Consider the following 144,179-nt stretch of genomic DNA (forward strand, 5'->3'; position numbering starts at 1 on the left):
AGTCAGGTTCCAGTTGACCCTCCAGAGTCGGGTCAGGTTCCAGTTGACCCTCCAGAGTCGAGTCAGGTTCCAGTTGACCCTCCAGAGTCGAGTCAGGTTCCAGTTGACCCTCCAGAGTCGAGTCAGGTTCCAGTTGACCCTCCAGAGTCGAGTCAGGTTCCAGTTGACCCTCCAGTGTCGAGTCAGGTTCTAGTTGACCCTCCAGTGTCGAGTCAGGTCCCAGTGGACCCTCCAGTGTCGAGTCAGGTCCCAGTGGACTCTCCAGAGTCGAGTCAGGTCCCAGTGGACTCTCCAGAGTCGAGTCAGGTCCCAGTGGACTCTCCAGAGTCGAGTCAGGTCCCAGTGGACCCTCCAGTGTCGAGTCAGATCCCAGTGGACCCTCCAGTGTCGAGTCAGGTCCCAGTGGACCCTCCAGTGTCGAGTCAGGTCCCAGTGGACTCTCCAGAGTCGAGTCAGGTCCCAGTGGACCCTCCAGAGTCGAGTCAGGTGATTGTTGAATTTTCAGAGTTGAGTGAGGTTCCGGTTGACCTTCCAGAGGCTAGTCAGGTGCTTGTGGACCCTCCAGAGTCAGGGCTAGTCACAGATGACCCTCCAGAGTCAGGGCTAGTCACCGATGACCCTCCAGAGTCAGGGCTAGTCACCGATGACCCTCCAGAGTCAGGGCTAGTCACCGATGACCCTCCAGCGTCAGGGCCAGTCACCGATGACCCTCCAGCGTCAGGGCCAGTCACCGATGACCCTCCAGCGTCAGGGCCAGTCACCGATGACCCTCCAGCGTCAGGGCCAGTCACCGATGACCCTCCAGCGTCAGGGCCAGTCACCGATGACCCTCCAGCGTCAGGGCCAGTCACCGCTGACCCTCCAGCGTCAGGGCCAGTCACCGCTGACCCTCCAGCGCCAGGGCCAGTCACCAATGACCTTCCAGCGCCAGGGCTAGGTACCATGGACTCTCCAGAGACAAGGCTAGTCATCGTGGACCGTTCTGAGTCAGGTCAAGTCACTGGGTGGCCTTCTGCTCCGCCCTGTTGGACTCCGGCATCGACCACAGGGTCCCTGGGGGGCTTCCGCTCTGACCACGCGGACATGGTGGTCTTCTGCTCCGCCCTGGGGGGCATTTGCCCTGACAACACGGTTGTGGTGGTCTTCTGCTCTGCCCTGGGGGGGCTTCATGTTGTTTTTTCCTTTTATTTTTGTGGTAATGTCTGTCCCTGTTCCCCTCTGTTAGTCTGGCCCTCCGTCTCTCCCCCTGAACCTCCTCCGGTCCTCCTCCCTCATGGTCTTCTTGTTTTGTGTTTACATTCTGGTGCCTGTTCCCCATGTTTTTCTTTTCTGACCCTCCGTCCCTCCCCCTGAGCCTCCACCTGTCCGCCTCCCTCCTGGTCTCTGTTTTGTGTCTGTCTTGGAGCGTCTGGGAGCCGCTCCGTAGAGGGGGGGTACTGTCACAGTGTCTGGGTTGTGTTCCCTGGGTTTCCACTAGGTGTCCTCCTGTTCCCACGGTGTGTATCACATTATCACTTCCTGTCTCCTTATTTGGTCACCTTCCTCCTTGTTTAGTTAATTGATTGTTCCCCACCTGTCTCCAGTTTCCCCATTATCCTTTTGTGTATTTATACCCGGTCTGTCTGAGTCTGTGTCACGGAGTCCTTGTTGTATGTCGTTTGCGTGATACTTCCCTGAGTCTGCTCTGTATGTATGTTCGTGTTATGTTATTGGATATTCTGGTTTTGACCTTGCCTGGACTGTTTACCTCTTTTGGATTGCCCCTCAATAAACCTCGTACCTGCATTTGGATCTCTCCCTTGTTTCTTGTATCACCGTACGTGACAGATTGATCTTTTACTGTGATTCATTTGGACCATAACTGATAACTGTTACTTCTGTGAGCCACTACTTTTAAGGTTAATCAAAAACATAGTACAGCAAAATTAATGTAATTTGATTCTTGGACAAATGACATATGCAGGTAGTTTTTAGTGAAAAGCTGATTCTTTTTTTTTTATTGAAACAAAATTATAAAGTGTGACCAGTGTAATATTGTTCCTGGATGAATGATTTTTATATGTTGATTTTGAACAGTTTATTATTATTCGTAATGACTGATTTTCTTTTTACTGAATCAAAAACATACAGCACAGCCAGTGCAGTCTGATTCCTTAACTAAATGACTCTTATAAGATGATTATTTTTAGTCAATCAAAAATTACAGCATGACCAATTTATTCAGAATGTCAAACAAATGCTGCTTATAAACCAATTCTTTTTAGTGAATCATAAACATATAATCTGATTACTGAACTATTTACTCTGAAACACTGATTCTTTTTAGTGAATCAAAACAATACAGCTTGACCAGTATAATCTCATCCTTTAACAAATGACTCCTTTGAACCAATTCCTTTTAGATAAAAACAAAAACATACAGTACAGCACGACCAGAATAGTCTGATTTCCTAACAAATGACTTTTATCAGTAGGCTTGTAGGATTTCTCTTAGTGAATCAACAGCAGACAGTATGACCACTGTATTCAGATTCTGAGAAACAGAAGGTTCTTTTGATTCGATCCTTTTAGTTAGTTTTTTGAGACACACTTTCTTGCATAATATATGTTATCAGAGAGAGAATTTCTTTCATGTGTAATCAGAATTATTTTTTATTTTTTTGTGAATCAGTGAATCATCCCTATTCAGGACCTATTTTAACCCAATAATCATGTTGTTGTTCATTGAATTTTTAATTTGCGCCTGATAGAGGTCGTTGGTAAGCTTCGAGTTCAGTTACATCGTAATATTATGCTCTAATCTTTTTAACTCCATAGACGACGCAATCACTTTAATGAGGACGATTTGTACTTTTGGTTTGCCAATTTATGTATCGATGGATTGATTACTGTTTCGGGAGATAGGCGTATGAGCCTTGTTTATGGAAAGACAGATAGGACGCAAATTAAATTTTTTTATTTTTTCTTGAAATCATGATTAGATCTCAAGGAAATGATGTTTGAGGGTTTTTGCGTCTTATGATGATGATTTCTATAATTGCATAAAAGCTGATTTTTGTGTGCGCTGCATATTTGGAAGCAATGGTCTTAATGGTGTTCAATTAGTTCCACAAAACTTTCCTTGATGGATAGGCCTCCAGCTTGATTACATTGAATGGTGGGTATTTCCTGTGTTTAAACACACATATGGATTGAGTAAGGTAGTGACTGTGGGACTACCGTTTCTCTCCACTACATCTTCATTTCTTGTTTAAACCCCCCTCAAAAACCTCTCTTTGTATTACCAGGTTGACTGTCCAAATGCTGAGGAGGTTTTGTCCTGGGCCATTAAAGGGTGAAGCCAATGCAAATTTCAAGAGGCACTCATGGCTCAGTGCAGTTTATTTCCCATGATTCCTCACTGTATGAGTCTCTTAGCCACACCTACTGACCTACTGACCTATGGCTTGAAGGCATATTTATACCATTGCTTTTACATTAGCTTATCCTGCTTTGAAAAATGCATGTGACACATGAAAGGGTCTTTTTGAAATCCTCCTCATGCATCCAGAAGCATCACAATCAAGTTTGTTCCACAGGGTGTGCTGGCGTTGGGTTTTATGACTGGATTCATTTAATCTCCATCAAGCTGAGTACTTTGTCTATCCCCTGAGTCAGTAGTCTAAGAACAGCCCACCATAAAATTAGCTGGAACCAGAACTAGTCTAATGACTAAACATGATGGTACATGCTATGATTTTTCTTTTTTTAGACAAAAGATATATACTTTTTTGAACTGAGAGAGGTGAACATGACGTGTTTGGTAACACTTTGGCCGCAATTCACCTGTAGGTTTTGTGATTCTAGGTGGATCATATTTACATTGTTTTTCCTGTGTTGTACACACATAATGCAAATGGCTTGGCAGAGTGAAATGAGAGATTGAGGGTGCGTTGTGGAGACATTTGGGTTGTACATACCTCATTGAGAAGTTAAACATGATTTACACATGCACACCACTCTATTGTTTAATTCCATCTAAAATTATAAAATTGTTTGATGTCAGTTGGTTTGTTTCAGAAGATTATTCATTTTCTACTTGCTAATATTGTTCATAGCAAATGTAAAGATCCTTTTGGGTGAGTGTTTTTAAGTTTTTTTGAGGGAACAAATAATTCAGCTGTTGGGTCATCATGCCACATTTCTGTTGGCATAAAGACAATATGAGACGCTGTTTGCTAAGGGTTGGGCCTATGAGCATTGGCGGTCAAGGCCTGGCTGACTTTTTCATCACTTTATTGTTGTAAACAGGAGCAAAGCTGAAGGTGAGGATCAAACACAGTTCACTGCTGACGTACCAAGACAATCTGTATTTGGAGAACATCTTTCCAGGTGAGTTCTCAATTTGCCTTGTCTTTATAGACACACACACACACACACACACACACAGTGGGGTATACACTGAGACTAGATTCATCTAATTTAAATATGGAAAAAGTATGTGTGTAAATACAAACATATATTACTTGCAAAACTTTCGCATTACTTGGACAAACTTTGCTCAAAAAACTTTTGTGTTCACCCAAGAGCCTTTGTGATAAAAAAAAATATGAGGTGAGAGGAAAAACTGTCTCAGGTTACGTATGTAACCATAGATCCCTGAGTAGGGAACGAGACACTGCGTCCTCTAGGGGCCGCTTTGGGGAACACCTTGTCGTGACCCGTGTCTGAAGCATACATTGAAAAAAACACCAACTTGTTGGCCGGCGACAGCCTCCAACGTCACTACCGGCGCGACTATAAATAAGCACCAGGAGAGCACGTCACTATCTTCTTCGTCTGAAGCTTACGTCCGAAGCATGGAAGGGAGCTAGAGGACGCAGTGTCTCGTTCCCTACTCAGGGAACTATGGTTACATACGTAACCTGAGACAGTTCCCTTTCGAGGGAACTTCGAACTGCGTCCTCTAGGGGCCACTTTGGGGAACAGTATATCCACGCCGCCATGCTGAGGGAAGTGCAGGCCAGAATCATGGCGAGCACTAAGTACCAACTCTACCATTTCCATGGGAGTTCCCCTGGGACGTTTAGACGGCTTTCTGTGACAGTACCCCTTACTGCCAAAAGGCCTAAGCTACATACACAACTTAATTGTTAGGGCCTCGACCCAGGGTCGAGCTGAAGGCTTGGAATCAGGAAAGATTCCTTTAAAGGGATACAGTTAAGAACCTAGCATTTCTACCAAGTCTTGCCTGTCACACAAGGGCTACCGCTAGCTTACGCATAAGCTTGCTAAAAGAGCTGTCTCGACAGTTCTCTAGTAGCAACACCCTGTTTAGATAGGTATCCGAGGATACATAGGTGGAGTGGCGCCCAAGATGAACGGGGCTTTTACCAACTCAAGAAAGGGCACGAAGCAACCACGCGAAACCCTCACCATATAGGATTTTAGAAAGAACGCAGAATACTAGCGTGCGAACTTACCACAGTGTGGATTTCAGAAAGTGTGCAAAGACTTCACGTGCCTGGACCATAGCATGGATTTTCAAATACTGTTCTACGGAGGGGCTCTCGTGGCACTCTGATAGAGCAGCTCATAGATGGAATGTTGCATCTCAAAACAGTATGATTGAGAGTCATCAACTCGATACTGGAGCGCTCTGGGGAAAAAAAAGAGAACTCAGTCACATATGAGAGGAGAACTCCGAGCTCAGAGTAGCGCGCTCATAGGCGACCCTTTTTCTTTTTTTTTTTTTGGGAAAAAGGGGAGCGCTGCTAAATTACCACGAGAATCACCTAAATAGCCCCTCATGTTGAGGGAAGCGATGCTTGAGGTGTATAAACAAATAAACACTGGCTGAATGGAGCCCAAGGAACCAAGGTCTAATCATCTCAAGAAAGGGAACGAAGCGGAGCGCGTAACCCTTATCGTACAAGATTCAGAAAGTTTGCAAAGTCTTGCGTGCAAACCTACCACTTGTGGATTTTTAGAAAGTGCGCAAAGTGTTCACGTGCACACTGACCACCATGTGGTTTTGAGAAAGTACACAAAGCTTAGCGTGTGGCGCAGAGGCGCTGAATCTCACGGGAGAGGCAAGCTCAATTTTACAAACCTCGGGCGAGGGGAGCATCACCTGAGGCAACATATACAAGAAGACTTCTGTAACTGCCACCTCCACTTCCCGCTAGATGCGACAGCACCCCTGAGCGGCCAGGAGACCCCTCGGGGTGACCTGGCCGGACATCCATGAAATTCCCTGCAGTGCTGTGCCAGGCCTGATGATCAAGGAGGCTCCCTCAGAAACCTGTGATCTCAGCCGCCTAATACCGGAACATGAAACCAGATGGCTGGTGCTGGCGAGTGTTTAGTAAACACTGTAACTGAGCACTGTAAAGGAAACTCACAGAGTTTATTAGTAGACAAGTAACCACCAGCAATTAAATACACATAAGTTTATACAGAGAAGGTTATATTTACTCACCCACTCTCCTGCGCTGGAGCCCCGCTCAAGGGGCGCCTCCTTTTAGTCTGGACCATCAGTCAGGTGGTTGCTATGAACATAGAACCATAAAAACATTATAGGTCCAGCATAGGAGACTGTTATGCGAGAGGTTTCCACCTAACCTCGATCAGGTGGAGAGCTGGTGGTTACAGGGGTACTAGGAAGGGGAGGATAAAAGCAGAAGTTAACCCTCTGAAGTCGATTAACGCATATACGCATTATGAGGCTATTTTCTCCTGATAACCTCTTAGACTCCAGAGGGTTAAAAATCCCCAAAGGGAACGAGTAGATACCTCGGTATCACTCCAGCAGAGCACTAACCTCAGTATCAGAAAGTTCTAAAGATATAACATCATCCTCCCGAGGCTCTCTCTCGTCCGCCGCCCCCTTTTTTTTTTTAGGAGCACGAAAGGGAAAGTCCCTCTTTAAACCATTCAGACAGATCCACCTGTATTCTCACGAGCTCATTCACTTCCACGTCTCAACGCGGATAGATCCTGAACCGCGGGAAGCAGATGGCTGCCTTTTTTTTTGTTTGTTTGTTTTTTTCTAGAAGAGAGACGAACGAGAGCGGAGCTTTTTCCATTGAAAAATGCTCACAATGCACGCAGATTGCCTCCTCAAAGACATCGCGTGCGTGCTCTTCACCCAAACAAATGACGCAAAGACGCGTGTGTCATCGGGTGTCAAATAACGCAGACACGGATGCAGACATCGTCTAAATGCTTGCTAGTTGTCGCCATGATGAACAGAGAAAGATCGCCCTTACTGGTTCTTTCAGATGCACGCTTCAAACAAAACGGTCAGTGAAGATGAAGAAGATAGTGACGTGCTCTCCCGGTGCTTATTTATAGTCGTGCCGGTAGTGACGTCGGAGGCTGTCGCCGGCCAACAAGTTGGTTTTTTTTCAATCTATGCTTCAGACATGGGTCACGACGAAGTGTCCCCCAAAGCGGCCCCTAGAGGACGCAGTTCGAAGTTCCCTCGAAAGGGAACTATATTTCAGCGCTTTTGAGACTGAATGCAAAGTTTCTGGGGGGAACACAATACTTCTGTGAGAGAACAAATTTTGCTGGTGTATTGCAGCATTACTATTTGGTCAGGGTTTGCTGCTCATTATTTTTCAGTATGGTCCTTGATTAGGTCTGAATCGGAGCACGTTTTATTCTTTTCCCTTACCTGTGTAAGTATTTACTTTGGCTTTCTACCCTTACACCACATCTCAAAACCCAAGCTAACAGAGTATTTGGATAGGCAAAGCAGCTTATTAACATTTCTCAGTGAACCTCAACCGTCCAAAGGTTCTATGTTACCTTTTTTAACACATTCCTTACATAGGAATTACATGCTCAGCAATTGGGCAACATCTACAATGCGTTGACATTTGTTATTGGTTAGGATATAGGGTTACATTTAATTGAAAAACACTGAGATTTCTAATTTTGTTTTTAAATATGTATTTCTTTATTTTTTTCTGTATTTAGCTTTTTATTGCATTCTTGTTGTATACTCTTATATTCTTGAGTTAGAAAGAACATTTAGATACTATCACTGCATACCATTATATATATATATATATATATATATATATATATTTTTTTTTTCTGCCTCTGCCGATATCTCACGTTCCATCTTGTGATAGTACAAGTCTTCATTGTAGGTTTGATAAATATTATGCTTGATGATGTGAAATAATAGACACAGAGTACAAGGAGTGCTGATATGACCAGCTAATTACTAATGAAGTTTATTTCCTCCGCTTTCTATGGAAAAAAAACATTTCTTCTCCAGGTGCTTGTTATTTCATATGTTCAGAAATATGATAGGATTCTAATTCAAAACACTCGCTGTGTTGTCTGATTGGTTATGGTAATTGCTCTGTTTAGCCACAATAACTCAGGACTTTGTGCTGCAAATGCAAACAAAGTCACCAAAAACAGATGTCGTTTTAGATCCCCAAATTATAAAATGAAAGATGCATGTTACAAAATAAGCCATTGCCTAAACTGGCTGTTTCCAATGAAACTATAAAACAAATAGCTATAACATCATTAGATTTTTACAGTTTTATATAAATCAAAAGTCATAGACATGCTGAGACCAAAAGCATTGAGTCCACCGTCTGTCCGTTTAAGTAGCGACCTGAGCATTGGGTGAGACACAGGGACCTCCTTCTGTCAGTTTTACTTCATCCTGCTCTCCTCCCCTAAAAGAGACCGGATACAGCTGCAGGAAACTGCCAATAAGAGCCCTATCAGATCGACAAGGACGAGGGAAAAGACATGAAAGGAAATTCTTATCCTGTTCTCTTCCACTTCACTATTCCGTCCCCCTTCGCGTTTGTGTTTCGGCTTTGACACGTCTGTACATCAACACGCTTTAGTAGCATATAGGAGAAGTGTAAACTCTGAGGCTCTCGAGTGATTTAAACACAGTAGATCGGTCATCTAACACTCGAGAATGCTCTGTAATCGGATCCCCGAACATCCCTGAGAACATGAAAACATGCTCACTGATCACATCAATAACACAGTTATTGATCACAGAGTTCAGACTAATCAAATCAAGCGCTGCTTTGTTTGAAGTTAAATACGGGCTGCTGTGCTATTTATCTGTTCTGCTTTTGGACTTTGTGCATGCCGCCCACTCAAACGTACATGGAGGGAAAGTGTTATTTGTATTGTTAAATTTACATTAAGCCCATTTTAATTGCATCAGCCGCTAAACAGATCTCACAATAATGGCCCTAACCGAGAAAATTGCGATCATCTGTGGAAGGGCCTGCAGTATAATGGACAAACCCAATTAATCTAATCTTGTTGTGTTCCATTATGGCTGCACTTTATCATTTCAACAGATGGAGCATGAAGAAATTAAGAATGCGCTCCTGCCAAAGCAGGGCTCGCTCGCAGACGCTTTTCTCTCTGATGGTACCGCGTTCGGGCCTGTGATCCTCTTACAGATGAAGAATGCTATTTTAACTGATTCTCGACAAGAGATTAATTGAAGAAAACTTTTAGTTGGAGAAGGCAAGTGGGATAGATTAACAGGTTTACATCCACAATAGAGTTGTCTGGAACTACAGGGTTAATGGCAGGTCATTCGAGCAGCACGATTTCTAAAGCTCAGCTGTAACCGATGAGGTCAATTCAAGTCGTAATGTTCACATCTGAAAATAAACAATTTTTCCTGGTTTGAGTGTTGACAGGAATAAAAAACAATGATGAATGCGTGTGGATGGAATTCAAGTTTGGGGCTCATGAGTTTGTTTCATCCGATTCTATTTTCCAGTGGTTAAATATTTCATTTGGACAAATGACAAATATACTGTATATATATATATATATATATATATATATATAGCACAAATTTAGGTCAGTTTAAAGGCAGTCAGAATTGTTGCATAGGATGCAAAGTGTTTTGAAGGAACTTCCTCTAGGGGGCACATTACATTCAGTATTAAAAACAAGTACAGTCAAAGGGTGAAGAGGAACCCTGCAGTATGTGCTGCTATTTTATGACCTGAAGGTAATTTTTTTTTTTTTTTTTTTTTCAAGGTAGCTTTTTTAATAGTTTTTTTATTTTTGCAATTATTTAATTTACTTATGACCAATTGTGCTTAATGCCTAAATAAAATTGTGTTTTGTTACTTGGGGTGTGGGAAACAGGAAGGGGAGGAATATCAGTCTGTTTCTTTCCAAGGCTTCACACAAAACTAAAATCATTTTAAAATGACTCATACTAATCAGAATTACTATAAGATTTAGCAGATTTTAATGAAGTCAAATAAAATGTTAGTAAAGATTCATAAAGATAAATTTGCAGCCTTAATAATGAGTAAATGAATAATTAAGTAACATTTAAGATTAAGGAAAGGTATTTTAAGGTTACACTTTATATTAAGATTTATAAGAGTGTAAATATTAAGATAATTACTGTGTAATAACAACATGTACTTACTATAAGGTTCAGATTAGGACTTAATTTATGGTTATTTGTTTGTAATTATGCATAATTTACTGTTATTTGGTGAGAAAATGTGACAAAAAAAATTGCAACAAGAACACTGTAGAAAAAAGAAAATAAAGAAAAGTGCTACCAAAAAAGTTTAATCAAAAAAGGATTAAGTCACTTTCTAGAAAACGAATAATAATACAAGCAATGTAATCATAAGCTTAATAATATATTGTGTATCATGGATCTGTAATTTAAAAAGTAAATGTGCAAATTGCAAACAAAAAGTGTAAATCAGTCAGTAACACAAACTGTGTTATTCTAATTTATTTCTTTTAATTTTTGAATGGAGTTTGAATATGGTGAGTTTTATTTCCTTCTTTCAGTCTTCCTTTACATTTCAGTTAAAACAGCTAATGAAAAATTTTTGCATTTTTTATTTAATTATTTTTTTTTTAAATATATATTATGAATATAGATGCTAGTGTGCATTCACATTTCCTTAGTAGGTAAATCAGCAGTTAAGATAGCATATTCTTCTCTTAGACTAACATGGCATCTGAAAATTGCATTGAGAGTGGTATCAGTTGAACTGAACATGTTTTAGACCACTGTAACAGTGGTCATTGGGTTTAGTCTCACTGTAGCGCATGTGGTTTACACACTAGCCCTTCCTCTGGTTAGATGTGTAGCGTCATCAGGGGTCTGTGGTCTCATTACCCGGCTGGTGTCATTACACTGAGTTCAAGATTGAGCTGCAGTAAAGGTGAATATGTGCAGTAATTTATTTCCAAACTGAGAGGCCTGGTTTTATACTCGATCAAGTTCAATAAATTGGTCATTTTACTGTTTTGGTTTGTCTGGTAATACAAATGTCAGGCAAAACAAAATTCATAGACTTCACTCATGCCACTGGTTAAAGGGTAGCACATTTAGAGAGTATAGCTGCCTCTTATTGAGAAATGCAAATTAGAAAGATAAGGATTTTAAATGCAAATTGATGCAGGTAAATTGTATGCATATGGAGTTGCCAGTGTGTAAAATCATGCATTTTGGGGGCTAAACATCACGTACAAAGGTTAAATATTACATAATTTATGTTTCTCAAAATGGCATTTGGGAAATGGAAAAAAGGGGGATGGTAATGGTAACTCTTTTTTTCTCTGAATGTGAGAGTTTAAAAGAAAAAAAAAACATCAACCTTTCAAGGAAAGTAATTGCAGTTTTTTTTAACACAAAAATGAGTTTTAAATTATTTCTTATTTCCCTGTATCTTAATTATCATATTTCTTTGACCCCATTTTGTTCCATTCACTTAAATAGATTTCAAACATCCTGAAATATAATTATTCTTATTCATTTGACCTCTCTCTCATTTTTCCTTGAATAAATTTGAGTGGCATGTTCATATATAAAGTATATTATTGGTGTACATTTTACAAGAAAATACTATTACCCTTTCTAAAAAAATAAAATAAATGACTTGGCCATTTCTTCGTAATTAAATATGAAATTTAGGAGTTTCTAAATGAAACTGTTTCGGAACCATTTTTTCAGTGTAATGAGTAATAAATGAGTGTAACCACTAATTTATTATGTCCTGTTGTGTAAGACACAGTCACACGCTAGAATAATATCCAGAAGATCTTCATTGCTACACAGCATTAATTAAGTGTTTATTAATGCATGCCCAGTTTAAATTTAGCTTTAACCCAATTCCAACTGTAATTTACAATTGCAGGCCTTTATCTGCATTATGGACCATTACGTTACATTATCATTAAGGCTAATATATGGTGTTATTCTCAAACGGTGTGTAGTTTCATGTTGTGGCGCGATACACTTCAAGCTCTCAGAGTGGTAACAGCACCAATTCCAAGACCCACAAAGCATTTCATCAAATGAATTATCCTAAATCAAAATGTGTTTTGGTACTACTTTGAAGTTTCTTCTTTTTCCGCGTTTACTGGCTAGCTGTGTTCTTTCTTTCAGAGCAGTGTCCTTGGGCAGCCTTTCATGCACTGTGAAAATAGCATGCTCCATTTATCTTGAATTGTCTTCATGTGTTGGCTGAGGTCTAGGCCTCCGCTCTTAAAGACCTCTGCTCTAAGTCTGCGGCTTTGCGTCTGAGTCCATGTTATGAAGACATTTTCATCAACTTCTGTCGTCGAGAACTGATATGATTCAGACTTTTGAGTAAATATCACTGATATGAGCACATTAATGGCATGATACAATACCCACAGTTATGTTGTGAACTACTTTTAAAAAAGCAGTGTTTGATTGCTTCTGGCATGTATACCTGTGAGATGTTTATTGCGATTGGATGTTTTTGGAGTGATGTTTTCTGCTTTTGAGGTGAGGTCAGAAACTCGATATCCATTATTTGTGCTGGTTTTATCCTAACAGCCATGTGTTAGGATAGAATTGCTTCAAACTACTATTATAAAGTTCATTATGGTAAAAAAAAGACACAATTTGCATTTCAGGTTTGTGTTATATCAAATTGCGTTATTGTCCATGCCACCTTCCTTCAGTGGTGTTTTCTTTTTTTCCGTCTTGAAGTCTCTGTTGTTTCAGTGAGACTAATTTGCTGTCAGACATGCGGTGCTTTTGCAATAGCAGGCAGACTCCAGAAATTAATTTATCCAAATAACCAAGCCCTCTTGGGCCATTGAGAAGGGGACGCAGAAATGGCCTAAGAAGGCAAAGCCCCCTTTTGAAGTCTGGAATGTTTTGACTGACTTAAAACAGGCAACTGGAATGAACAGATCATTTTCACTGACCCATGGGATTTTTAACCATTTTCATACACTACGGACAAAACAAAGAGCGAAGGCCTTCACTGATCTGTGTGCAGTTGGCAATCAAACGCCAATGAGCGTAATGTGAAATTGATTTGGAGCAAAGAGTTTGGATATTTTGTGGGATTTTTCGGCAAAAAGTGTTTAGTGTGTGGATATATAATGATCTTGGTAGGATTTCTGTGGAAATATTGCATTTGCCACAGTACAGAAAATATACATGTACAATTGAAAAGCATTACTGGGTATTCGCTAATGGCTTTGAATAACATGGGTTAAATTGGGCCAAAATTATTTAGTTTGCAGTGGAAATTTGAATCACCCTTTAATTTTATTTATTCATTTTAAGTACTAATAGTACACTTTTTTACATACAGCAATGCATTGTGTTGCAGCGGGTCTTAATCTACAATTGTTAAGGCCCTGAATTGGAGTAAAGTTATGCCAGTTGAATAGTTTTCTCAGTTTTTTGGTCTTGTTTTTCAATACAAACCTTAACATGCATTAACTAGAGATGCAAAATGAAAATATGAAGTCTTGTTTTCTACTAAATTGAGTATATATTCAAAGCAAGAGCAAATATCTTTCATATCTTTTATATTCAACTGTTTTCTGAACATATTTCTGAGCATATATCTGTCCATGTTTTTTATTATAAACTCTTCATTTTGATCAAGTAAATGTATCTTGGTGTAAGAGTCTAGACATTTGTACTGGAAAAAAAAAGACAAAAATACTGAGAAAGCACATCACTTTTTGTAGATACAGTAAAAGTTATAGTTATATCTATATTCTAGTGGTTGAGTTTTTTGTATAATGAATTCAAATACAATAGAGATCTGCTGGAATTTGCGTCTTTACACTTTAAAGTCTTGCTAAAGCTTATTTTTTTTGCTCCCTAGACATTTACATTTTGAGAATATATTGACAATATAGTGTTCCCTTCAGTTTATTCCTTACATTTTCTTTATTTGTCTTAAAAAGGACTATAAAAGTCTTGCAGAAACCCTGAGTGATTAAATAACCTATGCTCTTAAAATTAGTACTTCATTTTTATTCTAATTTACCTGCTTGGTAATATTCACAAACACTGCATTCACTATCTTTTGTTGTCTCTGCCAAGAACATAAACAGAAAATATAACTGAATGTAGTAAAAATAATAAATTTCTCATTTAAATAAATTGTTCATTAAACTTTATGTTGGGGTGCATTTACGCACATCACTCAATGTTAATCATGCTCAGCAACCTATGTTAACGTATATAAGGCATATTTTCTAAATGTATTCATTTATTATTTTATGTAACAAAATTAGTTGGCAGCAACGAAATAACAATGAATGTCATGTTAATAAATCATCCCTATTTAAACTTGCCTACATGACAATTATTGGCAAAGCGGTTTAAACAAGCCTGAAGGAAAAAACACAGAAAAACAGGCAGCTTTGAGTTAGGGGCACTTAAGTTTCCCCCTTAATAAATAATTCACTACTCCACTGTCATGAGTTGCAGTGGGTTTGAAATCCCTAATGACAGCTTTTTATAACCTATGACTCAGCTGGCCATTATGCTCCTGACATCTCAACACAGACCACATCCCTTCAGCCAGATCACTGTTCTCTGTCTCTGTCTTCCCCAGCTCCTGATTCTTGAGTGCATCGATGAATTAGCTAAGCGTTCTACTCGCTTTATGAACTGAGTGTTGCACACACTTTTGGCCATTAATGCAGTGAATGATTAAGATGGATGTTTACAGGTTATGAACGCTCTGGCTGAGGTTTCAGCTTTATTTCTGCTCTGAAACCTGGGTTTTTTATAAACTGATTATACCATATTAAGTCACTTGTTTTAATCTACAATGGAAAAGCAAATGCTCAGTCTTTATCAAGCAAATGAACTCTCTGAAATTAACACAGTTACTCATCACAGCCAAACGGTCGTCTGCAGCTATAGCTCATTCCTTTTCTGCAGTACCTTTTAAACTTTACCTTTATCTATCTATCTATCTATCTATCTATCTATCTATCTATCTATCTATCTATCTATCTATCTATCTATCTATCTATCTATCTATCTATCTATCTATCTATCTATCTGTTGATCCTTATGCATTGCTGTCATCCAGTATTGATGTTTGCCTGTTTATTTATTTAAAATGCTCCTCATTAATTACTGTCATCCATTGTTGATGTTTGACATGTTTCTATGACTGTCATTCTGTCCAGTTTAAAAAAAAAAAAGTATCTGACTTTTGTTAGTTGAAGGAAACTTAGAAAAGACCAGTGGGATGAAAGGTAGATAACTAACTAAAATGATTTCCATTTTTTCATCTGATCTACTATATTAAGGCTTTATATGATGGAGACATGAAAATAACTTTGTTTTAGCTACATGTTTGTAAAGACTTCCACCCCCTACCGCAATCATTGAGAGCTGAGGCTAAATTACATCCTTTAACAAGTAAGCGTCAGTCTTTTCTCTGCTCTCTATTTTGCTATAAAGTTGTTTTACTCCCCCAGTGTCTAATTTCTATTTGATAAATCTCAGCAGAAATAATGAGTTAGATTAAATATAGATTAAATATGTTGGTTCATCGCTGAAAGTTTTTCACTCCTTCTAAACGTAAAGCAGGTTTGAGTATAAAAAGAACAAATAACTCGATGCTTTATTGAGTCATTCCCACGAGTCAACCCTATGATATAAATCTTGTGGTGGTGATTAAGCTTTGACAATAGAGTTAGCACAGTGTAGCAGACAAGGGCAAGTGGGCCTGCAGAGTAATTTACTGTACACTTTGCAGGTGTGGCCTCCTACTGAGCAGGAGACCACCGCAGGAACTTACCAAACTATTCGCTATAGCACAACACTTGCAGGAGATGTCTACAGTTAAAGCAATCACAGTTACTGTGCCTCGCTTCTGGCCACTACTGATTTTATCCAGTTCATAATTATTTTGAATTATGTAAAAAGAGAGATTGATGACTATTTTGTCAATGTTTTATTGTTGACATTTTTACGTCACTGCAGACCACTTTCCCTCGCTGCTAACTATTAATTATGAAATACTGTAGGTCTCACCCATTTAGTTTTACTGCCTTTTCCTGTTAAACTTGGTGTGAAGGGCTGCTGTTTTTAAATAGATGTGTAAAGTCAATGTGGATATAGTGCCCCCAGCCTCCAATCTCATGCCCATTATGTCATGTGGGGATTTAACAAAAAAAAAACTATACGCTTATGCAATCCTGCTGTTTACATGAACTTCTTTTCATGTCAAAAATTGGTTTAAATTTTCAGCAGTTGTTGGTGAGTGTCTTTGCTACGCTTTAAATGCATCTTTGGATATCTTTAATAATTGCCATGTAAACACTCTTCAGCTGGTTTAGTTGTCTCTCTAATGGAATTTGTTATTGCAGGGTTATTACTGACTAAAAAGACATATTTTGTTCATTTAAAAGAATTGAAACTTAAAAATCTGAAATGTTGTCTTTATTTAATTGAAATAAGTTGAAGAATAAAAACTGAAACTAAAGCTGAAAAATGAAAATAAATTAAACCTACATACTATATTAAACAAATGGAATGAAAATAAAAATGAAATTAAAATTTCAATTAAATAAAAAATATCAATTAAATTAAATTGAAATAACAAAAATTATAAATGTTGCCTTGGCAAGTATTAAAAACTAATGATTGGAAACTGAAACTAAAACTGAAAAATAAAAAAATAAACAAACAAACAAATAAATAAACAAACAAACAAGCAAATGAATAAATAAATAAATAAATCTACAAAAAAAACATAGCCAAAATACAAAAATGTAACTTAATCGAATTACTGAATTTTTTATTTAATCATTTAATTTAAATTAAAAATAGTAATGAATATAATTAAATAAAATAGTCAAAAAATATGAATGAACTGAATAATGAACAGAACTGAAAATGTAAAAATGAAAGCTAATTCGTGATATTAATTAAATCTATAATAGTTAAGATAATTCTACTAATAATAGATAAGACTAAAATAACTGTACACTGTAAAAAAAAAAAGTTGTAAATAAAGTTTATTGGAGTATGTTTTACAAGAAAATACAATTTCAGTTTTTCTACTTCGCTCTTAAGTCAGAGTGGTACTAGTCATTTCTTGTAATTAATTGTTTATGAAATTTGCTAGCAATTTTGAATGAAAATTGTTCCTACACCAAGGTTTTGTTTGTTTGTTTTTTCAGTGGTATTATGGTGTGCACCTGTGGATGCCTATTTGCAGATTTATCTGCTGTATCTGTAGAATTCCAAAGATTTTCCACTACAATTAATGAAGAAAATATGAGAAAAGTCTGCCGATTCCATGTGGGCCTGCCAATATGAGTGTCAGGAAGCACACTACCCCCTCTGCTGGCCCCCGGGGCCTTTCCTGAAGCAGTCAGCTCATGCAGATGAATATATTGCTGGAGGTAGAGCAGAGATTATTTCCCCTGTCAGGCTTATCGGCTGCTTGTTTAGGTCACATCATTTGCTATCCTGCTGAGACCTCTGGAATAACTTACGCAGCCCTGATCCCTACTGTCAGCACCTCTCTCAAAGTGTGAAGTGATTTCACCAAGGACTCTCTCTGCTGGAAATGGCTGTGTTTCTCTGTACATTTAGTCTTAAAAACAGGAGCTTGCACAAAATAATAAATGTCATTTCCACGAGAGAACGTTTTCAGCAAAATGTGGACAAACAAAAAGTGGGTACTCTGAAGTCAGCACCTGGAAGAGAGAGAATTAGTGTGTGTTTGATCTTTCATTTCATGAAATCGTGTGAGCAGCTATAGTACTGGATTCGATTTACAATAAGTGAAAATAGCAGTATTTTCTTAGTGATATTCTAATTTCTCTAATTGCAAATAACAATTCTATTTGTGTAAAAAATAGTAGCATTTTCATAACAGTAAGTGTAAATAGTAGAAGCTGTTTACACTTAACCCATATGAAGTAATAACATTGAATTTATATCATATTTATTACAATTATTAAATGGACCCTACCCAATATTCGAAAAGTGGAAATTACAAAATGTTTATAAACAAACTTTTTTGAAAATTAATTCTATATATATATAAAAGTGAAAAGAATGAATTCAGCAAAAGGTGGTTTCGAATTTGGGTTGATTGCATCAAAATCTACTGCTAGTTGCTTAACACGCATTTTTTGGTGCCAATCCCAACCAGACATTGGTGGGTGGAGCTAGTGTAAATTAGTGATGGGAGAAATAGACCTTTTTAAGGTTTTAATCACTTGAACCAATTACTTCGCAAAATGTTTCACTGTTTCGAAGAGCTCAAAACACCACACGCTGGTGATTCCTGCTGGTCTACACTGCTGGTCTACACTAAATGCAGCAAAAACTAAAAGTATAAAAGTAGTTTTTGCAAACCAATTACAAATTATTTTCACAAAGATTTCAAAGCTTCATAAAGCAGTGCTTTGAAAGTGCCCATCACCAGTGTATATAGCATAATTAAAACATCAAAGATGTCATTATTTACACATTTTCATGTCATTCTACAGTAGTTTTTTTTTTTTTTTTTTTTTTTTTCAATAAATGCAAAAGTTGAATTTTTGCAATTATTTTCCGACAGATCTTTCCATACCACAAGAGTTTAATTTATTTTAAAATCTAATTTGTATTTTGTGTTTTAAGTTGTGCGCTGTATTTCAAGTTGTAGGGCAGATTTATTTTTTTTGTTTTGTTTTTTCACTGGTTTCATTCTCTTCTACCAAAGCTGCTGTGTAAAAAAACTTATTTTACAGATTTAAATTACATGAGTGAGGAAATAATGAGTTTCTCTTTTATCTGCACTTTAAAGTTCTGCTTGTTGGGCTGTGATCATTAGTTTTTCATTGTTACAAATTCATGGATGGATTATCAGACTTCAGAATCTCACAACACAGCCGGTCCTCATTAACATGAAACTATTAGAACATGGAGGAGCTCACATACGTTTTGCATCCTAACTGTGTTCTCATTAGCGCTTAAATTGACCTGTTACTGCTGCACCCTGATGTTGAGTGACATGTGCAGAGTCCGTCCATCCCTTATGTAAGCCTCTCACAAACTTAGAGTGGCTGTTGCTGCCTGCTTACTCACAAATCAGTACCAAAGGCAGCAGTTCAGAAGTTCATTTTTTGGAAGCCAGCCGGAACTGCTTAAGGGTGATGACGTTTTCCAGGAACAGGTGGTCTAAGTGACATAATTTTGGCCCAGTGTTGAGACCCTGCAATACAACGCCACTGTGTTGCCAGAAATCAATTCACATGAATACTTGGATATTAAAACATTTGCCAAAGTGTGCTTTTAGCAGGATAAAAAGACAAATGACTCTGAAAGTTGCACTTCCACCGCTTAAGACCCAACTTGAAAATGCTTTGGCTGAGAAAACTATTTATGATACAATGTTAACTACTGGCACATACACTTTGGACTGGAATGCCATTCAGAATGCAGAAAATATATTTAGTTCTCACCAACAGACAGCAAAAGGCACCACTGGGTCTAGCTCGACACGAGAACAGTTATTTTTACCACAGTATGGACTTTCAATTATGGTAATGTGTTTTCTAGCCCCTTTAAGAACACTTGGAGCAATTAATGTCGCTCCATTTGCTGAAGTGAATTATGACATTTTCTGACAGATATAGAAGATGTAATTGGTACATTTTATTAACCTAAATTAAGTGGATGTGATCATATTTGCAAAATGTAAATAAAATTGACACATTCTTATGTAAATTTACACTACTGTTTAAATTACTATTTAAATTTTGGATTAGTAAGATATTCTTTATTTTGAAATAAATTAATTATTTTATTCAGCAAGAATGCATTAAATTGATCAGAAGTGACAGTAAATACATGTTTCAAAAGATTTATATTAAAAAACAGCTCTTTTGAACTTCCTATTAATCAAGGAATAATAACAATAATAATAAAAAAACTCAGTTTCCACTAAAATTTTAAGAAGCACAACAAAAACACAACACAAATTTTTTTTAAAGCAATAAAAGCAGCAAAGCTGCATATTAGAATGATTTCTTAACTGACACTGAAGCCTGGATTAATGGCAAAAAAAATCAGCTTTGCATCAGGAATAAATGACATTTTAAAATATTTTATTATAGATTTTACTGTATTTTGATCATATATATGCAGCTTTCATAAGATTAGGAATTTCTTTAATTAGACAAAGTTTTTTTTTTTTTTGAGGGGTGTTCATTGAATATAGACAGATAAGGAAAGCGAAAGTAAATTATAATAACTCTGTATTCTGATTGGATTAGCAACATTTGAAGCTGTCGCAAAAAAATAAAGCAATAAGCTATTAGTTACAGTGATTTTACCATGATTAAAATGTTAATGTCAATATTGCCTTATTCTCATTATGTATGTCATTGTTTCTTTTTAGTGAATTAGAAGCATTTTTGCATTGCAGAAAACAACCATACAATTCTGGTCTTTTTCAAGAGCACCTATATGATGTTGTGTTTTCAGGTCTCAGTGACATTTTCTTCTCCACCAAAGCTTAGCAAGTCCGCCAGGTCAAACAGGGATAAAATGCGAACAATACACAGAATTACCTGAATGGCAGGAAGACTAGAGCGGTTAGGTGTACCTAAGCAACTGAAATCCTTGTCTTTGTATTGAGTCACACTCAAGCTGTTCTCAAACGTCATTCATTCTGTTTTTTGTTAATTGCTGCGGACTTGTCATATCAGCCTGTTTGGTTTGTCAACGGAGTGACTGGAACTTATTCAAATCAACTCTAAACAACTGAACTTTTCCTTAGAAACTTCACATGCTCATCTGAATTTTAATTCAATAAAAAAAGAAATGAGTCGGAAAGTCTATTAAACAACATAAGCTGTCACATCCTGATATAAGACGTCACATAAGACTTACGGAGCAACTGCCCAAGGATAATCAAATCAGAAATTTCTGAGTTTAAATATAGTATCAGGATTCAAAGAGGCTTTCTGCGGGTTAGATAAATTTCCTGTAATTTATTTTCAAGTTTTAATTGTCTTGGAGGAGCCTCCTTATTAGAGTTCCAAACCCATTGAGATAATGAAACCTTTACCCTCCAGGCAGGCATCTTTTTCCAATGACAGTAATTTACATATGATTTATTTAGAGAACAAGAGGCTCGGCTAATTTTATTTGGAGATTTTCCTTTGTTTTAAGAGTCATTAGCAGCTCAGCCTAATCTAATTTGGACAATTTCATCAGGCCATTTTGGAAAACCTCTCCGAGCTCATCAGAAAGATGCATTTATTGCTAAGTGTGCTCTATTGCATTAGCACACAATAAAGCGACCAGGGACTGCTACAGACGTTTGAGTGCAATTCAGTTAACACTCTGCCAATTCGTTTTTTATTGGGACGCAATCAATTTTTATTCATTTTAAAACCAAAAGGCTTTCCTTCATTGTATGCCATCTCCAGCTTATTATGAGGCTAAACAAATTACGCAGTTGTTTGCACAAAATGCTAATGTTTATGGCCATGGTTTCCTCTTTTAAATTGAAGCCTGTGTCTGAATATACATTATGCTGAAATGAAATTCAAAAGCTTATTGTCCTTCGCCTTGTATCATTCAAGGATTTTCATTTACCATGCCTTATTATGAAGAAATGAAATAAGTACTTTATGTGTTTAATATGTAGTGTAAATTCAGCTTTATATAAATGGTGCCGTATATATAAAGTTTAAACCTTTATGTATAATAATGTATAGTCAGGCTGTCATTATTGCAAAAAAAACTTTCTAACTTAATATATGTGTGTGTGTGTGTGTGTGTGTGTGTGTGTGTGTGTGTGTGTGTGTGTGTGTGTGTGTGTGTGTGTGTGTGTGTGTGTGCTCTTGTTTTTGTGACATATCAGGAAACAACTCTGTATAATGACAAGGGTATGACACAGGTATTACAAGGAGAGGGTGACTAATGAGGACATAACCCATGTCCCCATTTTTCAAAACGCTTATAAATCATACAGAATTAGTTTTTTTGAGAAAGTAAAAATGCAAAACCTTTCCTGTGAAGGTTAGGTTTAGGTGTAGGGTGATAGAATATACAGTTTGTACAGTATAAAAACCATTACGCCTATGGGATGAATCCACTTTTCACAAAAACAAATGTGTGTGTGTATGTGTGTGTGTGTGTTTAAACAATTTATTTGACTTTTTAATTTTATTACATTTTTTAATTGTTTTGTTTTGTTTTGTTTTGTTTTGTTTTGTTTTGTTTTGTTTTGTTTTGTTTTGTTTTGTTTTGTTTTGTTTTGTTTTGTTTTGTTTTGTTTTGTTTTGTTTTGTTTTGTTTTGGAGAAAAAGGCAGTGGAGTGTCCAAGGACACTGAACTCCAATTCAGGGAACTGAACATCTAGTTAGGAACTTGTCTATTTTACAGATAAATAAATTTATGTTATATTTATTTAATGAATTAATTAATTATTAATTTGAGTTTAAATTATCTTATTTCCTTTCTTTCAGAGGTCATGGGGAGACTAGGAGGCCAGCTTTGTTGGAAACCGGATGAGTGGTCAGTTATGTATTCAGTGTTGCCATGTACAAAGGTTAGCATTCAGATATATCTGACCCGTGAATGCCAGAATTGACTAGAATCTTTATATTTCAGAAGTGTTTGAAAGTTTTTATTTACTTTTTTTAGCAGAAAATCAGGCCAAAATTCCTTTTCAAGTTTTTCTTTTGAACCTGTACATGATTAAAACATTACCTGTAACATTAACCAGGTATTGTAATGTGTCATGGCGTGACATTCTTAAACAGTCATGTGTGATTCATTCAAACATTCCTCCGCTATATAACCGACGTGCAGTTCTGTGACTCAACCTAAATCCACCTATTATGATATAATGTGAAGTGGACGAGCGTGTGTGTGAGTGTGTGAAAAACCTTTAACACTTGATATCTGGATGGCACAAAATGGCTTTAGCCGGAACATTACCTAGATGTGTATCACAGGCTCAGAGGAATTCCTCGGCTTCTTAAGTGCTCCTGAAGACAAGACATGCAAAAAATCTCCCCACAAAGAAAGCTTCCTAATGGCTCCCACAAGACCGTGATATCATTTATTTTTCGGATCAGATGTACAAGTTGTACCCTTCATAATTCGTAAAGGCACATTTGACCTCAGTGGAAAAGGAGCTTTTTCTTTTTGTTGCTGTCTTTTTTCACATGCATTTAGCCCTGATGCATAGGTATATTGTTTTAAAGCACTAAACTATTAGTATCTTTTATATGACAGACAGGTGATGTAGCCCAGCTGATAAGCCGTGGCTCTGGTATGCTTTCAACACATTGATGAGATGACAACTTATTATTGATTTGTCTTTATTTAGAAGAGGCCATTAAATAATGTAGGTACCCATGTGTGTAACCTCCCACTCCTGTGCCCCCTCAGCCCATTAAAGCAGCACCGCGAGCACCCATGTCTCACGAATGTCTAAGATCATTTAATTAAATTATCTCATAATGAAATCTCCTGTAATGAGATTAATTTTAATTATTCATCAAGAGCTGATTTGAGTAAAAGACTTTGTGAATAATTGATTGTGCTGCTAAACATTTTTTCAATTCATCACCTTTTGCTTTGGTAAAAGGTACAGTTTATTAAAAAGACCACAGCTGACGGTGTTGCAGGTCAGGGATGCTGGGAGTGGGTACCCTCGGGATCAAATTGAGGCAGGATGGGTCAATTTACATGACATGGAAGCAACAATTAAGAAAACTATTTTAAAAAATTAAAGAAAAAAAAGAAAAAGTGGAAAAATCTAGCTGATGTCACCTGTGTTAATGTTCTTTTTGTGTTTTTCTTGGTTTCATACACTCGTAAATATGAAGATACTTTTTTGACAGTTGTGTTTCCACGAAGAACCCACAGTATAAGATCCAGGAAACCTTTCCATTCCACAAAAGGTTCTTTATAGTGGAAAAGGGTTCTTTAGATTTTTTTAATGTTCTTCAAAAAAAATGGTTATTTTAGGAACTGTTCAGTTAAAGCAAATCAAAAAATGGTTCTTCTGTGGCATTGCTTAAAAAAAACGTGACATTTTCCAACCTGAATCTTGTTATGTCAGAAAGTCAAATCATCTGATATTTTAGGAGACATTGACCTCTGACAGGTTTTGCTTTTATGAGGTGGCATGGCTCAGAAATCTTTAATTCAGTGTTTATCGTGTTTTGTTGGGGTCTATCTGTGTATTCTTTTTTTATAAAAAACAAAAATCTTTTGTACCGAACATCTTTATATATTTTCATTTGACAAAATGAGAAAAGTTTGTTTATTTTTGCACATTATACTGTTTACAGTATGTCATAAATATGCTGTTTTGTTCTGATCGTGTTACTCCATGCAGCAGGGAGCTCTTAGCTAGTTGGCGTTGGCACCGGTTGGGCGTGTTCCCTTTGCATGACAGATTGCACCACGGTAACCTAATCTTCTATTTCAAATTCTGCTCTCCTGGAGGGATAAAAATAAAGGAACAACATTTGCACTCTTCTGCCTAATCAGCCTTTTCCTTCATGTATTAGAGATGTGTCTATAACGGCCGAAGACAAGAATGTCGACTGCATAACAGGCTGCCTCCTTTTATTAGAGCTTTTCAATATCTGATCAATTATTCAGGCCCAGAGCAGCCGTTTGGTGAGACAGAATTTCAGCTAGCTTGTAATTTTGTAAATAGCATAGTCATCATGTGATGGGTCATTCATCATGCCGGTAAATGCATGAAGAACCTCAAGAGACAGAGAATAGGTGAGGTTTCACTTTGTCAAAGAGTTCATTTACTTTAAAATCACCCCAAAATATTTTACCCAACCTCATAAACCCGTACTGTGAAACACAACGGGACACATTTTTAGTAATGTAGTGGTTTTTCTTTTCCGTGCAGTTGGGAAGGAATGGGGACTGCAGCTTTGAAGCTTCAAAAAATAAAAGTATCATAGAATTGGAATAGGAGTAGGAAGTGGCATATATGTTTGAATTCTTTTGAATTGATTCAGTTGATTTGGTTCTTCAAAACTGTCTAAATGATTTGTTACAGAACGAATCAGTCTGATCCAGATTTGAATAACCTGGGAAGTTTATCAGGGAATAACAACATAAAAGTAGTTCTTTTTTTTTTTTGAAGATCACTTCAGAATATTCAGAACACTTAAATTAAGGAAAAATGTTATGTGGTGTAACCATCAAGTACAATTTGACATTTTCCTTACAACTGTACACATCATTAAAACATTTTTTATTTTAAATTTTAAAATATTAATATATTCAATATTTTTTGTAAAAAAATTTATTAATAAAGTAATTTTATAAATAAACTAAAAAAAGAATCTATATGAGTGATTTGTTAGCGGATTGGTTTGACGATTGGTTCACTGAATTATTCACAGATTGGTTCATGATTTCTTTTCAGTTCCTAATAATACTGGAGGTTTATTAGGGAATAACAACATAAGTTTCAGTCTGTTTCTCACATAGACAAATTCAGAACACTTAGTATACTAATAAAATACACAAACTGTATTAATTACTTCTGATTCCTTGATTAAATGCAATCTCTTTTTGGTGCTTTTGTGTTCTTTTGAATGCTTAAAAGCTCCAGTGCCTATTTATTGTTTAATATAAAAGAGCTACTAGCACATTATAAAAAAAAAATTCTCCTTTTGTTTTCCACAGGGAAAAAAATGGTTTGGTAAAGAAATAATGAAATCTTTAATGATAGTATCTTCTCCATTGAACTTTGAAATGTCAGAAATTGTGGTAAATACTAATAATTAGAAGGTGCACGGTATCATACAAATGCAAAACACCATCATAGTAAAAGACATCACACTAAAATAAAAGACATTAATTTGCCAACTTAAGTTGTAACATAAAAGCCAAATGCACATAACTTCCAAAAAAACAAACAAACTATAAATAATTTTTTAATAATTCTAAGACGACTTAACAGTATTTCACCATAAAATTAAGAAAACTTACTATACCACAATAAGCAGGTTTTTGACTTTTACTCTTAAAATGGTCTTTTACATTGCTTTTTCCATCTCCAAAAGGGCCTCGCCTCACTAATCCACTGTTCTAATATGCATCTAAAGACAGAAATGACAGCTGTCTCTGCTGAGCAGCCATTAAAACTGAAGCTGGATGTCATTTCCATTCTTCTAGTGAGTCTAAGCCAGGTGCGGCCGAGAGGGAGAACAATTCCAACCCAGTGAACGAACAAACCCCCAATTACCCTGAATGTCCCTCTGGTAGCTTTCATTCAAGCAAATGGCTCCTCTAATTGACCTGACCAGTCCTACCTGTTTCACGTCCAAATCCTGGACTATTCTTCTGCATTGTATCCATAGCAACAGGAAGTTTTTGCGGCCTATAAAAAAGTTGCGTGTCGTGTAACCGAGACTTAGCAGGGAGTGTTACCATGGTACGCTTCTCTATTTATAGATCAATCTTGCTGTGAGCTGTGAGTTATACTCCTCAGACATTTGACGACGAGACTTTGGATATCATTTTACTTAATGTTTGTTTAAAAAAATTATGTTTTGCGCTGTTTTGTTGTTAAGGAATTGAAGATGTTCATGCAGCATAGCATTCATGACACACTTTATCAAGTCCTTCAATACACTTTTTTTTTTTTGCTGATTGTGGCAGTGTGTAGACTGAATCATATGTTAGCCATCTGAGTGCAAAGTTAGTCATCCTTCTCTTCGTTTATCATCATTTATTAAAGCCAAACGACATACGGACGGCCTGCTAATGTTATTGGATGCAGAGGATTTTATAACCCTGTCTGAAAGCATTCAAGTTGGCCAGGCATCATATTTTTTTCTTTTTCGGTGTGTTTTTCACAAAATGAAAGTGTGAGTCAGCGTCTCCCATAAACGTTTTAGTCATACGAATCAAATGAAGAGCACCAGGGATTCTGTGAACCTGCATTTTAATGGAAGGGTTTCTCACAGCGGTGTCAAACCTCCGTCATGGCCTGTTTTTTCCTCAGTTCTTTGCTTGTCAAAGCACATTTCACTCGGAATCTGTGTCACCGATGAGCTTTCTTACTGCTTCCTGTCAGTATTTTCTTGTCACATTTCCATGGGCTGTGACAGTAGGCAGAGGTCGAAGAGGGTCTGTGAAGAGGATGTGTTATCAGGTGAACTTCAAATGCTGTTTTGAAACAACTTTTCCTCTCCGGTGTATCCATTACGAGGAATCCTGCACATCCCATTCAGACATGGTGACATGATACACCCCAGTGAAGTCATGGAGCAAGTATACTACATGCAACCGAGCAATAAAAGCCCTTTCCCTGTGGTTTTGGTGTGCAGAAATGTGTTTGTGAGGAAAGTTCAGAATGTATACATCTGGAAATGAACATCTGCATATAGTGGCTTTACTTTTAAGTTTGTTACTCTTTTGAGTACATCTATGACACCCCACTGGTGTTGAGATGGGATTTCTGGCTATCATGTCAATCATTGAGAGGCCTAGATATATAGAAGACAAGGTTTGACATATTTTTGAAGAGTTCAGCTAAAAGGCCCACTAGGCGATTTCCATTTCCTCAAAGAGGAAATCACCTTCTGAGCACTGCTCAGAAAGGAAATAAACATGGAAAGTTGGCACGTCAGTCCAGAAACTGTGACTTTGTCGCTGCGGCATTTTAATGTGAAGTGTATTTGGTGCACTTGCCCCTTGAAAAAGTCTGCACAAAGTTGGGGTGCTAGATTTTTATTGTAACTAAAGGCAAATGTCTTTGCGAGTTTTGTCAATTAAGTAGACGAGACCCAGAGCCCGAAGTCACGGGGAGTTTGGCCTCATCGGGGGATGCTATTAGCATGTGTCTTTGCTCTCTCTCTCTCATGGATAGTCCTAAACTGTTATTAACCTTTGGTTATTTTTGAACTTCTGGTCATGCTTCAAGTCACTTTATATGACGCCAGCATGATGGGAGGCAACCGCTGGCCAAGCAAGCTGCTAATAGTTCACACACTTCAGGGGCCACTGCAGCATCTTCCTGTCCAATAAAACGAACAGCATTCCATATCCAGATAATCTGAGCATTATTTTAAATGCATATACGTGAGGAGAAAGAAAGAGCCAGAGAAGTTCAGCTGTTAAACGTCCAAACTAGAGTTAAAAATGAAATCTGCTGCCCTATAGCAACCCTGCCATTATATATGGTAAGCAGCCCTGAGTGATTTAATTATACTTCCTGAAGAGCAAGTGTGAAAATATTTTTAGTACAGATTGTTTCTAGTTGCTTCCTCAGAGTTTGTAGGCCGAAGATGTCTCCCAGTTAGATAGATAGATAGATAGATAGATAGATAGATAGATAGATAGATAGATAGATAGATAGATAGATAGATAGATAGATAGATAGAGTAAATATAGATATGTATGTGTTAATATATATAGAAACATAAATATGCACAGTACACCCACATATATTATGTAAACACAAACAAACTTTTATTTTGGATACAATTAATCGTGATTAATTGATATGACAGCTGTTGTGTGTGTGTGTAATAAGAAATAAGCATATATTTTGTGCATCTTTTTTTTTTTTTTTAAAAGAATACTTTTTTAATAAATGGCCCCTTTTAAACTTTTGTTCCCCACTTTTTATATTTTGTTATGTATTAGTCATTCATTCATGTTTTTGTGCCCAATGTATTTTTTTGTTTGTGTACTAAAATGTATTTTAATAAACCATGAAGAAGTTGTTTTATGCTGAGAGAAACCGTATGTTTAGAACAAAAGGCCTTTCACGATGCCTGCATTGCTTTAACCTATGATGCCTACATATCAATGAGGCTGCACTTTTCTAAGCTGTGGTATCATCTAGCACATTTACACTACCCGCTGAGGTGCACACGGATCCATTTCTCCTTTATGCCGAGACACAGTCATATTCTCCCTCTTGCATTCCTTCCATGTGCCTACCCCTTCCCTGGAACGGCCCACTGCCATTGTGCAGAATGGCAGTGCCACAAACAAAGTGGCTTTCATCTGGCCAATTTAAACAGACAACCCCAACCAGACATTTGCCTAATGTGTTTTTGTTATGTGGGCTCCTGGCTTCACAAATGTCAGCCGGCTGGAAGGAAACAGTGGCTCTATAACCTCTGTAGTTTCAGTGCTCTTCCCCCACTGGGAGTTCTGCTGGCCTGAAACTAATCCCTCCGCCTGAGAGCCGAAGTGTCCTCTCTGCAGGGGAGAGCCCATTCCGGGGGCCAGGGAGCGGCGGTCTGGCCGCGGCACTCTGCTGACCTGGACCCAACTGGGGGAGGCAGCTGTGAAGGCTGGGAATGCCACATTTCTGACCAAAACCAAGACAGTTGGGCCAGCGCTGACAAATGTCCCTATAGACGCCCGGCATGCTTGCTCGGAGTCATTTGAAAGGGGCCTGAAAATTTATTACCAAACGTATTGGTATTTTAGAGCGCAGCTGATTTAAATTTAGTGGAGTCAAGCAGACTTTCCCATTCAGGAATTTAAGATTCTAGTTATGGTTTATGTGTATATTATACATACACACTGTACCATTCAAAAGTTTTTTTTTCTTTTTTATGTTTTATGTGTGTGTGTGTATGCTATGCTTTAATATGTTTCCATAAATAATACACAAACACACACTACTATTCAAAAGGTTAGTTTTTTTTTTTTTTAAGGGTTCTTAAAAGTGTCTTATGCTCCCTTTCATTTACTGGATCAAAAATACAGTAAAAATAGTAATTTGTGTAAAATTATTGCAATTTTAATTAGCTATTTTATATTTCACTATATTTTGAAATGCAATTTATTCATGTGTTGTAAAGCTGAATTTTAGCAGGCATTACTCCAGTCTTCAGTGTCATATAATCCTTCAGAAATCATTCTAATATGCATATATTATACGGTCTGAAACATTCCTTGTAGTTGTTCTGCTTAATGTTTATGTGGAATTCAAGATATTTATTTTTTTAAGCATTCTTTGCTTGATAGAAAGTTGAAATTAACAGCATTTATTAGAATTTGTTCTGAACAGTCTTTACTGTAACATTTCAATCAATTGAATGTATTCTTGCTGAATAGAAGTATAAACTTCTTAAATAATTTTTCTAAAAAACACTAATTTTTTTAAATGCAAGTAAGTTAAGTAGTGTTTTTGTTTATACACCTGACCAGTAGTTTTTTTGTGGCACTTGGTGCCACTCTTTTAGTTGATGTAGACAGTGCTTGATTTCTACATTGAGGCATTGTGTGGTTTCATATGACATTGTGACTTACAGCACCTGCAACTTATTTGGTAATTTAGTTTGTCAACATCACCACTGCCAGAACAGTAGAAATACGGCCAGGGTAGTGAATGGACTAACATTTTTTTTTTTAAATGCATTTAAAAATGCATTTAAATGCAATGAGTGTAATCTTGATTGAAAATATAAACATCTGAAGTTACTTCAAACCTTGCCCTTCTTTCTCTTCTTTTTAACGACAGCCAATGGCTCGAGTACAGCATTTAAATAAACACTCCAGTAGGGAGTATGTCCTGTATATCACCATGATCCTCTGTGATGTCTCTTTCTGAGTAATAGGTCTCTGCAGTTCGCTTGTTTTGCTGTTTTTTCAGAGCCCTAGAGAGTAATAAACCTCCTTTCTTGAGGTTCAGAGGGCCCTCATAGAACTTCACCAGGTGTGCTTGGATCCTCATAAAGTGCGGTCTGCAGTGCACTCATGGGTAGAAGTGTCCTTTGTTGCCGCTCTTAAACAAACACACTGTCGGCATTGATGTTTTTTTTTTACGTCTCTGATTTTTTAAAATACAAACATCATTGTAGTTGGAAATTCACACTGATGAGTTGCAATCGAATGAAAGCCACTAACTGAATATGAAACATATGTATCATCTTTTTGGTTGTTCTCCAGTTCGTCTTTCCCATGATTGCAAATTTCGATTTATTCAGCGCTCTTTTGAAGTTGACCAGCTGAATTATTCTGATGAGGAGAAATCCAGTTGTTTCAAAGGCATGACGTATGAACATACTTCCAGTAGTTCTAGCAGATGAACGTGATGTTTGTTTATAGAGAAATGGAGCTTCACTGCAGCTTTTATCCACCACTTGAAAGCTCTTTGCTTGCTTTAATTTACCTTAGGGGGCTTTAAAATTATCTGTCTGTGCTGTAGAAATCTTTATTGTGGTGACAACTCGTCATCATCATCAAAGATTGCCCTAGAGTCAAATGAAGCCGGTTTTTGAACAGTGGGTATGGTGCTCCGTCGAGCAGATTCTGTCTGATTGGTTCTCCTGAAATTAAGCACTGCAGGTTGGATCAGCAAATGTAGTTTTGGAGATTGATGATGCAGTCTGTGGGATCAGGCAGTAGGAGAGAAAAACACCCACTGATGGAGTCGAATAATCCATAAAATGTCTCATACATTGTGTTTGAATTTAGCTTTGCCCATTACTTCTGAATGCAACAGCACTGGATTGAGTTTTTCAGATTACAATTAGAATCCTTTTTATTTGTCTTTATTCGTCATATCTAAACCACTGCTGTTTAAACATTCAGTAGGGTCGGTAAAAAGTATTTTTTGTTTACCAAGGCTGCATTTATTTGATCAAATATCCAGTAGAAAATTGCTATATTGTGAAATATTATTAGAATTTAAAGTATATTCTATTTAAATATATTTTAAAATGTAATTTATTCCTGTTATGAAAAGCTTATTTTTTTTAGCAGTCATTGCTCTAGTCTTTAGTGTCACACAATCCTTCAGAAATAATTCAGATTTGCTGATTTGCTGCTCCAGAAACATTTTTTATTATTATCACTGTTGAAAACAATTGTGCTGATTGATATTTTGTGGAAAAACTTTTTTTTTTTCTTTTTTTTTTTTCTTCAGGATTCTTGTTTAAAAGGAAAGTTTAAAAGAAAATAATTGGTTAAAATAGTAATCTTTTTATGGTCAGTTGAATGCATGATTGCCCAATTTAATTTCTTCCTTTAAAAAAAAAAATCAACCCAGAAAATGACAATAAGGATTTGTACATAAGACAATATAAACACAACAGACTTTTTCCAACACTGCATATAATATACATATCTTGGAAAGTCTTGGAAAAATCTTGTATTATCTTAAGGTTTACCTCAACTTTACTGTACAGATTATATAATAAGGGACTGTGCTAAATGGCCTCATAAACTCATGCTAAATATGCCATTAAATTGACTGTGATTAGTAAGTAACTCTTTTATTTTCTCCCTGGTGAATTATCTTTTAAACTATTAGTAAAATGTTCATTGTTTAGGATCTGTTGATTTACACCAAAGGTGTCTGTAGTCAGTTTTTTTGTAGCTCGGTTATTTAAAGCAAAAAACTTACTCACTATGAAAATAATCCTTTAAAGAATGAAGAAAATATCCAATATCAGCTGTTTGACGGCTTGGTAAGATCTCCACAGAGCCAACTCTCCCATCCTCCTCCTGTCAGGGACATGAATTTAGAGGGCCAGAATTATTTTTCCCTCTCGTTAGTAGGTAAATATTATGTGAAATGTGTAAAAAGTTGCTTTCATTATTCACAAACTGAAGTTCAGGTTTCGTATCTTGGGGGAAGCTTTAGAGTTTTATGTTCTGGGAGACGGGCAGAAAAAGCAACTCGATCTCCTCGAAGTGTGACATTGTGTAAACACTCTGCTAGCGGATTGCAAACAACCAGTGTTGTTGTGTGGGTTAGCATTAGCATTATTAGCATCACAAAGGCTGTATATTTTCTCAGTTTTCTCAAAGCAGAAATTGCTCGTAGTTTGAAGAAGTGTAATTGTGCTATACAATAACAATAATGACATACCATCAGGGCATCCATTTATTGTCTTTCAGCTGAATTACTTTAGTGAGTAATGAGTAGCTCAACTTCAGCCAGTTGCTTTTAGTGGGTCAGCTGTGGGCAATGCAATGAATCACAGCATAATTATGCATTTGTGACATAATTTCTTGATAACCCCTGGTGCAATGCAGGACACTGTAGATCCCCCCATGTGTCTAGATTTCAAGCCTACATCTCTGCAGCCTCCCAGTAAGACTACAGGATCCCATCGACATAATCCTTAATAAAGAACGGCTTCACTTTTAATCTTACCCACTTCTCATGTTTCTAGCGTGATATAGTTTTTGGCAAGTAATGTTTTAGCACTGATGTCAGTCTAGGACTATCAATGCATCTTTGTTAAGTCCACCGCGGGCACATAATAGGAACATCGCGAGCTTGATTGTCTAATTCTAAAGGGCCGTTTTGCTAAGTCTTTAATTCTAGTGGAAAAATAAGGCTGTTGAGGCTTAGATTTCAGAACTAAATATATTAGAATATTCTCACACAACAATATTACACAATATGATAAACCAAATTATCAGAACTTTGAAACTAGCTTTCGACTTTGAAACTAGCAATTTGTTTATTTCCCCATGATATTAATTCAGTTAAGTTATTCATGGCCTTTCATTTAAGTGAGTCAATATATCTCTCAGAATCTTAATCTCAGTCTTATTGAATATTATGAGAGATCTTTCACCTGATATTGTGCTATTTATAGTTACGGTACAGTAATGTGAAACATACCTTTCCGTTGACGTTAAAGCTTTGCTTAGGGGAAATTGAAAGTGTTTGTTTGGGAGACAAAGAGCTTGGGATAATTATGCTGTGCAATTTTAAAATATATCTGCAAAATTAAATTGAAAGTTAATTTTATGTGCGAGAGAGGGGGTTATAACTCGATTGGCGTATATACCCCTCAGCTATGGCGAATAGTTACTTGAGATCCCCTCTGCATTTATTAGTCTATTGAGTTATCAAGAGCCTCTTCAAAATGCAATATATTTAATTTTCTCAGGCTGAAATGTGAAACGCTGGCTTTTACCTGTAGGCACATCTGTAGCGTAAATGCCTGTGCATTTGCATGACAACTGCTTTAGTAGCACCACATCTAGATTATGAGAAGTCAAGCTTGGGTCTATTTATACTGAGGTGAATGGCAGATATATATATATATATATATATATATATGTATATATATATATATATATATATATATATATATATATATATATATATATATATATATATATATACAAATATATATTACATATTAACATATCTGGCTATCTATCTAGCTATCGATCTATTTACATTTAAAAATAAATGGAATTGCATGTTATATTTTAATACATGTGTATGCATCTTTATTTCAGTGTAAATGTGTATATTTATGTATATAATAATGTATAAATTCCACAATAGGAATGCATTTCTTTATGTAATAGATTGCAATTGGTAGTATTCCATTGTGAGGAAGCAGTGAAGGTAAACTTTGGAAACAAATGAAGTAATAAGCTGGAGAAGACAGACAGCAGTCATTACCTTGCAAACAGCAGTGAACAGTCTACTTGTTGATGGAGGGCTTCCACTATAACGCTGATCGGACGAGCCAGTTTGCTCCAATAAAATCACCTCCATCATTTACAAACTATATTTACATAATGCATGCCTACTAGGATCCTTTTGTCAGGGACAAACCAGAGAGAATCAGCCACAAAAAAGAGCCGGTTTGTGGGAAGAAGAAAATAAAAATAAACGGGAGAGAGAGAGAGAGAGAGAGAGAGAGAGGAAAAAAGCTGTGCCCTGGGGCTGTGTGTGTGCAGAGCCACAGGATCCAGCAGACTTGCAGAGATACATGCAGGATCTGCTGTTTCATTGTTTTAGGATCACTGATACAATCTAGAGGAAGGCTATATTGCTTAAAGCTGTGAGCGAATGACATATGGAGGACTGGTGTGAAGAAAACTCCCCAGTGCCTCCTCCAAACTAAAGTCTTCCTGTGAAAGAGAGAAGTGAGCAACTTTCTGCGCTTTCAAACTGCAAGCTCCCTCCCTCCCTCTGTCTCTCTCAACTGGCTCTCTCTCCTTCACTCTTTTTTTTTCTCTTCGTCAGACACTAGCTAGTCACTGCCTGCAGCAGTAATCGGACAACTCTCGTTCTTGCTCGGAGTCTGTCTCTTGAGATCTAGCACGGGGCTCCATGACTTTTCACCCTTAAAATGAAAAAGAAAAAAGTTGACTTTTATCGCTAATCTGCGTTTAAAACCAACTCTGAGAGAAGTTTATTTTTTTTTTTAAACTACTTTATTTGCTCTGGAACGGACAGACACTCAACAGAAGATTGCAAAAAAGGGAGGAATAAAAGAAAAAGTGCAAGGATTCTACCATCATTGTAGTGAGTACTATTTTGATTAGTCTTTTCTTCTACTTTTATTATTTAACGCGTCCCGTGTTGAACTTTTCACATAATTTTTAGAGTTACATGGGTATTTGCAGCTGTGATAACATAATCAAGATCTAAATTAAATTGAAATATTTTTTTTAAAAACACTTTCTGATATTTTTATGTTCGTCAATCAGGAGATGTTTGAATGACAAAATTGCAGTCCCTCAAAACCGGAAACATTATGAAGTTTTCTCTAATCTTTTTTTTATTTTATTTTTTTTATCTACACTTAATGTACTTTTTAATCCTCAATAGTGTCGGTTTACTTTATTCAACCTAATAAAAGACTGTAAAATATAAAAATAAAACTACTTATGTCAGTAATACCATTTTCAATAGGTTAAAAAAGTTATGTTGCTGTAGTATATATTGTCAGATTATAATTTATTCATTGATATCACTGTTCATAAAAGCTAATTGCAGTTTATACATGTAAAGCATTTAATCTTTTAAAAAATGCAATACATTGTATAGTATTCTGAGTTCATGTTCCTAGAAATTAGCAATTTCAGTTTTATAAAAAAAAATTAAATGAATACACACTTTTTATTTTAACATAAAATTCCTTATAAAATCTAGCTTAAACAGTTTTAAGTCTTTAAGATGCATCATGTCACTTTCACCATTTGCCGCTCAAATTTAAATCCCCAGTGACTCTTTCTCACACCTGAGAGCTCGCGCACCTGATTCACACCTTCACCCGTTTCAGATTCACCTTTTTACATCTCCTTAGCCCTCAGATGGGGACTACATTTTGATATTTTAAAACAGGAGTACAAGGCAATGAAATAAGAGATTGCATTGTAAATAATGACCCCATTTTGAGTCCTAGACAATAAGTTTCTATTTTTCATCCAACAAGTAAAACCCAAGATTCTATTCCGCTGGCAGAATAAACAAAACCATTTCAGTTTTAGCAGTTGACATCCAATGCCATCTGCTGCAGGCAGGAATGCTTTAGGGTAGACAGACAGGCAGACTGGTGTCTTGTAAGACATCAGCAGGCAGCCACCAAAACCAAGACACCCGTACATTTTTGAAAGAGTTGTTTCCTATGGGAGAATGAGGAAGTTTCTTTGAGAATTTAGCATTTTGTGTTATCTGTTCAAATTATGCAGGACTTGTAAATATTTCTCAAAATGGATAATGTTGTTCTTACTTTAGTCTTGTAATTTTAAGTTGTTGTACAATAATTTAGTAAAGAAGCAATGGAAATTGTTTTTTAAATCTGCTTTTCTTTTTTAATAATTGAAAAGCCATCCCACGGCAGCTGTTTCCCGGCTTGCGTTGATTTTTCCAGAGTGTGTTAATACGGTGTTGCCTCCAGCCGCTTTTATCTCTGTGTTCCTTTCGCACAATAACCCCGCTTATCTAATTACCTCATAATGGGCTGCTTGATTTGGACTGTTTACACACTGTATTTGTTTTAATATGGTATAAGTTCGACTGCATTAAGCTCTTTCTGATAAGCCCTCATGCGTTCAGCCCAACGATGTGCCATTGTTTGCTGAAGGCCCAATGCATTCCGTATGTGTGCGGCCGAGCTGGAAACGGTGCACGGTGAAAGACACAGGGTTAATTGAAACTGCTGCGCTCCACTGTTTACGAGATAGAGACAGCGGAAACAGTTTGTGGCGATTAGTTGTTTACTAAATACAGTAGAGTGTTATTTTGTTAACATGCCACCGTTGGTCTCAGGAAAATGTCGCTCAGGGAGAAGGAAATAAGGGCTGAGAAGCTCAATTGATTACGGCTCTTCTACATTAACAAATCCTTTGTGTTTGTTTACATGTAATCAAGGAGTTTGTTTACTTAAGCAGAGAAGCAGAGGATGAGCTAAGCCTGAGTATCTTTTTTTTTTTTTTGCTTTTAGGGTGTCTGTGTAGATTCAGGTTTTAGTGTTGTGAATTAAAGAAAATAGGGGAAATAGTAAATTAAATGTTAAAGTCTAACAATAAAATCTGTTTTTCTTTTTTATTATTTAAATTAATTGCAAAGGAGTGTTTTTGTAAAATTAAAAGCTGAGAAGAAAAGTATGCATTAAAATTAAATGCTTTTTCAGTAACAATTTACGTGTTCGCAGTGTGATCGCTTTTTTTCCTGTGACACTGCGGTGGGGGGAATTTGATCAGATCTTAAAAGATCTTAAATCTTCTCTGGTGGACATTTAAATCGGATGGACTTCTGGAAATAATTGAGCAAATTAACAGATTTAATGTAGCTTCACTGTCCATTGCTTGAGCTCCATGTCAGATTGAACAAAATGGAAGGGACAAATAAGAGAACTGCATCATGTGTGATGCACAGAATGAAGTTTAAATTCTCTGTTTAAATGAACAATTAAAAAAGCAAATAGATTTTTATTTATTTATTTATTTATTTTTTTCTGAAAATGTGTCCAAGTGTGTTTCCACATAAAGTGTGTGTTTCCACATACATTTTTATCGGCCTCATTGATAAGTATATATTGATTATCTTAAGTGGATAGTTTTCATGTAATTTTTTTTTTAAATTTTATTAGTATTTTAGTTCATTAACAATTTTAAATACATAATTTTGTTATGGGGGGGGGGGGGGGCTTTAAAGCATATGCCTGCAACAAAATTTAATCTGATATTACAAACACGCATTTCTCATTCTGTTCTTTTTTTATGCTTAAGGTAATCAGTCTTTTGCTGGCAGTGCACATTTCTTTGCTTTATGCTCTCAGAGTCCAGTGAAGTGTAGCATTTTGTAAACTGTGTCTAATTCTAGTCACATCTGTGTTCGATTGTTGTCTACATCGACATTCTTTGCAAGTGGATTTATTTTTCCTGGGCCACCATGTGGATTCAGATGACCAGCTTAAGTTGGGATTAGTTGTTTTAAAGTTATTTTGATTAAAGCGTTGTTTTTCAAAACTAGTAACTTACAACACATGTTTTGCATGGTCTATGAAATTCAAAAAGAGACATGCATGTCTTGCCCTATAAAATTACAATCTTGTAAACCGTGGCTGGAAAGCAGGCAGGGGAAAGTGAATAGACACTAATATTTCAATATATCTTTTTTAAATTTGAAAAGTTTATTTGAATTAAAATATAATTGACAAAAAAAGAAATAATCCCACAGTATAATAAATACCACAAAATATGCCAGCTGTGCTTGTTATTACATCAGAATTGAAGTATTCAGGTGAATCTCATCTGTGACGGAGCGGCTCAGACAACCCGCGTGCTCTACAATGATCAATGTTAAAAGCCTGGCGGTGTTTGCCGATAGAAAAAACTGCTCTTGAAATAAGCAAAGCAAGACAAAAAGCCGTGCAAACAGTTGTGAGTGAAGCGTGTTCGGCTTTTTTGATGACACTTCCAATGCAACCCTTTGTTCCCGAAAGCTTCAAAGACAGCTCAGTTCAGGTTGAATTCAAGCGCACATCAAAGATGCTGAATGCACTCCTTTTTTGTTTAAACAATAAATATTTAGCAGTACAGCACAAGGGCTTGTTTTTGCTTTTAAAAGCCCCCCGGCCCCTCCCTTCCCCGTTCACCTGGTGAAAAATCACCTGCTGGATGAGGGGCTTTGCCGTGAGACAGGCATGCGTAATGCCTCGTAAGCTCAGGGCGCTGAATGCAGGCCGTGGCAAGTTCTTTATATCCTTCCTTCTTTATCTCCCTTGTCTTGCAATGAAACAGCTTGTGCTGGACTTTTTATAGAAAGCCAAAGTAATGTTCCCAAGCTTAGGGTGATGTAAAGAATGACTTTAGAGCACAAAACTGTGTTAAAATGACTAGACGGGGTCAAGAGAAGGAGACATTTGGGAAAAAACTTGACCATTATTCATCACAGCATGGCCATTGTGGGAAGAGGGGGGGCAAAAAAAACCAAGACCAAACAGCTCGGGTTACTACATCATGAAAACAGCCTACCATTAAAAATTCATGCAGGGATTTTTCAGACAATTTGGTGGAAAGGCCGAATAACCGTGACCTAGATCCAACAATTCAGCTCCGGACTAACATTGGGTAATAGCGCCACAGGTATCAGTGCAGTAGTGGACGGCAGAACATAATTGTCAGCTAAAAAGAGTAATTGTAGCATTTGAAGTATCATAGAAAACATATGTGGCCCCATAGGTTCCACTCCATCTGTACGAGATGCACTTAATACGTTCAACTCCGACTTCTTATGCAAGATACACCCAATAAGTTTCACTATGTCTTATTGTAGAAGATGCAATCAGTAGTATCTATTTGTCCCCCAAACCCTCAAGCGAAGTCCCAGTCATCCCTCTGACCATCATTAGGAACTGTCAGTGCGCCTGGAGCGGGAGTGTAGATAAATTTCAGATAGTGTCAATTGCAGATGAAAGATGCTAGGGGTGCCATGCTTGACTAGCTTCTGTTCAACAAAGTCCCATCTCTCTTAGCCTTGACCCCCCTTCCCTACACTTCCAGAGGAAACAGCGGCAGCGACCTAGAGCAGGCGCCCCTGGCTGGCTCGCCCAAAACCGCCCCCCCCCCCCCCGGTCACTAACCCCTCCCTTTGCTGCTTACCTTGGCTAAGCCGCTTTGCATGTTGATTGGGGGAGGACTAATCCAGTTTGCAGCTGTCGTAGACCAATGATGAATCACCTTTCCATCATTCTGCTGGGAGGAGGGAAGACCTGGAAGGAGGAAACCACGGTGGAGGGGTTGAGCCTACAGACAATGTGCCTCTCTGTTCCACTGACTCCTCTCTTGCCATTCTGTGCGAGGATAACAAAAATGTTTTCTCAGACATCGTCTATTGTGTCACGGATGGCTCTTCACAGAGACATCAAGCTGAAATAACAAGGAGCGATATTGTTTTTAGGGTACTGGCAGGTGGAAAAGGGGATAGGGAGAAAGAAAGAAAGTGAGGTAAAACACTATTTGACATAAATGGTTGAGGTCCGTCCATTTTCAGGTAAGAGGGAGCTGATTTGCTGCCAGCAGCATCACTGAAAAGCAGCCACTTGTTTAGTAAAGTTCAACGGCTTGAGACACATTAGGAGAAGGTGTCTGGAAGTTTTTGTAAACTGCTGGACATTTGAAAGAATCAAGACAGAGAGAGTTAGAGGTGTTAGTGAAGGAAAACATTTGACATATAAGCTTTGTGTCAGAAACAGACGGTACTGAAAAAAGCACGTTGAGTTTTAACATCTCTATGGCATGAATAATTTTTTTCCCTGTTTTAACTGCGGCCATCTGTAACGGATATTTTATAGCCGATCAAGAACGAAGGCTAAAAAGAGGTATGATAATCTACGCTGATAATGCGTTTCTTATTTCCTCTTCTTTGTTATTCATAAAAATCCAACTGATTGTTGATAGCAGTGACACAACCATTCCTAATTGATTCTGGCAGCCCGGCACACAAGGAATCACATTTTTGGCGCAATTAGCACAATAATGCTTTTCTGGAGACTGATGTGTGTTTTAGTTTTGCAACCGCATTCACATCACACACAAACACCCGTAACATACATCCAACCGCAGACGCACACTGGCCTGACCTTCCATTTGCTATGCATAATAAAATCCCGAGAGTGTGTGATGGAGCCAGTAGAATAATGTTTTCAGTGGCGTGGCCCTCAGTACATAAACAAAGAAACAATTAAGACGCTCGCCAGAGCAAACATCATGCTGTAGTGAACTCTTCATTCGCTCGTGTTGAGGTTTGAGTCCTCACAATCACACATCTCTCTCTCTCACACACGGCCCTGGCTATATCTGTTTCAGATCAGAGAACGCTGAGGGAAATGAGCATTGTATGAAAATTGCAGCAGGACAATGGTGGTTAATTTTTTATGCTTAAAAGTCAATCAATCATCAGATGTCTCATTAATTGTTAAATTTGTGTCAAATGTCATTTGGTGTTCCTCAAAGGAATGCCCTTAAACGGATTTCTCTGAAGAGCTGCTGGAATGTTCTTGTTTTAATGTAATTTGTTTTCATTTCATTTTAAAATTATTTAAATGATAATTAATAATATATATATATATATATATATATATATATATATATATATATATATATATATATATGTATATATATATATATATATATATATATATGGTATAAGTATATGGTACTTTTTTGCTGTTTTTCTCATGTAGTTTATAAAGGTAATAGGTATTGTTTTACATGCATCTAAAATTCTATTTTAGTTTCATAAAATGTCAGTATTGGATTTTTAAATAAACATAGATTTTTATTATATAATAATTATTTTTTGTCAATGTTATGTAATTGTTAATTGTGTATTTTGAACGATCACTCCTATTTCAGATCTTGATGTACTTGTTAGTTTGAGCATGTGTGCATGTGTCATTTAGTTTCATGTGACCATTTTGTGTGTCTCTTCCTTTTAGGTCTATGGAAATGCAGGATCTGGCTAGTCCACACAGTCGAGTAAGTGGAAGCAGTGAGTCCCCAAACGGTCCCAACATCGACAACTCACATATAAATAACAATTCCATGACACCAAATGGCACTGAAGGTACGTCTCCACATCCTCCGGCGGGTTGTATACCTTCATTACTGTGGATTTATTAGCACTACCGCACAAGGATTTTAACCTGCCCATTCTCTTTGTGTAACATTTATGCACCGTTAAGTTGTGAAAAGCTGAATCCATGTTAAACATCTGCAGATTTTTGCTCTGTTGGATTTGTGATATGCTTGTCATGTCAGGGGATTCATATACTTATTTTTTTTTTATAAAATTACATTTAAATATACATGAGTTTGAAATATCTGTTTCCCTGACCACTACAATATCTTAATTCTATATTTCTACCTAAGTTATTACAAAGACATCAGTGCATTTTAGCGCTTCATTTTAAAAATGACTCAATGCGTGCAAAATATAAACTGTAGACGTTACAATGTTTTTACGGATCATGTTACAGCCCATAAGAATTTTATTCAGCTCTGAAGTAGTTTACATAATGTAATCTTGACTGTGGTTTTCTCCCATTTCTGCAGTGATAAGGCCCAGCCTGTGACAGTGCAGATTGTCATGTGTCCTGTCCCATTCTTTCTCCCTATAGGTGATAACATCACTATGCTTACCACAGCTGACTGGTTGTTAAGTTCTAGTTCACAGTCTGCTGCAGGTTTGTGCAGTTCTGGCGAAACAATGAAAGGACAATACTTGGCGTCATATGTGAAATTACATGCGTTATATAGTCATTTCAGCCTGAGGCAATCCTAACAATTCCATCTGATTGTATTCACAAATGTGAAAAGCCAATTTGATGCGCTCACATCTCTTCAACTATTGCGCCTTTCATTTGGACTCTTGTTTGGCATTCTGTGTTGTGTTATGGTGAATCTGTTGAAAGCATGGTTTGAGACTTTTTGGCTATGATTCCAGACCATCAATGAATGGTTAAAAATCTGCGGGCACACGTAATGTGCGTTTAGCTTTTTATTTGATGTTCTGCAGGATGGTTTATGGTTATGTGTGGTATGTGATGAGACTTGACTGCACTAGTTTCTGCATGTGCCGTGCCACTATTTTCCCGTATCCCTTCGAGAAGGAGGGGTGGGGGGAGTGTTGGGACGTATTCAAACCGCTCCCCATCGACATGTGTTCCTTTGAGGGAGAGCATAGCTGCAACATGTTCGACATGACAAGCTGATGGCTACCTCAGCCATGAGGGATTTCAGTGGGCATGACTCTGTACCCACATTGTGAATTTTGCTTTCATAAATGTAAACCTCCACCCCACCCACTCCTGAGACAGAAATGGATTCATTTCAAAGATCCGGGCCTGTCTAAATGCTGTGAAATCGTCTCCCGGTTGCCCTCATTGTAGTTCGGAGCGGTTGGGTCAAACGCATTTTATACACCATGCATTGCCTTGACATATCAATTTTGCTGCACGTCCATGCATTCCACAGTTTACTCCTGCCATTAAATTCCACCTTTTTTGCCTGTTTTCCCTTGATGCTACATAAAACCCTTCCGGTAAGAAAACAAGTGACTAATGATATTTAGAATACATCGTTTTCAATTTTTAAAAAGTAAATAAATAAATAAGAGTATAGCATTCAGAGTTTGGAGTTGGTAAAGCTTTTTAATGTTTTTGAAAGAAGTCTCTTATGCTCACCAAGGGTGCATACATTTAATCAAACATACAGTAAAAACAGTAATGCTTTGAAATATTGTTACAATTTAAACTGAATGTTTAGATAGATAGATAGATAGATAGATAGATAGATAGATAGATAGATAGATAGATAGATAGATAGATAGATAGATAGATAGATAGATAGATAGATAGAAAAATATAGAAAAATATTATTTATATATTTCTTAACGGATTCCTGTGATGGCAAAGCCAGACTTTAAGCAACCATTTCTTCTAAATTCAGCCATCATTCAGAAATCATTCTGATATGCTGATACGATGTTAAACAATATTTTCTTATTAATATAAATGTTGAAAACAGTTGTGCTATGTAATATTTTTGTGATATGTTTAGAACAGAATCTTTTGTAATGGATTTCTTTCAACAACAACAAATAAAAAAAAGAAAGGAAAAGAAAGGAATAGACTGAATCCAAACTCTCTCTCTCTCTCTCTCTCTCTCTCTCTATATATATATATATATATATATATATATATATATAAATTAAAAATAAATAAATAATTTATTTATGATACTATATATTTATCTACTCTCTGATCTTTGATGTTTACATGTCATTCTGTCAGAAGTAGATTGGTTTATGCATTTAAATAATAATGTTTAGTATGGCTATTGTCCTTAAATCAACACAAGAGCTGTGTGTATTGGAAGGGAAGTGTCCTTGTATTATTTGTAGAAGAGATTAGCTTAAATTGTAGGCCTCTCTTATGAGCTACCCAGGAAAGAGCTGTTGAAACCTGAAAGCTCTATTATCTCAATAGAAGCCCACTTCATTATGCCACCCTTACAATACCCAACCACCTAATGATCCTTTCCACATTGTGAGGCAATAAAACTATCTGGATGAGCACTTGGCATTACAAAAGTTTGCTTTTTGGCAATGCTTTAATTCACGCATTACTTTAAGATTAAGTATGTTGATTTTACAAGCAGAAAGGCATTTGCCTGTAGTGTGACTGACAACCGGCTTTACCAGTGCAGCTCACAAATGCTCTGCTTTCCTTCTGCTTGCAGTTAAAACAGAGCCAATGAGCAGCAGTGAAATCAACACCTCTGTAGCAGACGGCTCTCTAGACAGCTTCTCAGGATCAGGTACGAAACGCACACACTCAAAGCTGTAGAGCTGACTGGTGGGAGATGATTCTACAGATGGATTACTGATAAGCAGAGGCCCAGGAAGTGGCTCTGTGGCTCCAGCTCTAGTAGTGTGAGGCTCTGTCTCAGTTCCCAGGCTGACCCTCCCATCCCCCTTCTCAGCCCTAATCGAGTGACACCCCATCGGTGGCCCATACATCCTATGGGTCTTAGATGCACGACTTGTAAATTATGAAATGCCGTTCAAAACCTCAAAACTTTATAAAGTTTTATAAGATGGGAGATGTTAAGTGATATTAAATGCCTATTTGTACTCCATTGCTAAGACATTTTAGAGCCACAAAACCCGCTCTATTGCTTTGTGTCAAAAATTTTATACTCTCAATGGTCTATTTTCAAACTTAAGCATACAAATTTAGGTAGGTCTACTCCATGTTATAGACTCCTCACATTACTTACAAAGCAAATGTGAGAACTCTTCATAAAGTATTACATTCCTGCTAATTTGTCTTATTTCCCTACCTATTTGACTAAGTACCTGATACCTTTATGTTAGACTCATATAAATCATGGCTTGGGATATAGTTGTGTAGAGGTTCAGTGTTTTCCCAGACCAGGTGCTGAAGTGTGGGGAAAAGGTCCTGGTTTCAAGGTGCAAAGAATAAAGTTACATAGAGCAAGAGCTCCTTAACTAACCCTTACTTTAGATGTCACAGCCAATTATACATGCAAGGCAAGAAAATTGCAATATTCGTAAAACCTAGACCCTAAAGAAAAGACATCCAAACCCTACAAAATGGGAATTTACAAAGGACCAATTTATATTTAGCAGTCTAAAAACAGCAATAGTAAGTAGTAAGTCTAGTTATAGTATTAGTAATAGTTATTATTAAAAAAATAAGATGTAACACATAGGTAAAAATATATATACATCTATTCTATTCTATTCTATTCTATTTGTATTGGACAGTATTGTTGGTGTTTTAGTGTAAAATTAAATTAAGTAATATTTTTTAATAAAAAGTCCAACTTTTAATATTACACTATATAAATAGTAGTAATAAAAAAGAATAGTAATAATAATAAATATAAATATATAATACAGAAAAAATATACATTTGTATAATTTAACTGTATAATAATTTTAATTTCAAACAATATAAAAAAAACTAATTAAAATTAAAAAATACAAATAATTGTATTAACCTTTTCATTAATTTTTTGAGGCAAAGAGATGTACCTTTTATATTGGCACTACAATTTGAGTGCAATTTTCAAAACTTAAGCCATGCATTCACTGGCACATCAAAAGATCTCATGTTGCTGTATGGTTTGTGTGAGCTAACTGAATGGCCCTCCACACCGTCATTAAGGATTGGGAACCACAGGGCCAGTATGATTCTAATGAAGGCTCCTTGTGTGTACTACTTACCTGTAATCAGGCCCGCTGATTTCTCATTGTACGGTCTACTTTAAACCCTCCAGTGTGTGCGGCTATATATCATTCCCAGCTCCGTGTGTGTGCCTGTTTGTGGACACTAGGCCTTTCCATCCTGTGTAGGTTTTTATGTATACAGTCAGCAGAAAATGCTCCTATATTACCTGATTATTTTCCTTCATTATTGCTCTTAATTTTTCAACCTAAAATAAGGTTAGAGAAATAAATAGTGTAATGCAATGTAATTACTGTTTCCTTGGACTCCAGAAGTTCTGTTGGCAAAGAATAATATTTACCTTATTTTTTAATGTTTGAATATGTGCTTGCCTCTTTTCTTTTTAACTCTCCACAGCCATTGGAACCAGTGGCTTCAGCCCAAGACAAACTCACCAGTTCTCTCCCCAGATTTACCCTTCCAAGTAAGGCTTCTTTTATTTTTCTTTAAAAAAAATAAGCAGCATCCAACTTCATTTGGGCCTTTAATTAGATCCTTCTGCCAGATTCTGGACTCTCCAGTTGCTTTGTTTTCATTGATGTCTGCAGCTTGCGTATTCCAAAATCTGTTGTAATTATTATCTTGCAAAAAATGTTCCTTGTGATTTATTTTTCTTTCACAATGTATATCAGCTGCTAAATGGCTAGATTTTTCTCCGTTTCATAGCTTGGCCAAATATTTATGATTAAGTAGCAGAATCACAGAGAATTTGTCTTTGAGCAAATTTTTCGATATGGGCTTTTGGGTAAAAATACATGTCTCCCTTTTCTCTTATTTTGCTCTTAAATAGCAGACCCTATCCACACATTCTTCCGACTCCTTCCGCCCAAAATATGGCCGCGTACGGACAGACGCAATACACCACAGGAATGCAGCAGGCTGCTGCCTATGGCACGTACCCTCAGCCAGGACAGCCCTATGCGATTCCAGCCTATGGTAATTGACTCAGTTCGTTCTTTTCCATTCTTTAAAGCTTTGCATTTCAGATTGTGCTTTGCTTTTCACTCAAGCAGATACACTTATGAAGCATTTGCTATATTATCTGCCATAGTATTAAACGAAATTTATTTGTATTATTTAAAACAATTATTCTTCATTTGATTTTTTTTTTATGCTTTAGGATTTGTTTGGTCATTTTTAAAATGTATTTATTTATTTACTGAGAGTGATGGAAATGTGGACAGCTTTATAAACATATTAATTATTATTATGATTTTTTTTAGGAATAATATTAATTTTAACAATTGTGGCCATTATTTAATGGTTTTTGGTCCTTCTAATGCATTTAATTGATTTAAAGTCATCAAATGAGATGCCGTTTAATCTGAGCATTTAGCATTTGTAGCATCTTTGGTGTGTTCCATTCAACCGTAAGTGGACTGCGAAGTGGATTCCAACCCAATATGTATTTTATATGTATTTAAATTTGAAAGTAAAATAAATTACAATATGTATGTTATATCATAATCTGCATGATTTTGTCATTGCCATTCTTTGCTGACGTTCTAGGGCATTCTAAATGAGCAATTATTGATAAAGAAGTCCACTTCAATGGATATTCTTGCATAGGGAGTAGGGAGCAGTGAACACTGCATAGGGACCCTGTCATACGGAATGCACCTTTTGTCTCATACTTAGCATGTAGCTTTAAGATCAATTCTAAAACTTAGCTAACAATGTGCTGATCACTAAGATTAGGCTTATGCTTACCTCAGCCCTTAGTCGCCCCTTTTCCCACCTTGGGACTCTGCTGACCTTTTGTTTTGCATATGCAGACTCTGTGTCTCCTTTAGACAGTTACTAATTTTTTGCTAGTTTGACAGATAAGAGAGATATAAAGATTCCAATTCCTTGTCTATACACTGTGAGAGCCCAATTAAAGCTAGAAATGCTTTTCTAGGGTTTTGAACGTTATGAAAACCTTTGTGAAAATATGCACACAGAAAATGTTGTTTAGGTAGAATAATCTCAAAATACGCTTCCGAGAGTTCATGTGTTTGTTTGAGTGGAAGCAAAATGCAAACCTGCATTGGGCCTGATTCAATCTAATCAAAAAGCAGGTTTGTTTTAACTCCAACCAGCCAATTCTTGGAAGTCCATGCTGAGTTTGGCACAAACACTTCAATGCAAAGGTTGCTTGAACCACGGCCCAGTGCGAAACAAGCCACCGTTATCTTTTATTCTTGATTGACGTGGAAGGAGTAACACTGAGGATTGTGCATCATGCTGCTCTGGTGTCACTAACTGATTTAGGTCCATTGTGGGCAGGCATCAAGACAGAGGGCGGACTGACCCAGGCTCAGTCTCCAGGCCAGAGTGGCTTCCTCAGCTACAGTTCCAGCTTCTCCACGCCTCAGACGGGACAAGCACCCTACAGTTACCAGATGCAAGGTCAGGAACACCCTATACTCTTTTCTTCTTCTGCTCTTCCCGGTGGAGTGACAAAATAGAGCAGTGATTCCTCTCTGGCCCCTTTCAAAAGAGGACACAATTAATGGCAGACACGGACCAATTCATAACATCCCCGGACAGATGGTTGTACTGGGTTGTAGTTAGACACAGTCTTTTTTGCATTAGGCCTGAAGAGAACCAACACAGATGGCAAAAATCCCTTTTTCCCCTTTGCGTTCGGCCATGTACTGTACTTTCTTAAGTATGTTTTCTTTAGAAGGAACACCCGTGACTCTCATCTTTGAGGTCAGTTCATGGAAGTCACACTTGCGTACTGGGAATTTAACGTGCATCAGGCAAACTCTGTGTGTTTTGTTGTTTTCTTTTTTGAGACATTGTCCCTACTCCAAAACCAACAGTCTTTTTCTGCCCTTCTTTTTCTCCCATATTTCTCCCTCTAGTGTTTTTCTTCGAGCCTCCAACAGTTAGCGCCGGTTTGAGCTCTCTAATCTCCAAATAATGTGTGACAGTAGAAACATCTCCACGTTTCTGAACGCTCTCCAGAGTAATAATGTGACATATGTGGTCTGTTGAAGCTTCTTTTCCATGCCTCATAAGTAGAAACGTTCTGCTTCTGCTGATGCTGCCTCAACACCATGGTTGTAAGTGTTACCCTTTCCCAACCGCAGAAGTTTAAAGGCCTGTTCACACCGTTCAAGTCCAATGAAACTAAATGTCATGAAAGTGTAGAACCCAAAAAATGCATCCAATGGTGTTTGATACCAAATTTTTGTCATTTTAGTCAATCTAAAGGACCTTGTTTAGCCTCCAGATGATACAAAATCAACATAGACCTTAAGTAAAAGCCAATGAATGCTCATCAAAATTTGGCAAGAATGGTCCTTGAAGATATAGTTCACCCCCCCCCCAAAAAAACCCTCGTATCACTCCAAACTATAGGAGATCATCTTCACATGATCCCTTTTTTTTCAAAAGAAATAAGTGACAGTTAATGGTGACCATCTTTGTCAAACTTCTTTTTACCAAAAATAAATGCATACAGGTATGGAATTACATAATGGCAAGTAAATAATGATAGAATTTCCATTTGTAGCATGAAATACCTCTTTAACTGTCATTTCACAACGACACTGCATTGAGTTTTTTGTAAGTCAGAAACTGTGGTGCCTTCAGTCTTCCTTTCACACGCACCCATAAACAAATTAGCCACTAACTGCAAGAGCAGATGACAGATGACCATTAACCAGGCCAGTCTGTCTCTATTGGCTTCCTCTCTGTGCCTCATCGATTAGGCAGGTCTGGACTCAGAGGAAGAGACTCAACATGGTAGCCAAATGTAGACCCCCATCTATATGATACCAACTGCTGTCCCATAACCCTAGTAGAGCGAGCCTGAACCCAGCTGTCAGAGGGAATACAATTAAATTAATGTTTTTACCCTGCTCTTTCATGTCTAATGGAACGACGCTGGCTTTCTCTGAACATGATCCAGTAATGTAACACAGAAGGACCTTCCTGGCTTGAAATGTCAACACAGATTGTTGGGTTATCATAAATTGATCAAAATAGTGAGATAACATGGGAATGTTAACTGATATTATTTTTAAAGCCACTTTTTTAATGTCTAATCAGTAATCTGCTAGTCTTCCAAAATATATAATATATATATATATATATATATATATATATATATATATATATATATATATATATATATATATATATAATTACATTTTTGGAATATATTTATATATTTGATCAATTGTGGTTACTTAATTTGCTTCATTAATAATTATGTATAATATATATAGTTATTTGAATTTTATTTGAACATGAACTTTACTGCAGATAAATATTTTCAATTAATTAAAATACAAATAAAAATTATCTAAGTTAAATCTATCGATCTATCTTTCTTAGTGGAAATTTGAATCGCTTTACGTCAATGAATTGTAAGACTTCTTGATGGCTTCTTGATTTCACTCAGTACATCCAAGTATAAATTAGGAATTAATTTTCCAGTTTCACACCTGTTTGAGCTTTGCTTCCTTTTCCATAATCATAATGGCTGTAAAGCACAAGTGGAGCTATAGAGTGACTTCTCTCACTGACTTCACTCAAAGTAGATGATAATTACAGCAACAATTGGGTCTCCCTCCATTCAGCACACCGTGTGAGAGGAGCAGCAGACTGCTTTTTAAAGAAGCCCATCTGGACTTGATCGCCTGCTCCCTAGAGAGGCCTACAAAACTTCTGCTACAAATATTGTGCACCGATGATAGACATAGCCCACGGCAAGAGGACTAATCAAGCAAAGCAAATGGACTCCCAATTGGAGAGGCCATAAGGAGAGCCAGTGTCTCGTCTTGAGTGAACTAACTGGAGCAAGACAGAGCAGAGAGGGGGAGGAATGGGGGAGTTTTTGCCCCTGGGAAAAACCAGGCCTCTCCCCAGCATGGAGTCATTCTTTTGGGACCGGAGGGGGTCTTGCTTGGCTTTTATGTGGCTCCGGACTCTCTCTGGAGTCAACTGCTTTCCTACGAGTCCTGGCTTTTATGACTTTTTGAACTGTGGATTTAGCTAATTTGTTGTGCATTGGGAGATTCATGTGTCTCACTTTATGTGACGGCTCAAGTCTGGGGAGGAAGTCAACAGCTTTTAGAGTACCTCTTGCTGTTCTTTAAAAAACAAGAAAAAGAAACAAACTTGCTTGTTGAGCCAGACAGTAGTCCACAAGTAAAGCTGTATGTCTGTTACAGTCTGAGGGGCCTCATTTTCCTGAACACCAGAAGATGAAAGACTTTTCTACAGTTTTTTTTTTTTTTTTTTTTTTTACATATGTCCAGTTACACTTTTATGTAAATTGAGTTAATGTTGTGCCCATTTTGTGTTGAGAGTGTTGTATAATTGATGATTCCAGGGTTACTGGGTTTTGATGTGCCCCTTGTTTTAAAAAAAAAAAAAAAGCAAAAATCTAGGTTACTCTGAGGCACTTACAATGGAAATGAATGGGGTACATTTTTTGAGGATTTAAAAGCAGAAATGTAAAATTTTTAAGTTTATAGGAGAACTTAAGCTGTTACTTTCAACATTTCTACAGAAGTGTTGTTATAGTTGTTATAGTTTACTTAGACACTAACACTATTGAAAATTATTAGTTAAAGACACTTTAAAAATGTTTTCTAAAAAAAAAAATTAATTAGAATTTTTGCCTTGGCGACTAGCTGAATTAAATATAGCTTAATATGAAATACTAAAATGACTACAATTAACCACTTCAGCTGTTATTTTGATTTTTTTGAGAATTAGGCATATGCAATATTGGACCCACCGGTGGGTCCCCAGAGTTGATGTGGTTAAACATTAAATGTAAATAATAAATATAAATTAAAAATAAATACAAAGTGAAATAAAATGTAATAAATATTATATAACACATGCAAATAAAAATAAAAATATAATAAATGATAAAAGCACAGAACAAAAATATTTGAATAAATTGATCCAATTACCTCCATTCTATGTGTCTCACTGTTAACCCAGACTTTTGCTTTTTTTGTAGAAAATCTAAATAAATTTCCATCGATTGAGCTCAACTTTTACTGCACCCAGAATATTCTTTCACACCAGACTTTCAGTCCGCTTTAGAATTCCAAACCGTTTTGAGCACCGTGACTCCAAGAAGCACCTCAGAACGCAGCTTGCCTCCAGGCTGTCTCGCCCCTATAACTCATGTCATGTATGTTATTAAGTCATTAGATGCTATCACTCCATAGAGAGATTTAATTACCCAGAAGGTGCTTCTTTGAGCAGCTTGAAAAGAAGACAGATATACATATTCATTGAGACAGGATGTCAGGTAAAACTCCCTCCCTCTCCTTCCCCCTCATTCCCAACAGTGGCCATGTGTCTGTCATTGTAAAGGTAGCGATGGATGAAATAATAGACCCAACCCCCTTTCCTCTTTCTTTCCAACCATCGGCCAAGATCCAATCACTGATATGAAGAAAGAAAAGATAGAGTCACTGTTATATCCCACCCGCCAACACACACACTCTCCCTCTCTCTCTCTCTCTCTCTCTCTCTCTCTCACACACACACACAATCCCTCATGCCCCTATAGGACCTGCGAGGCTTTGTCTTAAATGCCTTTGAGGTGTTTTAGGTCTTGCTTGACTCGACCCCCATCTTCAATTTAAAAATGTCATTTATTTTGACGGTTATATTACACTTATCATCCTCAGAATTACATCAGTTGCAAACAAAGCCTCATTTGATTTGATCTTTGTGTGTTTTGCATTGCGATAGCTCACGGTTATGTCTCTTTTTCTCGTAGGAGGCAGTTTTACAACAACTTCAGGGCTGTACGCTGGAAGCAATTCCCTCACAAACTCGACTGGATTCAATAGTACACAACAGGTAGCTGTAATCAAATTTCTATCCCTCACTATCTAGTCTGTTGAAATCACATTTCCTCCATTTGGCACATGCGCCCAGTATTTTTTCCTTTCCTCCTGTAAGCCTTTATAGAACATGTGTACGCTCGCATGATATGAATCACTCTAAATGTCTCGACCACTGTACGAAAGGATTACCTCTTGCTCTTTTCGCGAATGAATTATGCTACGAGTGGAGGAAAAAAAGAGTGAAGACAGATCGCTGTCCAGATGTAGCGCGCAGGAGACATATGTTCACATTTACATTTTGGGATCTGCACTGTAAAGTAGCAGCGTTGCGTGCGGATATCTCACATTACTTGACTTGATGTCTTTCTGCAGGACTACCCCTCCTACCCAGCTTTTGGCCAGAGTCAGTATGCGCAGTATTACAACAGTAGCCCTTACACTTCTCCATACATGACCAGTAACAACACCAGCCCCACCACACCCTCCACCACTGCCACCTACACCTTACAGGAACCTCCATCAGGGATCACCAACCAGGCCCTCTCAGAGCAACCGGCAGGTAAGAAAGCTTGGTTTGAATGAGAAAAAAAGGTATGGAGGTCCTACAACAAGTTGCTGTAAAGACAAAACGTGATTGGCTAAATTTGCAATACTAAACCCTGATGGTGCACTCGAAAATGTCCCAATGTATTGAGTTTTAATTTTTTATTTCTATTGTTTTACTAGTTTTTTTAATTATGCACTGCAGTGTGCAATATTTTACGATTAAAGGAAATGTCCCTAAACATAATGTTAAATTAAGTCAAAGTCAAAGTCACCTTTATTTATAAAGCGCTTTAAACAAAATACATTGCGTCAAAGCAACTGAACAACAATTACCAGTAAATGTTTTTTTGTGATTCGATACAATATATTTGTTACCATATTGGTTATCGAACTTATTATTTTCAGAAATATTAGCAGATTGTGCATAATTTCCAGTATTCTTTACATTTAGTTTATCTTGCTGTCATCTAACACTCGCACAAAGTTAATCTTTAAAAATTATTATAAAAATCTTGAAATATTTATATTAAGTTATTAATTTATTAAAACTATTGAAAAGCAATGTTCAAAATAATTATACATTTATGGAATATATATGTTTTAAATTATTAAATTAAATCTATAAGATTTTTATTAGCGTGTAATGTATGTGCATGCATTATAGTGATGCTTAGCATGTATTTAATATATAGTTTAGAATATAAATATCAAATATTAATATTAATCTATTATTTATATCCATTAATTATTGTTCTTAATTTGTGCTGTATTTGATACTATCCACCTTTTTTTCTGAGTAACCGATGAGCGCTGCCATGATGGATTCTAACTTCTGTTTGGGTGCTCTCGGGTTCCATAGGAAACGAATTAAACTTAAAATGTGTTCAAATAATATGTGCTCTTATGATTGTGCGTTCAGGAAAAATGGTTGTTATTGCCAGTTGTTTAGACTATTTTCGCTCCTCCAGTGATCCATTCAGAATTTTCTTACATTTGCCTTGTCATGTAATTAGGGAAGGATGGTAAGGTGCATAACACCCTCATTGCCAATACTAAGACTTAAATGGTATCTAGGGTATAAGGAGATCAGATAAACAGCGTGATATTAAAGCATGTGGGCAGCAGCTACAGCACTGAACACTAGATGAGGTAAACGGATCCAGCCACAATGTGAAGGTGAAAGTCTTTTTTATTTTCCTCTTTTGATATACTTTTTGCCTTTCTTTTTTTCTCTTGCAGGAGAGTACAGTACAATCCACAGTCCATCAACCCCCATTAAAGATTCAGATTCAGATCGATTGCGTCGAGCTTCAGATGGAAAGTCACGTGGCCGGGGAAGGAGGAATAACAACCCCTCCCCACCTCCCGACTCTGACCTTGAGGTATTGGAACGCTGCCGCACAGTCAATGTGGAATCACAGCAGTTCATTAATTACAATTAAGATACTTTTGATTATCTAGAATTGTCCATTCTGCTCACTGTTTTAACTTAAAACTAATGCTTTTACATGTTTAAGAGTGTGTTTCCATGCTTAGTTTTACATGTTACAACATGTTTTTTTGGTGAAAGCTTTGTTTTGCATGTTTTGCACGCTTAGCATGCAAAAGCCTAAATCAGCGCTCTGTCAGTTTATTTTGTGTGGATGCCACATGAAAGACATGAAGGCTGGAAAAAAAAAGAATAAAAAAATCTTATAAATAGTTTTCTTGCATTGTTACATTTGGCAAAAAAAAAAATAATAATAATAATACAAAAAAAAAAAATAATAATAATAATAATTATATATATATATATATATATATATATATATATATATATATTAATGAAATTCCCAGCATATTTACTTGAAAAAATGCTTTAAACTAAAAAATATATATATATATATATTTTTTATGTACATTTTTACAAAGAAAATAAAGAAAATTATATTTCAATTTTTTTATATGCAATTTCTTCTTCTAAATTTCACATTTAATTAAATGTGTAACTTATGTAAAAATTGTTTCTACACCAAGAAGTATATTTTAGTGCTGTCAAACGATTAATTGCAATTAATCGCATCCAAAATAAAAGTTTTTGTTTACAAAGTATATGTGTATGTACTGAGTATATTTATTATGTATATATAAATACACACACATGCATGTATATATTTAAGAAAAAAACATGGTTACTTTATATATGAAATGTATTTATATATAGTAAAAATTATACAAATATAAATATATAGATGTAAATATTTTCAAAATATATTCTGTATGTGTGTGTGTATTTATATATGCATGATAAATATACACAGTACACATACAAACATTACATAAAAAATATTTTGAATGCGATTAATTGCGATTAATCGTTTGACAGCATTAGTATATTTAGAAGTATATTATTTCTATCTCAATCATATTTAAGATGTGCAGATCATGGTCTTTTCATTAACATGACATGAATCTCTCGAAGGTTTTGGCCCCATTAGCAAGCTGACATCATAGCATTTTAACAAATCCAGTTAATTAGTTTGTTGGTATCGATTGTGTTAATGCATCAGGGGCAGGAGATGGATTGTCCAGTGGTGGTTGCAGGGTGCTATGGTGACCATCAGTGCTGAATATCTACTGATCCCCGGCCACATGAATCTATGCACCCTTCTTATTGACAATCAGATCATCTTGCATGCTGAGTGAGCCATTGATTTTGCTCTTTCTTTTCTCAGCGCGTGTTCATTTGGGACTTGGATGAAACAATCATCGTTTTCCATTCCTTGCTCACGGGATCTTACGCCAACAGATTCGGAAGGGTAAGTGATGTATTTTAAATGCAAACACAGGCAAATATTGTGGCAAAGTTTAGAATAATACACAGAAATAGGGTCTGTTTGGGTACACCGTCCAGCTTCGAGGAACTCAGAGTTCGGTGTAATTGTTTCTTTTTTTAATAAGATCGTCGAGGCCTCGCAGGCATTCAGCTCAGCCTGCAGCTGTCTGAGTTATGTGGCTGGAACAGGCATGGATTACAAACCAGTTGCACCGAGAGTGTCCATTGACACTTCTTAAAGGTTTTGTCCTCCAGAAATGGTTCATTGTTAAGCTTAATTAAATATTTGCATTAACTGACATTTGAGAGGGGCTCATGTATTATAGCAAAGTTGAATTTTAGAATTTTATATATATATTAGCGTATAAAGGCAAAGAGTCCCCCGCCCACCCTCTCTCTCTCTCTCTCTCTCTCTCTCTCTCTCTCTCTCTCTATATATATATATATATATATATACACTGTATATGAACAGAATATGCATTTATTTGGTCATACAAAATATTGATATGATAAAATATATTTTATTTTAATATATTTTAAAAATGAATAGAATAGAATTTATTCAGCATCATTACTGAAAGTCATTGTAATATGTTGATTTGCAGCTCAAAAAGCCTTTTTATTATCATCAATGTTGAAACAGTTGTGCTGCTTAATATTTTGTGGAAACCATTATACATGTTTTTTAAGAGTTACTCGATTATTAGAAAATTATTTTGTAACATTGTTAATGTCTGATGGTCACTTTTGATGTATATAATGCATGCTTGCTGAATAAAAGTATTAATTTCTAACTGTCCTCAAATGTTTGGGTAATGTACATACAATTATTTTATTATACCAAATGTCTATTAAAATATATGTGTAAATTTAATTTTTGTGTGAGAGTGGATAACATTTTAGCTTTTATATAATATGGGATCATTTAATTTTTAAATGTAAATTTAGCCGGTTCAAAAGGGTTATGAACATGCAGTAAGAACTAGTTTACTTCTGCTGTTGTGGTATTTGTTATTTTATATAAACCGTCATAAGCTATATTTGAACTTTCAAAACAAACAATTTGGGAAATATGTTGATCTGCAATTCTCAGACTTTGTCAATGATCTCATGGCTTTATTTAACTCGCTCAAACATCGGTTCGATTCACCAAATTATAATTTCACAAAAAAGCGTTCATCATGCGTGTTTTTAAACCCTCTTTGTGTCTGAAGAATGTACAAAGCTGCTTCCTTGGCATTTTTTGACTGAGCTTCTTGAATGGCTTTTTCTTTGTGGTGAGTGTAGATGACAGCAGCGCTCGGATGTCAGTGGAACAGGGTCCGGCGGCTGGTTTGTTCTCTTTGTTCGTCAGTCAGGGTGTTTGATGGGGGTGGTGTTTTGTTTTAAGGGTGAGGGAGCCCTGGCCCTCGACCCTGCACTGTTTATTTACTTTATCTTGGCTGAGCATGCTGGGTAAAGAAGCGAAACTCTGAGAGCACCTCAGCCGTGTCCACTTTGCTCACTGTTCTTTTGAACTTTCTGTGAAGAAACCTGAATAAAACAAAAACTGTGTAATGGGGCCTATTATAAATAAAAATAAATAAAACTCAATTGAAAAGTATTACGGTTTCAGCAAATTAGAAAGAAAGAATTCTGGAAAAAAAAATTGTCATGTTTTCCACAAAAATATTAGGCTGCAAAACTGTTTTCAACACTGAAAATAACTGAGCACCAAATGAGCGTATTAGAAAAATAAATAAATAAATAAATAAAAAATAAAAATAAAAAATATCACGGTTTCAGCATATTAGAATGAAAGAATTCTGAGAAAAAAAAGTGTCATGGTTTCCACAAAAATATTAAGCTGCACAACTGTTTTCAACACGAAAAATAATAAGAAATGTTTCTTAAGTGCTAAATCATTCTTTGTCCTCCTCTCTGGTGTCGAAATCTGATTACACGTTGCCCTTCCAGAAGAAATATGCTTATCCCATCTACCCTGCAAGATCGCAAACCGCATATAATGCGCTCTTAAATCATATCAGCACACTCATCTAAAACCCTTACATTAAAAACCAAGGTGCTTCACGTTTCTCCGATATGAGGAGTAGATGACATAAACAGTAAGAAAACCCAGCAAAATGCATTTCTTCCAGCGAATCCGTTGAGGAAGAGCTCTATAAATAGAGCCGTGTTTGAGTACTCACTGCTGTGGTTATCAGTTATCCTAATTGGCATCAGGGCAGTTCGCTCCCATAAAGCTGATGGTTCGGGCCAGCTGTGTGGCCGTCAGCCCTGGAGGGAAAGCTTGCAGGGTGTGGGGGTTTCGTGGGGGAGGATTTGGCACCCTTTGGGTGGCACTGATGTTTAGGGACAGGTGGCAGCAAGCGCAGAAGACCCTGCTTGTATTCTTAACTCTCCCGCTGAATGATTGTTTAGATTTAATTGGAGAGGATTCATCGGGCCAGAGAAGTGCACTTTGCATACCTCTCACCACCAAACCTGCTTTTATTAACTGTCAGATACATACGCAGGTGTTTATATTAAGTCCACTGACTGGCAGGCTCAAAATAGATGGGAGGGAAGAGAGGACTGTTCAGACGTGTTGGAGAAGCGCTTAAGAAAGAAAGAACCTATTTTTGATTAGGCTATATATTTAAAAGCTTCTTTTATAATTAAAAGTAAGAACTCAGTAGAGTATATAAACTGTGAAATTATTGATCGTTTTTTTCATTAACCCTCATGTTCTTATTCTCAGTCTGAGAGACTCCACGACTCTTTTAATAGCTCTGAAAACATACTTAACATTGAAGTATCAGGTTGATGACTTCCTGCACTCATGAGAACTGATTATAAACATAATTTTAACTTGCTAACATACATCCAGCGACCGCCGTGAAATATTTTATTTTAGTTTGGGAGGCCTCCGATATAAACAAAGAATAATTGCAATGGATTTCCACATGCAAAAAAAAAAAATTAAAAATTGTAGAAGTGCGTGCCTGCCAATTTCAGTTGTTTTAATTGAATTGATTTATTTAATTTTTTTTACTAGTGTGTTATTTTTTTGTGAGGTCAACGAACCCAAACCTGGAGTTCCTGTTGTTACTGTAATATATAAAATTGACATTTCACACTTAAAAAATTTAAATGGTGCATGATAATTACATAAGTGGTACATAATTGGAGTCTGTGAGAGTCAATCTCAACAGAACATGTGGGTTAATGTTTAAAAGTGTAAGGTCAGTAAGATTTTTTTTTCTTTTTTCAGAAATAAATATATTCATTGAGCAACGATGTATAAAACTTAGCAAAAGCCACAGTAAAGACATTCATAATATCACAAAAAATAACTTATTTTAAAATGCATGCTGTTATTTTGAACTTTCCATTCATCAGATATTCCTGAAAAACAGTTGGCTTCCACAATAATATTAAGCTGTTTTCAACACTGATAATATATTTATAATATATAATATATTTAGAATGATTTCTGAAGGATCATGTGACACTGAAGAGTGGAGTAATGGCTGATAAAAAATAAAAATAAAACATTCAGCTTTTCCATAACAGGAATACATGACATTTTAAAACATATTTAAATAGAAAACAGTTATTTAAAATTTCACAATATTACTATATACTGTCTTTTCAGTTTTGATGAGCAAAAGAGATTGTACTGTGTATGAACAGAAAAAAAATGTCTGTGTGCCATCATAAATATACTAATTTGTAGACTATACTCAGTTTGAACATCAACTTAATAACCTCATCAGTTTTTTTGCTGGTGGTCTGTTCTTCTTGTGTGGTTTTGGCAGTTTTCCTTGTTGAGTGTGACATGTAATCAGTGAAAAGCTCAGGCGTTTCTTCAGGTGGCTTTGAGCTCTAATCCCTGAGCAGAGCTCTCTGACTCAGCACGGCTGTACAGACACTGGAATAAACAGTGTTTCTTTGTTTCAACACTGCGCGCTGTCACTTTAAATGCACTAACTCCTAAATATGTGTAGTTCATTTGGGATGAGAAAATTGACCATATACATGTGCAAAGGTGTAATTTTGTAATGAGCTTCCTTAATGAGTGCTGACTAGGAATTAAAGAGAAAAACACTCTGCAAATGATTCATTAACTATTTAGAAAGCAGTCGCTCCCATCTTTGTGTCAGCTCAAACACAACACGAGATCGCCATTACTGCCAGTATTGCATTACGGTGGAAACTGAATACATTGAATACATGTTAAAAAAGAGTCCATTATATTTTAAGTGAGTAATCCATTTTGATTACTGCCAGTGCCCAGGTTTAAACATCACTTGCTAAAGCGGTTTTATGTAGGAAAATGTGCATCTTCCTGTTTCTAGAAGTTTCTATTAAATTCCCAACTTCAGCCTTTCACAAATTGTTGGAAAATGCTTTATCTGATGTGAGAAGATTGTTTGGGGGAAATGAGGGTGAAATGCATCCGTAGTAATGTGTAGAAATATGATCTTGGCTCTGAGGTATGTGGACAGTGATATATTTATGATGACACCTTGACCTCAAGCTCATTTCAACTTATAATCTTAGATTGGGTTTACTGCCCACAGTACTATCTATCTATCTATCTGTCTATCTATCTATCTATCTATCTATCTATCTATCTATCTATCTATCTATCTATCTATCTACAGTATATGCATGTATTATTAACTATTAACTATTTATTAATATGGAACATTTGATAAAATATTATTAAATTACTAATATATATATATATATATATATATATATATATATATATATATATATATATATATATATATATATATATATATGAGATGTGTAGTATTATGTTCAAAATATCTTTTCCAAAGTAAATATGGAAAAACTTGTTAAACACAGCTAAATATACTATTATATCATTACTGAATCTGAACTTCTGATTTTAGGCTTGCCTATACAGTATATTCTTGATTTTTATATAGAAAGGATAATTTTATTTTATTTTTTTCTTGCTGTGTGTCTTTCAGGATCCACCAACGTCAGTGTCATTGGGACTAAGAATGGAAGAGATGATCTTCAACTTGGCCGACACACATTTCTTCTTCAACGACTTGGAGGTAAGTCCAGGACTTGCTGAGACCTTGGGGGATTTATGTTTTTTGCGGTCACCGTATATTTCTGCACCCCCTGTGAAGCTTAATGCAAGTCTTCTAATACAGTGATTACTTCTTCAGCTTGCTTTCTTCACGGCCATATTTAAAACCCAGCCCCAAGATGTGGATAAGTCACAACACAGTGTATACATTACATTACGAGCACAAGAGCAGTCCATTAAAGTTTAAGCCATCGCATCAACAACCATTTAATAGCAGGGTGCCTATTTCTCACTAACGTCCCTCAGTGGTGAAGTATTACCTCGGAGCCCATGGGACACTATGAATTTTACATGCACTGTCAGTCTCCCCATCCTGCGGCCACCACCGGCCCCATCCCTTCCCTGCCGCCCAGGCCAATTTGTCAGCTTCTAATATTTCTGTACATGCTCTGACTGTCTGCATGTCATGCTGTGTGCTCTGTGTCGATGTCCGCTCCGGCCACAGACTCTCAGTCACGGTCTGAAAGCGGCTGCTCTGCCTGATTCATGTCGGATCATTGTAAAATCTGCCCCCGGGGGCAGATACTGAGAGGGTATCTAGGTGTCTGTCTGCCCCGCCTGGTGAGGGGTGAAAATGAGACCGGTAGGGTCACTTCTGCTCGTGATTGGCAGCGCTCCACTTGTTCATAGTAGTGAAGTTCAGTTTGTCCTGATCTGGTGTTGCTCGAGCTAACACTTCATTTAGTGATTTGAACAGATCAGTGATATGGCTTGTGAAAATAGCTGCAGGTCTGTAAATACAGACTGTGAAATAATTCAGCAGATCCACAACCCCTTAAAAGTTTTGTGCTAGAAAAAGACCAAAATTTAGGTTGTTATTCACTGGAAAGCTATTCAATTAATCAGTTGATTCGGTTCAGACAAAACTGTTCTGAATGATTCCTTCACAAAAAGAATAAATATGATTATGTATCATTTTTTATATGTTAAGACAAAATTATCAACACGATCTAAACTTTGCTGAATTAACTGTTGTCTGATTGGCAGTCTATACTTTAACAAGTAAAATGCCTTTTAATATAATTCCGATATTATATATAATTTTACAGTGATTTTTTTTCTTCACATTTTTATAAAGTAAATATAACCATAACTATTATATAGTAAAAAAATATATCAAGTTGATGGACTAAAGCAATTAGGTTTATCCATACATATCTTTGCTCAGTTTGGGCCTCTAAGTAAAATTCAGATGTTTTTTTTTTTTCTTATTTTTCTTCCTTGAGTATGAGCTCCATATTCTTATTATGTAATATACAGCATAAGCGATAAAAGCCTTATTTATCAAAAATGACAGAAAACACACAAATTTGTCTTTTTGTATTAATTTAACAACCATGGGGGAAAATAAATATTTTTTTAATTGTCAGGCTTTACAGGGTTAAACTCATTGATTACAGTTGCGTTGGAAGATTATAAGTGATTAAATATACATAAAATTCTGTCCTGCACAAAGCAATAATTTGACTCACATGCACAACTTTGATGAGTCTTTGCCTCCTTTTTGAAATCTTCAGGCCAAATTCATTTTAATTGTATGATAAATAGCAGCTTGAACATTCTCCAAAATATCTTCTTTTGTGTTCCACTGAAGAGTTAAAGTCATTCGGGTTTGAAAGGACACTAGCAGACTTTGTGGACCAGCTCTAACCTAGCCCACTGAACCCACCCGAGCCCAGACACCACTTTCAAGCCACTTCCCTCATCCCCAGAACCCGACACCACTGACTCATTGATTTTCTTATGTGTCCTGCTCGTGGCTGACCCCGTGGAGGAGGAAATGTTTTGTTTGATACTGAAGTGTGAGGAGAACTGTTTCGAGTCTGCCAAGTCTCATTAGTCAACGGCCTTCCTCCGCTTTTCCTGCCACGAGAACCAGGGAGAAAGAAAATGTTTGTGCTGCCCGAGACATTCGAGTGACGGGGAGATTCCAATCGCACTCATCTTGATCAAAGTTAATTGGCAGCAATTGGCTGTTAAATATTTCCGTATGTTTGGCTACACTAAGTTGTGCCCACTTCACTCTGTATAATGAATATGCCCTTCCGTCATTTAAAACAATATGACAGTTTTGTGACAAAGCTTAAATGTGGCTTTTCAAAACATCTGTCCTGTATTTTGATTTCGTTTCATGTGTTTAAACCACTCGCGTAGGATTCGGCTGTCGAGGCATCTTGTAAAATGACTGGATTGTGCAATGCACAGTTTTTCCTTTCTACTACATCTCAGCAACGGAATTATTGCATTTCGTTTTGACACTTTAAAGCTAAGGACATTTCTCTTAAAACGACGATTGCATGCAAAAGCAGAAAACTTACTTTAAACCATAACACAATGTATTCTTTGAACTAAACGTGTTTGTTTAGAAGGACAGACCAAAATTGTGGAGAACTTCAAGTTGTAAATAATTCCACAGCAGATATATATTTGAGACCTTGAAGAAATGCACATGCTCAGTCGAATATAGTCAGAGTTCCCTCTGGCCTTGCACATACAAATGTCTAATGGTGACTGGTGGTTGTCAACTGTGTAACTTACAAATGTGCAAAGGACAACCGGCGCAGTCCAGAAATACACCACCAGCCTCCATTGCTTTGTGCCAAACTCTTACATCGCTCATTTTGGGGAATTAAACAAGACTATTTAGGGTAGAAATGCACATGGATACATTTTCTTGTGGTCACATCCTGTCTGATTAAAACGTCAGCGTGTGTTGGTGATGTGTGGGGGATCTGTGTAGTTGATGGGCTGTGTTATTTGTTCGCCGTTCCGTCTGCTTTCTTGCACCTGTGTGTGATTGGAGTTTGTTTAATTTCTGATAATTACATGATTGTGCATATAGAGGAATGTAATAAAAAGCCATGTCGTATTGGTCATATGGGATGTACTTCACTTACACGCAAACACACACACACACACACACACACACACACACACATATACTGACGCAGAGGTCTTTGTATTGTTTTTTTGGCTCACTTAATTATTGATATTGTACAATGACAGAAAATATTTCATGCTTGGCAGCAATATGATCCTTGTATTGATTGCAGTATATTGATTCAAATTTCTTCATGAAAGAGGAAGATTTTAGTGGTTATTTTCAGGAACCACAAGTTTGACACTAAAATAGTGTGTGCAGAATGTCCGGTGACATTTTTATGAATAATTTTATTGAATGGTTAGTTAAAAAAGTTTTTTAACTTTTTTAGTTTTTTTTTTTTTTGCATGTTATAAATTATATATATTTTAAAAAATTAAAAAAAATTTACATTTATAAATAACCTTCCACTATGTACTATATTTTGTCATATTGATTTACACGTAGCATTAAGTAAACTAGCATTCAAAGTTTAGGGTCAGTAACTGTTAATGTTTTTGGGTAATATGCTCACCAAGGATGCGTTTATTTGAACAAAAATACAGTACAAACAATAATAGTGAAATATAATTAAAATTTAAAATAACTTTTTTAAACTTTAAAAAAAAAAGTTTAAAAGTTCTTTTTTAAAGTGTGTTTTTCTGTGATGCAAAGCTTCAGCATAATTACTCCAGTCTTCAGTGTCACATGATCCTTCAGAAATCATTGTAAGATGCTGAATTGATGCTTATTTTGTAATTATTATCAATGATAAAAACAGTTGTCCTGCTATAATTATTGAAGAAACCATGATTTTTTTATTCCAGGATTTTTTGATGAAAAAATAAAAAACAAATAAATAAAAAATATCAGCATTTATTTGAAATATACACTTTTTGTAACATTATAAATGTCTTTACTTTACGTCTTTAATGCGCCCTTGATAAATAACAGTAATATGTTTTACAAAAAAGAAATCATAATGGTCCAAACACTTTCAAAGTAATGTATATGAATAAAGTATTTTAAATTAAATTAAAATATAATAATTTACTTTTTCTATGGAAACTTAATATTGACAATTGAATTTGAAACTAAAATAAACCCTTTAAAAATCCTTTAATTCGTTTAAATATTTAATTGTTTTTATGAGAAATCAAGGCACAACAAATAGCATTTTTACAGGAGAAGTCACACATTTAATATGAGCATAAATAAATGCACACAGGTTTAGTTGGCATGCTTCCCTTTAATTATACCACAACTGGTTATACCATAATTCTTGTATGCAATTACCCCAGTCTGTGTGATATGCAGCGTGTAGTACCTGAGTTTGAGGATGTGTTGGGGATGAAAGCATTCTTGTGTGTTGGGTGAGAGGTGGAGTGCGGGTTGGTGTGTGGGAATGTGTGTCTCTGGAGGCCCGGCCGTGCTCCCTCTCAGTGGGGAAGGGCCACGGCTCGCCGGGAGAGAAAACAACACAGAGCCGTCTGCCGGACAGAGTTCTCCTCCCTGGCTCTGCCGAGATGGGAACGGTTTTAATTATCCCCGGCCGTACCTCCGCAGACGCATACCTGAGGCCAACCCTGTGACACTGCAAACGGGACGTTTTTAGCACCTCCAGGATGAAGGGCCTTCGCTTATCAGTTTACAACTGGGATTGAGTAGAGGTGTGACTTTTTTTAGAATAGCATTTTTTGTTTAAAACATTTAACAAAGTGTTTAAATCTGAAATCTTTCCAGTGCAATTCACCTATCTTAGTTTGCAGTTTTCATCTCGGTTATTTAGGTAGATAGCTTTGTTATTTAATATACAGTATTTCTGGCCAATACCACAAGCAAATGTTCCATCGAAATTCCTCAAGCTCTTTGGACCAAATCAAAATAGAGGAGTGACCTCTTTTGAAAGTGAAATAAGTCATTATCATAACGTTCCCTGCACGTGCTGTGTGTTCGGGAACGCAATTGACTCTGTGGATTTAATGTGTTTTTAAGTCTAGACGCAGGTAGTGTCTTTTGGCTGTCGGGGCTTCAGAGGTCCCCAGACAGGAGCCCTGATGTGTTTTGGAATGATTAAAAAGAGAAAAGAGAGCTTCTAAAGTCTTCTTTCAGCATCGGCCCCTCTCTTACCCAGCAGCCCACAGTAATGGGGCCTAAAAGCAATAAGGGTTGTGCATCTGTGGAAAATGTAGTGTTATAAACAATGTGGTGACAAATGATTGTTTCTTCATCCTTATGCAGTTTTTTTTTTTGATTTAAGCAACACTGTGTTTTAAATTAAGATCCTCATTTTAGACAATATGAGAACAATGTATCATGTTATTTGCTGATATAATCGTCCAACTGTTAATAAGAGCAGGTGTTTGCTTTTCTTCCAATTTGGACGGACTTTTGTTTTAACTGGCGTCACACCTATAAGGTACAAATGCATTGGAACATTTGGGCCTTGGATGTGTGTGTTCAGACTATGTTTGACCAAATTCAAACCATATTTTCCGTTATCTTCTCTGCATCATACTCACTTTACTTGAATTTACTTAACTTGAAGTTTCATGAAATATACTTAATAATGTTAAGAAATTCTTCTTAACTAATTTTCTTATTCTTTATGAGTAGAGTTAAGAATATTTTGTATCATAAGTATCGTATCATATCATATCGTAAGAAATCTTTTTCTTAAGAAGATTTTCATGAATCCGGCCTCTGCTCTTTTCCATCTTCATATGCCAGAGTGCGAAAAGCCTTGGTTTTAGGAAGGTCATGCTTCCAGAGAGCTTTGTTTTACTCGGCTGTTTGAATTCCATGACTGTTCAAGCACAAACTGTGGATTGGAATGAAGTGGGTCTGAAGAACTCTCTTTGTTCTCCATATCCTGTGTCCGACCCACAGGTAAGCTGCACCCTCCCTCTTTCCCCTCTACCTCTCTCACTCTTCACGTGGGCCAACTGTGGTGGGAAAATGATGGGGGGGGGGGGGCAAACACTGGGGTCATGAACCCCTCTCACAGATGGGGGGATGATAGACCTGCCAATGGAGTGGCAGCATTGAGAACCTGCGAACCATGGATTGGGCTTTTTCACATGGACTTAGCTTGTAGGCTTGGAGGAATGTTGTGATGATGGCTGTAATCACTCACACTGTGCCTTTGTTACCTGGGACGCTCACCTGTGTGGGGAGCCGGTTCCTTCTCCAGACTACGCTTTAGCAGAGTTTAGGGTCTGGCCCAAAGGCACAGCCAGGGATGAATGCTCCTGAGCTGAGAGAGAAAGAGAGGGGAGGGGGGAGAAATGGTTGTAGCCAGGGAGAGTAATGCAATACGGATGTTTCCAGCTCGGGACGAGACGGAAAGTGAGGTTTGTAGTTTTAAATAATCATTTTCTTTTTTGACATTCTGCAGCAGTCGATTCTGTTCAGTCGGCAGCAAAGCCCTTCCTCTGGCCAACAGGAAGAATCAGCCAGTCCGGCCTGATTGCTTAATGACAGATGCCAGCCGAACAAAGGAGGCTCTGATAGCTCGCATAAATGAAAAGGTTTTTCTAGGCCGGGATAGTCGGAGGAGGAACTGAAAGGAAAATGAGAGCGAGTAAATGTAAATAGAGAAGAGCTGATTTCAAGGTGTTTATTTTGTAGTTTTTTAGGCTTCTCTTGCAGTTTCCCGCAATTTTTCCCACACATTTACACATTTATTTCTTTTAGCAGGACCTTCGGAGAGTTTAACGAATGAGAAGGGATCAAAAAATTGGTGGATTAAACAGAGACAATGTGTTTGTGTAAGACGTAATTATGTACGGATTGCAGAGAAGGATCTTTACACAGCCTACAGTAGGAACATCTGGTGTTAGTTAGCAGCGATTGTAAGTCTGTAAGAACCACTGCTTGGTGAACAAGGAGAAGTAAGATAAAAGAAAAGACAACCTCATTGCCATCTCGGTTTTTCCTATATATTAATTTATTAATAAGCACATAACAAAAATATAAATATAATAATATAATGTGTGTGTGTGTGTGTGCTTGCGTGTGCATGTGCTTGTTTGTGTTTGTAAATATAAATATAATATATACAAAATCATATTAAAAAAACTGTTTTAAACTACACTGAACTCTTTTATTTATCATTGACCCCATTATCTCAATCGATTTTTTTTTACCACCAGCTCAGTCGTGCTATTGTTCATACAATATTTATATTATCTAACCCTTTCAACATAACACCTTCTTGAAGATACCTTCAGCCAGCCTTGAAGATCAACCACATGCTGTATTTAACCACTTAAAGCTGGCCCATCCTCGGTCATTAGGCTTAACGGTGTTTACGAGTGCTTAAGAAGCTGCCCTAATGAGTCTCATGAGTTACTGTAAGACATTAGGACCGGGCGGCTCCATTAGGGTCCGGGTGCAGCTACCAGAGAGGCAGTCAAGTGGTTTATGTGGGCTCCAGCTGTGTGCAGTAATTGCTAGAGGTTGTGCATTATTTCTTTGCCCTCACTTTCATCCTGGAGGTCTGGAAACCCACAACACGACTGTTAATTGTGTCGTAATAACCAGCGAATTAAAAGGCAATGTAAACATGCGGTGATTCCGTCAAATGGAGATGGTAACGTGTTAAGAGACCTAGGCAGCTGCACGCACTCGAACGGGGGTGGTACTTCTTGAATGTGTTTTTGCTTGACAGTATTTATAGTTTGGATTTTTTTCTAAATCATACTTTCGGTTGGAAATATTTCAGTAAATTTGATTTATCTGAAATGGCGCATTTGTCAGCATAACCATCATACTTAGGATTAAACGTTGTGATGGAGGCCCCAGCTTTCGGTAATGATTTTGGCCTGTCCAAAGGTCCTCTCTGGAAAACAAATTGGTACTTCAGAAGTATTACAGATCCATCGCTGACTATCTAGAAACAGATTACACAAATAGCTTGAGGTGTTCCTGAGCCGCGGCTGCATTTGGCAGTCCATCTTTTGGCCCCGCAACACTCTGAGTTCTCCATGTGAGGTCACCCCCCATAAGCCCCTGCCTCCTGCCCCCCTCCCCCTTATCTGAGCCCTGGAGAGGAGGAGCAGGGCACCGGGTCAAAGTCTTTTCCTCTTTGGATCTCGAGGCTTGCTGGGAGAGGCTTGGCGAGAGAATGGCTGCATTAGAGCAGGGGTTAGGGGTCAAGATTTTAATTCTGTTAAAGAACAGCTGGTTTGAGTTTCTCTTCACGTCGCTCTCCCCTCCCTCTCCCCACAAATCCAGAGAGATGAAAAATTTGTTCAGAGGGGAACCAGTAAAATAAAAAAGGTTTACGGTCTAAAGCGCTTACCCCTACCCTGCTGTAGCATTAGACAGGAATGCAATAACGTCAGCATTTGGCCAGGTTCAGATTGAGTTAAAACAAGGAAGTCCTTTTTGTATTTTTGTGTCTTAGCAGCCTGTTGAAACTTAGTTAAAAGGCTTAAAGTTCTGGGAAGGAAATTCGAAAGAATGGCTAAAAGGAAATACCCCCTTTTAATATTCAACTACCAAGTAAATTGTTAGATTAAACTTGAAATATGAATGGAGGTTTAACAGAAGAGCTGGCAATGTCAACCCATTTTTCTTTTACTTCATTGGATGGGGTTTAATTCATAATTATAAATTACATATATATATAAAGTTGTATTTAATCTATTATAGAAATGTATTAATAGATGCATATATGATATATATTTTATTTAATAATTTATTTAATATTTATTAATATATTTAAGTTTATTTTATTATTATTTTATTTTATTATTATTTTTATCTGTTAAATTATTTTCTTGGAGATGATTTTTGGAACACACAAGCCGCCAACCATGTCTTTCTTTTTGTTTGATTTGAATGCTCATGCCCTGCTCACTAACATCTCGAGCTCTTGCAAGGGGAGGGGAGAGAGAACGACTATAAATGGAAAACTAATAACAGATTTTCAGTCTGCTTTCTCCAAAAAGCTGGCCTCGGGCTGTGTTGGTGTGTGGCTCGGCAGCAATCAGAGGTCATAATTTCATTGGCGTTTAGCATCAGGTTCAATTTTTCTAGTACGTTACATTTACCAGAAAGTCTGGTTTGTGTTACTGTGGACACTGGCTGAATCAGCTTTGAGCTGGAGAATCATTCAGCCTCTCCAAGAAGTGGAGACCCTGAAGGGGGCACAGACACTCTCATTATCCCATAGCTATCTCTTTGTTCAGGCACCGGACTCTAGATAAGCAGACCTAACACGTAGAGGCAGTTTCTACCTTCCCTGAGTCTACCGATACCGACTTTACATACCACCAGATGTGTATATCAAGAGATCCCCCTAGTGGTAGTGGTCAAATGGGTTGGATCCCCAGTCCCCTGATGATGGTGTTTATTTTTATTAAGATTTAGCAGGTGGGGGGTTAGAGGCTGGAAGTGGTTGAGGGTTGATTTGAGCTTTTGGGAGAGAGCTCAGCCTTCAATTGGGAATTCCACAGTTGTTGACATTATTCACTTCATGGATTCAGCTGCCAAATCGTAACCAATTTTGCACATGAAAACCATTAATCAAATTGGTATATTTTAATTCCAACCAGCTCACCATGGCAGCCCTTTGTTTTTGCTTGTTTCCAGGAGTGCGATCAGGTCCATATCGACGACGTGTCATCAGACGACAATGGGCAGGATCTAAGGTAAAGCTAGTACCATACTAGTCCTTTCACAGTTCTCTCCAATTTAAGTCAAGCTCAAGAGTCATTCTCTCTTTTTTCCCTCCTCTCTGTTTAGTACATATAATTTTAGCACAGACGGATTCCATGCTGCTGCCACTAGTGCCAACCTGTGTCTGGCCACCGGCGTACGAGGAGGTGTGGACTGGATGAGAAAGCTGGCCTTCCGCTACAGACGAGTAAAAGAAATTTACACCACCTATAAAAATAACGTCGGAGGTAATCCCCCAATAAACTGCTTTGCTAAAATTACTGGGGAAGAGGGGTGGTGTGTCAACAAAAGCACTCACAAGTTTCTCAAATAATCCCTTATGCAGAAACCACTTGGTCTGGGTAAATTTCGAAATTTCTCAAAGTAATCGCACGACGATCCAACTCAAACAATGTTTCTGTTCATTTCAGGTCTGCTTGGCCCGGCCAAAAGGGAAGCCTGGTTGCAATTGCGAGCAGAAATTGAAGCCCTGACTGACTCCTGGTTAACACTGGCTCTGAAAGCACTAACATTAATCCACTCAAGGTAGGCCTTCGCACCAGTGAATTATATAGTGCCCATCTCTGATACACATAAATCAGCGAGAGGCATAAATAACGGTGCCCCAATAACTCAAAGAACACTGTGTGTTTTTGAAAAACAGCTTTTTAAGTGACCATCCATTTATCATGGAGCATTCTGAATGACAAATGGCGCTCCTCTTTAGCCTTGTCCTCCCTTGTGCGATTTAACTTGACATTATTTGCCTTTCAATTACAGATCAAACTGTGTGAACATCTTAGTCACCACAACACAGCTCATACCAGCCCTCGCCAAGGTCCTACTGTACGGACTGGGAGTAGTATTTCCAATTGAAAATATTTATAGCGCCACGAAAATAGGTAAGTGTGAGCTCAGTATTGACTACCTGTGTGTATGAATGGACTCTATTGGAGTGTGGCCATAATTGCAGCAATATTACGTGTAAACAGTGCGAGACACATGGCGTGTGATTGGGTTAGGCTGCAGAAGTGGCGGACACATGAGAGGGTTGATGTTCAGGAAGAGGTCTAATCAGGCTGGGATTATTTTCTTGGAGCTCAGCCTGAACTGGGCCTCTCCTTTTCAGGTCTACATATGAAACCACTTCGGCAAATTTATGTCATTCCACTTTGACGTTTTTTTCTTCTCTGCTTTTGTGAATGCAAAATAAACACAGACCTGTACTTTCATACTTTCGTTCGCGCAAAGCTCAGCGCTTCCCTCACTGCGGCATTTGCATGTGAGGTTGATTTAGCTTGTTAAACTCCATTTGTCCCATGTTGTGGGAGGAATAAGGCACACTTAATGCTTTTCAGACTACTTTTATCTGAGAATCGATCTTATCGTATCTCCAAGCCAAAGTGTTTATACTGCGTAATTTTGTGTAACTTATTGCGTATTTAAAGAGCCCCTCACCAGGGCTGGATCTTGGATGTGGCTTCCTTGCTTTCTGCAGCAACCTAAACCTGTTTCTTCTCTCCCCAGGAAAAGAGAGCTGCTTTGAGAGAGTAATCCAGAGGTTCGGGAGGAAAGTTGTTTATGTGGTGGTGGGGGATGGCGTGGAGGAGGAGCAAGGTTCGAAAAAGGTATGAAGATGCTTAGAACTCTATAGCACTTTTCCTTAAACCTTCAATTTCTTCAGTCCATTCTCTGAAAATGTCATTTGACCAGTGAGAGAATGATTCTCTTATTGTAATCAGCTCAATTCCCCTGACAGCTCGAATGTAAAAGGAGGGGAGATGACATAATTACACGTCCCTGCATGTGACTGTGCCGTTTCACAGTGTGTAATGCTAGACAAGTCCTCTCAGGCATTTTATAGGGGCCGGTTCATAAATATAACATGCATTTAAGGCGCTTAAATCATTGTTAGATAAGTCGAGGATATTCAGAAGAACATTAGGAGTGTTGTTTTCCCGTCTCTTGTTGTTCCGACCAGAAGATTTATGTCACCTGCCGCCTGTGCATTCAGAACGTCCACCAGGTTTTCCAAAGCTGTAAGCCACAAAACCTGAAATTATTCATTGTGTAATTAATAATCAAAGCTGCTTGTTGTTCAGACAGGTTCCGAACAGACAAAAACTTGTTGGTGTGATTATTATATTGTGCCAAGTGATTCGTTCCATGTTGTCAGTTAATCATGCAAGGAATGTGAATGTAGGAAGTTTAAGCTTTATGTGTCAGTCCCCATTTCCTCTGAAACAAAGTGTTTAGATGTAGCGGAGGGGATTTTAATAAGTCCTTGGCACTTGAGAAACCCGGCTTGATATAAAATGCCACAGTTTTGTCAGATACAACACTAGTGTCAAGGGTGACTTTCTATGAAACCACCAAAGCAAAGTTAAACCTTTGTATACTTTCGTTTTTTTCCATCGTATCCCAGAAACAATTCCCCTCTAGTTAATAACCCGACCAAGGCAAAAGTAGATATCATCTCTGGCTTTTAAAGTTAAAAGCAAAGACAATTTACAAAACAAAAGAAAAGAGTCTTTTAAGGGTCAGTGCAAGCTTCTTTAAGCGGAACATATGCTTGAGAGAGGCTATACCTTTGATAACATTCAGTAATGGTTTGTGTGCAGACGACTCTGGGCTGACAAGCTTCTTTCATTCTGGCAGAATCATATTTCCCTGTGGCCTCTCCCAGGAACAATGCCTTATTTGCAATGTTGTGTTCAGATAAGTTTGTGCAGAGGTGCTGTACATATATATATATATATATATATATATATATATATATATATACATTTAAATTAAACTGAATTTTTTTCCCCCTCTAATTTCCCTCACTGCTTATTAATATTTGAACAACATGTACCCGCCAAATCATCCTGCAGAAAGAAAAAAACTGAATCAGAAGTAGAGGACCCCTGAAGAATCTCATGACTGTGTGTCAAGGTCCATAAGTTTCTTAAAATCTTTTCATGACCAAGTTCAGGTTACAGAATATCATGCGAGCTGACCTCCCAAAAATGAAATCATATGTTATGAATTAATAATTCATCCTATTTATTATTATTATTATAAAAGCTTTTTACCTTGATAACATTTTCAAAAACTTTTTTGATATTATTAAAGAAAGATTAAGAAACACATGTGCATGTGTATTCAAAATGTAGGAAAAAAATGTGGTTTCAACATGGTTTAAATTGAAAATGGTCTAAACTTTTTTTTTCTTATTTTTTAACCAACATGAACACAAAGAATACATTTGTTTTTATTGAAGTAGATATATGTCCTTTATTTTCAATTAGCTTTATTTCCTTGTAATATTGAGCTATCTGTCCATTTTATTTTTATTATTATTTTCTTAAATGATACTTGCTGAGTAATCTCATTGGTATGGTGCTGCTTCAGTGGTTGTAGTTTGTAAGTTCTTTTTCTTCTCAAGTCTTGTGTGATTGTTACGGGCCATCGAGGCCTTTCAGACGGCACTCACAGGCGTGATTGTTTTTCTAAGTGAAGTGTTCATTGCAGGTTTTGTGTTTCTTTATTTTCTCTTTCACCCTCAAACACACACTCTCTCTCTCTCCCTGTGTTTTCCAGCACAACATGCCTTTCTGGAGGATCTCTAGTCACTCTGACCTCATGGCCCTGCATCATGCTCTGGACCTGGAGTACTTGTAGCACTGTGACGGCCCTATCGCTCTGTCCCAGGCCGTGCGGGGGCCCTGCAGACCCACACCCTGCGTCGCCCAAGCGTCTGCGTTCCTACAGCACCAGACCAAAAACAAAACCATTCACATACATAACGTAGAGAGAGAGAGCGACATGCTCAGCGTGTTGACACATGGCCGCAATTCGTCTTAACCCTAAACCTTTTTCGAAGTGGAGGAGAGTGAATTTATGGCATTGCAGCTGCTGGCCCTGGTTAACTGTGAATTGGCTTTTTTTCCGAAGCCATCAAAAAGTTTTACAGCCCTGTGTATGCAGGGGACTCGGCAAGGGTTCACACCTGTGACAAAAACTGAGCTACCGATGCCTTTGGAACTCAGCAGGACTCCGATCCCACTGCGACTTGGTGTAATGTTTTGTCTCTTTATGTCTCCACCGATGGTACAAAGACAGTCGAGCACAAGCCCTATGTTTTCCTTATTTCGCCCTGGATGTCCTACACTTCTTATTTATAATCTTTGAGAGACTTTGCGGAGTGGCACCGACCCTGAAAAAGAGACTTGTGCCTTTTTGCATTACAAAGTACTTTAATTCCCCTACACCAAGAAGTTTACGGAGGAAAAAAATGGATTTTCTAAATAATTTAAAGAAAAAATTTAACGAAACGTTATTTACATTGCAGAGACAATCGTGTACAGCCATTTTGGTGTGTGTGTGTGTGAGTGTGTAAATTTGTAATCACTGGACTATTCCTTCCTATATTGATTAAGGTACATGCTGTGGAAAGCCGTTTCATGGAAGTACGTACGTAAAGGCGTTGACGCAGTAGCTCGTGCAAAGCCTGAAAGTGTTGACGTGTTCGAGGTTTCATTCAATAAATAAATGTAGATAAGGATTTTTTTTTTTTTTGATAATTGTTTTGTCATGACCAAAAGCATGGATGTCAAGTGTCAATAATTTCATAATTTTTTTCAGTGATGTTTTGCTTCCTCCTTTGTAGGCTTCTGCTCCTCAAAGGTGGTGAGAACTTGCAGAGTCCATGTAGAGACTTTCTCCACGATAAAATGTGACTCTTTCAGTCAAGTGAATTAAATCCCAATGGTAGCTCAAACTCTAAGGCAGAACATTAGCAGCATAATAACAATAATAATCTTTTGAATGTCAAGCTTCAAACTGAGTGTAATTGTCTGTATCCCCTGTATCTCCTGCTCAAGCTGGACATTGAACCTCAGCGTCCACCATGGGCATTTAAGCTTAAATAGGTTTTATTATCTTTTGTACTGGCGCAAAAGCAGAAAGTCTTGTACAGCGAGTGTAATTTTGTATGAAGTAGTCTTTTTATTTTGATTGTGTCCACTTGGAAATCGCTGTAGTTGGATTTTCATGATGCATATTGGTAGTTCTAAGGTAACTTTGGACTGGAAACTCTAGCTCTTAGACTTTACGAAAGAAAGCCACTACTCACTCACACCTACACACACGCACTCACAATGGAGTTGAGAACATACATGTGCTATCAACTGTGAATTTCCCCAGCTAACTCGATCAGTTTTTAATTTTCCCTTCAGGCACATGATAATGTTCGGCTCCTGCAGGTGAGGTCTTCTTCTCTGGCCTAGCTTTTCTCACCACATTTACAATTTCACTCCTCTTATTGCATCGCCCGCCACCTCCCGTACCGGGGAATCACATTTTGCTGCTAGATCACGGTAACAGTAGATGTTTTCTAAATTTAACACACTTTTTTTTTTAAAATAAATGATGCAATCATAATGCAAACTGGAAATAATTGACAATATGTGGGCCTCATTGTGAAACAGTTTGTCGTGTCTGCAAAAAAAAAAAAATGTGTACAGATGTTTTTGACATTTATTATTTGATTGTGTTTAAATTAATAAAAACTGATTTGTGAACTGTTACACATATTTTCCCTTTATGCAAGTGATTGAAATGGTGGCTCTGCAATTTTCTGCCACAGAGTTTGTATTTATTGACTGTTTGGTCTTGCGATCATATGCCCCCAAAATTAAGTGTTTCGGAATGGCAGTTTTCTGCAATTGATGAATGTCCAGAGATCATTATATAAACAATTTATATATATATATATATATATATATATATATATATATATATATATATACATGCATAGAAGGATACTTTATAAAAGTCCCATTTTATGGGATGGGAATGTAGAATTTGTGTGGCCTCCTCTGTCGTTTGGTGGTCTGCAAATCAGCATTTCCCCCTCTGACAGATTCTCAGACAACACGTCATGTATGGCACTTTTGTTTAAAGCATCGTAACTGATGTAATGCCATATAAAGCTCCATGTCCCTCTCATCTCTGTGCAAAGCAACTGTTAAAACAATATGTGGGATTTCAAAGTGTGCAATCAAAATCAGTGTGTTTAGTTCAGTTTTAAAGGACTCGCATCCACACAATGTGATCTATAGACAATGTCTAAAATTCTCATCAACTGACAGAAAAAAAATGTCCTTTTGTTATGATGAGTCTGATCATTGCTTTGATTTTCTGCTTCAGCCAGAATTTCTGGATTCAGATGAGGTAATGAGCCTCATAGGCACCGCAGATTTGTCAGTCGGGAGGTTTGTGTTATTCTTGGGGATAGTTGAAGGTGAAACCCTCACCTAATTGTGATTTTTTTCTTCGTAGCACAGCCAAATGCTTCCAATAACAGCTCCTCTACATAAATGTTTCCCTGTGTTTTTCGAAAAAACACACCGCTCGGCCACTTGCAGTTTGGGAGTAGAGTTGGTTTATATAACACATGAAAAATGTTTATGAGACTGATTTTATGAGGTGGCCAAAATGAAGATGTAACGAGAGACTGGCAGAGGAATTGAGGCGCTCCTGCAAGTGCTCAGAAGAATCAAGCATTCATGGAGTCTTATTTTACAGGGTTCTGTTCTTCAATATTGAGGTCAATTATGTTTTCAGATGGCATCTGAGTGATATACCAGGGGACTTGAAGGCTGGCAGGAAGAGCAGATAGGGCTGTTATCCTTGGAATGCAAAAAAAAAAAAAACTTTTCCCACAACTCGGCAACTGAAAGCCAAAATAATGTCAGAGGCTTATTTACCACATTGAGACAGAATGGGTTTTGTTCCCTTTGATATACAATGGAGTCCAAAAGACCCTAAAAGACCACGATGAAAAAAAACAAGATTTTATCCTCGACATAAACAATAGTAGCATTTTTAATGCAAAACACAAAAATAGTTTCCTCACTAATTCACCCAGCTTCAGTTTTGTTTTTATATTTACATAGATTTGATTATTTACAAGTTATACTTTACATTCTGTGTTTCAGTCAAAAAATTAAAAAAATAACTTATCAAAATATAAAAACTCACTCCGCATGAGTTACTTTACAACCGGAGGGTCTATTAAAAGGCCCTTGTTCCCCACAGATGCGGTAGCTAATGTGTTTCAAGCTGAGGGAGTTCACTTTGTCTTTACACTACTGACAAGGGAGAGCAAGAGTGTTCTAATAAAGGACTTGAAATCCACATTCCTCCCTCTTTCCTCCAACAGTAACATTATGAAACTACATAAGTCAGCGGTGCCTGTCATTTTACTGCCATCGTCTTTAATTATGATGTTTGCCTTTAGGAGAAGAAAAACATATCTGAAGTTATTGTTGCCTCTTTTCATGGTGGGTTTTAGACAGGCCGATTTACTGCTCAGAGTAAAGACTTACTTAAATTCTCCTGGGGAGCAAATGACCTGCCATTCCAGCTGCCTTGCTGCTTATAGTGGGCCTTTTGGTTTGTATGTTTTTGTTTTGTTTGTTTCATGAGGGGTGAAAAAGTTGAGACAGTTACAGATCCAAGGATTTTTATGTGATTTAATGATTTTAAGGTATTATGATGAGAAGAACAATGTATCCTAGAGCATTTTGTCCTTTTAAAAGTCACATTTCATTTGGAAGCGGACAGAGACCACTTAAAAGGTTGGTCTCTGTCCTCTTGTTCGGTGTGAACCAAGGTGTAGAGTTCAGCGTTCACTCTTATTCAAATGAACCACACAAACAGAACAATCGCGCCAGTGTTTGTTTCTCTGCCAAGTGTAGACATGCCCTTTTGGAATCTTTTTGAAACATTTTCATTACTGTTCAAATTGCGCAGACTGAAACTGTGCATTGAAAATACACCAAATGGAAACAAGTCAATTTCACAGACAAACCCATATATCGCGAAAATATTTTGACGCTCGTATGAGGTGGTTTTCAGGCAATTCAAAAATGTATATTTCACAAAACTGCACTGGAAATTTTACAGGTCACCTGGCATACTTAAAATATGATAACTCTTTGATGCACTATAAACTCCAATAAACACCTTCTTTTGTGGCTACTCTCAATTATAAGGGACTTTCCATGCCATTAATGCTTAGATAACCCTTTATTTACACAGACGCATTACCGCTCCATTGCAGCCACTCTAGTTAATGCTTGTGTTTATACCAGCTGCACCGTCGCATTATTCAGAATCATCCCAGAAACAGCTTTCTGCATTGTTTCTCTAAAGATACACACCTACATACATCTCCTTCGATTAATAATAATGACTAGTGCGGTTGCAGCTATATATGTAAACCTTCCAACATCCATCATCATAACTTATCGCGAGAGGAAAAAAAATCTGTTTTAGTTGCATACCATTTGTTATGAGAAACGCTGGCATTTTGCAATAGTTATATCATTGAGGTTTATACAATATCGCAAAAGTTTTGTGCAAATCTCTAATAGAAATGCAGCTCATGATGCCAAGAAGCTCACTAGGTTTGGAACAGAGTATGTAAGTATCATGAAGAGGTAATTCCATTTTTACGCCAAACCGAGTGTTCAGATGCTTTGTTGTTGTAGTCCTGTTTGGTCTATGAGGACCTTGGCTCCAATCCAGTAATCTGTCACATTATACTACATAGATTTTTTTGAGTTATGTGCAATTTATGATATTGGCCTTGTTAAAGTGCCTCTCCAATTGGCTCAGTGAACGTATCTTTGATCTATTAATAATTCTAAGAGGATGTTCTTGAGTGCAACACCAAAGCAGTGCATTGTGTGTTGTGTCCTCCAAACCCTCCGTTGTGTAAACATTGCAGCCTATCACAGTTAACGGTGCTGGTTTTATAGCAGCTGAGGGTTGGCCCCACTCGTTTAACTGGGAGCTGTTAGTCATATTTGCGAGAGATCTCGACATTGGCATTCGGATCTCCCGTTCGCAACCTCCACATGCACTTGCGGTAGAACTGCATGCTCGGAGCTCTTTTTAGGCCCATCAGGCAGTGAGTGGCAATGAGTTATATGGACAACTCAGGGCTCGTTTTGGCAGTGCAGAGTCGATGACTCTGGCTTCCCCTGCTTTGAGATGTGAGCTTCTGCATCTCCTGGGACTTAATTTGGCCAGCAAGCCGCGCTCAGACCTCCCGGTCTGGTGTTAATTGGTCAGATTTCTCCCATTATGGCTCAGATTCGCTCCAAGCCCTTTCTCGGCTGGCCCGCGTTCCAACCTCTCTGTGAGTTTTATAAACTTTATGTCGTCCGGTTAATAAAACAGCATTGTATCCCGCCTTGGCTTGTTTTTCTTCAATAAGTCATGGGATTTTTCCTCTCTCACTCACCCTCTACCTTTCTCTATCTCTCTCCATGGGCGATTTCGGAAAAATGCTTCTGAGGCTAAAATACTCTCCGTGTGAAGTGAATCATGGATTTTTTACTCTCTCTATAAAAATTGATCTCCTCCTACTGCCTGATTCTTCTGTTGTGTCAAGCTCATTGGGTACCACAGAAAGGCATTATAGTAAGTCAAATTTACATCCGTAAAACACTTCCTTTTCTCCTTGGATTCCAGTGAAGAAGGAGGGTACTTTTCTTTCTCTTCTGCCTAAGTTGGTTGAGTGATGTTTGAGCAGTGCTGACTCTCTTATACTGTTGAATGTGGACTGATGTCATTTACAGACAGATGACAGATACACCACAATTGCTCTGGCCTCAGCTGAGGTAATGTGCTCTTGAAGGGATCAATGATGATTTTCCGTGTTTATATTTACTTTTATAAATGCTGTTTATGATGTTTTTTTTAATTTTTTATTACAGGTTTTAAAAACGTACCACCCTGATAAGTTGTTTACATATATTCCACAAGGCATAATAATAATAAAAATGGAATTTCCCTGTTTACAAACCCTTGATTCTTAATATCATGGGTTGTCCCCTGTTCCTGTTTGTTTCCCAGCATGCTTTTCTCGTTTGATTTCTTCTCCATGATGACTTTATGATGTTGGCATCCGTCTTTGGCTCTCAAGGTGTTAGAAGGAATGCATACACAACTGTCACAAAAGACTGGAAACCAACAAAATGAAGAAATAAGGAATGTAAAGTTTTGAACGGTTTAATTTGGCAATAACCCTAAGTTGTTTTGTGTAGCTAATATGTTGTGTGTAATATTTGTTTTTGTGACTTTTTGCATGAATTGTTTATAATATATAAAATGAAACATTTTTATTATATATGTTTTTGAGAAAAATAAAAACACTTAGAAAACCCACATTTGTAAATTCATATTTTAAACTACAGTGTACAGTGTATGCTATAAAACTTGTTTTCAGGATGAATTTAAATATGAAGTATTTTATCTGAAAATATGAAATATCTTTAACAATTATTGTCTCTTTAAAACCAAAAAAATCAATCAACTATGATGTCAGTGTACCCACAATGAGTTTATTTGCACTGCATTCTTTCTTCCTTTTTTTCTTACTTCTGAAGGAATGTTAATGTTGGACAAATAATTTTTTTCTTTTTTTTGACCTTTCATTTGCCAAAAAAAAAAAAAAGCAAATCAGTCTTTTTGAACAGGAAAAATATTTGATTTCCTCTATGACTCCCGTCGGCTGGGGGATTACAGAGGCTTTAAACCGGCGGATGAAGGAAAGCAAAGTGGTAAGTGACATTTCTGGTCTGGGAATATGGCAATCAGCAGTATGGAGGGCTGCCAAGTCCCGGGCCAGGCCTGAAAATGCTAAAAAGGCTCTGGGAGAGTGTAAACAAACACGGTGTTGTGAAGGTGGGGGAGGGATTCTTGGGGGACAGATCTGTTAGCCATCAGCGAGTCCTTTTCATCTGACCGCTGCTCCTCCGGTAAGCTGAAGGGAGGCTTTGTATACCTGCGTACAGACAGGAGCTAAGCATTCAGAGAGCAGGAAACCACAGCCTTTCCCCCCACCTTCATCCCTCCATCCCTAAGGCACTACAACAGAGAGCGCATACAGTATGGCATTCTGCGCCAGTGGCCCTGCCCGCCACTTAGCCAGCCTCAAGCCACAGGAAGCTGGCAGAGTCACTGCCGGGTCAGGGTTCGCTTGGGACAAGGGCACACAATGACTCACCCATGCATATTTAATCGCAGACAGGTTAGAGAGCGCCCAGACGTATTTTATAATTCAGTACAATTAGCAAGAAGGTTTTAAGTTAGTAATGACTTCCTTAACATCACTCAACCCTGCCTGCTTCAATTCAACAACAGATACAAACGAATCAATTCAAGTACAATACAAAGATATAAAAAGTCAATAAGATCTATAACAAACTTGAAGATCATTTGACTAGTAACGTTATACGCATCTATTAATTTCACAGAAATTTCTAGTTTTAAAATGCGCCTGCATTATTGTCTAATGAGACCAGGATGAGCGCTATAATCCCTCTGGGTAACACAGGGACCATCCATTGTCCTTGTTCAATAATTCATACGATCTGTATCTCCATTGACCAAGCCATCACCTTAAAGCATTAACAGCGCTCACAGTAGAAATGAATACCCTCTCAGCTGTGCGAGGGGGCGTCTGCTTCTGAGTGGATTTATTTGTTCGATCAAGACTACAGAGTTATCACAGGCATATTTGAAGTCGACATGAAATACCGTTTACAGACTTTTTTTTTCTTAATGTAACATTTCAAAGTGAAACAAGATATTCAAATTTGTAAGGAAGAAGAAATGTTGGCCAAGGCATGATTTTATGCGTTAGAATTAGGGTAATGTGCAATATATTGGTTGTCATAACAGTATCTACCAATAAGTTTGACTTTTAAATGTTATCTGTTTCATTAGTTTAAGCACACAGACATTTTAATACCACAAAGGTATTGTTCAGGTATTGGCATTTAATTTCAATATATTTAGGTATTGACTTCAATATGTACAATTTGATTATTGGCATTGACTACATTTTTTTTTAATAAAAAGTGTGCTGTGTATGATAGGTGGTTAGTGTGTGTGTGTGTGTGTGTGTGTGTGTGTGTGTGTATTTCAAATAATATGAACCATTACATTGTTTCCAATGGGACAAGGAACCTATATTAAGAAAGTAAATTGCGTCTATTGTGATTTCATGTTGACTTTAAGACAGAACTGAAGGAGTCTAGAAGACATTTAACACATCTGTGTCTGACATGTTTCATAAACATTTACTCAATTAGTTCATTCTATAGTCACTAAACTTCATAGATTTAAAGGTGCCATCTGTCATATCTGGCAAAAAAATCAAGTCATACTCCACATTCCATACCAGATGGGGGCAGTATGCCTCAATGAAGTGAATTGGTCTACTCTAGAGTAACAAACGAGAAACGGCATAGTCTCTATGCTCCGCCCCTACCTTCACAACAACCCTAGAGCATAGCCGAAGCCTATAAGACAGCGGTTCTCAATTGCAGTCCTCGCGTCCCACTGCTCTGCACATTTTGAACGTTTCTCTTAGCGCTTTAGACATTTGTTCTATTCGAACATAAGTGCCCTGCGAAGTGGACATCACAGGATATTCAGCCATGATTCCAGTTCGAAGCGAACGTAGCTATATGTTCCAATCAAAGTGCATTGAAGTGTGCAAGACGTGAATTTAAATTGTATTGATTTACAGAGGTATATTATGTCACAGTTGTCCATGTTTAAAGACGCTCCACAGCACAAATCAGTGAATGAATGTTTCGATGTGAGGTAAACTTCAACAGATTTTCCCTGCTCAGAGAGTAGGGAGCAATGAACATTTGAAAAACAGTTCATGCACGGAGTTCATTTCTAACGAGCTGATTATCTGAATCAGGTGTGTTAACAAAGAGAAACGTGCAAAATATGCAGAGCAGTGGGGCGCGAGGACTGGAATTGAGAACTGCTGCTATAAGAGGACGTTTTGCCTCCAGAGGAACGTTGGGTGATGTCATGTTATTTTGAAACATGACATCTTCAAGCTACTCCCCTTCACCTTTACCAGTGAATATGTTCATATTCGTTTTGTTCATATTACATTGAGTTGTATATACACATTATTTGAATTAAATTAATTTGACAGACAGCATTCTGTCAACATCATTGGTCAACATCAGACAGCTGATGTTGACCAAGCTAGCGCCAACCAACGTAACCAGAGCTGCCAACTCTCAAGCATTCACCGTGAGACACACGCAATTGACTCTTTTCACACGCTTTCACGCCACATATCAATTTTCTCACGTACAGAAAAACTATGAAGCAAAGAGGACACGGAGACCAACAGACTAGTTAGAGCAGGTTACTTATGATATAAAAAAATGGGTAAGTTATAGCTAGCTAATTATCAAACGCAGCTACGGTTAGCCATCGCTAACATTAGCACGTTTATAGAACAGCCTTCGATACATTTCTATGTATATTCCCGAAAAAAAAATACACAAACATATAAAACAAACTTCTAGCGAAATACTAACAGCATCTAACTTACCAATCCAAAAGAAATGTTGCAAGTTCGGTGTCGAACCTCATTTCTTTCAGGTCCATCAGTTGTCTCCAGCGATTGAAAGCAGTGCCGATGTTTACTCTGGTTCGGCTCCTTTTCTTATCGGATTTGATTTGTGATTCCGAGCGCGGTTGTTTCCCTGTAGCGGGTGGTGGTCTCTTGCCAAGGGCTTAAGTCATCCTTCCGCTCTCTTCCCTGAACTGAAATGAAGTAGTGGGCTGTACTTTCCACATGATTGACATCAGGTATAAGTACGCCCACAAGCCGTGCGAGTTATTCGTGTATTGCAGGTTGGCTGGTGGTTATGTTGCCCGCATACCGCCTCCCATGGCCGAAACTGGTATTACGACACCTGTCGGGCCGGGGCTAGTAATGCTACTATTGCTAATTAAGGTTGATATCTCTGCAGCACTATAACTTGACATTTTTTTAATGACATCATCGCCCTTATTTCTTCTCATACTTTTGATGCGTGTAGGTCATTTTTTGGATATTTTTACCTCAATTTTTGCACATGGCACCTTTAAATGCATTGGCTGTGACAGAAACCAAGACACATGTAATTCTCGTCTTTGTTTACAATACTAGTTATGCATTTGTGTAACATTGTCTATGTTTCATATACACAACATCAGCGTATATGAACAATGCTCTAGCAAAACATATTTGAAATTCCAGTCAACAGTGATTGTTGAGTCTAACAATGATCCATAGTCCTGTAACAACAATATACATCTTAATAATTCACAGAGCTCTGTATGAAACCTCATTGTACTCATTCTTGTAAACATTTGTCTAGGATCTTCTCATCATACCTTCTCCCCTTTCCATTCTCCCTTTCTCTCTGAACAGGTAAGCACTTACAAGTCTGTGTAAATGTGTCCTAAAACCACAAACTCAATTCTGCAAAAGAAACATTGTCTGCATCACTCGCTCACCCTGACTCTGGGCAGCCAGCAATTCTCTGTGGATTTCTAAGTATCCCTCTGTCTATACAAACCCTCACTGGCTATTTCAATTCTACATTTTTAAAAGAAAAAATCTCACCAGAGTATGGAATTTAGAATACCTCTGTGTTCTGCAGACCCGAATTGTAGTTTTCCATTTTGGCGTCATCCAACGCAACATACTGTAAAAGTATGTTAATGGACTTTAATCAGTGTAGACACCATATCTGTCCAAAAAAATTAAATGTAAATAAAAACTTCACTCTAAATGTTCAGTTTGTTTTGCTGGCCAGTGTGGTTGTCATCTAATACCGACTCCTAGTAGTAGCAATAGTTTTTCGGTTACAGATGGAATCGTGGAAAAATGTCCGTGATATATTTTTTCTAAAAGCAAAAGTGTCTGATACAGAGTGTGTTCAAGTCCTTTGAGAAAGTTTGTATTTTTGATTTAGAATGTCGTAATTACAATGTCAGTTGCATTGACATTTGTCGGAGCAAGATGGCAATGTTGGCCTATCTTTTCTTAAAAAAAAAATTAAAATAAATAAGCATTTATTAAAAAAAATTGGTAGTTTTATTGTGAAATAGAATGATTTTTCCTTTTTTTTTTTTTTTTTTACAAATTTATCAAATCAGACCACCAATTTGTGTCCGCCATGTTTTCTCACTGACACGCCCCCCAACTCGGAAACTCAATCGTAATTGTGCATTGTAAACTTCAAAATACGATCTTTCGCAAATGGATTGGAATGCACCACCAACAGATTATGTGAGTAGTATTCAGGTTTTAAATTAACACCCTCTAAATGCGGGTCAAAATCAGCTGTGGCAGGTAACACTGTCAAATCACTATCCAATTTTTTGCAGGTTACTTTATGTTCACTTATTAATTTCGTGAGCAAGTTCATTTAAGTCAAATCTGCGCAAATACTGAACTTGTGAGTCATCATGATATATTAAATACAGCCTAATTGCACAGCATCTGCGCATATTTTCTTGAACATACCCGACAAATAACAGTGTGGTGGATGCAGTAGTTTGCTTTGCATTAAAGCAATAATGAAGGGTTGAAAAACAACTCAAGACTCACACCATGTCTACAGCAGACACAAGTGGTGCAACTGAATACAATAGAACCCATTATGATCACTGATGGTGGTGGTAGTGGTGGTGGCGCAGTGGATAAGACACATGGGACCCACTTTATATTAAGTGGCCTTAACTACTATGTACTTACATTTTAATTAATAATTTAGTACAATGTACTTATTGTGTACATACATGTTTTTACATTGTACTTATATTTAAAAAAAAAAAACTACATGTAATTACGTCTGTATTTAATTTATGTAATACTTTACACCTTACACCTTAACCCACCATTAAACTTACCCATACCTCCAACCCTCTCCCTAACCTTACCTCTATCCCACCTCAATAGCAGCAAAAGTGTTTTGTAATACAATATGAATACAAAAAGTACATTGTACTTATTTTTTTATGTAAGTACATAGTAGTTAAGGCCACCTAATATAAAGTGGGACCGACACATGCCTTTGGTGTGAGAGACCCGGGTTCGAATCCACTGTGAGACACCAATGTGTCCCTGAGCAAGACACTTAACCCCTAGTTGCTCCAGAGGTGGGCGACCTCTGACTAATGTAGCAATTGTAAGTCGCTTTGGATAAAAGCGTCAGCTAAATGTAAATGTATTTATGATGTACTGACACATAGTTCAAATGATTTGCAAAGGTTGCTTTGTCACATACAGTGTGGACAGCCACAAGCTGTTGGTTTATTTGGTAAAAAAAAATAAAAATTAATTAATTAATAAAATTTGGCTAGTAGAAGTTATGAATGGTTGGTAACTTAAACATTTAGTAGCCAAATTTGCTGGTGAGTGAAAAAGTTAAATTCATACCCTGGTGTTGTGACTTTAAAATTGTGGTGGACGCGACCTGCTTCCTGTAACATAAAAAAATAAAATAAATTAAAAAACTCTTATTAGAGTACTGATATCACTGGAGTCTTCATCTCATAGAAATGAACATGATTTGAGACTTTTCAAAAGCACTAATCTTTTCTAAAGTTTGTTGTTTGTTTGTTTTTTAGGTAAAAAAGTGCAGATTTTTCTTTTAAGACATAACCTGTTAAACAGTCATAGCCTCATTTGTAATTGCATGAAATAAAATATTGTGTAAAGTAATCAAAACCCTATTATATATTATAACTCTTGTCTTGTGCATGTTGTGTGGGTTTGGCAGCAATAGAAATAACATATTTATTGAAGCTCTATCTGATATTTTAATCATCCAGACTAATAGACATAGCATTGACAATGACAGAGGGTAAAAAAAGAAGATAATAAAAGACTTGTTTTGAATACAGTCTTGTCTCCTGTGATACTACATTTAAAAAATTGCTGTAACCCAATAAGATTAAACCCGCGATAACATCTAAAGTCAGTCTCGCACCACACTAATGACAAGTGATGTTCAGGAAGTGACTAACACTTGCCAGATCAACAGATAATATTTGTCAAGGGGGAATATATTAATATCTGCACCTTGAATTACACATTCACCTCATAGCCTGAGGCCTGTTCAACTCTGCGGGAGAGGTCACGGGAGGGTGGATCACAAATGTCTGTCTTTTTTGTTGCTGTTGTTGTTGTTGTTTTATTTTTTATGTGTGTGTAGGATGGATGACTTAGCGGCTTCTTGGCTGGCTGACTGTGTGTGTGTGTGTTGAGCTGCACCGGGCCGGGCTCCATGACAACACAGGCCAGGTCCCATCCTCTCTCTCTAATTGTCTCTGACCTCGAAATTCAATCTGCACTCTCAAGGCAGGAGGATTTCTTTTCACACGGCAATCACTTTTTGAATTTGGCCCCTGCATCTCCTGAATGCCTAGCCGGGCCACGGACGTGCACTGTGAGCTTGGCAAAACAAATGTCTTATCCTTTTAATTTTCCCTTCGAACAGCATTGTTTGTGAATTTTTTTACGGGAAGGGTAAATCCCACCGCTTGTGAAAAACAGTTCTTTTCAGCTTTTTTCTTCCATTTCTCTCTTTTTTTCTGCACTTGTCCTCCTCCCCTCTCTTTCATTCTCATGTACACCTACCGATTTTAGGTAATTACAGCCCTGGACAGAAAACAAAAGACATTTTTGATGGATGAAGGAGAGGTTGGAATGGGATTAAAAATTTTACGCTTTTCCTCAGCACCTCTCCTTTAAGCTCTGGTGTTTAACTGGCATAAAAGGTCCTTCTGATCCTCTCTTCTCCTTTTAACAACAACAGAAGTGGGTGTAGACCTAAAACAGCTGGGTGGAAAACTACCAAATCATGGTCACTTGGCACAGGGGTCACTTGATAGAGTTGTATCATAATCACAACAGTAGTTAAAGCATTATATATATATATATATATATATATATATATATATATATATATATATATATATAATTTCTCTGTCTTAGCAGATTTTTTTAAATGTATATGTTGGTTCTTTTCCACAAAAAATACAAATAAAATTACACTTTGGCTTTTTGCTGATCTATTTGCAACAGCTCAACCAATGGTGTGAGTTTGGGGTGTGACTATCTGTTTATTTTAACAAAAGGCCTATGTAGGATTGTTTGGGAAACCTGTTTGAAAACAGTCAGGAGAAAAGCATTTCGACTAGCTCAGAATAGCAACAGCTCAACCAATGGTGTGTGTTTGAGGTGGGGTTATGTATTTGTTTAACCAATGGTGTGCAGGGGAGGGGTTCAGGAAACCTGTTTGAAAACAGTCTGGAGGAAATATAGTAGTGATGAACTGTGCCTGCTGATAGCCTCATTTGTATGCTGAATGTTTTGAAAGGAATTATGTAAATCAGTTAACTATGATTCATCATCACACACATGGCTTTAAAAAATTTAATTCTGTTTACTATTTATAATTATGGTAGTTGAGTCAGACAAAAAGCACAAGGTCACACTATGTCGTATATAACTTACATATAAATGTACTATTTATCTAATTTATTTAAAAAGCAGTGTTAATGCCACTCACTGTTAGCTTGTGAGTGATTAAACTCATGATTAGGGACTAAAAATAAGGTTTTGTTCAAATTTAGTGAATCCAGCCTTCAGTATTTTTGCTTTATGTTACTAAAAAAATAAAAACACAAGCATTGCCTTTAAATACAATTGAAGAGGATTTGGCTGTCTGTGGCTATGTTGATGTCTCTGTTCCTCTGGTTAAGGCTTTTTAATGGTTCCTGTCACACTGGGGTTTTAGAGTACAAACGTGCCTCCCTCAGACGACAGTGGCAGCTGTTGCAAGCCTGAATAATTTGATTTGGTGTTTTATACCGGAAAAGAGCCTTTCTTCACGAGTCACATTTGTGCTGGGCTTTGGCCATGAGTCTGCCTCCACTGAAAGACTTTACATGACATTAACACGTTTTCAGAGAGCATTACCATTCTCAGGGAGATTTGTCTAGACAAAGACATGGTTTATTTGGAGTTAAAGCTTCATTTCCTGTCTGGACCTTCACTTTCTCTTTTCCTCCATCCTTTATCCACCCATGCTCAAACACTCCTCCACACCGCCTGGCTGCCTGTCAGGTAAGAGGATTTCAATTAGTTTACGCTGTGAATATGCACACAAACGTGATAAATGAGAGCAATTAGTCTCTGTCATGTCTTCCCTCTCCGCTCAGTAAATCACCAGTCCCCTCTTGCCGCTGTTAAGAGCACATTACATCACCTTCAGCACTTCATATGGCTTTATGAGATTTCAGGCTTTTTAGAAAAGAGAGGTGAGGAAGAGAGACCAGAAACCCACTTTACTCTAAAACTGATTGGAAAGTTAGAGCCCCTCCATTACGTGTCAAAAGCCATAACTTGGATTACAAGGTAAAAATTTGACATTTCCAGGTCACGGAGGAGCCACGCTTTTTCATATAATTACTGGATGTGGTTTGGGGTGTTTTTAATATAGACGTGTTTGATTCGTTGCCAGGGTGTAAAACACTATGTTTGTTATTAGACTTTTAAAACAGTGGGGTACCAAACCATGTGGTGTGATTATTCTGACTCCGATAGAGAGCGTTAAATACAACCTACGCCAAACGTAGGTTTATATTCTCATGCGTTATATCGTACCGTGTGTTTTGAACCGACTGGAGATTTATAGGAACATTAGTCTAACTGGCGATACATGCTCTTATACAAAAGGACGTCTATAAATGTCAAGAAAATGAACAACAAAAGGAGCAATTTTACCCAAACAACAGACAGATAGCTTTTGGACTTGCCAGAAGGTAATATTTGGGTGTAATTCCCCTTGAAATGTTCAAATAAAGCATAGTTTACGCATCCGCTGATATTGTTTGGCTCACTGTAAGGAAGATGGAACACTGCCAAACATAATCAAGCTCCAGTATTACAGATGGAACCCCTGCTGTAGCAAAATAATGCTCTTTAAACAACTCCTCCAAGTTCTCAACCTCTTCTCAGCCTTTTATAGCAAATATGGATCGCTAAATGCTTTTCAGATGATGTATCATCATTTCATATCTTGTTTATTGAGTGAATCAGTCATTTCACAGTTTGCTACTTAATTCTGTGAAAGAGATTGCACATCCAGTCAATACAATTACTCAAACCTCAAAGAATGTCTGATGTAAGAGTAAATCCATGAGTTCATGGTTAAATAAAAGCTGACTGCAAAAATGCTTGCAAAAACCTGTCAGAAGCCATGAGAGAATAAAGTGAGTTTGACGACTCCTGACAGTGATGTTTTAAAATACTTATTTTGTCAGCATTTTGTATTTTTCCATCTACCGTTTATTTATTCCTTTATTTATCAAGAAAAGAATAAGTCATTCTCTGTACTCATTGTTGACTCTGGCCAAAACTATTAAAGGATTAGATTACACACACACACACACACACACACACACAAAAACAATGCTGTCATTTACTCACTCATATGGATCCAAACCCATATGTTTTTCGTCCATGACACACAAAAAGACACATTTTCAAGATTGAGATGGTCATTGACAATGTCAATGAATGGAGACTGAAGTGTTCAAGCTACAAAAAGCTTCAAGCTTCAGCATAAAATCATCATAAAAGAGGTTCATAAGATTCATGGACACTATTCCAACAATTTCTACTAATTAATCTTTTCAATAAATCAATTGATCAGGTTCTCAGAATGGACTGATAGATTTATTCACACATAAAACTAATCCAGTTCTTGAGTTCTTCACTCACAGTTTTGATTTAATCACAGTAGTAGTCAAAACATTTCAGTGAATAAAACCTAAAAAATATTGTAGACTTGGATAATAATGCACAAGTGGTGATTTATGATACTTTAAGGAGTTTTGCATCTTAAAAAATAAAATAAAAAAAAACATTCTTTGTAATTTTTAGGAAAACCGCAACCAGTATCCCTTACGAAAATGGTTTTTATTCAACTTTGCTATTAGTAAACTTCTTTTAAACTAAAAAAAAAAAAATAGGAATGTATACTTTCAGTCTACTTTTTATGTTCTTCTCAGAAATGTGCTTTATGTACTTCTCCAAAATATACTTAAAATGACATTTAAGTATACTTGACTTACTTGGTAGGGGCTGCTATTACACATCTTCTGTACAAAATATCCAAAACACAAGTGAAGAAAAAAACAACAGATGCTCCCACATGTAATCTATCATGATCAGACATAAAACAGCATCAAAACTGTGTAACGTTATGGAATAAAAAGAGGTAATGACTGTCAAGCTTCGGGATGTTGATCAACTCCATCTATGTTTTGATTATAATTCTGAATCTGAAATTCTTTTTTCAGCTTTTTGTTCAAAATTTTGTTTTTTCTTTTATGAAACGTCCCCACATTGTGTTTATAAAAAAATAATGCATGAAGCTAGAATTTTTTTTTTGTTTGTTTTACAAGAAGATACTGTTTTTTCTTTTGATGTTTTGTGTTCAGATATTCAAAAATCAAAACAAAATATATACAAATTAATACCTAAATAGGAAAATATTGGTAAACTTAAAATATGATGTAAAGTTCACTTAAAGAAAACGCATGAGTATATTTGCAATAAACTAGTCCAACTACTAGTAGTTTACTGAGACTATACTTCAAAGTGTACTAAAAATGCTAAAAGTATTTAATTAGTAAACTATCAGTATATCTATAAGTTCACAGTAAACTATCAGTATATCTATAAGTTCACTTTTAGTATAGTTGCAGTACAAAATAAAAAAAAAATGCAAACTAGTTGTGTACTCAAAGTTTACTACTATTATACTTAAAGTATACTTAAAATTATACTTTTATATACTAGAAAGTGGGCCAATTTAGTCCCTAGGACAATTGAAATAGTACACTTACAAGTATAATACTAATAGTACACTGATATTTGTATACTTCCTCCATAAAGTATATTTAACAATATACTTGAACTTTGCTTAAGTATACTTAATAAAATAAGCTTGAAGTATATTTCTTTTTGGTAAGGGATTTGTTAACATTTCATCTTCTGTGTAGGGCTGGGTACCGAACTTCGATGCCTTTATGGTATTGAACGAAAAACTTCGATACTATGAGTATCGAAAAATTATTTACCTTTTGGTGCCAAATTTCGGTTCCAAAAGCCAAGCGGCCGCTTTTTTTTTTTTGCCAAGCGGCTGTGTGTGTGTGAGCTTGTAGCATACGTGCATGTAAGGAACTAAATTCGCCGTGATTGGCTGTCCACCACCACGTGACGTGAAGGGGAGGATTTCTGAAGATACTCGCAGTCACACAACACAAGTGTAGTTGTTTTTTTTCTCAAAACGTTTCCGTTTTACAAAACCAAAGAGGTCTAAAGTGTGGCTACACTTTATAAAAGTGGATGCCGAGTCAGCAAAGTGCAACATATGCGATTACAACCAAACCTGGCAATACCACCAATTTAATGAAGCATTTGTTTGGATGAGTGTTTTGCCGTCCCTCCCTCCCTGTTTAGTTTGGTCTACTCCATACATACAGTCGGCATCTAGTCATAGCTGGGGGCGTGGCGAGGGCGGAGTCGGCGTGGGGGAAAACACTGCGAACATCGTGTGTATCTGAATGACAAAAATGCACATATTGAGCGCTCATTCCTCTTTTAACTTTAATATTCATATACACAAGTCCATATCGATATTTGATTCATTTTACAGCCCTAATATAGATGTAGCTATTCATTCAAAAATAGCCAGATTCCATGACGTTCTGCTTTATACAGCAAGTTCTATTTTGACTGGATTCCGCGATTCAATCGTTTAGCAAACACAGACGGGGTGAATTTATGAATGAAAGTGTAAAAGTTCTGACACAAAACTAAGTTGTTAAGTTGTTACGTGTCCACACGCTTTTTTAAGTGGGTAAACGGGTTTATGTTCGACACTAGGCTAACGTTACATAGTTTTGCTTAAGGTAGAATGATAAGGCTAATATGCATGCCACTTTCTGAAACAACCTTACACAGTTTTGATAGCGTTAATAATGAACACAATGTTAACGTAGCTTGCCTGTGATGAATGCCGACTGCACACATTTCCACAACGTCCCTTGATCATCCTCACAACTTATTGCTTGTAGCCATTTTGTCATCCTTTCCGGTTCTGTATGTTTATTAGGAAGGATGTAGAACTTCATTTCATAATTTGTTAGTTTATTGGAGGTACAGAAAACGACACAACAACTCTTCGGCATGATTGTCCCATGTATTTCAATTGGCGCCAACGCAATGTTTTCCCCCACGGGCTAAATTCACATCATGTGACGGGGCGTTCCCAGGGGCGTTCCCAGACCAGCGAATTTCTCTAAGCAGCAGGCCACTGTATACGTCCACTTTAAACATAACCGACTGTGTTTACGAGAATACTTGCAGAGACAATTATTTTGATATAATTGTGTGTGTGTATGTGTTACGATACGTGAAGATGAATTAATTCTCTGTACGTGCATTGTCTGAAATGCTGCTCGGCAGCGCATGCTTTGAATGAGTGCGCGCAAGCTCCGAACGCGCACGAATTGTTTAAAACGCTTGAGTCAGCAATATTTAGAAACAAGTGCAAAAGATCAGCTACGATCTGTTTCACCCCTTCAAGTGAGTGAACAATGCGAATCAAGTTAGAAATTTTACATCACTATTCACGATAGCCCATCGGACTGGAAAACACAATACCCCCGGGACATGGGGCTAACGATTTTGTGAGCCCTGCACCTCAGATCTATCCAGTTTGTGAAACACTGGTTTCCACACTGGTTTCGTTAAACAAAATAAAATATTATTTTAAAAGATTGACTCAAAAGAATCATCGGTTCACTAATCGGATCATGAACTTGTATTACCGAGCCAAAGATTATCTATTATTGAACATCTCGAATGAATAAAGACTTCAAGTTCATCTGTAAAGCACATAAAGCTATCGTTTGAGTTTATAAACTTCTATTTCATGCATGATTCGTATGGATCTGCTAACTGAATGCAAAGTGTGAGTTCTAGAAAAATGTTTGTGTCTTGATGAGCATGTATCGCTCACTAGGAGTCGTTAAATGAACAGCTGCTGTTCTTTTTTTTTTTTTTTAAGCAGAGGACAGGTGGCCTATTGGTTAAAATCCCCAAAATGTTTACTTAAATATTAAATTAATAAATGACATCAAAACAGGGGCATTTGCGTTATGATGTGGTGGGCTGCTGTGGGCCAGAAAGTCCAGGGCAACCTTTTGGTCCCAGTCCGCCCCTGAATGGCGCACCCCTATCCAAAAAGCACAACCAGTTGTATTAATAATGTTATCCTGAGTGTGAAGTGTTGCCAGAATTTGTTTTAATTAAGGTGAAAAATAAAAGTTTTGTGTTTAATGTATTTGTGTTGATGTTGAAATGGACTTTAAAACATATGGTATCGAAAAAAGTATCGTTAGGAACCGGTATCGAAACTGAGGTATCGAAATTGGCACCGGATCGAAAGATTTTTAACAATACCCAGCCCTACTTCTGTGTTGCACAGAACTAAGTCATTGAGGTTTGGAGCGACTAATGACGGAATTTTCATTGGGTTAACTCCCCTTTTAAATAGCACATCGAGGATTTAGACAGCATATTCTCATGTGATCCTATTTCTTCATTTCCTCTTTCTCTCCCTCACTCACTTTTTCTCTCTTCTTCTCATTGCTTGTCAGATGGAAGATACCAATTTGACAGGCTCATTCCATGTGGAAATGGCTTGATTGGAAGTTTTTGGCATTCCCCTGTTTCTTTGTGCTGCAGAATGAGAGACACCATCATCTGACAACAACAACAATAAATCTGAAAATCCCCATACTGATGTGTGTGAGAGACCATGAGAGAGGGGGGGGGGGGGGGAATGTGGGGTACATACTGTATGGAGGGAGAGAAGGGGGGCTGAGAAAAAGAGTAAGGAGAGTCCAGACTTAATGTGCCAGAACTTGTGCGCTACTCTGGTCCTCACTTCCTGAGAGAGAGTAAATGGAAGATCACTTGTCAAGCTGTCATGTAGCAGGAGAGCCTCACCTGAGGCTGCCGAGCCAGCGTCTCTCTGCTAAGAGCAGGCCATTCACATAACCCTGAAATAATCAAGTCAGGGCTTGAAACTGGAGAAATGCTGTGTGTGACGTGGGGAAATAAAGGACTGTAGGGAAAAGAAATGTCTCTCGCTCTCCTCTCCCTCGCTCTTTCTCTCTGTTGTCTAAGGTTTTTTTGTCATCGGGCCAGTACCTAAGTGTTCAAAGTTCTAACAAGCCGTAACACTTTGATATTTTTCCCAGGCTTCAAAAGAGCATGGCAACAATGGACTTGTGACTGCAGGCTATGCAAAGGTAGCCAAGACAATATTAGTTGTCTCATCTTCTTTATGTTGTTGGCACCAGACTACGACTATTTTACAGGGTGGAGGTAGAGGTTTCGGAAGGAAGGTCGACCTGTTAGTGGTATCTCAGGCGGGTTGTTTAAGGCCTGAGGAAGTGCTCTGGTTTACATGGGTTTTGCTCTTTTGATAGAGGTAAAGGTGAGGCCAGCACTGAGTCATCTGTACAGGTGGTCTGCACTGAGAAGAGCAAGCCGTGAGTCATGTAATGAAGTAAAATGTGCAAGAACAAAGTAAAAAGAAGTATGTATGACTTTGATCAATGTGTATTGTTTTTTTTTTTTTTTTTTTTTCATGTGGTATAGATTCACTCATAATAAGTGTAGTATCTTTTCATTAATATTGTTTTTGGTAACACTTGCTTTGATGACTCTCTATTTACAGTACTGTTTGGAATAATTATGATTTTTAAAAATGAAACATGCGTTTATTTGACAAAAACAGTAATATTGTGAAATATTACAATTCAGAAGAACTATACGGTTTTCTGTTTTAAAGGGATAGTTCACCTAAAAGCTACTAATGTTAAACAAATAGGTTATACTAAAACAACATTTAAAAAAGATAAAATAAAAATAAACTACTGTGTCATATATGTTATCATTTTCAGAGATCATGCAGTCACGAGAGAATAATGCGTGTTCATTTCTTCACTTCGTGAAACATAACTCTAACCAACACAGTGTACACAGCTGCAGCGCTGCTACATCTAATAGTTGCAGTCCTGATCTAATTTTGCAGGCTGTATTTTTTTCTCACTGTAACATGTATTGTTTGAGGCAATGTTAGCCAGCGGCAGATTAGCACCTCCTTAACAAGGCAAATATGATCTGTGTGCACCTCCACAAAGGAAACACTGAGGTTCTCTATTTATAGATGCGGAAGGAAATGGACACTCTGTTAGAACCGATGAGTTATATAGAGCAGGTGAGTGAAGAAGTGTCTTCAGGTTTTCTTTTTAAGACAAGACAGTGTCAGATGTGCATTCTGGGCTTTTTCCCCCCAAGAGGTCTGTGACAGCTAATTAGGACACCTCGCAGGTAAATTTAGGCATTGGTTTACTCAATTTGAACACAGGTCGATGTAAGTTTTCACAGTGGAAAATTACCCCTACACAGCCTGAATAATGTATGTTATTTTTCATTGAATTTTCAATTTCACTATGCCTACGGGACAACTGACCTGGTATTAAAAAATCTTCTAAAATTACAGTTCAACCTTTTGATAAATATTAGTCCTTTTAATGACTTCCTTTATCCCCCCCCCCCAAAAAAAAAATGTTTTATGACGATTTCAGGATCAACTTAGAAACAGTACATTGCTCAAAGAAACAGTCCATTGCTCAAAGAAAAATATTTGTCTAACTGAACTCTTTCTAAAAACCTCATAGTTCCTGAGCAACTAGCTCCGGTCTTTCCTATAGCAGTCGCTGCTCTATGTCAGTTTGGCTAAAACGCAACAAAATGTCCATTACTCTCAGCAATACCACTGTAGGGTCAAAACAGTTTGAGGCAGCTGTCATTTATAATATACGCAAAGTAAAAAAATGTAGAATGGGAGTCGATGAAAGCCTTTAAAAACTTCCCATTAACACATGGGTCCACCTATAAAGACTTAACTGGGGTTGAGCTGCACAGGTTATCTTTGTTCCTGTCTTGAGCACATTACATGAATCCAGCCCCCGACTGGCTGAATTCTTTAAGGCTCAGCTATAATTGTGCTAGATTTCCTCCACCGTCCTTCAGATTCCCGGGCCACAGGAGAAACGATCTAACAATCAAAATTTTTTATTTTGGAGCTGAAACAAGACATTTACTCTGAAGAAAATCGCACCTTCCTTTGGGAGGGCTCGGCCTTTGGCAGCCGACTTTAAAGCTCGACGGCGAGCGTGCGGTAGCTGAGTTCGGTCTCTCAACAGATGGAAATGATGGTGCTGTGATTATGGCTACAGACTGAAGTCAGACACAATTAGCCACCAACAGATGGAAGTCTTCATGCTAGAAACCTCCCAACCTCCCTTGCCCCCCCACAAGCCCTCAAGAGAGTGTCTGGAGGAAAAAAGGGCAAACATTGGCATGCAGAAGTCATGTAGGCCATACATACTCTGTAATTTTTACGTAGTTTGGAAACATACACAAATGTAAATATAGCCCTCTGATTTAAAGCGTGTTCAAGGCTGCTGAATGTAAAGAATGTAAATCATGTATGATTTAGGTTTCTGAGTCACATCATCCTGCATACAGCTCAACTAAACAGTGTAGTAATTAAAGGGATGATTCAAAACAAAAATTCTGGCATCAAGCATTTACCTTCATCCCAATACCACAAGACTTTGTAAGCTGTATTGGTTGCTTATGTTCATGCAATTACAATAGGCAGATATTTTTGAGTTGATTCGGTTCACAAATTCAGTCTAAATGATTAATTTACACATCAAACTGATCCAGTTCTTAAGGTCAACTCACCGATTCATTTATCCAATCATTGTGGTTAAAAGTTCACTGATCTGTTTGAAATGTCACCGAAAATTTGTATTTATTTTATATATACTTATTATTTTATTATATTTTATTTATGAGCCAGGGTGAAAAAAAAATTGTATGAATTGCAATCCAGTAAAATTCCCATCCTGTGATTCAAATTCAACTTCCTGTGGTGCATGGCCAATCCGAATAAAGGCCCAGTTTATGAATCCAGAGAGACAATTTTGCTCAATACTGTAGCAAAGTGTTCAAATTGTCTCCTTTTGTGTTGCACATGCAAAGAAAATTTTTTGCAAAGAATGTTTGTATTTTTTTTTTCTTTTTTTGGGAGAAGTATTTTATGATGCATGGGAATATTGCATGAATCTGTGATTTCTACAACAACAAACTACAATTTCGATTTAACATTTAGTTGGTTTTGCACTTGAACTGAACCGAAGCGCAAAGATATATTTTGGCAGATGATGAATTCACTGATTAAATATCAAATCCACTCCGCTCTCAAAACACTGTGAGCTAGTGTTTACACAACAGTCGGCATCTGAGATTCATTAGCATAAAATCAGAAGTACAGGAACAGGAAACAAAATCTCCCCCCCCCCCCCACACACACACACACATACTGTCAAAACACATTACCCGTTCGTCCAAGGGGAGGTCCACTTTTTTATGTATAGCCACTAATAGAAAAGAAACTAAAACGTTTTTGTTTTGTATTTGTTGTTTTTCGTTCTCAGCCATTCTCCCTTGTTTCTCTGTCTAGGCCATGACTCTCTCATACACTCTCATATTTCAAAAACAAGAGGCCCGGTCTCACTCGGTAGTGATGAGAAACTCCTACGCGCTCGCCGTTTGCCTTTGATAAGCAATCAGAGCCTGTAACACACATTATGGGCTGAGACATTGCTTCATAGTAGATTCACTCCCAAATCTGAAATGATGTTTTAAAATTGTCGCTGGAGGCTATGTAATGCTGGGAGAGTGTGCCAGATTCCTCACACTGTCTTTATCCTGCTTTTTTCTTCTATTCTTTGCCATTCTGGCAAGAAAGCAGAGGCCAGAAGCCCAGACTGTGTGTGTGTGCGTGTGTGTGTGTGTGGCAGCACTGAAACATGTGCGGTCTGCTCCCCGTGCAGCCAGAGGTGACAGGCGGGTCCTTGCCATATGCTGTCATTCCTCAGTGTCCCTCAGCCTTGACGCTGAATTAATTTATTAGAAGTTTTTTTCTCTGTGCCACTGCTACCTAAAAAGCCTTCTCCTCTTCACCGGAGGCTTGTCACACAGATGCTGATGTATTTTCCCTCTCCCGTTGCCAGGTTTTATGATGGAAACCGATACAACAGTGTGATAGAGTTTCGGGATAAATTATTCACGCTTTAAACGCACTTTGCCTGGCTTTCTTGGAGGGCATCCATTTTACAAAAGCTTCTTCCCTCCACCCCCCACAAAACCAGTCCACAGTCCTTTTAATTGATCTACTCCTCCGATGACTCGCGTACATGGGACTGCACGGGGACTTTTATTTTTTTATGTATATCTGCATTTAGTCCAAGGTTGTGCATCACTCAGAATAGAATTTAGAATGCAATTTAAGTTTAAAATAAATTCCTGAATTTGAATATTGAATTTGAAATGAGGAAGCAAACAATTGAACAAACTTTAAATGGCTTCAACAAACTTGTTTGAATGTTTTTATAAAACTTTGACAGACAGATCTAGTTGATAGCAAACAGGATGCAATTCATTGGAATGTACTTACGTACAAATGTTTAATTTTGGGCAAATTTTGAATGGCTTGATAAAACCTTGTTTGAAAGTTGTGTGAAATGTAAAAAGCCTAAAAAGTTTAATTCGATATGCTCACTGCCGTTTAAAAGTTTGGGATGAGTAAGACTGTTACAGTTTTTTTTTTTTTTTAAAGAAGTCTCTTATGCTCATCAAGGCTGCATTAATTTAATAAAAAAAAATAAAAAAAGAGACTGTAATAATGAGAAATATTGCAATTTAAAATAACAGGTTTATATATATATACTTTATAATATATAATATACTAATTTACTAATTTTCATGCAAATCTGGATTTTTATCAGCCATTACTGCAATCTTCCGTGTCACATGATACTTCAGAAATAATGCTAATATGCTTTGATACTCCGTTATTATCAATATTGGAAACTACGGAACCCCGCACATGTCATGCAGGAAGAAATAGTAGGCTAAATCGCGTGCACAATTTATTAATTCATTCCCTCAATGTACTAAAACGTGCACACGATTACTATTGCGTTACCTCGACTTACTATTTGTTCACTAGATTTATAAACTGTGCGCACGATTTACTAATTTGTCGCATGATTTAGCAAATCGAGGGAACGCAATAGTAATCGTGTGCACGTTTTTGTACATTGAGGGAACGAATTAGTATATCATGTGCACAATTTATTTATTTTTTCTTGCATGTCATGTGCGGGGCTCCGTAGGAAACAGTTGCGGAATCTGTGGTATTTTTTTAAGGATTCTTTGGTGATTAAAAGGTTATTTATTCAAAATAGAAGTCTTTTCTGACTTTACTTTACTTTAAAGGTACAGGTTGTAGGACCTGCCACTAGAGGGCGCAATATTCAAATAATAACAATCGCGTGGTTTGATGACGCTAAGAAGGAGCGTGGAATGATGGGATTTGGTATATTCTACCCAACCGCTGACGGCCATCAATCAGACGGAAAGATAAATCATGGATTTAACGCGAGTTCAACGATTTGCACAAGTAGATTACATACAAAGTCAATGCAAAGACCCGATCAGACTATGGATCAGATGCGTCCTCGCGCAGGTCTAGAGATGCGATGCCCCGCATTTGGTGTGTATGCAATATAATACTAATCTTGTTGATCGTTATAATTGCATACGTTTTATGTAAAGATACAAATCAAAACAACTCACCTGTCGAGTAAAACACAAGCGAGATCGGCATCTCTTTCTAGTTGAAGTTTGTCGCGAAGCTACTTCCTCATTTGTCCACGACACTGTTGTCATGTGATTTCTACGTCAGTTAAGGCGGTAACAAAGGGGAACTAACGTCATTGACAGGCGACTGCACTGGCCCGTGTCACTGTTTAGAATTTTCTCATGATTTACAAGTAGTTGAAAACATAAGAGATTTTGTTAGTAATCAGCTGGACAAAATATATAACACTAGCCTAGTGGTTTTGGATATTTTACTGCAAATATCTTACAAATTGTACCTTTAACACATACAAGTATTAATTTATTTCAAAAAATGTACTGACCTCAGATTGTTTGAACATTTATGTATTGATACAAATGATTTTTTTTTTTTTATGTATCAAAGGATCCTGAAAAATATAATTAAGAAATACACACACACACACACACACACACACACACACACACATATATATATATATATTAAGCAACAAAAATTGTTTTCAACATTGATAAATCACCCTATTAGAATGATTTATGAAGGATCATGTGACTCTGAAGACTGGGGTAATGATGCTGAAAATTCAGCTTTGATCAAAAAAAAAAATTCAGCTTTGATTGATTTTTTTATATATATTCATTATGTTGTTGTTGTTTTTTTTATTTTTTTATTGTTTTTTTTTATAAAACGACATTATTTTAAATTGTAATAATAAATCCCAAACTTTTGAACAATCAATGTATTTACATTACACTACATATGTACATACATTCATAAGAGCTGAAAGGGAGCAAATTGTTCAATTCTGAATTTTGTAGACAGAACCCTGCTCTGGAGACACTACTCTACAGCACCATATACACAATGGCATATTCTCTGAATGAATAAAGAAAGAAGGGACTGTTTATTGATAGTCTGGGCCATTTTTCATCCTCAACTCTAATCCCAATACCATCTGCCTGGATGAATCCTTAATTGAAAAAAAAATTGGCCTTAGTAGTTGGACTTGCTCCCTAGGACACACAAAAAAAGCTTTTTATTCTTCTTAATACCTGTTGAAGCTATAGAAAAGCATGAGGTAGTGAAATAATGGACTTAGCTATGGCGAGTGGGTGAGCGGCTTTCATATTACATCGAACATCTGCAAAGATGGTTTGCAACAAGGAGACCGATTGGATTTAATGTTATTGCCAGTCTGTTATTAGCTGTCCGGCCGGGAGCATAAGGTGGCAGTTCATACAGCATTTTTTCTTGTCAGATGGCTTGGACGTAAAAGAGGAATTTGTACATTACTGTCAGTCGCGCTCCTCATTATATCCTTGCCCCAGAGTAGGAGATTTCTTTAAACAAACACTGGGGGAAAAGGTAAAGCAGACATTTTGGAGTCAAGGGAAGATAAGTGATGCGTCTGCCAGTATGCAGGGAGAAATAACAGAGGGCTTTTTTAATGTGGTTACGCAGTAGGGAGAGCCAGCCCTCATCCGCCAGAGATCTGTGTGAACCGCACATAAAAGAACATCAGATGGGAGTTTTATGACTTAAATAAATCAGGAATTTGATTGTTGATGAATTTGGAGTAATGGCTCAACCTTGTGCATATTTTTGTCTGTTATTTGGTTCATGTGACCTCTTTCGGTGACGATGAAGTGAGAAGTTGATTGATTCTGTGAAGTACAATTGCCAAGAAGAAACCCGATTTCCGTGCAAGTAGGCAATATTAGTTTTGTATCATCATGACGTTTAACAGTAGTCCCAGTAACACTGACTTGGCTCTAGGTTTTTATTATTATAATTATTATTATTATTATGTGTTAGAGCTGGCAAACGCAAGCATGCAAGATACTCAGTATTATTTTTAGCCAGCCATGTGGAGATGATTGTCTGGTTTCTGAGATGTCGTATTTGCTGCTGAACATTGTGACATTTTGACTTAGGTGTATAAATTTTGTGTTTTATATAATTTCTATTATTATTATTTTAATAATGTAATGTAATGCATTTATGAACATACGATCATTACAGTTCTTCTTACACCAAGAAACTACATTTTAAACAATTTCTTGCTGTATTAGCTTTCTTGAAATTCTATGCACTATAAAAAAAATAAATGTTAGCATTTTGTCTATGCTTTCTGTTTCTGTGCATTATTTTTTAAAGTATAATTAAAGTATTTAAAGTTTTACCCAAAAGAGTTCACAATTGAGAATTGACTCCTGTGCTATTTATCAGCTGGTTCTTAATTTAATTGATCACAACCACACAGGAAGTTTAATCAGAATGACAGGAAACGGGGAAAAGGGTCTATAAAACCATCAAACTTAAAGACTTTTAAAAACTTTTTTTTTTTTTTTCATTTTAAGGGCTGTCATGTTAACATTCAAAGTTTGTTTTGTCATACTTTCTCTTTTTATTATTTATTTATTTATTTTGTTCAAAAGTACACTTAATGGAGTTACATGAATTTATTTGAACTCAAACAGTTTGTATTTTTTTAAATGCATTGTTAATTTAAATCTAAATTCTTGTTTCTCTTGGCTACCTTAATTAAATTCAGAAATCAAAAATAAATTCAAATAAACTGTCTTAATGACATAATTATACTTTCAGGATGTGAATCTGTCAATGACAAATTGAACTCTTCTCTTTTTTTATCACTTTATCTAATGTTTTGTTATGTTTTCAAGTAGGGGATGGTCTTAAAATTTCATGATTTTGATGATTTTCATGGTAGATGGCTGTGTTGGGTCTCATATGCATTGTTGCTGCACACACAGTTTGAAGGGGATCTGAAACCCCACATTTCCAATATACAGAATTTGAGGGATGAAAATCCCTCTCTCTTCCTTTCTTTCTCTCAACCCTGTGGCAGGGTCTTCACACCACGGCTTCAGTAATAAGGCCACAAGAAATGATGCGGTTTAGCGGTAGACAAGAGGGGCCAGGCGAGATGCAGGAATCCATGCAATCCATGCAATGCATTCATCACCATTCCTACTCCAGTCCAAAATGCTCTGGCCTCACATCAAAGCCATAACTGGTTCAATTCAATTCACAAGCTGCGGATAAAAGCCACTCTTCATGTTGTCTGTCTCCGGATCTTAACATGACTGAACAAATAACCGTTACTTTTTGGGGGGCAGCATAGATTTGTCTTCTGCAGATATCTGGACATTCTTGTTTTGTTTTACTGCAAGAGTAAAGTTTTTACAGGAAGAGTTTATTGCTCATGGTTTGCAGTATCTGTGCGAGTGACTGAGTTGTGTACAATTTGTACTGCCATTACAAACTTGGAGAGGACATTTTCTTGAGTCATGGGCAGAGTGGTTATGAACAAAAATAAATACTCATCAATGTTAATGCACCACACGTTCAGGAAGGCATTTGCAAACATAGTTTATGGCACTTTCCAAGAATAAGGTCTGAAAGTCTGTTTAAAAAAAAAAAAAAAATGTTTCTTGTTCAACAAATGTTTAGTGAAAGGGGGTAACCTTAATGTTGTATTTGCTATTAATTTTGTATGATGTTTAGAAAAAAAAATACTAAAACTCACTAAATAAAGATGTTAAATACAGCATAAAATAATTATTGCCTCAAAGAAACAACAATGAAACAATTTCCACAAATAGAGCATACAGTGATGTGCTTTTGGAGAAAACCACAGGACAGTATTTCACCAGTCAGTGATCAAATGACATTTCTTCATAATACTGAAATGTTCATGATGTTGCTATGGTACTAGCAGCCATGGATATGATGATTATTTTGAAACCCTTTCCATGATTTTGAGATCCATCTTTTCACGCTGAGGACAACTGAGGGACTCAAACACAACTATTAAAAAGGTTCAAACATTCACTGATGCTCCAGAAGGAAACACGATGCATTACAAGCGTAATGGGTGAAGATGTCAAAATTTTTCTTATTTTGTAGAAATATTTATATATTTCCATTTAGTACTGCCCTTCGGAAGCAACAGAAGATACTTGCATGTTTCCCGGAAGACAAATTAAGTACAATTCAAAAAGTTTTCACCCCCAGCTCTTAATGCATCGTGTTTCCTTCTGGAGCATCAGTGAATGTTTGAACCTTTTTAATAGTTGTGTTTGAGTCCCTCAGTTGTCCTCAGCATGAAAAGATGGATCTCAAAATCATACAGTCACTGAATATGCAAAAAATGCTGGAAAACTGCAGGATATGGAGGATTTGTCTGAAGAACGTTGCTCAGTTAACTGTTCAGAATAAACAAAAGGACTCATGAATAACCATCAAAAAAAAAAAAACAGTCGTAGATCATCCAGGTAACCAAACACAGCATTAAGAACCAATGATTCCCAAACTTTTGAAGGGGGTTATTTTTATCATTTCAGCTAATTTGTTGTCTTGTGGACTATATCTAAACATCTTTTATGTACAATATCTTGCTTGACAATGCTAAATAATAATAATAAAAATAACATGCATTTTGTATGATCTCTCTTATGTTGTGAAAATTATTCACATTTTCACAGATTCTGCAAGGGGTTCCCAAACTTTCATATGCCACTGTATATAACATACATGAAATCACCCCGTAGCAGATCTATACAGGTGGAGCTGGGGGAGGAGGAGGGTTTATGAAGCATGCTGCAACTGCTACAGCAAGAACCGGCCAAGTATTTGAATGTTGATCAGCAAGCTCATTAACAGCTGATGTGAAAAACTGAAAATCAGCTGCGCCATGTGAGTAATGGTGTGATTATATCTGATTGAGTTAGAACCCCACTATCGGCCCACACTATCTAGTCTAGTTTCATGACAGAACATTTTGATATTTCTTACATTTAATGTTGAAAAGAACAAAAAGCAGAATGTCTCAAATAATGACTGTATTCAAACAGGTTTCCCATTGTTTTCATTTGTCAGCCAAAAACAGACAGCCCCCGCCTTATTCTTAAACTATTGGTTGAGCCACTGTTGCTATGTGTGGCTGGTCAGAACTCTCAAACAAACAGAGGAGTGTTTTGATAACACCACAGAGTCGAATTCTATAACATATTCTTAAGTATAACTGACTTTTCCACACAGGCTCCAAACATGAGGCAGTAATGCCACTCTCACACCCTCCAGTACTTAAACCTCATTCCAACAGCCCACGTTCATAAGCCACTACACAGGCATGATAGACAGGATGGTGTATACGCAGAAAGAGGAGGGGGGCGGTAGGGGATAATGCTTAATCTGCAGTCTCTTGTGCCCCCAGCTCCAGCTGGCACTGCGCAGGGCTGGCATGACAGAATGTGACAGAAGATCCGGAGGTGAGGGACTGGGGGAATCCCGTAACAATATTGCGGATGGTGAGGCTAAAGCCCAGATTAAATCAGAGCCATCGCCCACCTGCCAATAGAAAATTACAGGGCATAGCCACAAACTTTCACTCTCTTTTTCCATCTGGGCTTATATCCATGTGTTGCTAAACCCAGCTACGCTGCAACTTCCAGTCATAGGTGTTTAGTGCCTCTGGACTTGCCATCGGACAGCATTCGAGTTTTTTGAGTTTGTTCATTCCTTGGGTGCCTATAAAGATGCTAAAAAGCAGCTGTTGTAGTGTCAGCCCAGGGGGCAAGAAAAGTACAATGCAGTTAGCATTGAAATATAACTGCCATTTGTTGAAAACAGTCGTACAAAAACCAGTTTCCCAGCAGCGTTTCACAGCCGTGAGTGTTTCAATTACACGCAATCAGCCCGTGATCAGAGATGTATTAACTATCTGATTTATTTTTCTGCGAACAAAGCTCTTGCCAAAGGGAATCCAGCATTTGTTTTCCTGCAGTGCTATGCTAACTCCAGAGGCATGCTGCAGTCTCTCTACATGATCTCTGATTTGCCTAAATGAGGTTTGTTGAGATTTACTGTGGGTGATTATAATGATGGTTTGTGTCATATTGCAGCAATCAGAAGGGGGAAGCTTGGCCTGGAAGTTGACGGTGTCAGAACAGGGCAGTGGATATGGCCTGATTTTAGCCAGAGCTCGAATGCACCAAGCGAGGCCCCTTTGCTAACTATGCACAATCAAAGAACGGGTTCCTTAAGCCAATCACCCTCCCCATGAGGCTGACGAGCAGGGTCGCTTTGTTTAGATAGAGACCGGCTATGTGAGAAGCTCAAATTAAAATTTTATATCAAATCACTGGAGGCCCAGCCGTTTCCACACAATTGCTAAAATTCACATGTTCCAATCCGGCATCATGAACTGTGGGCAGGTTCTGATTCAATTTACACTGTCATTGCATTATGTTACATCATTTTTGGTGAGTTTGTGAGGAGAAATTGAGATTTTTCATGTTTTAAGTATAGCACATATTTCTGCTTTCTATAGGTTGATGCTAAAGCCCTCCTGTTTTTCACTGTTCCTGATGTTTGAAACATCAGTCTATGTCAATATACGCTGATGTCTGGAATATTTACATGTTTATGCTCAGAATTTCCATCTGTTGTTTCTGGAACAATCAGAATCGCTCAGAGAGACAGAGGGAATTGCTGCAACTCGTGCTCAGCTTGGGTTTTGGTGATTGGAGGCTGGTCTTGATTATCCACAGCTCAATTGGAAAAAAAAATGTTTTGTTTTTCTTCAAGGCCTTGTTGCTGTTGTGTTGGGCCCACTGGATCTGTGGTACCCTTCAAAGTGCCTGTTTTCCACTTTCTGTGGTCTGTTTTCACTGAGGTTCACGCAGTATGGGCATATTAGCACAGTGAGGTCTACCCCATCCAACACAACACACAGATCCAGCAAGCCTGGCTGTAATAGTAATTTTTAGGAGATGTTATTATATGGGCAGTTCACTTTATTCACAAGCACACAATGCCCACAAAAAAGCAAATTTACAGAGAGTCATCTGCACTTTTACATTTCAGATCTTTAGGAACTTTTGTGACCCAGTGGTTTATTTTAAATTCAAAATTATTGTTTGTATAAATGTTGCATTCAAACATTTTCATCATTAATTAATTATTCATTTTTGCTACTAACAAATTGTGATGCATGGATTGCATTGTAGAATAAATGTATATATCAACATTGATATATATATATATTGAATCGAACCAACGCTGACTTGAGTTAAATTATGACATTGTTGAGCTGTTTTACAGTGGAATATGAATTGTCTCATTAGTTGAGTATCATCATTGATTCTGTTAACCTCTGTGAAGCTGCTTTGACACAATCTGTATTGTATACAGCACTATAGAAATAAAAGTGATTTGACTTTGAAGCTATTGTGCTTCATTTTTACCAAAGAGGCAACAGTATCAGTGAAAATCTTGAGCTAAAATTATAAATTTAGAATACTATATATTAATAACAGAGCATTTTTAAAACCTCATTTCCACCGCATATTTCTATAAAACACAATACATAATTTGAGATGTAGTGCAAATGATCTTTACTTTCAAAAAATGGCAGTTCTCCGGTGAAAAATGTGTTTTAAGAGAAGTCCACAGGGCCAAAAGTAGCAATTATATACCACAGGAAGCCCAAAGCTGGTTCTTTTGTCATCAATGAAAATGTCAAAGGCAAAAATATTTGCCACAAAAAATCCCTCGAATTGCTTCCAGACAGATGAGGTGTCGTGAACATTACCTCAAGGTGTTACATAGTTCAAAAAAACACAGACGTTTTGGTGCACGTTCGGAGCTTACAATATATGTACCTTCAGGCAAGATACACTATATTATATGCAAGTGTTCCCAAAAAAATAACAAATGGAACCTGTCCCATTTAAAAACGGATTCAAAACGTTAGTATTTTTCTTTGGTGGAAAGTAAAGAGTTGTCTCTGGGGGTCTGAATGGCTGCAGTAAGAGAGGTGATATTGATGGCTAAGAGGGGAGAGAGGCCAGATGAAAGTGCTTCCATGGTCCCCTTAAGATGGAGCTTGAGACATGGACTGGAGCGGTCGGTTTTGTTGCGGCTTAGGTTTCCCTCTGTGCCGGAAGTAGTGCTTTTCCCCTGGCGAGAAGCTTTTCCTGCAAAATAAAGAAATCATTACTTAGATGACAGCTCCTCGACCAACCCAGACCTCTGGGGAACACAGCTCCGAGAACTGCCACTACTGATTAGGTAGCTTTGAGCCAACATCACATCTAGCCGAAAATAAACACCATAGTATGTCACTCACTCTATTTTTCTCATTCTCCTCCTTGTGTTTTCCTCAAGCGCATCACACCACCATATCCAGGTGGTATATTGGAATGGGTGACCTTACTTGGATTGACATCTGAACCCCAAATAATTAGGCAAATGATCCGGGCTCAATGCTGTTAACCCTCTGCGATCGTGGCGTGTGGCGTCCTACAGTCCTGCTGGGTCAGTTCCGACTGATTTCAGGCTAGCGTCACTCTCTAACATCTTTGTCCCAAATCATCTCCACTGTCTGCCAGACGACCACCGCCAAAGAGCCTGTGGACTTTAGAGAGCTTTACGTCTCCTTTCTGAAAAACCATCAGAGTTTGGCCCGAGATCACAAGTTGACCCGAGAGTAATGATTACCATGGAGAATAGACAGTCTGAATCTGATCCCGGACTCCAGTCTGGGTTTAAAGGCTCCTGGAGAGATGAATTGTTGATGCCCTTCAAGACAATAATGTCATCCTTATATTTTTACCGTCTAAGAAGTGGATTCTCCACAATCAAAAGGGCACATTGTTACAGATTGCTCTCTGATATCCTAGACAAGGAGTTGCATATTTTTTTCATATTGGTGACTTTGGTTACTGAAGCAGTGTATAACTAAATCATTACGATAATTTATATGCCTACAGTCCACTGATTATACAGACAGACACACACACACACACGCACACCCAGACATGTTGGTATATGCGTCAGATGTCAGAATTGTGAGACATAAATTCACACGTCTGAGTAAAAAAGTCAGAATTGTGAGATAAAAAGGATTTGCAATTACCATTTATTTATCATGTATGTGTTTAGTTTTATCCATTGCATAGACAAGCTTCCATAAAAATGATTTTCAGGAGGTATGCACTGAAGTCTAGAATTTTTTATTTGATTTTTTCATTCAGAAATTGCTAGTAAAACTCACAAACAGTTCAAAAGAAATGCCAAGCAACATGAAATGTTGAAGTAGAAAGATTGATAGTAATAGTATTTTCTTGGGAAACATACTCCAGTAATCTATGTTTTACTAACAACTTTGAAAAAGCCTTTTTTACATTTTATGCAAACACGGACTCTGAAGTCAATGCTTGTTCGAGGCAAACAGGCAACTGCCTAAGCTTTTAGACACAACCAATATACATAGGTGGAGAGAACGAAAGAGCAACCCCAGAGGAACAGCCCCAGGTGTCACAGTCACGTCCAGGTGCAGGGACTCTGTTGTGATGTGATTAGCGTGAGCAGAAATTCCCACCTGCTGCTGCTGCTTACTCACAGAGATTAATGTGGCAAACACAAATGAGCCATCAGAGGCCAGGCTGCTGTCTTCTCTAATGGACACTGATAAAAGACAGACTGCATCTTTCTCTCACACACACACACATGCACACACACTCTCATCCAGCAGCCAGCAGGTCTCTAATGGTTTAAATGGCTCCATGTGCAGATGCATTTACACATCTATTTCAATTAATGGTTCCGATCTCTACACAACCGCTGATGCTGATGATGTTTTTTTTTTTTTCTTTTGTTATTTTAAATGATATAAAATTTTTACACAAATATTATTATTGTATTTATTTTTTTAAACATTTTAATAATCATCTTTATAATATATATATATATATATATATATAATTGTGTCAAATGATTTGTCAGAAATCATACTAATATGTGACCATGGACCACAAAACCAGTCATTATTCAAATTAAAGCTGAATAAGCTTTCCATTGATGTATGGTTTGTTAGGATAATACGTATGTGGCTGAGATATATTTGAAAATCTGGAATCTGAGGGTGCAAAAAAAAAAAAACCCTTTAAAGTTGTCTAAATTAAGTTCTTAGTAATGCATATTACTAGTCAAAAGTTTTCATATATTTAGAGTACGAAATTTGCAAAATATCTTCCTGGAACATAATCTTTACTTAATATCCCAATGATTTTTGGCGTAAAAGAAAAATCTGTCATTATGACCCATACAATGTATTGTTGGCTATTGCTACAAAAGTGATGGAAAAGAAATTTATAAAGCTACAAAAGATTTCCGATTCAGATAAATGTTGTTCTTTTGATCTTTCTATTCATCAAAGACTCCTGTTTTCAACACTGATAATAAAAACCATTAATAAAAATAGAGCACCCATAATAACTGATAATAACTGAGCTCCAAATAAGCATTTCAAAATTATTTCTGAAGGATCATGTGACACTAAATGCCTGCTGAAAATTCAGCTTTGCCATCACAAGAACAAATTAAAGTACATTTTAAAATATGTTAAAATAGAAAGCTGTTTTTTGTTGTTGTAGTTGTTTTTTGTTTTTTACATTGCAATAAAATGTATAATACTTCTTTACTATATTTTTATACAAATAAATCCAGCCTTGGTGGGCATATAAAATACTTTTTTCGAAAACATTCAAAAATCATAGATGAATAGCTAAATATATAGAGACCATAACATTTACATTGTACTTTAAGATACTTTAGCTACGATAGTGCTAAAAACATGGTACAGTATTACCTTCCCATCATACCCAAATGACTAAATGAATATGGGTAAGCATAGTGACCTCATGTTCTTAAGATAAATAATAAGGTGCATGTTCTACCATTACTGGATCACTTAGACCCAAATACTCACATACACTCATTCAGACACATTTTTCTTTAATAGACCCTCTTCTGATTTCCTATGCCGCCCTGTATTGTTTAGTGTATGTTGAGAGTAATTGTCAGTAGAGTGAGGTTACAGAGCTAGCATGCGCTCACATAAACTCATGTGCACGTCTGCATTTGTGTCTTCACATCTTCCGCCCTACAAATCCTCCTAATTAAGGAGCAAAACCCAGTCAAGTTTGTTTGGCGTTGTGCACATTTAAATAGCTTAAAACAACACCGTCTGTTTGCTCACTCAACACATTTCCATGTTCATGCCATCGCTCTTGTTCCATTTTTCTGTGGATTTGACTGATTTACAAAAACACAAATGAGATTGTCATCTGTTGGTTCAGAGAGATTGCCCACAGCACTGTAGTCTGGTTTGATTCTTGTATATCGATGCGTTTTGGAATGTCTAACATAACTTTGTAATGGATAACACATTGTTGCAGTGCATTAACTTGCCTGGATCCTAATTTTTTAACTGTTGTGCCAATTGCAGACGTCGTCTTGCAAGTAACTCAAATGCTGTCAGATCTGATCAGCGATGAGCGAGGGAGGATTAACCACAAGACATCCAGAAACACAAATGGTTCACATGCCCCTCTGCCTTTCCATAAACAACCTATTAGCTATTAAACACAATAAGTCCTTAAAGGGATAGTTCACAAAAAAGTTAATTCGGTTATTAATTACTCACCCTCGTATCGTTACAAATCTGCAGGACTTTCTGTAGGACAAAGGATGATATTTTGCAAAAGGTTTTTTTTTTTTTTTTCTCTGATTTTTTGTCAACAGTTGGGTCCAATGTTGTTGTTTTGGACCCCATTGACTTTCATTGAATGAACAAAAACAAGCCTTTAATATCTTCATATTATATGTTGTCATAAAGTTTGGAACAGAATAAAGGCCAGTCAATATATATATAGTTCACCTAAAAATGGTCATAATTTACTAATTTACAATAATTTACATAATTAGCTGTTTATATATAAATAACTTAAAACTATTATTTAAAAATATTATATTACGTATTATTCAATCATTATTTAAATGTCATATTTAATTCATTGAGTTTCTTTTTCTTTATAATTCCAAGGTAATTATTTGTGAAATTTGTAAAAAAGTAACAATTATTTGTAAAAAATGATTGTAAATCATGATGTAAAACTGGTACAGGTATGCTAGCATGCTGATGTCTTTTCCTAGAATTTTCTAACACGCACATCTGGTCCTAATCATCCCGATCCTGTTTATTTTGCCTGTTAGAGACTAAATCGTAATCTTCCCTCATTTTTCCAATAGCAACTGATATGCACTATTAGATGGTACCCACTGTGTAGTTTATGCTTACATAAAAGCACGTCAGTGTGTACAGGACTTTAAGTGATTGGACTTCAGAGGCGGAATGTCATCACCAACCTCGTCTGAGCCAGTTGTGGATAAGCCGTTTTAAGGAAAATGCATCAAGGAGACACTAAAATGCAGGCCAAAAAGAATCCATCTAAACAAGAGCTTAGCCAACAATCCAGGCCTCCGAGCAATATCCACTTTATGAGCATTATTACGTAAAGCGATGAGCGATTTCATCTCATGTTTTAAAAAAAAATAGATATAGTCTAATTAGTGTCCAAAGAGCCTGAGATTAAGCAACATTTGAAGGGAGTCTTGATTTGAAAAGACCGATATTTCACCCTTCCAACATTATAATCAAAATCATGATTGCACCCTTTTTTTTTTTTGAAGCGGCCACTTTTTCATCATTCCTCTGTTCTTAACTATTCAAATGCATTCAAACAGAATGACAGTAATAATAATAAGATGACTTGTGATGACATTTTCCCTTGATTTCATAAGATCATCACATTTTAACTATAGTTCAAGTGCAACATTTACTAATACAGTCAAAATGGATGATCTGTTTGTAATTATCCGACACTCCCAGTGCTCCCAAACGTAATCCGAAATGTCTGTTTTGTGAGCATTGTCACACGAACGCGCTGCCACACAATGCCATCACTCGCTGTCCTTCATCATCCGCTTGTCCTCAGGGCTGTACACTTCTGCACATAATCGGCAACTCTCCTAAATATTCGCAATTGATCAGCGTGTCAGCTGTACGGGTGCAAAGAAAGGCTTGTAACAAAGACGAGGGGTGTATGGGTGTCCGGAGGGCATGGGTCACATTGTGCTTCAGCATGGTGTGAAAAGGCTAGCTCTGTGAAAGGGCCCCCAGGTGAAAGGTGGAGATGCACTGTGGAACAATGTAAAGGTGACAGTGGAGTGTCGGTGTCACCCACCTGAGGAGTAACCTCTGTGCTATCAGTGTCAGAGCTGCTCCAGGCGTCAGGCAGCTGGGACCTCAACAAGCCCTCAGTGTTTATGAGGGTGACTGTGACCTTTCAACACACGTGTTGTTATATAAGAAAGCCATTAGACATACCTCTGGCTGTCTGCTAGTGTTTGGGATAAGCTAGAACTGACTAAATATCCATAAGTTGTGCTTTAATATAAAGTGCATTTAAAACCTATTCATGTTACTTGCTTAAGATTACCGCTACCTTAAAAGTCAGATGCGAAAATCGTGATATTTTACTAAATTATGCCTAATTACAAATAATGCATAAAATGGTGTCAGTTTGGGTTGAGGAAATCCCAAACTAGTGCTGTCAAATGAATAATCGTGATTAATCGCATCCAAAAAAACACCCATGCATGTATATATTTAAGAACTATATGTTATGTTTATATATTAAATATATTTATATATAATATGAATTCTATGAATATAAATATATACATGTAAATGCATGTAAATATTTTTTTAAATATATACTGTATGTGTGTATATATATATATATATATATATATATATATATATATATATATACACAGTACACACAGATATATAATGTAAATAAAGACTTTTATTTTGGATGCGATTAATCATGATTAATTGTTTGACAGCCCTATCCAAAACATAATATATATATTTCTTAAGCACCAAATCAACATATTAGAATGATTTTTTAATGATCATGTGACACTGAAAGCTACTGAAAATTGTTTTGCCATCACAGGAATAAACTTATATTAAACTTTTGTAATAAATTACATTTTAAAATGTATTCAAATAGAAAAAATAAATATTAATTTGTTACAATATTTCACAAATTACTGTTTATTGTATTTTTGATCAAATAAATGCAGTCTTGATGAGCATAAGAGACTTCTTTCCAAAAAAAATAAATAAATAAATTATTAAAAAAAAAACTTTTCAATTGAAAATGTTTATTTTATATATATATATATATATATATATATAGATTTTATGTTTAATGTTACTATTCAAATGAGTTGCAGATTTAACAAATTATCCTATATTTATGGACATTAAATTTCTTAAAACTGTTCCCTTCAAACCATACTTAAAGAGCTACAGGTATATTTTCCTCCAAACACACTCCAAAAAACTTTTGATGAATAAAAAGAAAATATTAAGAAGCTTTATCTTATTTCACCCTTGTTTTTATGGCATTTCCAATATGGACAGTCTCTGTAATCATGTGTGGTTCTGTAATCTGCATTTTTGTTCTTTCTCTATTCTGTTTGTAGTCGAATTACACCTGGCTCCTTCTCCAGCCCAACTCTAGCATGCACTCACTCCAGCCTGACAGCGCCGATGCCTAAGAAACAACCATGAGTAATTGATTCATGTAATGGCAATATTCCTTAATGAGAGTAGGCCTAATTGAGAACCGCATTACTCCAGGACTTCAGAACCGATTAGGTCTGTAAGGAGTGAAGAAAGCGGGGGATATGTTTTCCATATGCTGAGAGAGTCTGCCATCTGCTATGATTCACAAGTTGAAGAATGTATGCATTCTAAAAACAGCCATCTTCCCTCTTGTCATTTCATATTTAACTGCGCTACCATGAGTACTCGCCCGGCTGATATTACTTTCAAAGTTCTGCATTTACACAAGGAACAAATACAAATATTTATTTTATGTTATTGCATTTGCATGACCATCTACGATGCAAAAGTCAGGCATGTCACACTGCTGATGAATTTTTGGATACTCATACTGTCCAATGATTCTGTTTCCATTTCCGTTTCTTACATTATACTCCCTCTAATCACATAAAGTGTTGACCGGCACTCAGGTCTGATGGTCTTCTGCACAGCCGAAAGGAACTGATTGACAGCTGACCTGACCTATAATCAGAGCAGGAAGGTCTCGTTATAAAAGTAGTGGAAATTTCTGCGGTCAACTATAATTAGGCCCAGCATCCCAGAGCAGGTACGAAGAAACAGAGCCAGGAGCAAAGCATTATGGGGCAGCTTGTGGCTGTCACTCAGTATGAGTTGTTACTGTATGTGTCTGCACTTACTAAAACAAATGCACACACACACTGTCCCAATCCCTCAGGCTGCTAAAATTGAATCTCAAGTTGTGTCCTATTTTGGTCGAAGAACAGGTGATCCGCTTGGCAAACACGCTTTCTCCTGCTTTCCTTCCCTCCTGTGGCAGTTCATGAATGTAGCAACAACATAGTTTTCCAAGAAAAGGAACGAGGGCTTGTGGCACAGATGGGAGAGCTACTTGATTAGCATTGTTTTTGCGGTGCACGTCTGGGTTAAATGAGAACGACATGTTTACCTCCTTTATTCGAGACATTTGTTTTTGCTATTGTTTGCTGGCTTACTTCATCTGATCTGGCACGGATGCAGAGAGCTGGGTAATTACAAGCGAGTTTTTGTTTACGGCCACTCTGCGTATAGCCGAATGAATGCAAAGCTGTCCGTCTTGGGTGATTGGTATTGTTGAAAAACGCTTGGATGGTTCGAAATATCCACTCAAATTAGGCAAATCCTTTCACCTCTCTCGCTTGACTTGTTTGAAATGAGGGAAGCACGGAAAACGAAATAAAAATTCAATTTAAGAGCTTTAAAATATTTTAAAACCGACACTGTGCGATAAACGTACGCACAGACTCACAAAACAAACACAAATGCGTGTATTTTGCCTTAATGCACGTGAACTGGGCACCTGTGAGTTTTTCTGTTGTGCATGAAAGAACATTTACATGGCCGTCTATTACTACGCAAATCAGTCTGGACTCGTATAGGCACATAAAAAACTCTGAAAATCCCACAATGTGTTCTTTGTTTGTTCCTTCATTTGTTTATGTTCTTAATGGGGCCAATGAAGACTGTGTGTGGACAACACCGGTGATGTTACAAATGATACTCATATCATTAAAGCTCCATTTTTTGTGCTTGAGTTACTTGCTTGTTTGACTAGAAACATTTATTATGTGTGTTGCTGTACTTTTGACGTAACACTGCAAGTATTATCGTCGACCACAAACAAAATACTTTCCTTTTCAGTCATAAGAAAGCTGAGTTCCTGACTGACAACGTTATTATTGTCTTGGAAAAAGTCCTAAGTAAATACCTTCCAGCAATTTGTAAATTATTTCTATAATTACATGGAGACGGTCGATGTGTATGGACAAATTTCAGAGGCACTTATCATTAAATAAGAACATGTTTTACTATAAAGCCAAACTCTGGAAGAGAGTAATTACTTTTGGAAGAAAGCAGAGAGGAAGAGCAACACTATGCCAGTCCTTCAATTACAGCTCATAATCACAGCCGTCCCAGGGCCGTCAGACCAGCACTGGACAGCTGCTCAAGTGAAAGGGGAACACACGCACGCACACTTCCTGCTAACGTTCCCTTAACCCCTCGCTGACTGGCATTCCACTATTGACACTCATGATCAGTAAGGATAGATACAGCTGACATTTAAAAAAAAAATTCTTTAATGTTCAAGTTAAAATACACTTGCCAAGAATTCTTACAAATTCTTACAAATGTATGCCTTGCCATGTTAGTGTCATTTTAAAGTTTACATTTTTGTAATTTTTTAATATGACATTAAATATAAAAAAGTTAATATTTCAGTAATTATTAAATAATTATAACAATGAATAAATTACTAAAATATTGGAATAATGCATATGTATTATTAATTATTTCATTATGATTATTTAAATAATAGTAATAATTCACATTTTAAAAACTAAATAAAAAAATAATTAATTAAATGAAAGTAAATACATTTATAAAATATATTAATATATTTTTATTGAGACATATTATTATTAATACACAATATTCTTATACACATTATTATATACATTTTTATTGATTATTTTCCTTATCCTTAAAAATACTAATACCTTAATACTAAACATTACTTATTTTTTTATTTTCTTTAAATAATAATTTCTTTTATAATTAATTAGTATGATTATTAAAATAGTTGTTATAATTCACATTTTAAAATGCTAAATTAAAATAAATTAATTAAATGAAAAGAAAAGCATTTATGAAATATATTATACATATTTTCTGTAAAATATAAAATAAAATCTATATATAAATAAAAGTTAAAACGTTTTGCCATAGTGGAGTACAATGCCCGAATGCCCTTTTACGCCATATGAATAAGTGGCCACTCCATGAGTCAGGGAAATTTTTCTGAGGCACTTGTGCATCCAGCGGACCAGAGTTAGTGGGCAAGGTGGAATCCATGCATGCAGCCCGCAACAAAGCTCTCTCTTACCTCCTCTCTCTACAGCCCAGCGATTCCCGCAACGCTCCACGGATGTTATTGACCTCTGGGTTAACTCATGTCAGGTAAGCCTGGGAGATAATGGACAAAGAGCATTTTCTTTTACAGGTGGAATGACACGCCATATCCGCGGCCGGCCGCTCCCCCGCATTGACAGATTTTCTAATTCACTGCAGATTCTCATAAAACTGGGTGGCCAACCCCAGCCCAGGCCAACAGAGGGGCCATTCATACTGGGTGGGAAGGAGGCCTGGCCAAATTAACCTGGATTAATTTAAGAGAGCAAAAGGCTATTCACATTCAAATAAAATGAAGACCAATAAATTAAATGTTAGAGGTCAGGATGTCAAGTTGCCTGGCGATGAGCGACCGCCGTGTGGAAAGATTTTCTCCAAGGGAAGAAAGGGGCTGTTAAATAGCTTTGTTCCACAAAAACTTCCAGTCCTCTCTTTTTACATGCATGAGTTGCTTTCCTATAAACACGGCCTTGCCAGCGAAGAATGCTTATTACTTTTCTAATTTACGGGATTGGGTTCTTCAGAGCGCTCTCGCCATAATTACTGCCCAACTCTGTTTGTTTCTCCACTTCCAGAATTATTATCGTGAATGTTTGACATCTCTCTTTTTGTCTCGCTGGACTTTCCATTAGTACTAATGTCGATAGTCACACGAACAGATTATAGAGCTTTCTGAAGGCGTACGTTTTGTACAACACTTCTCCTGGATCCCACGATGATAATAAATGCAGCGCAAACCTAAGAAATGATTCATGATTAGTTCCAGTTATTTAAGTACTCTAGAAGCAAGTACTGGTTCAGGAAAGCTTCCTATTTGGATATCGCCAAGTGATGCCATCCAAGCCTAAAACCTGAACCACTTCATGTGTCATTATGTGATCAATTATCCAGTAGAAGGGTTCTGAGGAGGCCTACGTGCCATTAATAGCATTAATTCCTAAGCAGCAGCCTGAGATGACACATGGCACAATGGAAAGGGCCCTGAAAATGTCTGATGTGCTGTGGCACTAAAGTTGTTGCCTGTCATTGAAATAAAACGGCCAGTCACAAAGAACAAACATTGTATACCCTTATAAAAATATATCTTAAATATTATAAAAATATTATTTCACAGGAGAATTCACATAAAAAAATATATACAGCTTTTTTAGTATGTTTATAAACTGAAATGGAATTACCAATTAAATTCTTAGATACACATCAAAAAAGTCATGTGACTTCATAGTTCTCCAAGGTGATTGGCTACTATTACCTTCCAGAACTGTCTGACATGGCCACATATTGCTGACTGCTGGCAAACAAGAACTTTGCCAGAGCATTTTGTCTGCTATAGCTCTAAACCTTTATTTAAATGTATTTTATTTTAGATAATTCATTTTAATACGGAAACTAGTTTAATTAAATATTTATTTCAAAGACAGTGACTCCTATTTCTGATAAACACAGGAATAATATATTACTATTTTTATTTTTTATTGTAAACAATTATAATGCATATTTACATATAATGCAAAATGTTTTGTTATATATTTTCATATTACTGATTAAAAAAAAAAAAGTTAACTGTGCCATAGGACACTCTTAATCTGACACACAGGAAATGCCTATACAGTCTTTAAATCATCTAATAGTTTCATTGACAGTGAGTAGAATAACATCTGATCCAGAGTGTTGAGGGGAAGCACGGGTAAAAAAGTGAGCCAGGCAGTAAGGACAAGCATCTTACTCCCCACCAACCCTCACGTTGACACTGTTAATATCTTTGTGTTCTCTCTTTCGGCTTTTTAGCATGGCTTAGGAGTTCATCTCAGGTACGAGGTGCCCACAGGAAGCCACTGGTCTCAGGAAACTGCCCCTCTGACTCTTGGCCCTCTTTCCAGACTGAAAAACCCACTCTCTCACTGTTACTCTGTCCTGTCTCTGTGTCTTAACACCCCCCACCTTCCGTCCTGTACACACCGACAGGAGGCAACCAGGGAGCATTTACTGCAGTCTTGAGAGCCTACAGCTGGTGAGGCAGAGCAAGGGAGTCTGATCTAACGTCAGCGACTAACAGCCAGGTGATCATGTCCTCTGGCCAGCTGGAGCTGCTATCCCCCACAGAAAGAGACCTGAGGACAAAAGGCAAAGATGCTCACCACCTGTCCGTTAACAATACACACACTCATGTACACAAACAGCCAGCTTGTCTCATTCACAGACCTTCAACACACTCAGCAGAAATCCAAGTAATGACTCTCTATCTGGGTCAATAAAGTGATGCTTCTTTTTATCAAATCTATTTATTCAGAAAATACATTAAATACGATATTCTTACATACATTTACTTGAACACACCTTTTGTCTGATCAGCATTTTTTTATTTCTGTATTATAAATAATAAATAATTAACATATATTTTTTTACATTCAAGATATAAAGAAAAGGGGGTGCATTTTCACTCTACTGTTAAACCACATGAGACATAAAATGTAAACTTTTCTTGAAAATGGTACAAATGTTTTTCAAAGCCATATAAAACTAAACGAATACCAAAAGAACTTGAACTTGTTTATAAACTAGATCTTTCCTTCTATTTAAAATATTTTTCTCATATATCTCACTGACCCATCTGCCTTCCAATCAGACTTAAGAGCCAAACTGGCCTGAATGAGTTCTGACTGTTTGTATTTATCAGTAAAAGAATATTGGAGGATAATCGAATAGTTACTTGAGCTCAGTAACTCAGCAGACCTGGCCATGTGTCTTTGAAACCGTGTGTTTCGCTCAGTGAGAAGGATAAAGAGAGAATAACAGGTTTGTTGTGCTGGGCTTAGGATTGGTCTATTAGCTCTACTTTGTTTCTTCCCCATCTACCAAGAGCTGGACTGGCTTCCAGTGGGATTGGGCACCGGCAGCCAGTAGGACAATGAGTCTTTTTATCTCTCCAGCCTTGTCTGAGAGTTCAGCTTTCACAGGCTTATCAAGATCCTCTGCAAGTGTGCTGAAAAGTCAATCACAAATGTAAAAAAAGACCCCTGGGATTCGACAACCCCCTCTCCTATTCTCTTTACATATAGAGCTCTCTCTTTCTCCATTAAGAGACATGCACTCTGCTGCCTCCAATGGAATTTCTATGTCGTTTCCCAGCAAAGAGGAAACAGACTGTCGAAAAGGGTGTGAAACGGCTCCCCTGACCAACGGTCAGTTCAGCTAACCGAAATGGTCACAAGCCCAGAAGCATTTCCTGCGGATGACAATGCATGCCACGCTGCAAGTGATATCTATGAATTACTTTTCTACTGTGACAACAGGAGCAGGTTGCTCCGACAAAATAGAGCCTCTATTTAAAGGCTATAACAGCTAATGTAAACATTGTCACACTCCCATGGAATGACAATTGTCAGTGTAGACAATAGACTAATGCCGCAGTTAGCTGTGGCACATTCTCCTTAGATTCCCATCACTGGGAAGGGTTAAGAAGATGGTTCAGGGGTAAATCACTTGTGGAAAGGTGAAATATGAAATATGGCCAGCACGAGTCAACATAATCCACTCCAGACACATGTGTAACACAAGAGAAACAGGTGCAAACAATTGAAACAGCTGTCAATAAGCTAGAGTGATCTCTTTTGATATCTTAATTGTTAGGCAATCCCGGGCACAATTTTGGCAACATTGCTGTGGGCCCGGCTGAGTTGTCTCCATCTGTCAGAAGGTAGATACAGTGTGTGTTTTCAGTCATAATGGAAAAGGGTGTCTCTGGGATGTGTCCAGCCTTCAGCTTTGTGCTTTGAGGAAAATGGGGCCTGATTGCTGCCATTTCCACCTTCTCTCTTGGCATGGTCAGGGGTGACAGTAATACTCATAATTGTAGTGGTCGGAAACTTCTACAAGTTGTCAAACTCTCCTTGTGATTGTGAGAATTACTCCATTTCGATGCATCACCTTTGACAGCTGTGCTCAGTTTCTTTATATCATACCAATTTAAGTGTAAGTTTTCGTTCTTTTTCATATTTTTTGTCATTTTTGTCTAATTAGACAGTAGTTTTTGGTGAGAGACAAGCATTAGGAGATTGGGAAAGAACCTTAAGGTCCTATATGGTCCATATACATACATTATAAATCTTTTGAAAATTTGAAAAATTTAAATGAACTATATTTTGTGCTATATTACCTTGCCATTAAATTACAGAAAACTAGTTAACACTGTGTGAGTGTTTCTAAAAGAATGCCCAAGGGAGGGACAGCAAATTCATAATCTCTCAATATTCCTCAAAGGAAGGCTATTGTGGATTTTTTTATTTTGCTACTGAAACAAATGGAAATGCAAAAATGATATTTGTTTTGTCCACTATAAAATGTTGATAACAGAACTGTGATGACTTACACTTCTGAAAACTGCAATATTGTTTTTCACACTCCAGTCCATTAGGTGGCAGAATGCACCTGTTATGTTGGTGCACAGTAAATGACTGGTACTTTTTACCAATACTCTTGGGTAGTGTTGGGGAAGGTTACTCATTGCCTAAAAAAGTAACAAATTCTGTTACTTTTATGGAAAGTAAGGCATTACGTTACTTGTGCGTTACTTTTTAAATCTGGGTTGGGCTTGTTTGTTTGTTTGTTTTTTATCAAAAAAAAAGTTATATTTTGGCAAGCGTAAAAGCCCTTTTACACCAAAAGGGAAATTAATAAGCCTCAGGCTGAAGGAAATGTATTAAATGGATTAAATGTTTACACAGAATACACCTCTGTACTTACAATTTCTCTCAACATTGGGGTCAGGAAAGCTGTCAGTCAATAAATAGGAAAACAAAGTTATTTATAAAGTTATAGAGTTATTTGTACAAAAAGGTTCATCAGATATTGTCTTGTAAATTATAAAGTAATGTATTACTTGACTAGTTATTTGAAAAAAGTAATCTGATTACGTAAGTTAACACAGCTTGGGTGCTTGATTAAACATTTACAAAAATGAAAATTAGGCCATAAATTCTCACCTGGATGTCACCCTACCCTTATATGACTTCTTCTTTCAGACGAATCCAGTCAGAGTTATTTAAAAAATAGCCTTTGATCCTTCAAGCTGTTTGATGCCACTACATGTTACACTACGTCAGTCCAAAAGAAGTTTAATAAAAAGTGCATCTGTTAAAAAAAAAAGTGTCTCACACGGCTCCGGGAGGTGAACAAAGGCTTTCTGTAGCGAATCGATTCATTTTTGTAAGAAAAATATCCATATTCAAAATGTAATAATCACTTTAATATAGCTTGGGCTCACTGTTATTAAATGAAAGCAGTTCCCAGGAAATTACGTATGGGGTCAGCATTGTGCATGTGCCGGTGAGTCTTGTGAAAACCAACATTTGTTACCAGGAGTAAAGGAAGCAAAGTTGCCTTACTTTAGCAAAGGAAAACCAGTCTCCTCTTGGCTTTTATCAAAATCCTCCAACATTCTTCTTTACAAATCCTCGTTTTATACTTCTTATTAGTGACCGTTGTTTTGTTTTGATCTCTCTGCTGCATTTCCGCGTCCGTCACTTCTGAGCAGCGCATGAGCAAAGCTGACCTCATACGTAATTCCCCCGGAATTGCTTTGTTTACAGCTCTGAGCGCAAGCTAGATTAAAATGATTATTACGTATGAATATGGATTTTTTTTTTTTTTTTTTTTTTTACAAAAACGCATCGATTCGCTACAGGAAGCCTTTGTTCACACCCAGGAGCTGTGTGAGACACTTTTTTCTAATACACTTTTTACTTCTCAAGGACTGATGAAGTGCAACACCCACTGAGTGGCATACAAAAGACAATTTTTAAAATAACTCCAACTGGATTCGTCTGAAATAAGAAAGTCATATACACCTAGGATGACTTCAGGGTGATTAATTAATGGCTTATTTTTGGGTGAATTAACCCTTTAAAGTGAGTCACAATTCATTGCATTTGTACTGAATTTACCTTAAACTGTATATTCATAAAATGATCTCATTTTGTGTTCAAAGTCATACAGATTTGGAAAATTTCATGGGTGAGTAAATAATGACAGAATTTTCATTTCTGGGTGAACTATTTCTTTACCTTGTCTACCTGGTCACATTTCTCCAAAAGCTAGCATAACCAGTACACCCCTACTGGGTTAGAAACAACCAGTGCTCCTGTGGTACGCTCTTACCTTTTGATTTATTTGGGCCTGTGAGTTGATGCTATTTGAGGGCGGGGTGAGGAATGAAAGTGTTAACGCTGGGTGTTGGTGAGGTGAGGGCAGGAGGGGGCTGAGTGGGCTGAGTGGGCCAGAGTTATGAGTTTTCTCAGCAGAGTGCTTTGCTTGGGTTACTGCCTCTTGTTTTGATCTGGCAGCAGAGAGGGAGAGGCTGCAAGCCTGCAGGCTTGAACCCCACAGCTGAACCACTGACCCCAACATCCATCAGACCCAGGCTGCCCTGACAGGGGAGCCAGTCGCAGACACCCGGGGGCGGAGCCTCAAAGTTGAGTGACAGATGAGAGGGATCCCACGCTTGTTCAGTGGAGTTCACTTCAATAATCTCTTTTGAAGTTAAAATAACTCAGGTTAGTAGATGGTTCAACACATTCTTAGGGCAATTTGTAGGTATTTTAAGTTTTGGCGAAATTGGTGGCTGATTCGTACAAACTCATTTATAGGTTTTCATACGATCTGCTAATGCTTCACTGACAATTTAGGGGTGGACCTTCAAGCTACTTCTTTTTTTCCCCCATAAAAAAAATTATGTGTTTACCTCCAAATTACACTGTATAAATTTTGACGAAATAGCAACTTTGTAAAATAGTTCAGTTTTATCATGAAATAGATTTGAATGGTTAGATGGTATAACGTTAGCATTAAAGTATGGCTATTCAACCAAATTTATGTGAGCAAAATCTGGTCATCTATATAGAAATCCATGCAATTGGGAATGTTGAGTCACGGATGGATTTTCACATGCAGATATTATTGTGATTCAAGTCAGTCGAATCCTCTATGTTGACCAGCAGAAAGCTGTTTGGTGTGAGCTGTGCTTCATACATCGCTACACTATTGACGACAGACAATGGAGCCAGCAATATTTCACAGATGTTTTGTTAATATGACTGCACCTTTAGCATGTAAAATCTTCCTCAGCTGTTCAGAAGGCCTCAGTTTAAATTAGAACACATACAGTACTACTAGCTGTTTTGTCCTGCGCAAAAAAAATCACTGCAAAAAAAAAAAAGTGGCACACAGCCAGATGGAGTTATCTAGGTTTCTTCGTGTCTCATGCTCCACTGAATCTTAGTGCTTAAAGTGAATTGGACAAACAAATATTCTATTCTATTCACAAAGCTGGGAAAGAAACCTGTAGGCCACAAAAGTGGTTATAGGGGTGACAGTATTTGTCTGTTTGACACACTGTAAAAGGGGGTCGCAGCTTTACACAGCAAGGGGGGATGGCGCTTCAGACTTAGAAAGAGAGTGCTAGAGAGAAAGAGAACAACAGTGGCAGCAGCAAATCCATGAGCAAGCGAAACCACTGTTTTTAAATAGCAAGTATCTGGTGTCAGCCAACTGAGGCCCGCTCCATCAGTATGTTACTTTGCCCTTGTCTGCTCCTGATATCTTTATCTTGTCAGGTCCTCTCCTGTATTTTCCACCTCAGTAGCTTCCGTCTGGGTTCACTAGATGTTGCACAGATGGGGAAGTTCTGGTTCTGGTGGAGACCTGCAAAGCCAGAGAGCCATATCAAACCAAGCGCTCTGTCAATCTCCGTTTCTCTAGGGCTTCATTATAAAGCCATCCCCTTTTTTTAGGCACTTTTTTTTTTAAAGAGTAATTATGACCACTGGTTTAGTCAAAACAGTGAAACAGTTTTCTGAAGAGTATATATTTTCCTTACCTTTCATTTACTTTGAATGAGACTCATGGTGTAAATTTGCCAACATAGCATTTATTTTGCTCCACAAGCAAATTCAAGAGGCGGTTTGATGCTTGTTAGTGATGTCATCGTGAACCGAAAGAAACTTAACACTTAAAGCTGTTTGATCAACATTATGGCAAAGTTTTTAGTGCCTCAACTTAAGTACAAAGTACAAGTGAGAGTAATTACAGTGGCATCTGGATATGTTTCTACAAGCGCCAAATGTTACACAGATGTTATGAAAAAGCCCATTTCGCTTCAGCTTGTAACATTTTACTATATAATATTATAAAATATGTATATATTTTTAATAAAATATGATCATTTTATTTGTGTATATTGGAAAAATTGCCACACAAAGTTACATATTTCTAGTAAATGACACAAGGACAGAAAACAAGAACAGGGTTGTTAAAATCCTCTTTTTTGTTTAAAATAAACAGTGAACCAGCATGGGAAAGACTTTGTGTAATTGAACTTGACATGGGAAGCTTCCCCTCTTTCCTGTAATTTCAAGCTCTACACATGATGAAAATAGGACTCGGAGTTAGCATTGTGCAAATGACAGACGTGGCTTAGACGGAGCCGTTGATGGGGTCACAAGTCATCGCGAGGTCATCCTTACCTTTTGATGATTGGGAATTTTTTAAGGGCCACAACTTCTGCCACAGACACCTGTCAATCTCCATCACGCCTCTCTTTTTTTCGTCAGGCCTGTCTTTTGTGCAGTTGAGGTGCCTGCACTGACTAAATCCTTTTCTCCTCCCGTCCAGTTCTTCTTTTAATCATGAGTGTGACTGGTGTAGTCACGAAGCAGACTGAGGTTTTAATAGCTGTCAGTTACCTGCTCGCACTCGATATCCCTCCAGCCTGCCTGAGCAGATGGCTATCCCTTTCCAGTTGTGAAAATCAAGCTTATACAAACACAAGGACTGGGACGCATTGCCTTTAATATCCTTTTTGATTGATTTGGTTTGTGGTGGAAGTGAGGGCAGATTTTTAAGCCAGCTGTCAAGCTCCAGGAGTTCTGTTAAAATCATTAAATATGAGCATTAGTCCATCTCTTCTGGGACGAGTGGCAGGTGAGAGCTCCTCCTGCACCTCAACAAGAATTCACACTAAAAAAAAAAAAAGAAAGTTTAATACTGAAGCATTTAGTCAGATTTATAGATTAGGTTAAAAATATTGTTAGCAAAAATCTAGACTGTATAAACAGGGATTAGTGTGTAAAGGAGACTATGGAAGTGTTCTAACTTCATTAGCTGATCTAAAATCACTATAATAAATGACCACCAACTTTCTGAGAATACAATAGATTTATAAGGTATAGATTAATATAAAGAATTTATAATGTAAAACAAAAATAATAATTCATTGTTTTTATTTATTTAATGACAGATCTGGCTTTATCAATTGTATTGATATTTAAAATTATACTAATATTTAAAAAAAATTGTTCCCATGTGTAAATGGTGCTGGGTTTTTTTTATTTTATTTTTAGCAATGTGTTTTTTTCTGATGTAAAAGCCCCTATGGACAGGTGTTGAAAATTATCACATGTGCTATAACACTTTAAAGCATCTGGTTTGTCCAATGTTATTGCTATGTCCATATTAAATAAATAAATAAATAAATAAATAAATAAATAAATAAATAAATAAATAAATAAATAAATAAATAAATAAATAAATAAATAAATAAATAAATAAATAAATAAAATAAAATAAAATATTTAACATTCACTTAAGTGGTTCATTTTTACATTTTTACATAATCTTTAAAAAAAAAAGATTTTAAAATGCCATTGCTTTCTTGTGTTAAAACTGGTATTGGAGTAAACGACAACTCTCTCTGTACTTGACATTGATTTACGCAGTTTGAAGATACATTTTAGATGCCTAAACAACTTGTAACAGACGATCAACGAGACACATTAAAAAAAAACGTAGGCCTACAGTTAGAGACAAAAAGAGAACACTCTTGAACACTCTTCACACAACGAAATGATAAGCAATTATTGTTCTTATTACTAAAACAAATTGACAGGTAATTTAATATAAATAATATAATAGGCCTAGTTTTTTTTCTTTCTTTTTTCTTCTTCTTACATTTGTTTAGAAATGATAATTTATATTGGTTAATTTTTGCATATTTAGCCTATTTGCTTTAGTTTGGGTTGAAGTGTGTTTTCATTCAACATTTACTTATTTTATTTACTTATTTCTCGGATGTTTTTAGATTCTCTTTTCGGGGTAAATTTAAACTAAGCTCAATCATGTTTATAGAAATTCAATATTCTCTTTACAGACGGAGATACTCTCGCGCTGTCTCCTCTGGATTTGCAGCAGAGTTGTGCCACATGCGGCGCGCGCTCAGTGTGTGTGGCGGTGACATGACGAGCCGCGCGGCCTCCAGACCACAAAGAACCACTTCCCTGTCATATAACCCCTATATTTCTGTTCCGACAAGGAAAGAGAAACACGACGATGCAGCGTTTATTAGGCGACACGTGTCGGACACAGAAATGTGATTTCAAGCGCAGTGATGGCACTATACAGTTCTTTAGAATACATCTGAAAATTAATAAAAATTAAAAATTAAAAAAACAATAACAATAACAAAAAAATAAAATGCAAAATAAAATAAATACTAATCAAATAATTTAATGTATGAATTAAATACAAATCAGAATACGCTATACATGTTGCCGGTGGGCGCGCTGAATTTAATAGCTAATATCCACAGAAACACCTAATTTCGTATTATAGTGAAATTAAAACATGGGCTATATTTTGTAAATGCATGTGTATTTCCTGCAGGGTATTTAATTGTTCTGATGCACAGATGCGCATAGTTCAAAATGTGAAATGTAAAATGTTATACGCTTTCCTAATATTCATTCGTCTCACAGACAATAAGTTAAGGAATAGTTCAATACTAGCCTACTAGGCTACATAAATAGCTTCTGCAGATAATTCGAAAGAAAGTGTTTGTAGCTTAATATTTAAATCACACATTAATGCTAACAATATAAACGAATTACTATTAGGCCTATTAAAAGAAAAAAAAATGAAATTAAAAATATTTAACGAAATTCAACTTATTTTATTAACACTGCTTGTATTAGAACATATATTACAAATATACTAAAAGAGCCGTGTGTGTTATTTAGGACAATGATAGAACTCTGAAATCACAATTAAATTAAAGTGTATATTATATTATATACGTTCATAATTATGCAAATTATTTTATAACTCTTATTTTTCTGTAATATTGTTGTTGTAATCCTAAATATGACAGCAGACATTCAAATACTTAAATACTTGTAAATTATTTATTTTACGTAGTGATTTTTTTCATGTCACGTGTTTATTGATTAAAAGTAGATTCTAAAGAACTTCTGGCGTCGACAAAGCAGTAGGCCTAATTACTGCAGAGAAGTTATTATGATAATGAAGCCGGATCGCATTGCACTGTCTTTAAAAAACAAAGATGCCTTAAGTTTAGGGTATAGCTTCCATGAAGATTCACTGACATCTTCTGGATAAGAGTGGGAAATACCTGCATCTCTGCTGTGTGTCAAAACCTACTAAGCTGCCTATTTAAACACCATTTGGGGGCACATTCAGTGTCAGTTAAGAACATATAAATATAATATTTTGGGTGCAGTATTTTTTGAGAAATAGAGCTATTAATTATTTTGCTATGCCCAAAAAACATGTCTTTGTAGACAGCTTACTAGGCTTACTAGTCTGACATCTCGGTTGATTCCTGCTAATGTTAGGCCTTCTGATATTTTTTTTTTTTTTATTACATTTAACTTTTTGTAATTATAAGAATATACTAATATTGTTTGACCAGGGAGTCACAAAATCACTTTCTTGTAATGCTGAGATTATGTTTCACCGCATAACAAGCTTACACTGATACATTCTTTAAAAAAACCATTCCGGTGAAATCCATGCTTCAAAGGTGTCGCTGATCTGTGACCAGTTCTACTTTTGCTCTTTGGCTGGCTAAGATTAAGTATGACTGAGAACGCTGGTCCTTGAGTGGCAAAAGATTTAAAATTCTACCTTTGGCCTCAATCTACCCACAGGGCTGAAGTAATGTGACAGGGTCCTGTAAGCCACATAAATAACCACTAGGCTGTATACAGGTGCTATGGGACTGTCATTAATGACCCAGCAGGCAGGAAAGGGTCCAGTTACTGCGTTGGCCCTGAGGTCTCAGTCTCTAATATCGGGGAGCTAGGTCTTCATCGGGCCCAGAGTGGACCCAGGGGTTGTATTAGTGATGTTGTTCCTTCAGCAGGTCCATAAATGATAAATAATCACCATCAGTCATAGCTCAGTTGTGCTGTGGATGTCACATGGCAAGTTAATTTGTTAATGCTGGGGCCTTAGAGAACCAGTTGGATACCCCTGAGTGCTATCAATAACAAGCTCTCCATCACTGTGTAGTATACTACAATTTTAACATTAAGTGTCAAACTTGATCCAGAAATAATTAAAGGTTTAGTTTACCAAAAAATGGATTAGTCACTCACCATCATGTTGTTTCTAATCAGAATAACTTTCTTTTGTCTATTGAAAACAAGGGGAATTTTTAAGGAATATACTGACTGCTTTTTCAATATAATGAAAGTGAAGTCTATCAAGCTCCAAAATTACAATGTTTTTTATTTTTTATCTTTATGGATGATATGATCCTTTTCACAAAATGAATTAATGAATCAGAATCTGATTTCTTCAATCCAAATAGTCTTGGTTGGTTAACAGTTCACTAGACATTAATTAGTTTAATTGGATGATAAAAGAAAACATTTTGATTCTTAAAAATGCAAACAAATTGAGAATTCCTTTATGTCAGACCTTTTCAACGAAATACATGACCCCTTTTTACAACACTGATTCATTAATGGATCATAGTCTGACTCTTCAGTTCAGATAGATCTGATCAGTTAACAGCTTACTTGTGCAGTAATTTTTGCATTTGAATGTGTTTTGTTTCAGTCATGTCCTGTTAGACACCATCAGTGTTGAGTGTAGCAATCCAAACATGAGAAACTCTAACAACACCCAGCACCACCATTCAGACTCCACAGTGTTTTCACCGTATTTTCCCCATGTTTCGTGGCTTTGTCCAGCATTAAACCATTTTTTCATTCAAATTATAGCTTGAGTCTTTTTGGCGAGTCCTGCACATGAGCAAAACCATTTAATTGAGGTGCTCCAACCGTCATTCTCTTTACTGGTATTTTACTTGGCTGCTGTTTGCCGGTGGTCAGAGCCCAATTGCCTGCAGGAGACAGAAAACATTATTCACAATGCTTAGTACAGAATATATGCTAATAAGGGAACTGTTTGGATTTTTGAGGCTGGAGTGATGTCATGGTTGTGTTTTGTCTCACCATGGATCCATGCCACTACATTTCCTGGCAAATTCAGGGGGAAAAGACTTTAAGCCCAGTCTAAGTCTGAGTCGTGTGTGGACTGTTTGGGATGATTATGAGCGTTCTTTTGTTGTATTACATTCCTGAATAGCAATGCCTTGCAGAAGTCCCACTGAGACCAGTCACTTACAACATCATCCGGTCCAAATGTAGTGTGTATTCTGAGGTTTAAGAATGTGTTGGTAAAAGAGAGAGCTTGCTGAAGAAAATGCAATGACTAACTTTTATTGCAATAAAGCTTGTTTTAGCTCTACTCAAAATAGACTAAAGTCATCGACAAAACATTTTTAATAGGCTTGAATTAAATCTGTACAAAATAAGCATCACCTTGATCTTCAGAACTTTACATTTACAGTTTTATGTTTATCTTTCAATTGTGAATTGTATTACATCTACTCATTTATTTATTCATTAGTGCTGTCAAAATTATTAATCGAGAATAATCGCATCTGAAATAAAAGTGTGTTTACATGTATATATACATGCGTGTGTTTATTATTAATGTCAAACGATTAATTGCATCCAAAATAAAAGTTTTTGTTTACAATATGTATATCATGTTTGTGATATATATTGTGATATATATATATATAACACAAAGAGTATATATTTATATTAATTAAATTTTGTTATATATAAATATATTTAAAATATAAACATAACATTTTCTTAAATATATACATGCATGTGTGTGTATTTATATATACATAATAAATACACACAGTACACACACATATTATGTAAACAAAAACCTTTATTTTGGATGTGATTAATCATTTGACAGCACTAGTATTTATACATACATAAAAAATGTAAACAGTACACACATTATCTAAACACAAACTTTTATTTTGGATACGATTAATCGCAATTAATCGATTTGACAGCATTTTTTTTTTTATTATTTTGCAGTACTCTCCCCACTGACTACTAGTTTGACAAAAATGATAGACCCACCCCCAAACCTACACCATTGGTTGGAGTTGATGACTTTTGTGTAAAAAAAAAAAAAAAAAAAAATTAGTTTTGCTTCTTATGCCGAATTTCAAAATGTGTTTAAAATTATGTGATAAAATATACTTTAGTGTTTTATCACACAGTCAAGACAATCAAGAAAATCAAGGCTCATTTATTAGTTTGAACAGGTTTGAACCAAGCAACACCATCTAGGTCATCACTATAAAGCAGAGTGAGAAGAAAATGCATTCATTTGTTTCCTGACGCAGGACATTACAGCGAACTCGCTCCTCCTCCTTTTCACTGTCTTGTGAGTGTTTTTTTTTAAGGGGATGTCCACTCCCTGGTGAGACAACAAGGGTTTAGTTTTATTACTCGTGTGACGAGCTAATGGTCACGGTGCAGTCTGTTGTTTCATGCTTTTGCACGACTCCGGACAAGAGAGAATAACACATCCCATTTCTCACATCGCCGGGTTCCACGGCCCCAAGCGCATTTTATGTAGCTTTCCCCTCTAGTGCAGATGGGTTAAATATTACATCAAAGAGCCTTTAATGTTTCACAGTGCCTCTCGAGTTTCGCCCCTGTATCGAGTTCAAAACTAGTGCACGGTGCATTTTAACAGTAGACTTAATGGATCGCAGTCCATAATAAGATTATCACCGGCTTAATGTAGAACAAATCTCACTACACCCAGCATCAAAGAGGAGTCACACACTATAAGTCCACACAGCATCTTTTTTTATAATTTAGTGTTTAGATCTGATCTAGACACAGAGAAAGAGAGACGGAGGAGGTATGACATGAGCTTGATAGAAGGCAGATACACAATGGACTTGTAAAGAATGAAAGACAACATCACTCTCTAAACTAGTTGCATATGCGCTTTATGTCTTCTTCCAAATGTTTTTTATGTTTTACGTTTATGACTCCTTCACTTCTAAAGTCATTTCCTTTCACTGTCATTTCTCAGGGTCATCCGCATTTCAACACATCTGCCCTCAAAATCTTCCCAAATGTTACAACAAATGAAGACAAATATGTGTTCCGGCTGTGTTCAGTGAAATTTTTTGTTTTATTAAACCCCATCAATGAGCACTCGTTTAACTCGGGACCACCTTTAAGCCTGAGTATCAATTCAGTTTTATCCTTTTTTTACTTATTAAAAATACTCGATTCTGATGGTCAATTGTGGCATTTCATGGTCAGATATTTCCTAACAGAGTGGTGCAGGTATGACGTCAGAACCCAGAAGTCTAAAGATTTGTTTTACAACTGCACACACAACCTTTTAAAAATGTATTTATCTTTATAAGTAGCTAGGTAACCCCATTACAAAATCTTGAAGAATCCAGCGGCGATTGAGTCTTCCAGGTTCTGACGTCATACCTGCACCATAGAGTGCATAAGTGTCCGCCCACTTTTTCAGCATTGTTGGTCCCAGAAGTATTTTTTCCATTCATTTTTCCCATTGGGATTTCTTAGTTAAAACACAATAAGCCTTAAACCAAACAGCTATGAGGTGAATCCAAAAAAGAAGAAGAAAAAAAGGGAAATTAGACAAATTACCCAAAGTTCCAAGATTGTGTACTTAAAGACTTTTATGTGGAAAAGAACTACAATCCCATGCAAATTACATTACCAGGGGGAAAAAACATGACGGATTAATATGATTTAGGTGATGAGGTTGAATATGTATATAAACAATACAGTTTATGTGATGTTATTGCAAAATATATGTATGTTCAAATATTTTTATATTTTAACATCATAGCGAGACTCAGTTACATCATTTGCAGTGCTTTTACGGGAGTGGGTGTTTCCTCCAAGTTTTTTGTTGTTTGATTTGTTAGCTGCAGCTTTCTGATTGGTGGAATGTTCTGCACAGTATCATGTAATAAAGTTTTACCACAAATTCTACATTAATAACCTCAATATTAACAACCACAAACTCACAGTAGGTCTGTCTTAAAGTTATTGTTGCAAATAAATTTTCCTATGGAGAAAATGAATGGAGTTGTCACTTCTGGAATGTGATTTTTGCACAACTTCCAAAATAAAGACAGACCTACTGTGAGCAATGAGGTTGTTATATACATTACCCATGATTCTGCAAAGAAATCCCCACCAATAAGAGAAGCAAAGCAAGCAAATTGCTCCTAAAGAACTCTTTAAAAACCACCCACTCCCAGGAAGCACTGCAAATTAATCTATCTACAATCTCAAGTATTTTATATCAGCATCTTTAAGTCTATAGTTTTATATTTATGCGTCATTTTTTAATTATTTTATGATTCGCAATACTTTGTTGTTGTTTTCACATTTAAGCTTTAAGGGTGACTTTCTGTCTGATTTTCAAAAACTATGGTTTATATCTGTTGAACAAAGACTTTTTAGAAGTTCCTATGAAAAATGTATAGAAAAAAATACTTCTGGAACCAAAGCTGCTGAAAAAGTAAGCAGGCACTGAAACAGGTGCTATTTTCATTTCTCTTGCATCTTGTGTCTAAGTTATGACAGTAGTGAAAATGACCTCAGAGAACTTCAATATTAATATTAAAGTATGTCTTGTTGCTAGGCCAATTGTGTTTTTTATTGTAATGTACTTTTTTATTATAGAAGCTTTGAGATAATACATAGGTTAAATCAATTAAACAATACTTATATCAATAGTTAATGTAAACATTTATTTGCGGAGTAGCAGTCACTTCAAAATGATTTCATTCGTACCGTTTTTGACAACCTTTTTGGCTTCAGAGCGCGTCCTTGGACCTCGGTACAGTGCAGTAGTGAATGTGGGGAGTCACAGTTCTTGAAAGCTTAGAACAGAGAAATGGACCCCTGCTCTATTTTTAGATGAAAATGGACACTTACCACCCTAAGTCAGATCATCAGTCTTGCACTGGGTGTTTTAGACTTTCTTTGCACAAAGAGAAATATATTCCCGTTGCTCTCTCAATTCAGCATCGTTACACCCCAAAAATGGTCAGACTATGATATTAAGCATTCATCAACCCATGGCCAGAAATCAAGTACAGGACTACAGCACAAATTCAAAACAGAAAGCTTGCGATTGATGGCTTCCGTAGCCAGGCCGTTTTGAGTTGAGCTATGATGTAATAGAATAAACAAGACAGCCTGATGTAGTCATCCTAATCAAGACTAGATTCTTTTTCCGTATAGGCGCAATTCTGCTCTGCACTGGGCAATTTCTCTCTCCAGTTCATTCCTCGTTCCTAATTTGTAATCTTGTTTAGATGTTGATTGTATAGACGGACCAAATCAGAGGTCCTTGTGCATACAGCAACTCTTCCTTATGCCTTCAGACTGCGCAAATAAACAGGCACGACTATAACATCCATCTTGCTTATGTGCCGCAGGAGCTTGCTCAACAAAAACACGGCTTCTGTTTTCTATCTGTGCGCGAGGTGACTGGGACGGGGCCAGGAGACACAGGCCTCTGCCGTGTGCTGCCTAGGCTGGCATCGCTCTTGAAACACTAAACCAACATCACCTAAATTAGGATTATACCAATTGGCTTTCCTCTGACTCATTTCTTCCTCTTTATGGTCAGTTTTTGAGTGCCTGCGGTGCAGCGCGTTTTATGATGTGTAGCGGCCAGGTAATTGCTCCAAAACCACCATGTTGCTTTCTGACAGTGCAACATGTTAAAGTTAATGTTGTGGATCATGACAACATCTTCCAGTGCTCGGTTCATCAAACTCACCATTTCCAAAACATAATTGACACTGTACTTAAGAGTTCCAGCACTGGACCTACTGTAATGCAATCATGCAGATCTAATTTACTTTACAGAAAATGTCAAGTTACTATATTTTGGAGTTTAACAAGAAAAAATTTAAAGTACTATTTTTTTGCTGCAAGATATATACTATTATTGTTCAGCTCTTTATGTAAATGTGTATATAAGTGCATACATATACAGTAATATACTTGTTTAGGGTGATATATTATATACATATCTCAAATGCTTGATTGCTTGTATTGTCACAAAATAAACTATATTATTGCCCAGCTCTAAATGCGATTACACTCTTAAAAATAAAGGTTCCAAAAGTGGGTTTTCACAGCGATGCCATAGAAGAACCAACTTTGGTTCCCCAAAGAACCTTTCAGTGAACAGTTCTTAAAAGATCCATTTTGTCTTAGTGGGAAGAACATTTTAATAATCTAACGGACCTTTTTCCACTATAAAGAACCTTTTGTGGAGTTTAAAAATAAAGGTTCTTTGAGGAACCATTGATGCCAATAAATAACCTTTATTTTTAAATGTATAAGGCATGAAGAGTTTAAAGGGATAGTTCACCCAGAAATGAAATTCTGTCATTAATTATTCACCCCCTTAATGTCATTCAAGACCCATAAAACTGTCATTCTTCGGAGCAGTTTAATCAAAATGTTACGTAGCCACGAGAATACTTTACTTGTGTGCAAAGAAAACAAAAGTAACAACTTTGTTCAATAATTTCTTCTCTTTCTAAGTCTTTGATATGCATTCACAACAATACCACAATGCATGTGCACGTCTTCTTCTGCTTGTAAACAAGTTGTTCTTTTTGTTTTAATTTTGGCCTTCAGCTTGTCAGTAGCGTTGATCTCTCTACAGGGTCAGAAAGCTCTTGGATTTCACTAAAAATATCTTAATTTGCGTACTGAAGATGAACAAAGGTCTTATGGGTTTGGAACGACATAAGGGTGAGAAAGGCAGAATTTTCTTTTTTGGTTGAACCTTCCCTTTTTTTGACATTTTAAACATTAACATCGTGATGTTTTAGTAAAGCTGATACTCAAAATGTGTATTTTGAAAATCGCTAAACAGCTAATCAGATTCAAGGAAGAACTGTTGTATAAAGAATGTTATTGGACATTGGTGTGGACAGCAATAAGTCATAGTGAATGGGTTTTAGCTATTTTAAATTATATTAACTTCATAATCGTTTGAAACACTCTATGAAACTAGTTGTTACTGTGGGGTAACATAACCTGTTCCAAAAAGACCAAGCCACATGTCAAATATTTTATTCACTCTGTTTCATTATTACTATTATTTTTTTCTTACATTAATTTTAAACCGTATGTTGAAAGCCAGCTGATTTATAAGCTGAACAGTTCCTTGGAACGTCCCTGTTCTCTTTTTAAAAGCTGATCTCTGCCAACAGAATTAACCTGCAATAATACATGCATAGTTTAATTTGGCTCATGAAGCAAATACACCAAAGTAATCATCCATTAATGCTGGTTCTAATGTAAACACTCTCTTTTCGCAACATTGTTCATTACCAAGAGCAAATAAACCTATTTAGAGGACTGTACATTTTTATTTTTCAGTTACCATTTACGAAGCCAAGGGCAGACATTTGTTTTCATTTATTCCTTAATGAAAGGATCCTTTTGCCATTAAACATAATAAGCCCCTGCGTCATTTAAATGTTTTTCTTTTCAAAATGATTTTCAATTAATGAATGATCCCGATTTTCTAAGATCAAACCCAAATGTGATTGACAGAGCTGATGTAGTCATCTAGCTCAAACATATTCCCTCATAATTCTCTCTAAAACTAGCAGCATAGTGTAGAAGCGCATGTGTTAGTTTACACGTGCACGTATATGTGCAACCATGCCTGTGTGTGTTCCTACATGTATGTGATCTTTAACATCCGTGAATGAGTTCCAGGTGTGTGTATGTGTGGTTTGTGACACAGCCCACCTCGGCGCTCCATCTTGAGCGCTGGGCTCTTTTGCCTTGCTTCTCCGGCGTATGAAAAAAGGCAGTGTCAGGTCTCTGGTAATGACTGACCTCACCATAGCTACAATGCAGATTGCTTTTCCTCTCTCAATGGTCCCCTCACTGAACGCATGCCAAATGCAGCCCTGCTTTACAAAAACTCCCCTTGCCAAATCCCAGCAGCCATTGGCGCAACAAACCATTGTTTAATGGTGAATTTTGAAAAACAGCACCAACACATGTGGACTTTATTTAAAGAACCTCCCGGAGAACTGTAGTGCCACTCTATGATCAGAAAGCAAGGGATTGGACTTAATTAAACGTTCCTCTTTTGCCAATCTGTCACTGCCGGGCCTAATTTGTTAGCATGTGCGCTGTGATTAAAGGATCTGTGCCCTTTTGTACCACACTGATCGCTCCAGCCGTCCCATTCAAGTGAATTCTCCAGCTATGAGGCAAAACCTCCAGTGTCAGAATCCAGCCTGTGTCGACATTTACAGATTATTGTTGCTGCTAATGTATCTGTGCTTGCTGCCACAAGTCAAGTCATAATAATTAAAGACACGCTGCATCTCAAGCGCACATTAATCATGCTTTATATGGACTTTGAAGCTATAATGGGAAACAGCCATCCATACGACTGCCTCTCCACTTTTATTGTGCTTGGACAAATTGTGGTGAGTGTATGCTGTATGGTCCTTTTCTGACTGGCTTTTACAGGAAATGGCGATAAGTAAAGCAAAAACAAACTGGAGTGAATCAGGCAGACAGTCGGCGGTTATATTGTCTTGATTGACTCCCCAGACAAAACAAAGCCTGATCTGTGTGAGTGCACCATAGCACAGCTATCTATATGTATATGTAGTTTTATTGTCAAGATATTACATTTAAATTAAGTTAATCCATTATATCATCAGCTCAATTTAATTTGTTCACTACTGTAGGTTCCTTATAACTAGCCAATTATATGAAATTATCAAGTTAAATTACATTTAAGTCAGTTCAATTTTAATTGTTCAGTAGGTAAGCTGATTTTGCTTTATTATCTAGGTTTTGTGAAGCATATTAACAAATATATGACAAATTATGTTTATTGGAAACACTGAACTATAAAAATGAGTTGAAACGCCAAGAAGTGTATTCATTTAAATAAATTTGAATTTATAACAAAACATTAATTTCATAAATGTAAATTTTTTAAGCGAGGTAAAACCATTTAATATATGTTTTTACCTCGCTTATCAGAAAAACTGATAAGCTATAAACATGAGCTCAACTTTCCTGAAATGTTTTCATTTAAGTACATTAAAATGTATAATAAAAATAAATGAGTGAAAATTTTATAAAAAAAAAAAAGCTAATTATTGGGCTGTGGGTGCTTATGACCTTAATTTGGACAACTATTTTGTTTTTATTATTCATATATATATATATCTTTATTTCTTTTCTTCTTTTTTTAAATAGACTCTTTGTTGTCTTTTTTATTGTAATGGACAGCAATTTAATTAATTAATCATGCCTGGTTTCTTGATGAATTGATTTTTAATATTATTGCAACAGAACGGAATATTTGATGATTTTTAAAAACTTTTCATGGCCCTCTGAATATTTTGATGTATGAATATTAGGGATGCCCCCAACTAAAGATTTTTCTAGCCGACTAGGATTTGTTTGAGTTTTGTAGTACGCGTGTCCAAATGCACAATGTCTTGTGGATATTGTGAGAGTACACAAATATAAATAGACCCTTGACATTTTGATGTGAAATGATGTATGACTTTGTTCTGTATGAGCAAAAAATACAGTATGTGGATTTTAAGATGTTCTGTGACGGTGGGGTGAAGGAAAGTCAGGAAACAGATGCGAGTTAACAGTTTTAATGAAGTGAGATGAACAATACGACACAAAGGAACAAATGAGGCTGAGAAGACGATACTCCGTGGTGGTGGTGAGGCGGTGAGGAATCCGGATGATGGCGGAGAGCAGGTGAGTAGTCCGGATGATGACGGTGAGTAGGCAGCAGGAGAGGATGGCACAGGAACTGCGGGGAATAGAGCCGAAGGTAAGTGTCCGTGGCTGAGTGGATGTGCGGAGAGTGGATGAGGTTCTGGGGAAAAACACAGACACAGACTAAAGCCAACAAACTGGGTAACTGACATTAAACAACGATGTCACAAACACAAGACGTGAGACAAGCCAATATATAGTGGATGAGTAATGAGTGACAGCTGTTGCTGATGACAATTAATGGAGACGCCCACAAGCTAATCAGTGCAGATGCGAAACAAACAGATTTCACCACAAAGTGCAAACACCCCGAGATAGTACCCCCCCCCCTCTAAGAACTCCTCTTGAAGTTCCCAGAAGGGCCTACCTGCTGATTGTAGTCATCAATAAGGGAGTGATCCAATATGTCCCTAGCAGGTACCCAACTCCTCTCCTCCGGACCGTAACCTTCCCAGTCCACCAGATACTGGAATCCTTGTCCCCTCCGTCTCGAGTCCAGAATACGATTAACCGAATAGGTCGGTTCCCCATCTGCGAGACCCGGTGGCGGGGGAACCGGAGTAGGCGGATTAATACGTGCATAAAACACGGGTTTAATTTTGGACAAGGCGGGGTGTATCCTCTTGGACGCAGGAGGTAGTTTAAGGCGGACTGTCACCGGACTAATGATCTTGGTGATAGTGAACGGGCCGATAAATTTGGGAGCTAATTTATTAGAAACGGAACGCAGAGGAATGTTACTAGTAAAAAGCAACACCTTTTGACCCACGACGTAAATGGGAGGCTTTGACCGGTGGCGATTGGCCTTGGCCTTAGTGCGCTCCCTCATCCGGAGCAGAGTCTCGCCGGCTCTGGTCCAGGTGCGGTGGCACCTCTGGACAAATGCGTGAGCGGAGGGGACCGCGACTTCAGATTCCAGACTGGGAAAGACTGGTGGCTGGTACCCTACACTACACTGAAACGGAGAGAGGCCCGTGGCTGACACTGGCAACGAATTGTGGGCGTACTCCACCATAGAGAGTTGTTGACTTCAGGAAGAAGGATTCTTGGAGACCAAACATCGCAACGTCCTCTCTAAATCTTGGTTGGCTCGCTCAGATTGTCCGTTGCTTCGGGGATGATAACCCGAAGATAAGCTGACTGACGCTCCTAACAATTTGCAAAACTCTTTCCAAAATTTGGAACCACGTCTACCGGGAGGCCATGAAGCCGAAAGTCGTGATCTAGGACAGTGACCACTGTCTCCTTGGCTGTAGGAAATTTGGGCAAGGGAATGAAATGTGCCGCCTTCGAGAACCGGTCCACTACTGTCAAAACGACCGTCATGCCATTAGAGGGCGGGAGGGCGGTAACAAAATTTAGAGCGATGTGGGACCAGGGTCTCGAAGGGACAGACAGCGGTTGAAGAAGCTCATCAGGAGGTTGGTTAGATGACTTACCACTGGCACAAACTGAGCAAGCCAAAACAAAATCGCGGACGTCGCGAGCCATATGTGGCCACCAGAATCGTTATCTAACTAACCCATTAGTTCTACTTATCCCTGGGTGACAAGCTACATTAGAACAATGACCCCACTGGACAACTTCGGACCTTAACTCCTCCGGCACAAATAAACGGTTCGGCGGACAACCGGATGGGGACGTTACCCCTTGTAAGGCCGTCTTGACCTTCAACTCGATCTCCCATACGAGTGCTGAGACCACTAATTTCTCAGGTAAAATACACTCGGGAGTCACCGGACGGACAGAGGGATCAAAAAGACGTGATAAAGAGTCGGGTTTGACATTCTTGGAACCCGGGCGGTACGATAAGGTAAACTCAAAACGACCGAAAAAAGTGCCCACCGAACCTGCCTGGAATTGAGTCTTTTGGCAGTTCTAATGTACTCTAAACTCTTATGATCAGTCCAAAGAATGAAAGGAACCCCTGAACCTTCCAACCAGTGACGCCATTCCTCCAATGCCGATTTGACGGCCAACAACTCTCTATTGCCATTGTCATAATTGTGTTCGGCAGGAGATAGTCGATGAGAGAAAAACGCGCAAGGATGTACCTTATCGTCCGAAACAGCACGTTGGGACAACACTGCTCCTACCCCCACCTCTGACGCGTCGACCTCCACCATGAACTGCCATGTGGGATCAGGGGCCACAAGGATGGGAGACGAAACGAAGCGGTTCTTGAGGTTAGCGAACGCAGCTTCAGCTGCGTCCGACCACCTGAATGGAGTACTGGGAGAGGTCAAGGCTGTCAGAGGTGAGGCTAGTTGGCTGAAATTATGTATGAAATGTCGATAGAAATTGGCGAACCCCAGAAACCGCTGTAGGGCCTTACGGGAGTCTGGAGATGGCCAATCTATCACAGCCTTAACCTTGTCAGGGTCCATACGTATTCCCTCGGACGAGACGATATACCCTAGGAAAGGAACAGACTGTGCATGGAATACGCATTTCTCCGCCTTGACAAAAAGCCCATTTTCAACTAACCTCTGGAGCACTCGCCTGACGTGTTGAACGTGTTCCTGGAGAGATGAAGAAAAAAATCAGTATGTCATCCAGGTAAACATATATAAACTGATCTACCATATCTCCCAACACATCATTCACGAGTGCTTGGAAAATCCCGGGCGAGTTGGAGAGCCCGAACGGCATCACCAAGTATTCAAAGTGCCCTATAGGGGTATTAAAAGCGGTTTTCCATTCATCCCCCTTCCTGATGCGGACCAAATGATAAGCATTACGTAAATCCAGTTTTGTGAATATGGATGCT

At 37.3% G+C, this 144,179-nt stretch overlaps 1 protein-coding gene across 12 annotated transcripts; it reads left to right on the forward strand.

The window, feature by feature from the left end:
* The first annotated feature begins 22,765 nt into the window (after positions 1 to 22,765).
* Positions 22,766 to 75,663, forward strand: LOC132115999 (eyes absent homolog 1-like). Of its 12 annotated transcripts, none has more exons than XM_059524486.1 (18): positions 22,766 to 22,850; positions 41,977 to 42,104; positions 42,658 to 42,723; positions 44,780 to 44,857; positions 46,651 to 46,717; positions 47,084 to 47,229; positions 48,547 to 48,684; positions 53,042 to 53,124; positions 53,484 to 53,670; positions 54,897 to 55,039; positions 56,372 to 56,455; positions 61,461 to 61,550; positions 71,049 to 71,107; positions 71,202 to 71,362; positions 71,546 to 71,660; positions 71,895 to 72,016; positions 72,642 to 72,742; positions 74,700 to 75,663. In XM_059524486.1, exons 1-18 carry the CDS (start codon positions 22,810 to 22,812, stop codon positions 74,778 to 74,780), a joined length of 1,890 nt encoding a protein of 629 aa, XP_059380469.1. In that variant the 5' UTR covers positions 22,766 to 22,809; the 3' UTR covers positions 74,781 to 75,663. The 12 variants fall into 12 exon arrangements, with proteins under 12 accessions (XP_059380469.1, XP_059380471.1, XP_059380470.1 ...); XM_059524488.1 differs by having other exon boundaries at positions 48,562 to 48,684; XM_059524487.1 differs by having other exon boundaries at positions 47,087 to 47,229.
* The last annotated feature ends 68,516 nt before the right edge of the window (positions 75,664 to 144,179 follow it).

The sequence above is a fragment of the Carassius carassius genome, chromosome 35, assembly GCF_963082965.1.
Source record: "Carassius carassius chromosome 35, fCarCar2.1, whole genome shotgun sequence".
Classification (NCBI taxonomy): domain Eukaryota; kingdom Metazoa; phylum Chordata; class Actinopteri; order Cypriniformes; family Cyprinidae; genus Carassius; species Carassius carassius.

Coding starts and splice junctions, on each gene's coding strand:
- LOC132115999 (XM_059524486.1), top strand. CDS start 22,810: ATGAGTGGTCAGTTATGTATTCAGTGTTGCCATGTACAAAG. Junction 42,724..44,779: donor TAGTTCACAGTCTGCTGCAG/GTTTGTGCAGTT, acceptor TTCTGCTTGCAG/TTAAAACAGAGCCAATGAGC. Junction 55,040..56,371: donor CTCCCGACTCTGACCTTGAG/GTATTGGAACGC, acceptor TTCTTTTCTCAG/CGCGTGTTCATTTGGGACTT.